The 134,350-nt window shown below is 36.4% G+C and overlaps 4 protein-coding genes, 1 long non-coding RNA gene and 1 pseudogene across 15 annotated transcripts; 4 read left to right on the plus strand and 2 right to left on the minus strand.

Moving 5' to 3' along the window:
- Positions 1-9,616: 9,616 nt before the first annotated feature.
- On the plus strand, positions 9,617-45,351 carry RSPH4A (radial spoke head component 4A). Of its 4 annotated transcripts, none has more exons than XM_086707659.1 (7): positions 9,617-10,464; positions 13,684-13,918; positions 18,832-19,572; positions 20,943-21,093; positions 21,954-22,071; positions 24,204-24,455; positions 42,964-45,351. In XM_086707659.1, the coding sequence occupies exons 1-6, from the start codon at positions 9,788-9,790 to the stop codon at positions 24,442-24,444; spliced, it is 2,163 nt and encodes a 720-aa protein (XP_086563785.1). In that variant the 5' UTR covers positions 9,617-9,787; the 3' UTR covers positions 24,445-24,455; positions 42,964-45,351. The 4 variants fall into 4 exon arrangements, with proteins under 4 accessions (XP_086563785.1, XP_086563784.1, XP_086563786.1 ...); XM_086707658.1 differs by lacking the exon at positions 42,964-45,351 and adding an exon at positions 24,677-25,206; XM_086707660.1 differs by lacking the exon at positions 42,964-45,351 and adding an exon at positions 24,677-25,206 and having other exon boundaries at positions 18,940-19,572.
- On the minus strand, positions 27,137-53,617 carry ZUP1 (zinc finger containing ubiquitin peptidase 1). 5 transcript variants are annotated; one of them, XM_025925234.2, is made up of 11 exons: positions 53,348-53,617; positions 51,230-51,805; positions 46,033-46,110; positions 42,707-42,817; positions 40,975-41,096; positions 38,862-39,030; positions 36,926-37,114; positions 36,121-36,286; positions 32,116-32,267; positions 30,829-31,049; positions 27,137-27,380 (listed from the first exon to the last, which is right to left on the minus strand). In XM_025925234.2, exons 2-11 carry the CDS (start codon positions 51,789-51,791, stop codon positions 27,333-27,335), a joined length of 1,818 nt encoding a protein of 605 aa, XP_025781019.1. In that variant the 5' UTR covers positions 51,792-51,805; positions 53,348-53,617; the 3' UTR covers positions 27,137-27,332. The 5 variants fall into 5 exon arrangements, with proteins under 5 accessions (XP_025781019.1, XP_025781020.1, XP_086563787.1 ...); XM_025925235.2 differs by lacking the exon at positions 46,033-46,110; XM_086707661.1 differs by lacking the exon at positions 30,829-31,049.
- Positions 43,092-45,351, plus strand: LOC112862163 (eukaryotic peptide chain release factor subunit 1 pseudogene; annotated as a pseudogene).
- Positions 53,618-56,170: 2,553 nt separating the features above from the next.
- Positions 56,171-100,132, plus strand: KPNA5 (karyopherin subunit alpha 5). 3 transcript variants are annotated; one of them, XM_025925590.2, is made up of 14 exons: positions 56,171-56,397; positions 62,314-62,447; positions 63,867-63,968; positions 64,088-64,187; positions 65,695-65,789; positions 66,762-66,893; positions 69,293-69,381; positions 79,175-79,274; positions 85,172-85,335; positions 87,634-87,712; positions 89,319-89,444; positions 90,284-90,411; positions 93,398-93,576; positions 96,678-100,132. In XM_025925590.2, the coding sequence occupies exons 1-14, from the start codon at positions 56,394-56,396 to the stop codon at positions 96,863-96,865; spliced, it is 1,620 nt and encodes a 539-aa protein (XP_025781375.1). In that variant the 5' UTR covers positions 56,171-56,393; the 3' UTR covers positions 96,866-100,132. The 3 variants fall into 3 exon arrangements, with proteins under 3 accessions (XP_025781375.1, XP_086563791.1, XP_086563790.1); XM_086707665.1 differs by lacking the exon at positions 56,171-56,397 and adding an exon at positions 56,428-56,994; XM_086707664.1 differs by lacking the exon at positions 56,171-56,397 and adding an exon at positions 57,021-57,102.
- Positions 100,133-105,049: 4,917 nt separating this feature from the next.
- LOC147581173 (uncharacterized) lies at positions 105,050-112,731 on the plus strand. Its single transcript, XR_015251498.1, has 3 exons — positions 105,050-105,671; positions 106,229-106,361; positions 111,166-112,731. It is a non-coding gene; the product is annotated as an uncharacterized LOC147581173 (long non-coding RNA).
- A 2,993-nt stretch (positions 112,732-115,724) lies between these two features.
- On the minus strand, positions 115,725-122,926 carry FAM162B (family with sequence similarity 162 member B). 2 transcript variants are annotated; one of them, XM_086707666.1, is made up of 4 exons: positions 122,608-122,926; positions 122,330-122,438; positions 118,858-118,966; positions 115,725-115,892 (listed from the first exon to the last, which is right to left on the minus strand). In XM_086707666.1, the coding sequence occupies exons 1-4, from the start codon at positions 122,771-122,773 to the stop codon at positions 115,794-115,796; spliced, it is 483 nt and encodes a 160-aa protein (XP_086563792.1). In that variant the 5' UTR covers positions 122,774-122,926; the 3' UTR covers positions 115,725-115,793. The 2 variants fall into 2 exon arrangements, with proteins under 2 accessions (XP_086563792.1, XP_025781913.1); XM_025926128.2 differs by having other exon boundaries at positions 122,330-122,441; positions 122,608-122,908.
- Positions 122,927-134,350: the final 11,424 nt, after the last annotated feature.

Raw genomic sequence — 134,350 nt, forward strand, 5'->3', positions numbered from 1 at the left:
CCACTATGTTGGTGTGGGGGCAGAATATGGTGTTACTCCAATCTCTTATCCTTGGGCTGGGAATCTTGCAGCCCTCACAGAATAGCAAGGGCATTCAGCTCACCCTGGGCCACACTCTTCTGTGTTATTTCTTTGATGCAGTTGGGATTCAAAACCCAAAGTCTGTGCATGGCACAGATCCCCTCCTTTCCTCCAGAGTAGACCCTCTCCACCCTGCTGATGAAAGGTCTTTAGCTGTCACCTACAAGATCTTTTGCCCTTGGGTAGGCAATAAACCCTTTTCCAAAAGTACTCCAGGAAGGGTACTATTCTCTCCCAGTGTACCCCAGAGATCACAACACCACACTATGCACTCCAGGATCAGCTCACTTCTCTCCAGGAGCATGCGCCATAGCTCAAACCTAAGAGTTTGAGCTCCGAAACCTGGTTGCAAAAAAGAACTTCTGATGCACCCAGCCCCCCACCCCGGTCCATGGTCCAGAGAGGTTTTCCTCCTGTGCTAACTCAATGCTGCAGTATCTCGATACCTCTTTCTCTCCCTTTTGTCTCTCCAGGGAAAGAATTCCATCCCCTCCATAGTGCCGCCATTTTTCTCTCCCCCAATTCACATCCACGCACCTCACTCTTTCCAAGCTGTCTTCCTCCAACTGTGGAGATCCTTCTGCCACTCTGCAGATCGATTTCATGGGTGTTCCAAGTGACCTAACCATGGGCAATAAAATCTATAAAGACTGTGGAACCTGTGGGTAGAGTATATTCTGCTTCTACAAAAAAATGTCCCCTCATTACCACACTGTTGCCATCCTGATGTCCTTCTAACATGGCAGCAACAGTCTGCTCCTGAATCACAGAAATTAAGATGAGTAAACAATGGTTATAAATTAAATGAATAGAACTATGAGAAACCCAAGATGACCACTTGGTCTTTCCTAACTCTCTGGCAAATCCCACTTTTGGTTTTTGCATTCCTTTAGTGACCTTGGTGCATTTGAAAAAAATAGTTTGGTCCTCAGAGGCCTCAGACCTCTCTCTGGACTTTTTAAACATCTGCAGCTGGACTTCATTCAACTATCACTTACTGTGGGTTATCAAAATGTATTTCCTGGGGTGAACTTTCACAACATCCAAGTACCCACTTCACTGGGCAAACTATATAAGCCTCAATGAAAACCTTACAAATTTCTTAAAATTATCACTGTCAATCATCAGGCAAGGTCAACAAAACTAATGAAAAAATTATACTCAAGCAGAACAAGTACAGATTACATAGGGCCGATGTAATTAATGAACCGATGAATATGGATTATACTTTTCATAACTTGTTGTCTAAAGTGTTACTGGCTTTTAACCTTCTGTTTTTCCAGATTTAGGAAAATTTCTTCTCTTTAAAAAGTTTTTTTCAATGCTTATTTATTTTTGAAGGAGAGAAAGACAGAGTGTGAGTGGGGGGAAGGGCAGAGAGAGAGAGGGAGACACAGAATCAGAAGCAGGCCCTAGGCTCTGAGCTGTCAGCACAGAGCCCAACGTGGGGCTCGAACTCACGAGCTGTGAGATAATGACCTGAGCTGAAGTCAGATGCTTAACTGACTGAGCCTCCCAAGCGCCCCAGGAAAATCTCTTCTCTTAAGCTGCCAACAATTTGGTAAGATACACCTTTGTAAACAAAGATGAAACATTTATCTTTTTCTCCCTACCTAATCCCTCCAAAATTTAAACAATATTGTTAGTTATTTACATATATTCACTGAGAAATTGTTCCCCTTATCACAAGACACAATTAAAAAACAAATGCCTATCTTGCCAAGGCTTTGACTAAAATGTCATCTTTGAGAGATAGGTACATAGAATCAGGTGTCACCATACAGGTTTAAAGAACTGCTTCCAAAAATTGGCCTAATACCTTGCTTACAAAGCTCCAACAAAGCAATCTTTTAAAAAGTTTACATACCCAGTCACTATTCTTCCTGCTTTTATAAAAATAACCAGGCCAAGCTTAAACAAATTAGGCTTGTCATGATCGTTGATTTAAAAAAATGGGAGTTGGGGCGCCTGGGTGGCTCAGTCATTTGAGCATCCGACTTCGGCTCAGGTCATGATCTCACGGTCCGTGAGTTCGAGCCCCTCGTTGGGCTCTGTGCTGACAGCTCAGAGCCTGGCGCCTGCTTCAGATTCTGTGTGTGTCTCTCTCTCTCTGACCCTCCCCCGTTCATGCTCTGTCTCTCCCTGTCTCAAAAATAAACAAACATTAAAAAAAATAATAAAAATAATAAAAACTGGGAGTAATTGTAGAGAGAAAAGTTACATTTGTACCTTTGTCTACCTTAGATTCTAGTCCTATTAATTGTCTTTGAGATTTGGTTATACACCAAAGCTGGACTGGACTGGATCCTAAATTTGTGTAGTTTCTTCAAACATCTGGCTATGACTCTCCAAACTAGCATTTCCAATTTTCTCCCACCCTTGTAATTTGGAATCAATAAGAATAATAACTGCTCTTGAATCTCCTTGGAAGAGACTATATCAGGGCATCCTCACTGTCCAGATGGCAGTGACTTCGGGGACTCAAGCCTTAGATAGACACCTCACAGCTAAAGAAGGCTCCACATGGCGTCTAGCTCTATACAAATGCTGGAGACCTCTGAATCAAATTGACGAAGAAAACAAAGATGACAGCTAATGTGGACAGCTGACTCAAGATTCCATACCAGGCCCGCATACTCATAAACATTATTTTGATTCTGCTCTTAATCTATTTCACATTAGACCTCCTTTACAATGCTGGCAAATCCCTTCGCTTTTGATAACTCAACATTTCTGACATGGCCAGATTACCGACATTTTCAGAACACTGCTACTCTGTATCTCCTTTCTTAAGTTAATTTCCCTCCTAAACCATGTCTACCCTATTGTTGGAACTACAGTGTATAATGACTCCATAATTTCTGCTTCTCCCGGGTCTATTTTTACTGTGCTTGGCAAAAACACTACCAGGAACACACTGGTTAAGTCCCTATTGAAGTAAAGGTTGTTGTGCAATTGGATTATTGGTTACACCTATTTCATCTGCGTAATCAATCAGAAACTTAGCACTGGGCACCCCTTTAAGTTTACTTCACTGACTAACGTGTATACCGGCTGCACACATAGTCAAGGGTGTTCAACTACGGGTAGTGCCAACTCCAGCAAAGCTGCTAGGTTTGTAGGATTGCTTTTCCTTGGGTGGATGTTACCATGAATGAATGCCTGATCTCTCTAAAATCCTGAGATATTGCTAAAATGTTTTGCTAATGCAATAGCCGCCCAAGAAAACTCTTTGGACTCCCTTGCACAAGTTGTGTTAATTAATGGAATTGTTCTTGGTTACCTCCTAGCTGAACAAAGTGAGGTTTGTTCTGTGATAAACACCTGTGGCTGTCCTTAAGTAAACACCTCTGATGAAGCAGAAACCCCTTGCTTTTACCCGACAGGCACGAAAACTATTTGGATTTCTAGTTGAATCTGTGACCCCTAATTGCAATTCTGGAATCTCAAATAAACTCTCATTTGAGTCTCATTGTGACTTTTTGTTTTCAGGTTGACATTCCTGTGAAGACCATGCTTTCCTTATTTCTCTTTCAAGTGGTGGCTATTTTTTCTCTCATAAGTGGGGGTTTATCCTTCTTCCTTCTTATTGCTGCTTTCAGATTATTATCCCACCTTCCTCCATAAAAATACCCAGCTTGGTCATGGATATTCTTATCATCTACCCATATCACTCATTATACATCTTTAGTATAGTCATCTACCAACTCCTGGGTCAGTTCCCTCATTCTTTGAAGATTTTGATTCTTTGATCGCTGAAGGATATCGTAGGCATACTCTCCCCTATTACTTCCACTAATTACAACTAAAAACTGAATAAAATACATAAAGCAGGGTCACCTGGTGGTTCGGTTGGTTGAGTGTCTGACACTTGATTTCACCTTGGGTCATGATCCCAGCGTCATGGGATCGAACCCCACGTCGAGTTCCACGTCAGGCTCTGCACTGAGTGTGGAGCCTGCTTGAGATGCTCCCTCTCCCTCTTTCTCTCCGCCCTTCCCCCCCCCCCCCACCCTGGTGTGCTCCATCTCTCTCTGAAAAAAGGTGTTTGTTTTTTTTTTTTTAACGTATAAAGCAACTATTAGAAGATTCTGAAGCGGGGGTGGGGGTGGGGGGGTGGAACAGACTAGCCAGAGATCGCAGGACTCAGGGGATGACCCAGTGGTGATTTCTTTGTTGTTTTTGCTTTTTTCCTCTCACGTGTATCCATGCCTGGGTGCTAAACCAGCCCACACCTAGAAATTCCAATGGGCATACTTTTAAAAGACCCGAGAAAGGTCTGTTCTTCCTAGACTCGGAATAGAGAGACCCCACGGAACAGAATCTTTCTGCCTCTACTCACTCTATCCTAGGCAAACACAAAGGAAGAAGCCCCACAGTCTCCTCCACACCTGTACTGCACAGTGGGTGGTTTGCTGCTGTTGACAGTCCTCCCCTGCATGAACAGGAGCAGAGATGATCCCCCCTCCCTCTCCCCTCCCCACTGGGCACTGCATTTGCATCCCTCAGCAGACAAGGAAGAGACACTTCTGAAAGTGATAAAAGCAGTGTAAAAAGTGAAGTTGAATCTCTCATTCATTGTTGGTAGGAATGTAAAATGCTGGTTTTTCTGAAAAACAATTTGGAAGTTTCTTATAAAGCTAAATACACACTTATCATATGACTCTGAAATTCTACTCCTACTATTTGCCCTACAGAAAGGAAAACTTTTATTTGCATAAAGCCTGTACGTGAATATTCATAGCAACTTTATATGCTATAGTTGGATGAATATTCCACTAATATTCCACTTTATATGCTATAGTTGGATTAATATTCCACTAATTTTTGGAACTGTTTTCTATTTAGCCTTTGTTTCTTCTTTTTGCCTTCCCCTCTTTTTTCTGCCTTCTCCTATTTTACATGACTCTATTTTTTTTCTTTTTTTAGCACAACGATGATACTTAAAATATTTTTAGTAGGTGCCTTAGAGACTGCAATAAACATTTACAACTATTTAAATCCGCTTTCAAATAGCGCTATACCACTTCACAGGTAGGTCAGGTATTTTAAAAGATTATTCCCAGGTTCTCTCATCGCTGATTGCATTACTGTCATTCATTTTACTTAAGCATAAGCTATATTCATCCAACACATTATTATATTCTTATTTTGATCAAACTGTTAGGTTAGATAAGTTAAAAGAAATAAAATGAAATGTTTTCTTTTACCTTCATTTATTCCTTGTCTAACACTTTTCCTTTCCTTGTGTAGATTTGACTTTCTGCTCTAGATCATTTCCCCGATCTCTGAGGAACTTCTTTTAACATGTCTTATCTACTGGCTGCAAATCTTCATCTCAGAAAGCCTTATCTCCTTCACCTGTGAAAGATAATTTCATTGGACACAGAATTCTAGATGAGTGCATTTCTTTTCTTTCAACACTTGCATATTTCACTCTACTCTCTTCTTGCCTTAATGGTTTCTCTTGTTTTCTGAGATTTATTTATTTATTTATTTGAGAGAGAGAGAGAGAGAACATGAGCAGGGGAGGTGCAGAGAGAGGGGGACAGATCCACAATGAGCTCTGTGATGCAGGCAGAGGACCTGATGCGGGGCTCAAACTCATGAACCCTGAGATAATGACCTGAGTTGAAGTCAGCCACTTAACCGACTGAGCCACCCAGGCACCCCTTGCTTAAATAGTTTCTAAAGAGAAGTCTGATGTAATTTTTATCCTTGTTTCTGTAGAACAGGTAAAGTGTTTTTTTCCCCCTGGCTTCTTTCAAGATTTTCTCTTTGTCTTGTTTTCTGAAGTTTGAATATTATATGCCTAGGTACAGATTTTTCAGTATTTATCCTGCATGTTTCCTTAGTGTCCTGGATCTGTGGTTTGGTGTCTGTTAGTAATTTTGGAAAATTCTCAGCCATTATTACTACGAATATTGTTTCTGTTTCTTTCTTTCTTCTTTCTTTCTTTCTTTCTTTCTTTCTTTCTTTCTTTCTTGCCTTCTGCTATTTCTGTTAAGTGTATTTTACACCTATTGTAATATTCTCACAGGTCTTGGTTATTCTGTTCTTATTTTAATTCTTTTTCCATTTTGCTTTTCAGTTTGAAAATTTCTATTAACATATCTTTAGACTCACTGATTCTTTTCTCAGCCATGCCCATTAAGCGGATGAGCCCATCAGGTATATTTTTCATTTCTTTTACACTGATTTTGATTTCCAGCATTTTCTTTTGATTTTTAGAGTTTCCATTTCTCTGCTTAGAGTATCCATCTGTTCTCCCACATTATCCACGTTTTCCTTTAAAGCCTTTGTTTATTTTATTTTATTTTATTTTATTTTATTTTATTTTATTTTATTTTATTTTATTTTAAAGTAGCCTTCACACCCAGGTCAGAGCCCAATGCAGGGCTCGACTTATGACCCTGAGATCAAGACCCTGGGCTGAGATCCAAGAGTCGGATGCTTAACCAACTAAGCCACCCACGTGACCCTATCATAATTATTTTATTTTTTTATTTTTATTGACTAAGTTTATTTATTTATTTTGAGAAAGAGAGAGAGAGAGAGAGTCCCAAGCAGACTTTGTACTATCAGCAAGGAGCCCAACGTGGGGCTCAAACTCGGGGAGTGTGAGATTTTGACCTGAGCTGAAATCTGGCACCTAGCCTACGGAGCCACCCAGGTGCCCCTATCATAGTTATTTTAAGTTCAGGTCTGATAATTCCAAAATCTCTGCTATATCTGAACCCGGTTCTGATGCTAGTTTTGTCTCTTGAGACTATGTTTATTGTCTTTTAGCATGTATTGTAATTTTTTTTGTGAAAAGCTGGAATGTTGTATTAGGTAAAAGGAACTGAGATAGACCTTTAGTGTGAGGTGCTGTATTTATGTGGCTAAGAGTTAGGCTGTACTCACTGTTTGCTGCAGCTGTGGTTTCAGAAGATAAAATCTCCTCTAATGTCCCCGTTTTTGTGTCCCTGTTTTGTCTCTGTTGTCTTTGGGTTTCTCCAGAGAGTCCTTATTAAATGGGTCTCAGGTTTGCAGTTCTTCCAGTGCAAGCTCCTATTATTACACAGAAGCCCTGTTAACAGGGTGGTGAGATGCAGGGAGAGAGGGGAAGAGAAAGGGGAAGCATTCCAAGATCCTATAATCAGGTCTCAGCCTTTTGTAAATCTGTGTCTCTGGGTTGTGAGTTTCACAAATGTTTCTCAGCTTCCTTCCCCCTGTCCAACCTCAGGGGATATAAGAGGGCTAGAGGGGGCTAGATTTGGGTATCTCCCCTCAGGTCAGCTAGGCTTTAGTAAAAACCCCAAACAAATCCTAGTAAAAATTAGTTTACCTTGGGGCGCCTGGGTGGCGCAGTCGGTTAAGCCTCCGACTTCAGCCAGGTCACGATCTCGCGGTCCGTGAGTTCGAGCCCTGCGTCAGGCTCTGGCTGATGGCTCAGAGCCTGGAGCCTGTTTCCGATTCTGTGTCTCCCTCTCTCTCTGCCCCTCCCCCGTTCATGCTCTGTCTCTCTCTGTCCCAAAGAAAATAAATAAACGTTGAAAAAAAAAATTAAAATTAGTTTCCCTTGAGGGCAGTTCTTGTTAAGGAGAACAGGGAGCTCTGGGCATTTTTCAGAATGGTTACTTTCCTTTGTCTCCCTGCCAAAAGCAAGAGGGCTTTTTCTCTGGTCTTTACAGAACCCAGGGAAACCTCTGGAGGGAAAACTCAACAGCAGTTCATTACAAGGGCAAGTTGTATCAATGCTAAGAATGAAAAGTACAGGGTACTATGATAGTACATAATAAGGGAAACTGAGAAAGTCTGTGGGAGCAAGGAAGGTTTTCCTAAGGAAAATAACTTTTCCTAAGGGAAAACTTTTTTGGCAAAAGAAATAGCATGTGCAATTGCTCAGAGTTAAAAAGGAATATGGAATATTTAAGTGAATGAAGGAAAAATCAGGGTGTCTAGGTTGCCGACAGAGTGGGGAGAGTGGCTCCAGATGAAACTGGAAAGGTAAGGAGGCCAAGAATTTGATAGTGATTCTAAGAACAATGAGAAGCAACTTTAGGATTACTGGAGTCAAAGACTGGCAATGAAGCAGGAAAAATAATGGACATTTTCTGAAGGTTGTTCCTTTCAGTTGCTCTTTTCCCCTAATTTATCACTTTAGTTTTTCTTTCACTTTGAGTCTATGCCAAGGGTTCTAATCTAGGGAGTTAGACTTCAAGGAGTCCCTGAACCAGCAGAGATTATATGCAACATTTTGTGTGCACAGACACGTGTATTTTGTGAAGGGTACAGGTTCACAGTTTTATTGAAGAATTCTGCAATTCTCCCACCAAAATTGAGAGTAAGCGATATTATGTTCTTCCATGAAGTTAAAATTAATGACCAACATCTTGCCAAATGGAAGTTGTATCAATGTAAAGTGTCAAAACCAAGTATTAGTTCATTTAAAAAGAGAGGGATACAGGACAAATAAACGTTAAAGACTAATTAATATACAGTTTAGGGGCGTCTGGGTGGGTCAGTCGGTTAAGTGTCTGACTTCGGCTCAGGTCACCATCTCATGGTTCACGGGTTTGAGCCCTGCGACAGGCTCTGTGCTGACAGCTCTGAGCCTGGAGCCTGCTTTGGATTCTGTGTCTCCCTCTCTCTCTCTCTCTCTCTGCCCCTCCCCTGCTTGCTCACTCTCTCTCAAAAATAAGCATTTAAAATATTTTTTAAATATATATATATACACTTTATAGTCAAGGCCAGATATTGTCCCATCCTTTATACTTTCTTCAAGTTGGCAGTAATATAAATTAATAGTACTAGTCATGACCTTAAATATTGCAAAATTATGAATTCATACTTACATTATCAAAAAAGGATTAATTATGCCAATATAGTCTTAGGGTTAATTTGAATTTCAATTATTAGAGAACAAGTAACCCATGAACTGTATTATTTATATAGGATAACCTTCTGCGTTGCCTTCACCTTCAAGGTGATATTCTCTCTACTCATCTGCCACACTCCATAAGAGGGGGAAGAGCAAAAACCTGGACTTCCTTGTTTATCCTCCAGTCTCCTGAGTTTGGTTGGCGCAGATGAGACACATTTGCCTTCTAAGCGCGAATCTTGAACTCTCCTAGTCCACCCATCTCATTCATACCTGCACCTCAGGATTCCCAAGGTCTGTCTGTGCCTGGGTCTGGGTCTCTCTGCCAAACACACACACACACACACACACACACACACACACACACGCACGCGCGCGCATTCTGTAAATGCATTCTTTCTCCAGGAATGCACGACTCCCCCCTTTCCGAGCAACATTCAGATCCTGAAAGTTCTCCAGCGCTGGATCAGGACTCGAGGCTCCTCCTTCTTTGCTCCTGCTGCGCCAGACCGTTTCTCAGGTTTCCAACCAAGACTGGTCAACTGCAGGTCGGATTGGCTGCGGTAGGAAGAGGAGCAGATGCTCCACCAAATCACAAATCTAGGATTTTAATTTTACTTGGTCTCCTCCCTAGAATCCTGGCAACTGGTGTGCATTGTTTCTCTTAGAGGAGAAACCTTTCCTTGCCTGGGTTGCTAAGGAGATGGGACGCTGTAACTTGCTGAGCAGTTGGGACCCTGAAATCCTTTAACTGACCTCAGCAAAGTGACTGCCCTGCATTGCCTCTTTCCATATCTGCACTCCTCCTTCATCCAGAATTTTTTTTTCTTGACTCTTTCCATGGAAGACTCGACGTCCCCGAAGCGAGAAAAAGCAAACCAAGATCCGAGGGAAGCAGGGCAGCCATGGGAAGAAGTAACAGCAGCTTCTTCCCAAGGTCTTGAGTCTGGGTTATCTGAGCCCTTGGAATTGGAGCAGGGGCTGGAAACTGGACCCCAACCCAGAAGCCCTCCTCAGAGCCCACAGTCCAGAGCCAGCATCCCTCTGGATGACCTCACAGGACCAGGTGCATCATATCCACCTTCCCCTCCACAGGAGGCCTCTTACACTCCTTCTCCCCCGGCTCTGGCCAGACAGGACCTTGCAGTGCCATGGCAGTCAGACAAAACCACTAGTGTGAATCCCGAAGCTGGGACACCTCACTTCCACCATTTGGAACAATCGTCTGATAAAGGAGAATCGACTGCTTCTCACACATTCCAATCAGAGGGAAGCACCTTCCGACAGTCTCAGCAAACCAAACATCACCTGTATGGACCAGAGGATGTGAACTATAACAACTCTAAACAAAAAGAGCTGAGATTTAACATCTTTCAGGACGAAGACTCAAACAGTAACTATGATCTGGATTACGCTGAACCTGGGGTCTCTGAACTGGCCCCCAGCATGCTTGAGATCACCATTCAGAGTGCTAAGGCTTACTTACAGAAGACTAGTAGCAAGTCTGGCTTAAATTTGTAAGTCCTAAAGGGTTAAAGGGGGGTGTGCGTGTGTGTGTGTGTGTGTGTGTGTGTGGATTTGGCAAAGAAAAGGGGGTGTGAGTATCTGTGTATGAGACTTTGTTTCTGTGGGTGAATGGAAATGTATTTGAAAAGTTTGCATTGGTAGGAGAGAGTTGGTGGCTTAATAACTCTTTGCATCACAGGACTCAAAATAGGTCTTTGGTGGCAATTCTTTTCATTTCTTTACAAACCCTTGGCACACAGAAATAAAACCTAGGAGTTATGGAATCTTGGGTTTACAGAGATGATGAAGATAGTGAAGTCCAAGAATCTCTCCAAGATGTTTATAAAAAGTAATTGTCTACCAGTGATAGGGAGTGCATGGCTCTACTCTGAGCATCATGGTAGTTGTATGGCTTGGTTTTGAGTTCTCCTGCAGGCCGGCGGGGCCGGGGGGGGGGGAGGGGGGGGCAGAGGCAGGGCGGGGGATCACCAATTATCTCACTTATCTCAGAACTGTCTTGATTTGAGCACTGAATATTCTGTATACCGAGAAAACCCTCAGTCCTGGATAAACTAGAAGAATCGATCACAATAATTTTAAGTCTGAAGAATTCTTTATTTAATGTGAGAAATCTTGCCCCAAACCTGAGATTGACACTTTAAAATATTTCTTCTAAAGTACAGTTTTTAAACTATAATTTACTAAGCTTCAAGGATGTGATTTATCCTTAGTGGTTATTCTACTTGAATTTCTCATTTGAACTTATTGTCATAATTGTCTGGGTTAAATAACAAGCATAAATTTACAAACTTTGTTAAAATTCCAGAAAAAATCATACATACTTGAGAGTTAGTTAACTAAAATTTAAAACTGAACACAAACATAAAAATGGAAAATTTTCCTTTATGGAATTATTTTATAACCGATATTAATTAAATATCAAATTTTATTTCATTTCCAAATGCTAAGTCTCTAAGGTAATATCTTCTATAATATTCACTATTGTCTTCTAAGTACTTTAGAGCCTGCAGTTAAAAACCATTTGGTAAAAATGACTTTAACTCTATCTCTTATATGCAATTCTTATTTGACAGCCATGAAAAATATTGTTTTTGTTGCAATTGAAACAGTCTTTTACTAAAATACAAGATCTGACATTGGTTTTGCTCTGTTGAATAAAATTAGCGTACAAAAAAGAATTGCTTCCTCCTTTTCTGCCATTCTATTAAAACAAATTATTAAACCTCCCAAATTGAAAAAGCTATAACTATGAATTAAAATCCACATTTTATAATTTGACACAAAGGCATTTTCAGATGTGGACCTCTTAAAAAATCAATGCAATATCTTGCCTGAAGAACTATAAATAAAGCACAAGCAGACATTATATTAAAGCCTGAAAAATAAAATAAAATTTGGACTTAGAGTCCTCAATTCAATGGCATATATGGTCCCTACTGGAGCAAATCAAGAACTCCAGTTACAACCCAGCTGCCTAGTAAGCAATAATATTTTTATCCTGACTCATTCTCCAGGAGTTTCAATACTGAACAAATATTAAGGAAGCATGATGAAGTTTTAAACAAACTCCATTTCTGTTCACCTACAAGAATAGCAATATTTTGGGAAAGAAGGATTTATTCTTCACATGTATTTTTAAATGGCCCTTCACATTGGTTGCCCACATAATCTGCATATTTTTTCTTCGATATTCCTGAGACCCATTAGATAAATAAAGATATAAAGAAAAAATGAAAAATAATAGCTACGGGCAACTAGTAGAAAGTGGGCAGTTATTGAGTATCTATTTTGTTTCACTCTAATAAGGGAGAGGATGCATTAAAACAACAACATCAAAAACTTAGTTTTGGCCACTTAAAAACCTAATGCAGTTGCTGAGTGGGAAATATATCATCTACACAATTGCATAGCAGTGGATCGGTGATCTCAGAGAAGCCCATTGAATGGTTTTCAGGAATGACTAGAGTGATAAGTCCTCAAGGACAAAATATGTTTTAAATGATTTCTTGAGAGAAATTATATATATGGCACATAGCAAGCAAAAGCTCTCAGGTTAGGACTTAACAACTATGTGAAACTGATTTTGAGTAGATTTACCTCACTGGGGCAGACATTCTAATTGAGCTAATTATTAGAAATGAAATTGGCGAGATGTAATCCTTATCTGCCAGAGGAGAAATTCAGGCAAGTTTGCAAATTAGACAAAAGAATTTCTATCTAACTGAAGAGTACTTTGACAGACATTTTTTGCTCTTAAATAGTAAATTCACAAAGAAAATTTGGTATTTGAAAAAACACACCTGAGCAGTATAAAATGTAATGAATTAACCACTTTTAGGCAGTTTCACTAATTCAGTTATGAAATAAGTACCTAGGACGGTGTTGTTGTTGTTGTTGTTTTTAAATGTTTGTTTATTTATGAGAGAGAGAAACAGAGTGCAAGCTGGAGAGAGGCAGAAAGAGAGGGAGACACAGAATCTGAAGCAGGCTTCAGGCTCTGATCTGTCAGCCCAGAACCCGACGTGGGGCTCGAACTCACCAACCGTGAGAGCATGACCTGAGCCAAAGTTGGATTAACCGACAGAGCCACCCAGGTGCCCCCTTAGGGCTGTGTTTTTAATAGAATAGGACAAAAGTGTTAGAGTACATCACATTTTAATAAAGATGAATAATATTTGATGACATTTTTCAATTGTGTGTGGGGAAGGGTTGCAATATGTAATGTATTTCTTATAGGTCTAAAAACCACTGAAGTAGATAATTGGTCCAGGAAATGGAAAGGAAGAGAACATATTTAAGAGTCAACAGGATTTAGAAATCAAATTGGATTTGATGAGTGTAGGGGAAAGGGGATGAAAAAGAAGTTAAGGGAAAAAAATGTAAAATAAGGTTAATCTCTTAAATATATAACTAAGAGATTTCAAATCAAATAAAATGTGAAAATGTATCTGATGCAAAATATGTACCTTGCCATAATATGTGTTTTAATAAGTTAAATATTGATATCACATCGGAGGCATTTCTTAAGCAAAATTCTAGCATAGGTTCTTTCTGGCAGTGGTGAAATTAACGGTGTTTATCCATTTACGATATCTGAAGGCTTTGAGTTCTTGAAGTTTCCTAGAAACCAACTAACTGAATCTGCATGTGATGCTTCTTCAAAGGCTTTTTGACAAGGATATTATCTGGAATTTTCTGTTTTCGGGTAGGTATGATCATCTTTCTGATATGCTTGCCAAGGTCTTAGATGAGCGTCCGGAAAATGCTGTGGATATCATTGAAAGTATCAGCCAAGATGTGAAGATGAGACATTTTAGGAAAAAATTAGATACACTCCAAAATGAGAATGAGATGCTTCCAACATATGAGATAGCAGAGAAGCAAAGGGCTCTTTTTCTCCAGGGAAATTTGGAAGGAGCTGACCAAGAACTAGAAGATGAAATAGTAAGTCACTGCTGTAAATTTGAATAGCTCAGTCTTAGAGTTTTATTTCAGATGAGTGGGTGTGGGTTTAAATTCATATCAACTGTCTTTTATAGTTTCCTATATAGTATGTGTAACCTCATTTCACACCATACATTTCCCTGTTACACTTTCTGATTTTTTTACATTGTGTTTCACAGGGTTAGTTGTTTGTTATATGTTTGTGGGGTTGAGCTCCTTGATGTCAGAGAAAATGATCTCTTCATCTTTTATATCCTCCAAAGTACCTGGGACAGATCTGGGTCTATAGCTGTTTCTTATTAATTTATTAAATGAATTAATTAATGTCAGATAGTTTAAAATTGGACTTTAAAACAAGTTGCATATTTTCCCCTTTAATTTACTAGAATAATTAGAAGTACCTCTAATGTCATTTGCATTCTCTTCCAAGGCAACTTCCTCATATTATGTCTTGATATTATGCATGTTACATCAATGAGGCATGATACGAGGGGAGAGGGATAAGATAGTTATTTTAATCTCTATAGACAAAGCGTTGAAAATATTTACAGAGAAAGCTGGTGACAGAGATAAAAAATTATCATTAGAGAATAAAATTAGTTGTACTACAGAAATTTTAGCTCCAAATATTTTTAAATAGTATCAAGCATGCTGTTTCCTGTATGTCCATATGCTTGTCATTTATACTACTGAGTAATTTACACTATACATCTACTGAGCTTCCATGTTTTGTTAACCACTAGACTACTTAAATCTGCCTATATACTTGCAAATTTGATGTTTGGTGTAAGATAGTTTCAGAAAAGGATGGAAAGTTCAGTCAGGAAAAAGATAGGAGGGAGGGATCTAGACAGTAGGTACACCATCTAGGGCTCTGCAACCTTTGTGTGGGGATCCAACCTGACACAGTGGGATACAGGGTACTCAGAAGGAACAGGTGATAGGTGCCAAGGAGTTGACATCGGCTGCACCTTTTCTGAAAATATCTTACGCCAAACATGGGGTTAAATAGCCACATACAGTGATGATAAGTCTGGGGGCAATCAGCATGTAGGGATTAAGCAGATAGGTAGACACTGTTATGGAGGAGCTTATCAAAGAGAAGTCAGACTCCACTATTAGAATGGGGCATTGGGTCATCTATAGGCACAGTATTACAAAGTAGGGGTCTGCATCCTAAAACTAGGGAAACTAGGGGTGAGAACACAAACAAGGTGTTTTGGTCCTGGAACTTGAGCTCTTTAAGCAGATTTCATAAATTCTTCCTAAGGAAGAGTAGGATTGGTTTTAGGGCCAGGAATAGCTGAGCCATGAGATGAAGATTAAAAGTTCTATCTCAAAGAGTAGAAAGATGCAGGAATAGAAAGACACATAGATCTTGGAAGCACTGAAATGTGAGCTTTGTGACCAACTCATTAACTCATTAAGTTGGAATGCCAACTTAATGTTTAGAGTGTTCGTGCTTCTATTACTGTCTTTGACCACATCAGAATTCCTGTTCCTAGTTTTAGCATTCATTTATTCATTTACCCATTAATTCACAAAATTGTGACTACCTACTGCATGCCAGGTACACGTGAAAAAGATACACACATGAAATGATATGCACAGAAATGTATTTATTTTTTTTTAATTTTTTTAACGTTTATTTATTTTTGAGACAGAGAGAGACAGAGCATGAACAGGGGAGGGGCAGAGAGAGAGGGAGACACAGAATCTGAAACAGGCTCCAGGCTCTGAGCTGTCCAGAGTCCGATGCGGGGCTCGACCTCACGGACCGCGAGATCATGACCTGAGCCGAAGTCAGACGCTTAACTGACCGAGCCACCCAGGCGCCCCTGCACAGAAATGTATTTAAATGTTTATTTTTGAGAGGGAAAACACAAGCAGGGGAGGGGGCAGACAGAGAGAGGGAGGGAGGCACAGAATCTCAAGCAGGTTCCAGGCTCTGAGCTGTCAGCATAGGGTCCGATGCAGGGCTCCAGTTCACAAACCATGAGATCATAACCTGAGCCGAAGTCGGATGCCCAACCAACTGAGCCACCCAGGCAACCCATATACACAGAACTTCCTGACTTTAAGTTGCTCACGTCTACTGAAACAAGCAAAAAGGACTGTAAAGGTATTTAATTAGTGCAATAGAGATAGCCTCATATGGTAGGGCAAACAGAAGATTTCATCTGATTTAGGATCCTAGCTCAATTACTTACTTGCTGTGTGACTATGAGTAAATGATTAAACCTTTACAAACCTCAGGAGTAATCAGATGGCAACAACTCAAGGGGAGAGTACTATTTATGAAGGGTTTGGCACAGACTGGGAGCTCAATGGATAGCAGCAATTGTTATTATGTTGTTTTGACAATCTATGAAACAGAGTGGAATGACTAACTCCACTACTGGGAATTGTCCTGGAGGTGGTATTTCATTTGGGTCATGAAGGAGAAGTAGAAGTTCATGAGATAAAGACTGTAAGGAATAAATTCTGAGCAAAAAGAACAACAGAAAGTCAGGAAACATTATTTAATATTTGGGAAAGTGAAGCATGAGGGAACAATGAAAACCAATCAAACAAGATGCATAAAGCCAGACTGCTCTTGTGCATTGTGCATTAATAAGAAAGTTTTTTCTTCTCCACAATGGGAAGTCAGTAGAAGCTTTTACTAGAAAATAGCATAGCCTGTCTTGTGGTTTAGACAGGTAACCCTGGTGATAATGTGGAGGAGAATAGAAGGAGAAAGATTAGAACAGGGCATTCAGAGCCTTCTGTGACAGGACAAGTAGTCAGGATGGAGACTCTTATGGTAGAAATAAACTAAAGAGGAGGTAAGAATGCCAACAGCTTTTTAGGTGGTGGAATCAATATGACTGTAACTAATTAAGTACAAAAGAAGAAACAAGGATAATGGAATTTTCTAATTTGGGAAACTGAGTGAATGGTGATGTTATTGGCAAAGATAGGACATATACAAAAAAAGAGAAGATTTTGAGAGATACATGACTTCAATCTTAATCTGAGGTATATGTAGACTATTCAACTGAAATTTCTAGAAACTGGCTAGAAACATGGGTGTAGAACATGGGAGAAAAGTCAGAGTAAGAAAGTTGAATTTTAAACAACCCACATAACACTTGAAGTAATGTGGGAGGAATATGCCAATCACAAAGTACTGAACGATGGCTGAAATTTTGAAAACAGCAATATTTAGGACCCAAATAAGGAAAAGGAACCAATTAGAGACTAAGAATAAATAGTTACAGAAAGCACAGTAGGATCATGAGTGAGAGCCAGTGTAAAAACAGTATGGAGATTCCTCAAAAAATTAAAAATAGAAATACCATATGATCCAATAAGTCCACTACTGAGTACTTACCAAAGGAAAGCAAAAATACTAATTCAAAAAGCTATATGCACCCCTATGTTTATTGCAGCACTATTTACAGTAGCCAAGGTATGGAAGCAACCTAAATGTCCACTGAAAGACAAATGGATAAGGACACTGGAATATCACACAGCCATAAAAAATAATGAGACTGTCCCACTTATGACAGCATGGATGGACCTAGAGGTATTACACCAAGTGAAATAAGTCAGAATGAGAAATACAAATACCATATGATTTCACTCATATGTGGAATCTAAAAAAAAACCAACAGATTTATAAACAAACAAAAAGTAGAATCAGTCCTATAAATGCAGAGAACAAATTGATGGTTTCCAGAGGGAAGTGGGGGGTGGGGCATAGGCAAAATGGGTAAAGGGGAGAGGGAGATACAGGCTTCCAGTTATGGAATGAATAAGTCACAGAAATAAAAGGCACAGTATAAGGCATATATATCATCAATGATACTGTAATAGTGATGTATAGTGATGGATGGTACTACACCTGTAGTGAGCATAGCATAATGTAGAAACTTGTCTAATCACTTTGTGTCTATGTGGAACTAATGTACCATTGTGTGTCAACTACACTCAAATTAAAAAAAAAGAAAAACAAGTGAGGGGTGCAGTAGATGTCAAACATGAAAGAGATGAGGATTGAAAAAAGCCTTCATGCTTATTTTGACATCAAAATTACAGTAGAAGTAAGAACGGATCATTTGTAAGAATAGCAAAGTGCTCTCAATTTCTCCATCTTCAAGGTCTAAAATTTGTCTAAAATTTGCAAGTGATCCCTCTCTTAGTTACGGTTATTTTCTACTTTCTCACAGATGTTTTCTTACAGTCTACTTGAGACTTTGCTTTTTCATGTCTCTGTATTTCTTTTATGAAAATGTTTTTTAAATTTTCTTCCTTATGTTAAATCCGAAAGTACTTATTGTAAGCAGGGGAAAACATCTGACTCAATTATGTTTTCAAAGGAAGTCATGTCTGAGCCCTTATTTTATTATATTTTCCTTTTATTTATCTTGTATATTACCCTATATAGAGGGCTATATTGATTTTTATTTACCCTATAGATTACCATATGTATATAATAAATATTTATTATTTATAAAAATATGGCAACATATACAAACATATATAAACATTTTTTCCAAATATATATAGGAGGTAGACTATACTTTATTATTTCAGGATTGTAAAGAGCCCACTTAAATATTTTTTATAAAAAGAGGATGTTGAATTTTTATTATTCATAGTAGCTTAAATTACCTTTACTTAAGATACACACAGATAACAAGGCAACTGTTATATTGACAAGTATAAGACACAATAGAAGTCACATTTATAAGTAATAAGGGGAAAATTGACATACAGGAATTATCAGAGTTTGATCTAAATGTTGCAAGAAATGTCAAAGACATGGTGGCCAGAGAAAGTAAAGCTAACACCAAGATCTTTAAAAAGGAAACAGGAAGCAAGCAGTTCTCTTATAGATAAAACATTAACCACAGCATTTGTATCCCCAGGCAGAAAACGCTCTCCCAAATGTAATGGAGTCAGCTTTTTATTTTGAACAAGCTGGAGTTGGTTTGGGCACAGATGAGACTTATCGCATATTTCTTGCCCTCAAGCAGCTTACTGACACCCACCCCATCCAAAGATGTCGTTTCTGGGGCAAGATCTTGGGTCTGGAAATGAATTATATTGTAGCTGAAGTAGAATTCCGTGAGGGAGAGGATGAAGAGGATGTGGAAGAGGAAGATGTAACCGAAGAGAGGGACGATGCAGATAGCGAAGCTGATGAAGACGACGAAGACCAATTACCAAGGACCTTTTACAAGACCCCACAGGCTATACCAAAAGAAGAAAACAGGACGGGTGCCAACAAATATGTGTATTTTGTTTGCAACGAACCAGGAAGACCATGGGTGAAGTTACCCTCGGTTACGCCTGCACAAATTGTTACTGCAAGAAAAATAAAGAAATTTTTCACTGGGCGTTTAGATGCTCCCATCATAAGCTACCCACCTTTCCCGGGAAATGAGAGCAATTACTTACGAGCACAAATTGCCAGAATTTCAGCAGGGACCCACGTCAGTCCTCTGGGATTCTATCAGTTTGGTGAAGAGGAAGGAGAGGAGGAGGAAGAGGTAGAAGGCAGACGAGACAGCTTTGAAGAAAATCCTGATTTTGAAGGCATCCAAGTGATCGATCTCGTGGAATCCCTATCCAATTGGGTTCATCACGTGCAACACATTCTGTCCCAGGTAAGGGTTTTCCAATTCTCAATCTATCAGCCAATCGGCAAATATTTGTTAAATTCCCTCTACAGTGTACAAATGTATACAAAACAAAGTTCTTCAGACCCTAGACAAAGAAACCTTTGAAAAACCAAATGAAGACACAGGGTACTACATAATTGCCAAGTAGTATAGACCTGGGATCTTCAAACAAATTTTTATTTCCAAACAGAAATAAAGTGAGTATTTCTATGAGAATTTGACAAGTTATGTAAGGATTTCGATTTATGTATGTTGTGAAATTATGTGCTTTTAAAAAAATTTTTCTTAACGTTTTATTTATTTTTGAGAGAGACAGAGACAGAGTGCGAACGGGGGAGAGGCAGAGAGAGAGAGGGAGACACAGAATCGGAAGCAGGCTCCAGGCTCCAAGCTGTCAGCACAGAGCCTGATGCGGGGCTCGAACTCAGGAACCGTGAGATCATGACCTGAGCCAAAGTCGGATCCTTAACCGATGGAGCCACCCAGGCGCCCCATGAAATTATGTTTTATATGTTAAACATAGATAGGTACTTTAGTTTTGGGAACAGTTGTTTTATTCTATTTCTCTAATACATGGAGCTTTTATACCAAGAAAAATAATATATTATAACAAAAATGAAAACAAGCAGTGCTATATAGCACCTCTTCTGCCAGGTGCTCTTAACAGCACTTTCTGTATATTATCTCATGTAATCCTCCCAACTGTATAAAAGACATATTATCCTTATTTCACAGATGGGGAAATTGAGACAGAGAGTTTAGAAAATGTGACAAAGAGAATATAGCCAATAAGCAACAGGGTCAGATGTGAATGGGCAGAATGGATCCAGAGTCCATCCTCTTAATCACTGTGCTGTGCTGCCTCATCTGCAGGAAGAAAATCCTTACACTTTGATCTACGTAAGAGGTACTCTAATATGTCTATGGATAAGAGTTAACGAAATGAAAAATAGCCCCAAGCTTCCTTACCTGACTTTATTATCACATTTAAAAATTTGTTATTACTACTACTAATCGTACCTTACCACTTTCATATAAACTATTTATGAAAAATTAGTAAAGTGCATTATTTTTTTCACAAGGGTTTGGCTAATTTTAAAATATATGTTACATGTTCTGTAACTTTAAGAAGTTGGCAAATTTCTGAAATAAATTGTACAATTTTTTTTTTTTTTTTGCTAGACATAAACGATCAGAAACCTAGCACTTGGCATGTATGTTGAATGAATAAACGATTGACTGGTTAAATTCCCACACAGTAGGACATCTTGCAGATAATTGCTTCAATCCAAATAAATATTCCAATATTTCAAGATCCTCATGAGATTACTAAATCTTGCGATACTCATTCCCAGGGCCGCTGTAATTGGTTTAACCCCATACAAAAAAGTGAGGAGGAAGAAGAAGAGGAAGATGAAGAAAAAGAAGAAGAGAAAGGAGAAGAGCCTGACTATACAGAACAGGAAGTGGGGCCACCTCTTTTGACACCAATCTCTGAAGATTTAGGTAATTTTACACAGATTACATAATATACCGTGTATATTATATATACTATGTAGATTATATATATATGCATATATGATATAGTATGTGTAGCATCCATATATATACTAGGTACTATAGTACATTTTTATATATGTATATATTACATACTATGTATATTATATGACAAATGGGAGTTGATAACCTATAAAAAGTGGATAATAACCAAAATTTCCTCCTCTTTCCCCTTCATGTGTTTTGGGATAATGGGGAATAGAGAATATAGCTGGCCTCACCGCCAACTTTCTTGGACAGAGGGTGGAGGAGTGATGCAGGGAGGAAACATAAATTGGCTGCAGATCTTACTGGAAATGCTGACAGTTATCTTGCGTATCATTCTTGTCTTGCATTTTGCAGACCATAAAATATAGCCATAAACACATGACATAGTTACAGTAAAGTATCATATGAGGTACTGTGGCTTTTTAAAATCTACTACTATCTTCATATTCTTGTTTCTTCCTATTCGGTTCTGGGGCATTTTTGCTTGTAATCCTTGTTCTCTTCCATAATAAGAAAATTTTAATCTTTTATTTGGTCATTAAATAATATTCTCTCCACCTCATAGGCCTCCTCTCCCTTAGTAAAACTTTTCCCTGTTGCACAGATGGACACACACACGCGCACATACATGCATATAAATAATCAAATTTGTTGTTCCACAACATTCGTAAAATATCCTTCTGATTTTATGTTAAGCTGCTGATGTTTAATTTTTATGTCAAGTATGTGTGTTTTAAGATTTACAAAAAGAGCTTCTCTGTTACACAGTAGATCCTTGTCTATTTAAGAGTTAAGCTTTTGAATTTCTCTTTGGTTTACAGAAATCCAGAATATACCACCTTGGACAACACGGCTATCCTCAAATCTCATTCCTCAATATGCTGTTGCAGTCCTTAGATCCAACCTTTGGCCTGGGGCATATGCCTTTTCCAATGGCAAGTAAGTATCTGACGAATTACAAAGCCATTATTGTGATTATTTAAGTGCTAAAAATTGTAACTTATCACTGGAATGTTATGTTCCAGGTTTTTTTTCTTTCTTTCTTTTCTTTTCTTTTCTTTTCTTTTCTTTTCTTTTCTTTTCTTTTCCTTTTTTTTTCTTTTCTTTTCTTTCTTTCTTTCTTTCTTTCTTTCTTTCTTTCTTTCTTTCTTTCTTTCTTTCTTTCTTTCTTTCTTTCTTCCCTCCCTTACCTGCTTCTCCAGGTGAAGTACCAACCTGGGCTCAGGAGTTAGAGCAACCCCAGAGTAAGAGACAAGGCTGCCCTGAGTGGTTGTTCAGGGCAGTCATTCGCAATAACCAGGGGAGAGACCCAAGGCCAGGATGGGAGGGGGAAAGGGCATGGGGCAGTCCACCCAGAGTAGGGAGTAGGGAGAAGTGATACCCAGGAAGGTCCAGGCCATGAGCTAGATGTCATGTTCAGCACTTGCACCTACATCTTCCCCATGCGTTCTTATCACAACTGAGAAGAGAGGTCCGCATTTCACAGATTAGGAAACTGGGCTGGGATAAAGAGAGAACAAAAGGCTGGAGGCAGATGATGAAGTCCCCAGACTCCACAGTGGGTAAAATGTCGCTGTCCAGGATGAGCTTCCTCCTGTTGCCAAGATAACCATTTCCAGGGAGCCTACACCACTGCAGTCTGGTAAGCTATTTTCTCACCGGAGCTATTTTCTCACTGGTGTTCGTTTCTGGAGCTGTCTGGTGCCAGGAATGCTTGGTAAGGAGGAAGCGGGTTACTATGGCTTTAATTCATCTTGGCATGTCAAGTGTGTGTGCCATAAGATTTATTCAGATAACATCTGTATTACACAGTGAAGCATCAAATTTAGAACATTAGAGTAACTCAGACTTCTGTCCTTTTAATTAACCAATTAGTGGAACTAAAATATGGCTTTTATTCTATGATTAATAGACATACTCGTTTTCTGAGATTAATGGAGGTAATTCTATGCGGTGTTTAAATTAATCTCAACAGTTTTTGTTGGACATCTTGAATAAAAAATAATTTAAAATATGTATTATTTAAACTATCACCTTCAAGAGAATCAGGATCAAAGAGGATACTCAATGTCCTTTTATTCCTCACCCAGAACATACACTTCCATTTGTCTTATGCTTCCATTTCTCACCTAAGAGCCCTCTGTCAGAAGCTCAGCTAAGCTGGAGAGACAGCTGAGCTGTCACATGTCAGAGATGCCATTAGAGCAACAAGTCCAAAATGAAAGAGTTAAGCTTGTGAACATTTACTGTGATAAGCAAGAGAAAACTCTGACTGTCCCTGTCCCATTTTCCCTTGTGGAATGGCACACTGATGGAAGATCAGTGGATCAGTGTATGTATGGGGGTCATCTCACTGAGGAGTCCCCAGATACCAGGCTTCTGCAGTTTTTATGGCCTTGAAGGCCCAGGAAGCTGGTAGAGGGTGGAGGGAAGGGCTAGAAGTGAAGAAGTACTCAATACTGAGTCTGGGTGGGGAGAAGTGTCCTTGAGGTATATCTCCTTCCCTAACCCCATAAGGAGGCCGTGGCAGAAGCACCTGAAGACCTCTGCTTAAGGCTTCAGATAAGACCTAGAATGAAGGCACCTGTGCTAGGAACTCAACCATGCAAAGAGCACGGCAGGCCAGATGGCCCAGAGTCCTTGACCACAGCTTCCCTTAGAGACATCGATGCGCTGGCTGGGCATCAAGTCTGGTGTGGGAATGGCAGTCTTCCCCTGTGAGGCCTGTTGGGCAAAACTTGTAATTGCATATGGTTGGGCCTGAAAAATCACACACAGGTTTATAACCAATCACAAGAATCCTCTGCCATACCAGCAACGTACTAGTTGTGGTCTAGGTGTAAAGTACAATGGGTTTGGTGGCCTCTTAATCCGCTTAGGCAGTTTGGATCATAGTCATTTCCTGTGGGAGGAGAATCATTGAGGGGTATTTCATCTCTAGCACTTAAAGTGTATTGTTTTAAAATTATGGGATTATGACCCTCTAAGGGTGATCGACTTTTAGAGAAGGAGCGATTTTCTTGCCGAAAAATTATATAACAATCACCTACTTTCTTTTTTAAACTTTATAGAAAGTTTGAAAATTTCTACATAGGCTGGGGTCACAAATATAGTCTAGACAACTATACACCCCCAGCTCTACCACCAGTGTATCAAGAATACCCCAGTGGAGCAGAAATTACAGAAATGGATGATCCTACTGTGGAAGAAGAGCAGGCTTTCAGAGCTGCACAAGAAGCAGCTGTTCTTTCAGCTGAGGAAAATGAAGAAACGGAGGAAGACGAAGAGGAGGATGATTATGACCAAGAATAAAATTAGCCCAGGTTTGTGTAAGACTGATCCACATATACCTTATGGGGAACCGATTTTATTTTATTTTATTTTATTTTATTTTATTTTATTTTATTTTATTTTATTTTATTTTATTTTATATTTTATTTATTTTATTTTATATTTTATTTTATATTTTATTTATTTATTTTATTTTAATTTACTTTTATTTATTTAATTTTATTTATTAATGTAATTTATTTATTTATTTTAGAGAGAGAGCGAGCACAGAGAGGGGCAGAGAGAGACAATCTTAAGCAGGTTCCACACTCAGCACAGAGTGCAGGGCTCAATCCCACAACCCTGGGATTATGACCTGAGCCGAAATCAAGAGTCAGACTTTCAACCCATCCAGGTGCCCCGGAACCTGTTTTACATACATAACTGTAGCATATAATTACATAAATATTGGCAACTATTATGGTGCAAAATGTCATTCCTTGAAAATGTCAAGTTTGGAATTTCATACGTGCAGCTATTAATATGTACTTGTAGAAGGAAGCTCAATGGATTTTTCAGAGGCTAGATGACATGTTCTTACATCACTGTTCTGATGACTACGGCTAATAGAAGCATGTGTATTCTTTAAAAAAAAAAAAAAAAAAGTTTTAATTTCTAATATGGCAAACCTGGGAAGATGTAATCCACAATATCTTCTTGGTGGTCTTTAATTTATTTTGTGTCAATGGGAACTGTGACCAAAAATATTGATAATCACTGAATTAAAGCATGTACTTTTAACCAGTCTGATACTATATGCAAATATTGCATATGTATGTATGTGTGTGGGGGGGTTGGTTTTGTTTTGCTGGGGACAGGATTTATAATTCTATCACCTGCCCAAAGACTGGGAACGCTCAAAATGTTAATACTTTTTGTTACTTCTTTAAAAAATGCTCTCAGTCTGACTCCTTTATCCTAAAAAAAATTGGTTTTATATGATCTGCACAGAGATGGCTAGCTGGGATATCCAAAGACTTAAGATTACTGTTTTTGTAGCACTGCATCTCTAAAACTAGTTATTATTTCCATTCCTAAAAATGTATTTTTAAGTCCTCTTTGTGCTGGACACTCTGAGATTACTTTTAAAAACTAGACATTGCCCCTGAAATCTTAGAGCTTCCATTCATCAAGGAAGGAAGTATAAAAAGAGAAATAGAAAATTAGAATAGGTTGCAACTTAGCAGCTACTGTGCAATAAATATCACAGGATACCACAGAACAGTGCTTCTTAAATCCTGTGACGTACCAATTTAAAAATTAAAATTCGATTCCAATGTCATTATTTTGGAAAATAAAATATCACAATTCTAATTTCTATAATTATCTTGTCAGAGTGCCAGTTCACAAAACACTGATCTATGCTTAAAAAAAAAAAAAAAAAAAAAACACTGCTATCAAACATTTACAGGGTGCATTTAACCTGGATTTCAGCCATGAAGAAAGCACTCCCAAGAGGTGGACAACTAAGGGGAGAAGGGTCGTAGGTAGCATAAGCTATTTTTTTGGCAAAGGACTCTAGGCTGGAAGGAGTGGAACTCTGAGAGTGGTGAGAGACGAGTCTGGAGGTAAGCAGGGTCCAGATTGTTGGAATCCAGGAGCAATGAAGAGGACTCAGGTAGGAAGTGATAAAATCGCATCTATACTTTAGAACATTTGGCTTATATGTGGAAGACTAATACAGAATCAAGACTGGGAGACTAGTTAGGGGGTTATCACATTATCTAGATAAGAGGAAATGGTGGCATGAAACAGGATAAAGTAGAAGCCTGGTTACCAGTCTGAAGGACAGAATATTAGAACGGATGATTTCCAGAATTTTCCAATTGGCAATATTATTCATTCTTAGGAACGCAGCTTTTACTATTTGATGGAGTAGATGATATTTATAAAACTTCAAGTATGTTCTTTTTATTCATGGTGTTGCCTTTGGTTGTTGTTGTATAATATCCATTTTCTTATCTACCGTCCCATGGCATAGTCTCCTGCCAATCAGATGTGCCCTCTCTAGAATCTGAATTTTGTACAGAGACATTCTACCTTGGCTCCTAGACGGATTATTCTGCTGTAAATCTAGCCTCTAGAACTGCCTTTGTTCCAGCACAGTGTCTTAGTTACCTGTGTCTTCTCTGAGCTCTTGACAATCTTTCAGTGAATTCCCTTCTGCTCAAATTGGCTCTAGTAGGATGCCTGCTTGCAACCTTACTTGATACATCCAACATGAATCTGAAAGTTTCTTTCCTACAGGACACATTAAACACGAAATTCCAATTCACAGTTGTATGGGTAAGGTATAAACATTTAACAAAAGCAAATCCCTCTGTTAAATATTAAGGTTATTTCTAAGTAATGAGCGGGGAATTTCATTATATATGTTTTACAAGAGAAGAGAGCAGAATGCTATAATGGAAAGAGCTTCAGCTTGGAAATGAGAAAGCCTGGGTTCACACCCTGGATTACAATCATTTTCTTGGGCAAATTACTAACCTTACAGACATTCAGCTTCCTCACAGGACTAATGGAATTTGTCTCACAGAACTATTTTGAAGATTAAACTAATTAATACATGGAACATACTAAGAATACCTAACACCACTAAGGACCTAATAAATATTACATATGACTATCATACAAAACCAGTTTCTAAAATACGGATAAGAGAGGAAACACAGAATTCATAATGCAAATGAAATAGTTTATTGAAATAATTACTGAACAATGAGGTACTCAAGGTATGATTTAGACATTTTATAAATTAAATTACAAGTTGAGTATTTAGAGAATTCAGACTCATAAGTTGTATTAGGGAGTTTAGTATCTCGATTTGGAAAATAAAGTAAAATTCCATAGTCACTGACATGCTTAATTCTTCAAGGAATCTTCTCAGCTGTAAAGACTTGAGATGCTTGTCTCCTGGCCTTGAAAAGGAATTTTAAAAAACTGTTAATTTTAAGCAAGAAGTCCATTATTTAGAATACATATTATTTATCGAACATAAAAAATAAAATCTGGAAATTTTTTCAAGATAATGAAAATTCCTTAAGAAAACTTACAACTTCAAACTTAGGTGATTAGGGATAAACATTTTTAAAGCCAGGCAAAAAAAGAAATTAAACAAAAATACCAGATGAAGACAAAACAGAAAGTAAAAAGAAAATGTCACTATTTTAAGGAATAAGGAGTCAAAAGTAAAAATGCAGGGCCCCTGGGTGGCTCAGTCGGTTAAATGTTCAACTTCAGCTCAGGTCATGATCTCATGGTCTGTGAGTTTGAGCCCCGTGTTGGGCTCTGTGCTGACAGCTCAGAGCCTGGAGCCTGCTTCAGATTCTGTGCCTCCCTCTCTCTGCCCCTCCCCGACTCACATTCTGCCTCTCTCTCTTTCTCTCTCTCTCAAATGCTGGCTCACAGAAAGAGACATGTATAAACAGATAAAGAAATTATCTCTAAACGTGTTCTATCTTCAGAACTTGAGTTACATCAAGGCTAATTTACCAAGCTAATTTAAAACAAAGTTAAATCTAGAGTGCAAGGATTACACAATGGAAAACAAAGAATGCAGTGATGTAATTTAACCACAATGTATCAAAATATGAAAAGAATTGAGGAACGTGGCTATTAAATAGATTTGTATGCATTACTGAACTGAAATGCATTAGAAGTTATTTTCTAACATAAATGCTTTCACCTAAACAAGTACTTGATCATCTACAACAGTTTGGAATTATTACTCAAAATATGGTAGGAATGTATTAAGGTAATTATAAGACAGCTGCCAGGATAAAACAAATTTTTGTGAAACTTGATTCCTCTCCTTGAGTAAGAGCTGCATGATTATTACAATATTGTAATTAATTAAACTCCAAATATGAAGAACAAAACATAAAATTCAGTTACAAACATCTACATTTTGGAATATTTTAAAATACTAAATTTGTTCTGAAATTCCTACAATTAAAATCATAGTTCTCACTTAGGGAAAAGATGTTTTAAAATGAGCTATAAAAAAACAAAAACAAACACGAAATAAAAGTAAAGTCATTAATGTGCCCTTATTTAAAGGTGCAGGTTTCTACCTGGTGATATCCAGATCAATCAGTATATCAGTATTTTCTGTCTTCCTAGAGTGTATAAAAGCACTGTTAAAAATGACAGAATAACTAACTGTAAGACACAGTGATTTAAAAAAAAAAAAGGAAGAAACAAAAACATAGGCTTGAAAGCAACATGCAAAAACGTTTATTGATTTTTTTTTTTCAAAAATAGTATCCTGTTTTCAACAATGAAAGTGAATTGTTCACGCATAAGCTTAATTAGCAAACATGAAAATGATAAGACTTTGTATTCTCACAGAAGAAGCAATATAGGGCAGGACTCTGGATGTAAATGGACTGAATCGGAATCCTGCCTCCTGTCACTTAGCAGCTGCCTGACTTTAGAAGTATAACAACTTTTCTGAGCATAAACATCCTCATTTGTAAAATGGAAATAATAGTGCCTACTCTATAGAGCAGTCATACAGCTATTAGTTAATATATGTGTAAAGTGCTTATGATGGTGCCCAGCATAAAATAAGCATTATAAAGTGTTGCTTTTATTAAAATTACAATTATATCATATTATCATTTCTTCTCTATCTGGCACTATTGCACATAGTCAGCCAAGTTCTAATTCTTTCGGTTAAAGACACAGCTACTCTCCATGACTCACACACAAAAAAAAAGGAATAGAGGAGCAGTAGCAAATGTACATTTTTAGTATTCTAATATTACTACTGTCTCAGTTTTCAAAACAAGAAAGTTAACAGCTAACTAAAGTGTTCAGCCAGGCTCCGTGATAATATTTAACATGAAACCTATGCTTTCAAAAAAGTTATCTGTGTATTGATTATCAAGCATTTTTGTATTTTATAATGCTTAAAATTAAGCAAAATAAACTCTTAACTATAGAGAACAAACAGATGGTTACCAGAGGGGAAGTGGGTGGGATACATGATGGGGATTAAGAGTACACTCATCTTGATGGGCACTGAATAATGTATAGAATTGTTTTATCACTATATTGTACACCTGAAACTAATATAACACTGTATGTTTACTGGAATTAAGACAAACCCAGTATGTTTACTGGATTTAAGAAGTCATAAATAAATAAATAAATAAATAAATAAATAAATAAATAAATAAAATTTGTTAATCTCTAACTTTATGCAGCCAAATTTATGACAGGGTGAAAAAAATGAATGCAATTTTGGCATTTAAGTCACTACAAAGAAACCTTTAAGATATCATAATTAAATGGAAGAACCTCTTAAAACAATCTTAGCCTTTATATCCCAAGTGGTGAGCCTGAAAAGATTGCTCTAGTTCTCTCATTTCAAGCAATTTCAGTCCTTCCTCCCATAATCCTGTTACTCTTCATAAATGCTCTTCTCTAGTCATCTCTTATCTCCTCAGAGGGAAACAAATCTATGTGGAGTACTCTAATAGGAACATTTTTTTTTTCTTTTAAGATTCTGGGAACTGTGCATTTTCTAGACTTGATATGCCACAACATAGCTTCAGTTTATACCAAGTGGGGGAGGGTTTTCAATCTCTAGAAATTCTTCTATAATGTACCAGTCAACACTTAACTTGTAAGGGATAAAGAGGCAACTGTACTGAAGTTGAATTCTAGAACTGTGTATTATCCAGTAAGTCCAAGTGCATAAAACAGAGCCTTAAGAATCACAAGAATCACATTTAATGAACAATAATTATATTAAGACCAATATACATTAGGTCTTCTTGGAATAAGTTAGGTTTCCTTAGACCATATATGTTGCCACTTTCATTACTAGTCTGACATTAACAATTACATATTATACAGTTAAATATTTTTATGAAGCTCTGAGTAAAGTATTGGAAAGTCATTAGGTAGGGCGCCTGGGTGGCTCAGTTGGTTAAGCATCTGACTTCGGCTCAGGTCATGATCTCACAGTTCGTGAGTTTGAGTCCCACATCAGGTGAGCACAAGCCCTGCTCTGGGTGAGGCCCATTTCTCTCTCTCCCTCTCTGCCCCTCGTAGGATTCTCTCTGTCTCTCTATCTCTGTCTCTCTTTCTCTCTGTCCCTTGCTCACTTGTGCCCTCTCCCTCTCAAAAAAAAAAAAAAAAAAAAAAAGCAAAAAAAAGGAAAAAAAGTCATCAGGTAGCATTTGAAATTTAAAGATGCCCACTCCAGAAATTAAATGATACAAAACCAATATATCTTTGCCAACTTAGTAATGCAGAATGAGATACAAAGGGATAGCACTGATTTTAACTAAAAAATTTAAACTCCTGAAAGTTCAACTTGTTAAGCATCACATAATCAAATATTGAGATACTTACAACTTTCTCCTCTGAAGAAAGAACACCCTCTACTGCCACTATCTGGTATTGCTTGTGTTTTAAATTTCCTACAAATTTCCGAAGTTGCTTGAGATTGCTAGCCTCCATGTCTTGCTTTAATAGTTTCTGCATTTCTCGAGAAGGACATCCAGGATCAAATATTAGTAAACATAATGTTCGGTTTTTTCTCTCTTCAATTCCAACAACTGTTCGACTATGACCTATCAAAAAATAAAGTAACAGCTATATATATGTGTGTGTGTGTGTGTCATAACTATTTCTATATGTATAGACATAAGTTACTACATACACACACTATATTATATACTCTCTGTATGTAGTGTGTGCACACGTGTGTTTTGAATATAAATACTGCCAGTCCCTCTGACTGTAGGTATTTGAGCTCTCTCACTCTGAAGACACAATAGTTTTAGTTCTATTTCCTAACCTTCAGTTTTGTCTTGTTCAACTTTTGTTTTCTAAAGGCTTCATTACAAAAAATTCTGTCTACTGTGCCATATATTTTAGTTTTTCTTTCCTAATCCCTTGATCCTTCTTATTCAAATGATCTCAGATGAAAGCATTTGAAAACTACCTACCATGGAACAAAACGTCTCATGATTCCAAAAGGTCAACAAAAATAAATTTATATACTAGAATTTCAATGGAGAGGGTTTGATCTTTACAGCTTATATTCCTAAATGGTGAAGTCCTCAACATTTACTTCTCCTATTCCTATTGATTCAAATCACCCATTCAACAAAATTTACCAACTATCCATGTGCTAGGCACTATTCCAGGAAGTTAGCTTTACAGAAGCAAACAGAACATTCCTGCCTTTGTGGAGTTTATATCCTAAAATGAGGAAATATCCTATAAACAAGTTAAATAAGTAAGCATATATTGTGTTAGATACAAAAAAATAAAGCAGGGAAGAAACACAAAAAATACTAATGGTGAGGGTTTGAGAAAACAAGATAGAATTTTAAATACAAGGTGATCAGGGAAGGACTCACTGAAGCGACAGAGGTGAAGACCTGAAAGAAGTAAGGGATAAATAAGAAAGGAAGAGTGAAACAGGTGGCCCAGAATATGCCAGGGATAGCACCCTTCGTTACCCAGAAAGGTACTGTAATGATAATGTGGTTCTGAAAATCAGACTAAGGTCACAATACTCTCCCCCTCCCCATTATCATAATCTTAACCTGTCCTAAAGCAAAAGCCAATTAGTTGTCCTATAAAGGTATTATCTTATAAGTTACACTTACTATCTAGTGTTATACCAACCTTGATGCTGAAGATAGATAGGTGGCTTAGATGTACACACTACTTTTGGACTCCCTTCTCTCTCTGAAGAATAATAGTTCAATATCCATTCAAATAAACGAGGATGTGTACCCAAAGGGCCAGTTGACTTATGAAAATCAACAATGTGGCACCTATAAAAAATTGACAAAATGGATTATTTGGAGAATATTTTTTATTTTTTATTATTATTTTTTCCAATATATGAAGTTTATTGTCAAATTGGTTTCCATACAACACCCAGTGCTCATCCCAAAAGGTGCCCTCCTCAATACCCATCACCCACCCTCCCCTCCCCCCCTCCTCCCATCAACCCTCAGTTTGTTCTCAGTTTTTAAGAGTCTCTTATGCTTTGGCTCTCTTCCACTCTAACCTCTTTTTTTTTTTTTTTTTTCTTTCCCCTCCCCCATGGGTTTCTGTTAAGTTTCTCAGGATCCACATAAGAGTGAAACCATATGGTATCTGTCTTTCTCTGTATGGCTTATTTCACTTAGCATAACACTGGAGAATATTTTTTAAAACATTTTCATCAATGGAGTTATCAAATACAAAAAAAAGTTTGAATTTAGAACTAATTTGATCTCATCAGTATTTTCCTAAGAAGAAAATGAATATAAATTTTATTGTCATTTTATAAATAATTATTTAAATAACTTCATAATAAGGTTGATGACTGATCTAAAAGTTACAAACCTTTTCTGACATAGAAATCTCCATGAATAGTAAATAAGGACCATATTTGGTTTTTAAAAGTCCTCTTCATATAACCTGAGACACAACTTTCATTCTAAAGTCTCTAAACCTGATGATCAATTAGAAGCTGACTTCTAATTTTAATTCTGCAATAGCCATTTACATGTGTCAAAAAGACCCTGAACATTTTTCCTGTTGGCTCTCACAAATTCCAATAATAGACAAGAAAATAATACCTGGAAAGATCTCAGAAAAACCCTGCATGTGCTCCCATCTGTACACCCACCCATCCCCTATTTGGCACTAGACCACAGTGGTATCCCTTCCACAAGAGAAAGTCAACCTTGAGTAAACAAAATTATTTTAACTAGAAGCACTGTTGACATTTCTCATCAATTATTTTCAAAAGGTCAGGTATAACCAAAAGCAATTACAAGCTTTACTGTCATTTTAAAGTATAGCACGGATACCCTGTCCTTGTCTTTCCTAACAATAAAATCTCCAAATACACCAAAACTATAATGGTTGCTATCTTTAGCCTTAGCAAGTTTTGTGTTGGTAACTTTCAACTGATTACTACTGAGTTTCAAATGCTGAAATGAATTTCTGGATAAACTGTTAAAAAGTAGGTACAGGGTTTTTGGGTTAGAAAATTGACATGTTTAGATTTAGAATTTGAATAGTGCCCTATAGAATATAATTCATAAACAGGAAAAGGAAGACATTTAAACAAGTAGTAAACAAATGCAGAGAAGGGCATCGAAAAGGCTTTACTCAAAGATTAAACTATTTCAGTCACCCCGAAAAAAGCTGGATATATCAGGTATTTTAGACAGAAATTTTCCTTTCCTTAAACCTGATTTAAAACTCAGTACATGACATATACATAACCTGAAAGTGTGAAAAGACTGGCAAGAAGAAAAAAAGAAAAATAAATAAATTTAGAGGGCATTAAAATCGTCCTTTTGATTTAAAAAATTCAAGAAAGTCATTATACGAAGTTTTCCTCCTTAAAAGTTAAGAAATATTTTTTACTGCTGAATCTAATCAATTAATATGATAGAAATGATGTAAAGCAAACATAAAGGGAAACACAGAGCCATGAAGCTTAATGGCAAACATTCCATTAAAGATGATCACAAGCATCTATCTCTGTTCCCTCTTGAAAGCCCAACAATATAATACTGAAAGAGTAAATGATCCAAACACCCAAAGACAAAGAAAATGGAGACAGACAAAACTGCCCTGCATTTTTGGAAAATGAAAAGGAGAAAACATAAAAGTGAATGCAAAGAAATAGACAACTGTCTTAAAATTCCAGAGAGGCTAGAAGCTTAGAGGCACTAAGTATTAGAAAGAGTAGTAATACAGCTATAAATGTGAAATGAATTGAAAGTTTGCATAAAGAAGGCAAAGCTCTCCTTAAACACCCCCTCCATCAATGCAGGAGCTCAAGGCAGAAGAGTGAGAACTCTTCTCTGAATGGCCTCTGAGAAAACATCTCTTCCTATATTGAAATTTGAGAGTTCCCCAAACAAACAGCAAGCTTCGACCTAATAGTCTGCTCATCTGCTAGCTCCATGCAATCTTACGGGACCTTTTTAGTGCCTCATTCCTCACCCTAGGAATGGACAACTAAGGATTTATAAAAGTTAGAAGAAAGCCCTCAAAATGCAAAAGACTAAAATAGACATGAAAACAAATTAACACAGAAGAAAGTACAAAATGCAAGGAATAGAAAGAAACAAAATGTTGGAAAAAAATTTTTGCAACATAAAAGACTATGATGCTATGAAATTACCCTTAAAATTAAAAAACATGATTGCTAAGATACAAATTTGAATAAAATAGTTGGGAGATAAAGTTGAGTAAATCTAGATAGTAAAACAAAAACAAAGATGAAAAATGAAACTTAACCAATAAACTTAATATCGAGGTTCACTGGCCAACTAACAAAGTTCTAGAAAGAAGAATAAAAAAAATGGAGAGATCATAATTATCAAACAACAGTTAACCTCTGAGCTCTTAGTAGATGCCAGTCACAGTTCTAAGGACTTTATGACCTCATTTAATATTACTACAACTCTATGAGGCAGTTATTTTTACATGTTTTTTTTCAATGGTGGCACAAGACTACAGACAAACTAAGTCATACAGCTAATAAGCAGGAAAACTAGAATCAATTGTAGGCAGTCAGACTCCAAAGTCCGAGCTCTAAACCACTACACTGAGATCTTACAACTCATAATTCCAGATTCAGAAGGAAAAACAAATGCCCAGTACAAGGAATTGAAGCCTCACATGAAATTATGTGAAATTTCATAACAGCAGGGCTAAGAGATGATGCAAAAAAACTTTCAGAGAAAATAAGCAGGTTACACATAAAAGGAATGAAAATCAGATGACATCTTACCTTCTCAATAGTAATACTGACTGCTAGAAGTCACCAGGGTAAAAACTTAATTTGATCTGAAAATGACTTTGAATTTAGAAGACTATAGCCACCCAAATTATCATTTAAGTAATTAGGACTAGGCATCTTTCCTTAAGAACCTAATGAAAGATGTGTTTAAGCAGAAGAGTAATCCAAAAAAGATAAAGACATGGAATCCAGAAAAAAATCCAGACTCCACTTCAAGAAAACAATGAAGAAATGCTAGATGATTATAGCTTTCAAGGGGATCTAGGAAGCAAATAATCCAGACTAGAGCAAAGACAATAGAGGACTTCAAGGAGGAGGTGTTCAGGAATAGGAAAGCCTCAGATTACGTTAAGTGGAGTGTTTAGAAAAGCTTGAGACCATGATGCAGTCAATAGTAAAAGAGGAAAGAAAAGTCAATCCTTAATTCAAGTAAATTTTTTAAAAGCTTTTCAGGAAAGGAAATAAAGTCAGCAATGAATAATATTAATACAGTCATGATGTAAACTCTGACTTTAACTTAATAAAAAAGTGAAATTCAACTAAATTACAAGGATTGAGGGTGAACATAGGTAGGACAGGTAGGTCAGGGAAATGCAGCAGACATCTAAAACTGATAAACCAAAAAAAGAAAAAAAAAGGCCCTGAACGCATATTATTTAGAAACAATGGGAGTAACAGCTGCCTCTGAGAAACCGGACTTGAGAACAGAGAGGAACATGAGATAGGGACTGAACTGTTGGTTTTCAGTGTAAGTGTTTCAGTGCCACTTAAATTTTATTTTTTAGCGGTCTCTCTGATAAACGAAAAAAACAACAACAAAGGAAACTTCCCAGAGATGGCAATAACCTTAACTTGGACTTTTAGGTACATACTTTACCCTTAGGGAGGTCAGAAGTGTATACACTTCACATGCTCCGATCCAGGCCTTTGTTCCCTGTAACCTGTTATTAAGTTGAGAGGCACCCTGAGGATCAAAACCTTCCTTCCATGCATCTTCAATCATAGACTGGATTTTTGGAATGCAAGGAATTGACATACCTAAAATTATACAAGCAAACATGTTACATGACAGTTACTGAAGTACTGAATCATACCATTTAGCTGTATGCCATATACTCCACAGGACCTACAACACACTTTTTAAAGACCATCATTCTTGACATTTTTATTACAACATTTTCTCTTTCTCCAACATGAATTCAGGCTTTTAATGTAAATATCCACTAAAATGCTTCCTCATTAAAGCTATGAATGTGAATACTATTTATTAACTCATTCCATATTGTATGTATAGTTGATCCTTGAACAATGCAGGGGCTGGGGCACTGACCCCCTGCACAGTCAAAAATCCGCATGAAAGTTTTTGCTGGTCAAAAACTTCACTACGAATAACTTATTGCTGACTGGAAGCCTTATGAAGAAACATAAACCTAACAGTCAATTAACACATATTTTATATGTTATACATATTATATACAGTATTCTTACAATAAAGTAAACTAGAGAAAAGAAAATCGTAAGAAAAAAAAAGAAAAGCATAAGGAAAATACATTTACAATACTGCACTGTAAACAATTCTGTGTAAGTGCACCTATGCAGTTCAAACTCGTGTTTTTCAAGGGTCAACTGTATGTTATCGTATCAGCTGACAGGTTCAGAGTCTTGTATTTCACATACCTTTCAAGCAATCATCATAAGCATCATTTCGCAGTAATGATGAAAGTAACATTTGGAAATTTCTGTAACCACAACCCCAACCTTTGTCACCAAAAGATGAATGAAAGTGATCCACCTCTGTAGAAAGCCACACACGCCTCACCTCTGTGGCAGCATTCTGATAGTATCTATAAAGTGCTTCAATAATTCCTAAAATAGAAAAGAGATTTAGAAGATTTAGAAGCGTAAGCTAACATTTTCTATGGCTGTCTCATATATTTCTAGTTATCAGTCTCTCCCTCAGGGGTCCCTTCTAAATCCTGTCAATTCCATTTTATGTTTTACTGTTACAACCTTAGTTCATGTCTTTCTTATTACTATGATACAAGTTTCCTAACACTAGCACACTACCAATTACATTGAATTGAAATTGTTCGCACCTTTCATTTCTGCACCTACCAGGCCGAGCACATAAAAGTGTACTATTGAGGGGCGCCTGGGTGGCTCAGTCGGTTAAGCGGCCGACTTCGGCTCAGGTCACGATCTCACACTCCGTGAGTTCGAGCCCCGCGTCGGGCTCTGTGCTGACAGCTCAGAGCCTGGAGCCTGTTTCAGATTCTGTGTCTCCCTCTCTCTGACCCTCCCCCATTCATGCTCTGTCTCTCTCTGTCTCAAAAATAAATAAACGTTAAAAAAAAAATAAAAAAAAAAATAAAAAAAAGTGTACTATTGAATGAATGATATTATTATCTATTATTATACATACTGCTAGACATTACTCTCTCTGAAGCTCAGTCCTAATCAATTTGCTCCCAATTTAAAAACTTCAATAACTTGCTATTATCTATAGAATGGTTATAATCCATGGTATATGAAGCCCCACAGCAAGCTATCTTCTGACTTACCTTTTTTCAAACCATTCTTCTTGACATAATTTTGGCTGTGGCCTAACCGAACACATTAAACGTTTTGCCCATGGAATTTCCATTCAATTATAATATCTGATAAGCACTTTTTATATACCTAGCACTATGCTAAGTGCTAAAATTACAAAAGATATATATAATAATGTTCTTTGAAATCTCGTGGACTCAGACTGTTATAGTAAGTGCTACAATATGGATAAACAAGATGTTAGGACAGGGTATATCAGACACTGTCCCTTCCCTCCATGCAATCCTGTAATACCAAAATACCCTACAGGGTATTTTGAAACCCTACAGACACTCCAAAGATCAAATGCTCATGTCTTTATAGACCCCTTTCCTGATTCCAAAACCCAAACACAAAGGTCCTCTTTCTCTGAACCCTCACCACATTTATTTGCTGTGCCTCCTACGCATTAGGTATATTCTGTCACGGCAGAACACTACAGTTTTTTGTGTATACTGTATTTACTCTACAGATTCTGTGAAGTTTATGGGCAGGAAGGTCTTAATTGGGTAGCTGATACTTTCTCCTACAGTATGTGGCACGAAAAAGGCAATCACTGGATTCTTTTCATTTGAATTGAGGGTATCCTATGGGAAAATGGGTTTTGTCCTTAACAAGATGAGAGTCAATAAATCAAAACTATTAAATGAATCAAGTGTTGTAGTTGTGCCTAGCATACGAAAAATAGAAATATATGTAAACCATTTCCAAGGAACTTTAAAAGATAAGACTTAGAATCAAGAAAAAGAACAATTAAAATGCTATATAATTGATCATTAAACGTTACAGCATGGAATGGATACTTATATTGATAAGGAGATATTTTTAAGTGATTAATTCATCATAAAAATGGAAGTACAGAAATTTTAAAAATGGTTTATTTTAAAATAATTATTTGAACAGTCTCACCTAAAAGTAGATAAACTATGGCTTACAAAAATTAAGCAAAATTCAAATAATTCTTATTATTACTTCGTTGACATATGAAATATTAAAATAATGGTTTGGATGTTGAAGAACTCACCAGAAGTTTTTGTTTTTCCATCATCAATACCAATAGCTAGTGATTCCATCATATCAGCTTTTCTTCTATGAAATTCAGATGGATGCATTCTTCCCCTATTGACTTCTATCTCCATATTACGTAGTTGCTGTTGTTTGTATCCTCCAGAATTATCTAAACCATATTGTCTCTATCAAACATAAAAATGAATCACTTAATTTTTATGCCTCTTTACCTCAGTGAGGATGGAAACGTACTACAATTTTATTTGGAAATGCATTTTGAAACATTCTGGTTTATAGACTTTTATACAAATCAACTTAAAGATTTTTATTAAAGATAAATACACACACACACACACACACACACACACACACACACACACACACATCCCTGAGTTAATGACAGCCTTTCTCCACCATAGCGAGAGATTTGCTTTCCTTGTAGTAGGGAAAGTAGTGAATCCTGTCTTCCTACTAAACATACTGAAAAAGGCAGATGAGTTCTGAACATAGCACTGATTTATTGAAGAAAATTTGTCAGTATTTGTTATTTGATTCTGAGGCTAGTTTATGAAGGCTTACTTAATCCATACTTCATTCAGGCAATAATTCTACATAGTAAATTAATTGGTTTTTTTTTTTTGCATACTGGATAGAGAATCTCAAATGTATAACACAGCCTCTATGGAAAAAGTTTTGAAATCTAAACAACTTGCAAAGTTACATAACAAACTCCCTTAAATACTGGAAACCTTGTGTATTGATAATGTTGAAAATTATGTAAGGTAAAAAAAACCTTAGGAAACGCCAACTTATTTTCCTCCTCTGAATCCTAGTGGGAAAATGTTTTGCAAATAAATGAATCACCAAGGAGAAAAATAGCCTAAATCAGATATTCCAAAGCGAGAATTGCACAGTCCTACGTGAGGTATCTGAGAAGACAAACTCAGAAGTCAAGTAAATCTGAGAAAATTATGATTATGTACAATGCACATTAGAATATTAAAGGTTCTGAGAAATCTTGAAGTATACAAACCTGCTTATCTGAATACTTTCAAACCTATTCAATCATAAATCCTTTTTATTTATACATAATCCTATCAGCACATGGAAAAAGAACATTTAGAAACTCTGAGCATTATTAGCACAGATAACACCATAGTCCACAGCAATTAGGATTGAAAAAAGTAGAAACATCTATTAAAAATGTAAACGCATTCAGGGCACCTGGCTGGCTCAGCAGAGCATAAAACTCTTGATCTCAGGTTGAGTTCAAGCCCCGCTCTGAGCATGAAGACTACTTAAAAATAAATAAATAAATAAAAAACACATATAAATATATATACAGCTGCTGCCAGTTTAGTTCAGCAGATACCACCATCGACCTAAGATAAAGCCTCAAATATCATCAAAAACGCATTTTCCATTAAAAATTGCTCTTTTTGAGTGCCTGAATTGCAATCGTTAAGAGTAACACTCAGATGGGAGAGTAAATTGATTAGCATTGAGCTTCAGAAAGAGTAATGTTTAAGAATCTGTACAAACAGTTAAATTCTGAGTCTCAGTTCCCTAATTTGCCCTATCAATTTACATGAGTTTGAATCCAGGCTTTAACCATTTAATACAGCCTCAACCTGAAAAGTTAAGCTATGTAAGCACTCTTTGTCTCCATTTCTTCATCTGTCACTTATGGAGTTGTAAAGATTTTGAGATACTATATATGAAGTGCTTATCTCAATACATGACCAGAGTAAGTACTTAACAAATGGTGGCTGTTATGAATTATAAAATGTATATGTAAAAAAAAAAAAATACTTTGGGGGGCGCCTGGGTGGCTTAGTCAGTTAAGCATCCGACTCTTGATTTCAGCTCAGGTCATGATCTCACTCTTTGTGGGATCAAGCCCCGTGTCTAGCTCTGTGCTGCCAGTGCAAAGCCTACTTGGGATTCTCTCTCCCCTTCTCTCTGCCCCTCCCCTGCTTGTGCTCTCTTGCTCTCTCAAAATAAATAAATATTTACAAAAAATATTTTGTATATCAACACGGACAAAAATAATAGGCTGCAGTCTTGACAGACTGTTTGAAAAGAACTCCACCAAAGCAAAATATTACATTGTTATTTAATCTTTGTACCTGCAGCTTCTGAAATTCTCCCATTTCTTGTTGTGATTCTTCAGATCTCCTTTTTCTGTCTTCTTCTTGTTGAAGCTGATGAGCCAATTCTAGATCTCTAGAACACTGGACTCTATCTATGCCTATTAGATATTTTTAATGTTTAGAATAAAATAACTTCTGAATATAAATCTTACTTATTGTATGTTAATTCATATTTTTAAATGGGAGTACATGCTATTATTTTGATATTTATTCATGATTGTGATGTCATGGAAACACTATTTCTGGCAGAACGTGAACAGCTTCCATAAGTGTAGAACCTCCATTTAAATCCTTACTATTCACTGAGTAGTTAGGCTGTGACAAGCATTTTTCATTAATTACCTCATTTGATCCTCATAACAAACTTAGGAAGTTAGGTATTCTCTACTAAGGAAACCAGAACTTGGAGATATTAAGTAATACTCTTCATTGGTGTTCTTTACTAACACAAATAAGGCAGGTTGGCATTTAAAATAAACTGAGGGGAGAAAGGGAAATAATAAAGAGCATAAAAATATGTTTGCAAAGTGCCGCTTAATTATAGTCTGATCTCAAACAAATAGTACAACTTTGTAACATTTTGCCCTGTTTCCTCTCTAGCCAATATCCCACAGATCCATTAGTCAGTAGCTTCTGGCCAGCATCTTGTTTCCCTGACCTCCAATTTGATAGTTTAATATGTATTTGAATATTCTTTCTTTCCTTCCAAATCTCTCAGCCTCTATCACATCTTCCTATTTAGTTATTTGGTCCCCACTTTCACTGCTAGAGATAAGCAGTTTCCAGCTGATTTTTAGAGTATTTTGATGCTATCTACAGTGATTCACTCAGGCCATACTTTTCATTATCCACTATAGGCTTACAGAATAATTTATGTACCCGTACAAAGTCTATCATAAACAAAATAAGAATTAGTGGACATTCAGCTTCAGAGAGTTATTTTCCCACTGTAGTTAGGAGAGAACTACCAGAATGGGAGGACTGTCCCATCTTTGTTCCAATAATTTTCATTTGGGGATTAGGCTGAGTGAGCAAGGAAATGTTGTCCATGAAACTCACTGACTGGTATTAGGAACAATAATAATGGACACTAAAGACCCCTGAATTAACAGGAGATAACAATGTAACTTAAGAAACTAAAACCCAATAGAATACAATTGGTTGTTCTTAGGGTCTTATTTCAGTGGAACTCTGAAACTCATATAGAATCTTTCCACTTGTAATGTACCACAATGATTACTTAATCAATGCCACTATTTAAAAAGATAGGAGGCAGAGAAAAAATTGTAGTCACTAACAAAACTAATAAGCTATAATATAAGAAACTAGGCAAATTGGAAATGAACCTGAAAAACATTTAAGTTATATAGTTCATATATACTTTTTAAATTTTATGTGCCATTTGACAGCTTCCTAGTTCATTAAGCCTTTCATGAAGCCTCAACTTCATCAAACAGATTTTTTAAATTATGCCATATATCACTGTTTTCTCAATATTGGTGTTCTGGGGCAAAACTCTGGGGTACACACCACGAGTTTAGTTGTTGGTTACAACAATTCATCCCATACAACTTTTCTGTGAAACAACTTCTAAAAAGTTGAAGCTACATTACTTTTTTTTCTCTATATCACTACTCCAAAAATTAGATGTATCGTAGGAAGTAGAAATTAAACCATGAGATTCTTATTTTGAAATATATCAACATACCTTGTCCAAAGCTGCTTTCTTCCAAATGTAAGTCAACATGTTCCTGGAGAATATGGTAATTTGTACAGATGAGCCCACACATAGGACAGTCATACAGTGGTTGATCATGGTCTGTTTTAGAGATATAGTTCAGTTGGTTTTATTTTTAAAACTTTTAGATTTTTCACCCTAAGTCAAAGAATGTCCACTGCCCACTAACCTTATTAAATAAATCAAAGATCTCTGTAGTTGGATTGAAAGCTATTTTCTACTTCTAGGGTCAAAATGGAAGACTGAACAAAAGCACAAATCTCTCTTACCACGATTACAATAAAAGAAAAAGTTAATAACAAACATTCAGGTCTATAGTCAAAGCAAGAAAAGAAAAGTATAAAGGAAAATCAAAATGGTAAGTAGGGGCCATTTTAGGAACTAAATTCTCAGTACCCTCCCCCCAAACTAAGTGGTGAGATGTGAAATTAAGCATAGAGCATTCAGCATAAAGCTTGGAATTGGGATCATAGCCTGTTTGGGAGCAGAAGATCAAAGAGCTGCATTTATCAAGCAGTACTGCAAGCAGAGAGGTGCAGCTTGCCCAGGACAGAGGCAGTACCTCCCCAAGGCCAAGACCTTATGTCAGTCATGAAAGAGGAACCCATAGTGAAAGGACTGAGCTAAGCAACCATGCATGTAAGGCCTGGTCTGGAAGTGGAATAATAGTATTTAGAAAGTAGCTGAGACTGCTATGAAGCTGTTTATTTTCACAAAGTAGATGTGACTCGTCTCATTTTAGCTGGATCAGCTGACTTTAAAACTGAACTAAGTCAATCTGATATGTCTGGTCAGAGGCTGCAATCAAAAGATTTAAAATTAGTTGATATACCCCATGGTGGTGAAAATGAAAAACAAGCTATTGAGTTATCTACTGATGTTCTTTCCAATGAAATTCATTCGAAAAGAGAAATTAATTCAATACTTAGGTGAAATCAGCCAAGAACAGACAAGTACTGTTTTGGAGCCGAAGATACATTAAAGGTTTTAGAAGTGGGAGCTGTAAAGATTGTAACAGTTTATGAAAATCTGGATATAATGAGAAATATTCCTTATTGTCAAGGCACAGAAGAGGAGAAAATTCTCTAACTGCAGAATAAGATGATAAATCTCATTTCACTGACAGGACAGGTATATGAGCTGATTAAGAACATGTCCCTGCTGGAATGGTTTGCTCACAACTATAAAAAATTTGGAGCTACACTGGAAATTGTGATAAGAAAGATCCCAGTCTGTGAACGGATTTGGTGGAATTGGGAGAATCTTGCAATACTGAGCTGAGTTCCACAGAACACAAAGGAGGACACGATGAATTTTTTTACCATGATAACTAATAGGTAGTTGACATGAGTCCCACAAAATGTGTCTCACCCTGCAGTATCCAACCCAAGCATACCCCTGCTGGAATCCAAGCAGATCCCTGCCTTAAAATTGGACCATTTTCAGAACTTAATCCAGGAGCATCAGATACTGAAAAGAAAACCAAAACAAACCCAGATCCAACCCTACACTTGGTTTTGCCATGGTGCCAACATTGCAACCTACAACTAAGTTCCTAAATGCTACTTTGGACTAATTTAGAAAGAAACCCAGTTTTTACTTTACTTGATGATGAATTGGTTGCTCTTGAATTTTCTGGGGAAAAAATTTTTTTAACCTTCATACACATAAGCAAACATGATTTAAGTGCTATAAATCTTCAAAAGTTAATAGAAGTGACATGAAAAAAAAGAAAGAAATGCTAAAGATCAAACACTTGGGCTCATTAGTAGGCTGAATACGGCTGAGGAAAGAATCTCTGTGTGTGAGGATATGACAAGAGATACTTCCCAAAATGAAATGAGAAACATAAAATTTCCCAAAACGTAAAGAGAAAAAGATAAAAAAAAAAAACCCTAAAAAACAAAAAAACCCCTCAATATCCCGCATATCCAAAAACTGTGGGAGAACTGCAAAAGGTGTAACATACACAAAATAGGAACACCAGGAGAGAAAGAAAGGAACAAAAGTATTATTTAAAGCAATGATGACTGAGAACATCCCCAAATTAATGTCAGACATCAAACTATAGATCTTGGAAGCTCAAAAAACACCAAGCATAGTAAATGCCAAAACAACTACATCTAGGCATATCATATTCAAACTTCAGAAAGTCAAAGATAAAAAGTCTCGGAAGAAGCCAGAGAAAAAAAAACACCCTACTTATAGAGAAACAAATATGAAAATTACATATGACTTCTCAGAAGGCATTCAACTAATAAAAGACAGGAGTGAAATATTTAAATTTTCCAGAAAAAAAAAAAAAAAACTCTACCAACCTAAAATTCTATATCCTTCAAAATAGTCTGTCAAAAGTGAAGGAAAAAAAAGAATTTCTCAGACAAATAAAAATTGAGAGAAATTATTGCCAGTAGACCTGCCTTGCAAAAAATGTTAAAAGAACTTCTTCAGAGAGAAGGAAAATGATATTAGTCAGAAACATGGATCTCCATAAAGGAAGAGCATCAGAAAAGACATAGGTGAAGGTATAATAAAAACTTTGATTTTTCTCATTAATTGATGTAAGATGTAAGACTTAAGTTTATTCAAAATAAAAATAGCAACAATGCATTCAATTATTTGTGTGTGTGTATATATATATATATATATGTATGTATACATATGTGTACTTACATTTATGTGAAATAAATGACAATGATGACACAAAGGACAAGGGAAGGAATTAGGAATATTTTATTAATATAAGGTCCTTGTACTCATACAGTGATACAGTGTTACTTAAAATTAGACTTAGATTAGTTCTTAATAAAACTGCAAACTCTAGGCCAAGCACTAAAAAAAGTAAAAACAAGGATAACTGATATGCTAAGAAACGAGAGCATTAATTGAGCAAGTGACATCTCTTGCCTGTTACCAGGAGTAGAAGTCCAAACACTGCATCTTGAGACCAAAATCACCAAGGAAAACATGCAGTCAAGCACTGGAGAGAACATTTAACTCATAGTAAACATAGAGAAACACACAGAGAAGAGAAAGAATAAGATCACCTTCAGTATTAGACATTAGTCTGCAATGGCCCATGGGTCTCTTCCAGCAGCCATCACAGGGCGGCTGGTCTCTACACACTGCTCTTATGTCACAGAATGAAGGACAGAGGACAGATCTAGTAGAACGAAGGAGACAGGATAGATCTAGCAGATGCCATACGACACACATGCTTAAGCAAAACAAAGGAGTATACTTGTTGCCTGAAACAGGGAAAGATATTTCCAAACACAGGCTGTGAGGACTCTTACCTCTTGATAAGGAAGTATTCTGGGCCCAAGGTTCATTCTTATGTGGCCAAGTAGGGGTAGAAAGACTGCATGCATGAACTGTCTTTCCCAACAGAGATAAAATGAAATCATATGAAATGCTCAATTAAACCACAAAAGACAGAAAAAGAGTAGAAAACAAAAGAAGCAAAGAACAAGGGCAAAAATAGAATACAGTAAAAAATATGGTAGATATATTAGTTCCACTGTAGGAATAGTAACTTTAAACATCACTGGTCTAAACATACCCATCAAAAGACAGACTGTCAGGGTGGAATAAAGTACAAAATCTACCTGTATTTTGCCTATACGAAATTCACTTTAAATATAAATACACTTACAGATTAAAAGTGAAAGAAAGGAGAAAGATGCAGCATGCTAACACTAATCAAAAACAAATGCAAACAAAGTACCAGGAGTAGCTCTATTGATTTCAGAGAGGGCAGATTTCAGAACAAGGAATATTATCCAGGATAAGGGGGGGTACTACATAATGACAGAGGGTTCAATACTCCAAGCAGACATAATAATCCTTAATGTGTATGTGCCTAACAACAGAGTGTCAAAATACATGAGGCAAGGGGCACCTAGGTGTCTCAGGTGGTTAAGCGTCAGACTTCAGCTCAGGCCATGATCTCATGGTTTGTGAGTTCAAGCCCTGCATCGGGCTCTGTGCTGACAGCTCAGACCTGGGGCCTGCGTTGGATTCTGTGTCTCCTTCTCTCTCTGCCCCTCCTCCACTGGCACTCCGTCTCTCTTTCTCTCTCAAAGATAAACATTAAAAAAACTACATGGGGCAAAAATTAACAGAACTGCAAGAAGAAACAGATGGATTCGCTATTATACAGTTAGAAAAATTTTAACACTCCTCTTTTAGAAGTAGACAAATCCAGCGGGAGGAAATAAGTAAGGATATACAGTAATTGAACTCAACTGTACCATCAAGCAACTGGATATAATCGACACCTCTACACAAGTCCATCCAACAACAGCAGAATATACTTTCTGCTCAAGCTTGTATAAAACATTCACTAAGAAGGTGCCTGGGTGGCTCAGTCAGTTGGGCATCCAACTTCAGCTCAGGTCATGATCTCACAGTCTGTGAGTTTGAGCCCCGCGTCAGGCTCTGTGCTGACTGCTCAGAGCCTGGAGCCTGCTTCAGATTCTGTGTCTCCCTCTCTCTCTGTCCCTCCCCTGCTCATGCTCTGTCTCTCTCTGTCTCAAAAATAAATAAAAACATTAAAAAAAATTTTTTTTAATAAATAAAACATTCACTAAGACCACATTCTAGGCCACATAACATAATCTAGGCCATTACATCTTAAGAAATTTAAAGAATTAAAATGATACAATATCTTCTCTCAGACTAAAATGGAAATAAACAAAAAGTAACTAACAGAAAGAGCTGAAAAATCCCCAAATACTTGGAAATTAAACACACACCTAAATAATGTATCAAAGAAATCCCAAGGGAAATTTTAAAATTTTGAACTAAATGAAATTTAAAGGGTGCATGGGTGGCTCAGTTGGTTAAGTGTCCAACTTCAGCTCAGATCATGATTTCACGGTTTGTGGGTTCAAGCCCCACACTGGGCTCTGCTGACCGTGCAAAGCCTGCTTGGGATTCTCTCTCTCCCTGTCTCTCTGCCCCTCCCCACTTGTTCGTTTTCTCTCTCTCTCTCTCTCTCTCCCTCCCTCCCTCTCTCAAAGTAAATAAATAAACCTAAAAAAAAGTAGCCTTTAAAAAAAAATAAATGAAAGTGAAAGTACAACTTAAAATGTGTGCAATGCAGCAAAAGCAATGCGTAGAAGGAAACTTAGAACAATGAACACATGTATCAGAAAAGAAGATAAAGCATCTAAGTTTCCACCTCAGAAAACTATAAAAGAACAAATCAAACCCAAGATAAGCAGAAGAAATAATGAAGAAAAAAAATTAGAGCAGAAATCAATGAAAGAGAAAACAGAAAATCAACAGAGAAAACCAATGAAACCAAAAGGCCTCTAGTCAAGCTAAGAAAAAAGAGAACACAAATTGTTAACCCTGAAATAAAAAGGGGGCATCACTACATGTCCCATGTACATTTAAAAGAGAATAAAGTTATAATATGAACTATGACATAAATTTGTAAACTAGATGAAACGGACCAAGACACAATCAGGCAAATTAAAAAAAAAAAAAAGAAACACTTAGGTAAAAACCTAATGAAATACACAGGGTATACATGAGAAAAAATACAAAATTCTGATGAAAGAAATCAAAGAACAACTAAGGTGAGAGATATTTCTTCTTCAAAATAGGAAGACTCAATATTGCCATAATGTCTATTTTTCCCAACTTGATCTATAGATTCTATGCAATTCCAATAAAAATCCCAGCAAGTTATTTTATGGATATCAAAAAACTGATTCTAAAATGTATATGAAGAGGCAAAAGATTCAGAATAACCAATACAAACAATATTGAAAAAGAACAAAGTCAAAGGGCTGGCACTACCTGACTTTAAGACTTACTATAAAGTTATAATATCAAGATACTGTGGTACTGAAAAAAGAACAAATAGATCAATGGAACAGAGCAGAGAGCCCGGAAATAGACTAATAGCCCAGTCAACTAATCTTTAACAAAGAAGCAAAGGCAAAACTATGGAGCAAAGAAAATCTTTTCAGCAAATGGTGCTGCAACATGAGGACATCAAAATGCAAAGAAAATGAATCTAAAGTCACACCTTACATCCTTTGAAAAAATTAACTTGAAAATGGATCATAGACCTAAACATAAAATGCAAAACCATGACATCCCTAGAAGATAACAGGAGAAAACTTAAATGACTTAGGGTATGGCAATAACAACACCAAAGGCAAAATCAAGGTATAACATAATTGATAAGGTAGACTTCATTAAAAAAAAATTTCTACTCTGCAAAAAACAATGTCAAAGAGGATAGGAAGTGAAGCCACAGAATGGGAGAAAATATTTGCAAAAGATACATGTAATAAAGATCTGTTATCCAAAATATACAAAGAACTCTTAAAAATCAGCAATAAGAAAACAAAATACAAGATTAAAATGTGGGCCAAAGACCTTCACAGATACTTCACCAAAGAAGATATACAGATGGTAATTAAGCATTTGAAAAGATACCCATGTTATATCAATGAGCAGCACTTAAAATTAAATTGAGATACCACAACACAAATATCAGAATGGCCACAATCTGGAATACTGACAATACCAAATGCTGATGAGGATTTGGAGCAACAGGAACTCTCATTCACAGCTGGTGGCAATGCAAAATGGTGTTGCCACTCTTTAAGAGTTTGGCAGTTTCTTGTTAAAATTAAACACACTATAATTATACAATCTAGTAATCACATTCCTTAGTATTTACCCAAAGGAATTGAAAATTTCTGTCCATACAAAAACCTGCACCGGGATGTTTATAGCAGCTTTATTTCTGACTGCCAAAACTTGGAAACAACCAAGATGTTCCTTGGTAGGTGAATGGATAAATATACTCTGGTACATGCAGACAATGCAATATTATTCATCCCTTAAAAAAAAAAAAAAAAAAAAGCTGTCAAGCCATGAAAAGATGTAGAGAAAACCGAAATGCACATTACTAAGTAAAAGAAACCAACCTAAAAAAGCTATATACTGTATGATTCCAATGACATTCTGAAAAAGGCAAAAATACGGAGATACTAAAAAGATCAGTGATTGCCAGGAGTAGGTTGGGAGTAGGGGAGGAATGAGTAGGTGAAGCACAGAAGATTTTTAGGGAAGTGAAACTACTCTGCATGATAACTAAAATGGTATTTGTTATTACACATTTGTCAAAACTTGTAGAATATATAACACCAAGAGTGAATTATATAGACCTTCCATTAAAGTCTGGAATGGAAACTGTCGACTTAATGGACACTGTCGACTTTGGGTGATAATGATGGGTCATTGTAAGTTCACTGATTATAACACATGTATCACCTGATACAGATATTGATAGTGAAACAGGATGTAAGTATACGGGGACAGTGAGTATATGGGCATTCTCTCTACTTTCTACCTAATTTTGTTGTGAACCTGAAATGGTTTTAAAAAATAACACTTATTAATTGAAAAAAAATTAATCTAAATACTCTCCTTACTCCTTTTAAAATATTAACTCAAATGAAACACAGACTTGAGTATAAAATTCAAAACTATAAAACTTCTAAAAGATAGGAAAGGTGACTTTAGGTTTGGTGATGAGTTTTTAGAAACAACATCCAAAGCACAATCCATGAAAGAAGAAATCAAGGAAGTTGCACTTCATTAAAAGTGAAAATTTCTGCTCTGGGAAAGACATTGTTAAGAGAATGAGAAGATAAATTCCAGGCTGGGAAAAAATACCTGTGAAACACATATCTAATCAAGCACTTGTATCCAAAATAAATTATTCTTAAAACTCAACAGTAAGGAAAAAAGAGAGGATTCTCAATGTACTGTATGCATCAGCAACAGAGCCTCCAAATACATGAAATAAAGCCTGATAGAGCTGAAAGAAAAAATAGACAACTACACAATTATAATTGTGAACCACAACAGCCCACTTTCAAAAACTAGTAGAACTACTAGATAGGAAATCAGCGAGGATATGGAAGATCTGAATACAAACAAAATGATCTAAGTGACAAATTTAGAACATTCAACCCAACAAAAGCAGAATATACTTTTCTTTCCCAAGTGTCCATGGAACATGTACCAAGATAGATCATATACAGTATCTTGGGAGATAAAAGAAGCTTCAACACATTTAAAAGAGCTAAAATCACAGAGTGCATTCTCTGATCTAAAAGAGTCAAACTCAGAACCACAGGAAATCAGAGCCCAAGCCAGTTCAGATGCCACTGAGCTAGAAGTAAGTAAAAGAATGCCCCTTGGAAAATGACTGAGTGTATTTCTCCTCAGAAAGGTTTTAAAACTACTCTCAATTTGGTTGAAACACTTATTATCTGAATCAAAATTCTTTTCCATAATTGTATTTTTTATATTGCAATAATAGCAAATGAATAATACTATAAATATAAACTGAATTTCAAAACACATTGGCAATTATTTGATTTACAAGCCAACTTTTAGGATACCACATATTAAACCAGGACTACTGTTACTTATTACATAATATTAACATCTTACCTTCTGATGGAGTGTCTAAAAGATTAGCATGTTTTGTTTTCACATGATTTTCCATATCTTGACTACAATCTTCTATTCTTCCACAGAAGGGACATTCTGGAGGACTATACATTGTTTTATAAATTGATCCTTTTATTTTGGACAGGTCACACTCTTTTTCCTTACTTTTGAGGAACTTTCTAGCTTCAGTTAAGTTCTCTGAATAAAAGGCTTTCTGTTTTAAAGTACCATCATTAGGCAGGCTTTGAGCCGAAATTTTTGGATGATTAGATGCACAAGCTGAATGGACACTAGAATTAACTTCCATCCTACATTGTAAAGTGTTGTCCTTCCTGTTATCTGAAGTTCTATACTGTATTGTATTGATCCTTGCAAAGCTTCCTTCGAGTTCATTCTGCTCAAAATGAGCAGTTTCAATATGAAAACACATTTCATCATAATTCATGCCTGACAACTTGCAAAATGGACATATAACTTCATTTTCCATGTGAACAATTAGAAGGTGAGCCTTCATGTCTGGTTCTGAGGTTACTGTTTCACCACAAATATCACAAGAAAGCATAGTACATCAGGGAGCTAGAAAAAAAATGTAATACTATGTTAAGTTTGAAAATAAGACTGAAGAAAAAGAAATGCACTTTATAAAATGATTTGGAACACATTTTTAACAAGTATTTACTTAAAACTGGATTGTTTAGATGAAGATATCTTCAATGAACTTAATTGTTCCTCAAATATACAAACTTATTTACAAATCTGAACCAAAATTTCACTACTATATTTCAAGTTTATGGTTTCAATAAAACAAAGGCAGTAATAATTCAAATTAAAATACATAATATTTAAAGTATTTAATAATTTTTTTAACATTTATTTATTATTGAGAGACAGAGAGACACAGAGCGTGAGTAGGGGAGGGGCAGAGAGAGGGGGAGACACAGAATCCGAAGCAGGCTCCAGGTTCTGAGCTGTCAGCACAGAGCCTGATGTGGGGCTCGAACTCACAAACCGTGAGATCATGACCTGAGCCAAAGTCATACACTTAACCGACTGAGCCACCCAGGCACCCCAATATTTAAAGTATTTCAAAAAACATGTCTGGTCTGAGATAAAGGAAAAAAAAATGTTTATAAAATTGTCCAAGTAAGATAACTCGGTTAAGGGAAAACTAAAAACAAAAAACAAAAAACCTTATCAACTGAAGTATCTAAATACAGAAACTTAAAGTTGTTAACAATGGGGAGGGTAAATAAACACATCTTAACTCAGTAGTTAACAGTTAAAAAGCTTTAGGTACATCAAAGTAATTTAAGTACATTATCATCATTCTATCTGGAGGAAACCCTGGCTCAGATAGGTCACCACAGCCAGAAAATGGTTAGGCAAACCTTTTGAGAGGCTGTCCTCTCAACTCAAAGTTGACCATGGTAGAAAAGAGCACCAATTCCAGAGCCAAGAGACCTGGGTTACAATTTCAGGTTTCAAAATTTTAGGTAAAACATCTCATCTCTTTGAGGCTCAATCTATAAAATGAACTGTACTAAACTGGCAGTCTTTTTAAGGTTTTATGGACTAATAAAATACCGGATGCCGACAAAATGTGATTTTGTTAGGATTTTTAAAAAGCCATCACTGCCACAACCTTTGTCTAGCTAAGGATTATTTAAAAACAAGCAGGAAAAGAAAAATAAGGAAATTCCCATCATTTAAATAAATTTAGTTTCATAAGAACTCCCTACATGGTCCTTAATTTTCTTATTCCCCTTAAGACAAGTGAAAATAGTCTTCGATTTTAGAACGAAATTCTCCCAAACCACCAGCTGAACCAACGTCATGCCTAGACTTTCTTCTTTTCCCGGGGCTGGGGCACGGCTAGACTCAGAGGGATACGCCTGAACTCCCAAACAGTGTGATCAGAACAAGTGGGTGAGAGATGTAAGGAGGCTGGTGACAGATGCCAGGGTAGGTAGGTGGTAAGAGAAGCCGTAAAGGCCGAATGCCGCAAGGCCAAGTGTGCCCAAAAGTCGGCGCCAACGTCCAGGAACCAAAACCAGCGCAGGCACTGAGTGGGTTAAAGTTTAGGCTGGGGGAATAAGGGTTGGGACCGTTAGTTCCTACCGGCCCGAAGATCCGGCCGCGGCCACACAGTCCTATGCTTGGCTTCCTCTTCGGGTCCGCAGCTGACTCCTTCTGGCTCTCGGGCAGAAAAGGGCACGCGCACCGTCGATTACCTTTACAGCCTGAAAGACTGAGGCAGGTTCTCCCTATATCCAGAAGTTCACAGTTAACCAAGAAAAAAAAAAAAAAAACTGACGACTCCAAAATACTTTCGCTTCCACACATTCAAAAAAGCTCTTCCTCTGTCCCCGGGAAGGAAAAGGCTCCCAGCATGCACCGCTCCATGCCAGTCTGGGTTGTAGTGTTTTCTGGGAGTTGTAGTCTTTTTGCATCCTCTTTCCCGGGTTCGGACTCTTAATTTACTAAGAGGCACGCGAGGCTCTGAGAATTTTCAGAATGAATTCGTACGACGGATCCTAGGACATTACACGAATCCATAATAACCTAGGGCCTGACTACCGATGTGTATCGATAAAGGGCTTATAATCCTACTACGTTCCAAAATCCAAACTATGCTCCACAGATGGAGGATAACTAAGATGAGTTCGTGCCTCAAGGTTACAAGATCACACACACCTTATTTTTAGGGTTCAGTTTTCATTTCATTCAATAAATATATAGCGAGTGTCTATTCGAAAGGCATTTTGCTTGGAACTGGGGCTGCAGAAGTCTTCAAAATATACAAAATGAACACCCTTTGAAGCTTACATGCTAGTGAGGCAGAAAATAAACAAGGAAACGAACTGATCATGATAGGTGCTATGAAGAAATAAAACTGAGTTATTTATAGAGAGGACTAATGTAGTTAGAAAAGGTCTCTCTGAGAAGGTGAGTGTTGTGATAAACTTTGCACCAACAGGAGGAAGAGCATTCCAGGCAAAGAAAATAATTAGAGCAAAGGCTCTAAGATTGGAGCAAAAAGAACATTTTGTGACTTGAGCAGAATGTTCTCGAAGGAAGAGTGGTTACTATATAAGGTCAGAGTTGTAGACAGGGGCCAAATCATGTAGGCTCTTGGAGAAAACTATTTTAATATTTACATAGGAGAGTGGCAAAACCTGATGATGTACAGTATATTTAGGGTTTTGTAGTTAAATATGGCAGATTGGACATGTACATTTATATTCCCTGCCTCTCGAAATCTACTAAAATGACAGAAGACTAAAAACAAAAAAAAAAAATGCTGATGAGATTTTAACAAAATTTGAAAGCTACGAAAGGATAGATGAGTAGAAACTAACTTGGATAAGAAGAGAAGTCAACAAAAACAAGTCACTTCATACACCAGAACTCAGGAAATGTTCAGAAATTAAAGACCTGACACATCTGAAAACCATATTAAAACTGGCCTGGAAAGAGGAACATTTTGCTGAAAAGTCTGAATAAAGAGCAGTTAGAACCATCTCCAGATTTCCTCCAACACTAGGTTGCCAATTGACTGATCTTTCCGTCCAAGACAGAAGGCTACAGGTTTGGTTTTATGAAGAAAATGAACCAGCAAGGTTATAATGTCAGAAATGCACAGCTAAGTGGAGGGGGGTGGGGAGGAGTCAATGTGTTGGACTGTAAGTGGGGAAGAGTGAAAGCTAAATACTGAATTACGAGGCTCCTAGCCATTTCCCCCAACACATTCTGATGTCTGATATGTGTCTTCCAGTCAGGAGATTAAAAAATTCTTCTCCAGGGAAGATCATTGGTCCAAAAGATAAGACCTACAGATAAGGAAAGTCCTTCAATGAAACAGCCAATATCCCAGGTTATTACTCTGTAGGGAGGACAATTGGCAAGCAGACAATGGGCTGTTATACAAATTTACAATAGTTTTCTTTAGTGTCTCATTCTTAAATATGAATGGATACTCAAGGATCACTAGGCATTAGAGTACAGCCTGTAGTAGTAAAGTTGAAAACCAAATGATGAAAAAGGAAAAAACAAAACTCTGAAGAAACAGAGACAACAAATGAAGGAGGAAAAAAATACTTAAAGGAAACTACAATTAATATCTTAAGAGAGACAAAAAAAAAAGATATTTAATCCCTGAATCAAAAAGGAAATAGCTCTTGGGATTAAAAACACAATAGCAGAATCTATGTATGTATGTATCTATCATCTATCTATCTATCTATCTATCTATCTATCTATCTATCTATCTCAATAGAGAGCCAAAAGGTAACCACGAAATTCTCAGAAAAGAAAACAAAAAGAACAAGAGATAGAAAACAGGATCTTCTTCAGGGCAGCTATCATGTGTTATCTACTATACTCTGTGTCCAGCATCACTTCTGGAAACAGATCTTTTCAATACTGTTTGTTGAACTCCAGAGTGGATTACAAAGCTTATGTGTGTTATAGTAATTTAGAGTTCTTTATTTGGAATTATTCATGTATCAATGACTATTTTTTGGTCAAAAATCCACAGATATTATAGAATCCAAATTCTAAATAAATGGCAAATTGAAAAGCTTGAAACAAACCAGCAGGACATAGGAAGAGGTTTAATGAAGCTTAAGGAGAGCCTCAGTAAAGCTCCACGAGGTTGGAATTTTTCCAGAGTGCACACTATTTCAGCTCCAATATCTAAAACAGTGCCTAGCACAGATTAGGCTCTCCATCAATACGATCTTGTAGGATGAGTGACTGAACAAACAAACCAAAAGAACGAATGAGTGAATGAATGAGAGCTCCCATAGAAGACTTAGGGCAGTAGAACTCATTGCTGCCACAGCTACCGCGCCCGATTGAAATCCCGGAGTCAGCGCAGGTACCGGCTCCTCCTTCGGTGGGTGGAGCTCTGCGCTCGCTTCTCTCCGCCCCTCTGCCGGTCGGTGCAGCCGCCGCCACCACCGCCGCTGCGGTCGCCGCTTGCAAGGGCTTCTGGGAGCTGAGTCTCGGGGTCTCGGGGAAGGGGCGCAGGTAGCCGCCATTTTGAGTTGCGAACCTTGTCGCTACGCTCGACGCTAGGGGCGGAGTGGCGACCCCACTGCTACCTGCAGCGGACGCCGCAACCGGGGACTGGGAAGTTAGGGCAGCGGATCGTGCCACATTAATGGGTAAGTGGGAGTGATACAGGCCAGTTTGGGTGAAGCTTGGGTTTGGTCCCTTTGGGGGTTTCTGGTTCCAGGGGTCACTGTATTTAGCCCTTTCCTTGCGAAGGCTTGAGGACCAGGCCATTCTGCCAGGGTTTTTTGCAGGGTTCCCTAAGGGACACATTGGTGGCGGGGGCGTGGCAGCCGGACCTTTTCCTTGCTGACGCGACGGTGCGGGGGATTACATATCCTCGCAGCCAGCCGGGCTGGCCCTCGGAAGGAGCCTTAAACGGCCGAGCTCATCCTGCCCGGTGCCGCTTCACCGTGCCTTGGTAGCTCCGTTCTCGGAGGTACACGGTCTGGTCAAATGTTGCCATTCAGTCCTGGGACTTAGCGTCTGTGTGGGTCCGGCAGCTTATTAGAAGTTCCACAGTGTCCAGAATACCGCACGGGTGGCCCCGGGGGCCTACTTGTCGCACGCTCGCGGTCCACCAGCTTCCCTCCTCCACCTGGATGTCGACGCGGGACTGGGTGGGATAGATGCTTCTAATAGCTCCGTTCCAAGATGAAAATTTAACAAGTGTTTCCTCGGTAATGCGTGAGAGGCGAAGGATTCGAAAGGTGTGCAACGAGATAGTGATACTTCAAAAGAATATGACATCGGCATTTACTCTTAGGCTTTTAAAAGCATTTTACGTCTGACTTGATGTCTCTTAATTACAGCACTCAGTAAGCGATTTTCTTTTTTGGTAAACAAGAAACAGCCTTATCCTTTAGCTCTTTAAGTACTGCTTGTTTGGTTATAGGGGCTGTAGTCAGAACACTTACCCCTTTGTACCAGCCTTATATTTTTACTAATACGCATCCAGACCCGTAGAAATGGAGGCTTTAGGGGCACAAGAAATTCCGTTAATATATATTAGAAGAAGTTCAAAATGCAATTACTTGCCCAACCTCAAAACAGTTTTTCAGAAAGCTGAGTGAAAAATAAGCTTATAACTGGGAGAAGAGAGAGAGAGAGAGAAAGAATCTCTGTTCTGCAGTCTCAAAGTATCTGAATGGCATTTCTTATATTTAAAGTAACTTGTATGAGATGGTAACCTTTGAAGTAGTCTTTAGAGTTATTTTACATAAAAGGGAACAATCCTCTCTGGTGAGGTACCTTTATAGATTGTTCTTGGACTATATGTCTCCTTTAAAGCAATTGCAGTGAGGATGCAGGTGTTAAATAGTACCAGAAAAAGGAACAAATGATACATGAGTTGTTGGGGGTAGATTTTATTTGGTTAACATTTATATTAAAGATTTTAATGTGGGCACCTAGATTAATGATTAATTAGAAGTAGTGTCCAGTGTGTAGGCTGGAGAGGCACAAGGTAACTGAAGTAGATGTGGGGAGAAAATACTAGAACTTGTTTCTTTACCTTTTAAAACTATTCTATAAAAATTTTTTCTATTTGTGAATTTTGTAATGGGAGAGATTATTAGGCTAGTAATACTTGTATATAAATAAACAAACATTGAGGATGAATACACAAATTTATTTATTTATTTATTTAGAAGAGCACAAGTGGGAAAGGGGCAGAGGGAGAGGGAGAGAGAATCCCAAGCACGCTCTGCACTCTTAGCCTGATGTGTTGTGGGGCTTGATCTCATGAAGTGTGAGATCATGACCTGAGCCCAAATCAAGAGTTTGATGTGTAACTGACTGAGGCACTCATGCGCCCCTGCACAAACATATTTTGCATGCATAAAGATATGTGATCAAAAAAAGATTAGAGGCCGATGGCCTCGAAAAGCCTAATGTGTAGGTGATAAACATTAAGAGGCTTATTACTATGAACATTTCATTTTGCTAAAATATTTTATATTTATTGAGCATAAGTCAACAACTAATGTTGAAGTCCAGTTTGTTCTGTAGTGAACTCATCTTTTTCTCATCTCAGAGCCAATCCTGTTATTAATGAGCCAGAATGTTTATATATGAAATACTTAGGGAATACTGCTGCACACTGTTTTTATTAATTAAGTTAGATTGAGCTGTTTCTAATGATAAGTATTTGTAGGTCCACACAGTATTATTGAAATCAATTCATTAATTATTTTAAAGAAGGATTTTGGTCGAGTATAAATATACCTTAATTGCTATGATGTACATGTGTTAAGTTCAGAGGCACAAAGTATCTTTCAAATCATTCTGAAGTGCTCAGCCTATTCCATTCTACTTTTAGCTCCACCACTAATGAAATTTCTCTGTCTTTACCAGTGACCTAATTATCAAATCTGATGCCTTGTGTGGCACCTGGCTTATTGTAGGCACTTAGATTTGCTGGATGAATCAAAGAATGAATAAATCAAGTGGTCTGTTTTCAGTGCTACTATAAATTAAATACAACCTTGTCTTTTGAATTCTCTTCTCTTTCCTCTTTCTTCTGGTTCTCTTATTTCTCTGACCTATTTCTTTTTGGTCCTTTGTTCCTTTTCCCACTAAGAGATAAACATCCTCAAGATTTCAATCCTTGGCCACCTTTCTTTTATAGCTCTGCATGATCTTGGATTATCAATTAGGATTCTTCCTGAGGTTTGACCCATATTTTTAACCATCTATAGGTCTAAATCTCCTGTATGTGTCCTAAGTATTATAAATTGAACACATTTAAAATGTAAGTTGCTATACGTGTATTAGAATGGCTACAATTAACAACAACAAAATTCTGGCAGTACCACCTGTAGCAGAACAAAGAGCAACAGGAACTCTTACACATTGCTGATGGGAGTACAAAATGGTACAATACTTTGCTGTTTGGCAGTTTCTTATAAAATGGGAGGCATAAACTTACCATGTTATCCATCAGTCCTACTTCTAAATATTTACCCGAGAGAAATGAAAACATATTTACACAAAAACCTGTACATGAATATTTATGACATTTATTCATAATTGTACTAAATTAGAAACAACCTAAATGTCCTTCAACTAATGAATCGAGCAACTGTGATATAAGCATGGAATTGAATACTACTCAACAATAAGGAATGAATTATTGATATATGCCAACAATATGGATCTCATAGCTACACTATGCTAAATGAAAGAAGCCAATTCAAGACTATACACTGTTTTTATTCCACTTACTGTGAAATTCAGGAAAAGTCAGAACTGTGGAGATAGAGAACAAGTCAGTGATTGCCAGGTATTAAGGGTGGAAGAGGGGCTAATTGGAGCAGCATGAGGAAGTTTTTTATTTTTTATTAAAAAAAAATGTTTTTTTAATGTCTATTTACTTCTGGGGCGGGGGGGAGGGGCAGAGAGAGAAGGAGACACAGAATCTGAAGCAGGCTCCAGGCTCTGAGCTGTCAGCACAGAGCCTGACCTGGGGCTCAAACCCACGAACCGAACTGTGAGATCATGACCAGAGCCAAAGTCGGATGCTCAACTGACTGAGCCACCCAGACACCTCAGCATGACAAAGTTTTTTAGGGGTCATGGAGCTGTTTGTATCTTGATTGTGATGGTTTTATGCTGTGCATTTGTCAAATTCATAGAACTTTATACCAAAGGAGTGCTTGTTTTACTGTATGTAACTTTAAAAAGAAAACAGTTCATTGTTTTCATCTCAAAAACAAGCTAGCAATCAACGTTTTATTTATTTTTGGGACAGAGAGAGACAGAGCATGAACGGGGGAGGGGCAGAGAGAGAGGGAGACACAGAAGAGGAAACAGGCTCCAGGCTCCGAGCCATCAGCCCAGAGCCTGACGCGGGGCTTGAACTCACCGACCGCGAGATCGTGACCTGGCTGAAGTCGGACGCCTAACCGACTGCGCCACCCAGGCGCCCCAACAAGCTAGCAATCAAACAAAACCATCCCTCTGATACACCATCTGTATTCCCTGTCTTGGCTTATTTTGTCATTGTACTGAAATAGCTCAAGCTAAAAACCATGGGGTTTCCTAAACTCCTTTTTCTTATTCACCTCATATTTCTTATATTTATTTGGTCTCTTATTCTTTTTGAATCAATTTCTGCAATGTTTCTGGAATCAACAGTCTTCTACATTTCCAGTGTAACTATTAATTTAGTTCTGGTCTTCATCATCAAAGTTCAAAACAATCTTCTCTTTAATTTCTTTAATTCTGTTCCTTAGGATCAAATCCAAATTTCTCAACCTCATTGCAGGAACCGTAGGTGTTCTTAGTTACATTTCTAGCTTTATCTCCTGCCTTTTCTCCCATGAATCTTGTTTAGGCACACTTAATTTCTTACTGTTTTGTGATTATGCCAGTTTTCTGCAAGAACTGTGCCTTTGCATGTATTCCCTCTGCTTGAAATGCTTGTTCCTTCCCTTTCTCTTTTCATCCTCTTTCCTGGCAAATTCTTGCTCTTCCTTTAAGATAACTGTGAAGATTTTCAGAGCTCCCTGAGGCACAGTTAGCTGCTTGGTCTTCTGGGCTTTCACGGGATTCAATGCATATGTTTCAGCTACTCTACTAATTACAGTATAATTTGCTACTTCATTAGTCTGCCTTTGACATCAGAGATAGCAGATAAATGCCAACCTTCTTTTTCTTCTGTTTACTTCATAGTGTTAATTGATCACAATATTCTCTTTGGTTTCTGAAAGTAAAATTATTATATTATTTTAAAGGTAACATGTTACATAAAATACTGTAAGTGCATTTGTAAGAAAATGTTTATATAAAAGTTAATGTTTTTAAATACATTTATAATAAAACTACTTAAAAATATATAAGTATTTCAGCATTTAAAAAGAACTAATTATACCATAGTACTGCAAACTAGTATTGTAGTCGTGACTGAAGTCATGACCCATGCAGCCTTAGTTTGTTTTTTTTTAATTTTTTTTAACATTTTATTTTATTTTCGGGGGGAGACAGAGCATGAACAGGGGAGAGGCAGAGCCACCGACTGAGCCACCAGGCACCCCCAGTCTTAGCTCTGAAGGCAGCACTTTAAGTAAATAAAAGAAGCCAGACCCCCAAAAATATTTGACCTGTGCTTACTGAAGCCTAATACCATGTTCCCTTGAAAATAAGGTATTTCATTCTGGCCATTTCTTGATCTTGTTGGGAGCATAACTTAGGAGGTTTTTTTTTTCAATTCTCTTTTTTTTTTTTAAATGTCGTTGGAGCCGCCTGGGTGGTTCAGTTGGTTAAGGATCCAACTGTGGCTCAAGTTACAATCTTACGGTTCATGGGTTCGAGCCCCACGTCTAGCTCTCCGCTGACAGCTGAGAGCCTGGAACCTGCTTTGGATTCTGTGTTTCCCTCTCTCTCTGCTCCTCCCCTGCTTGTGCATGCACACACTCTCACTCTCAAAATAAATAAACATTAAAAAATAAAAAGTTTTTTTAAAAAAATTATTATTATTTACTTATTTTGAGAGAGAGAGAGGGAAAGAGAGAAAGAGAGAGAGAATTCCAACCAGGCTTTGCCCTTCAGCGCAGAGCCTGATGTGGGGCTCCATCTCACAAACCATGACATCATGAGCTGAGCCAAAATCAAGAGTCAACTGCTTAACCGACTGAGCCACTCAGGCACCCCTAGAAGTTTTTTACCCAACTATTTCATGATTGATAATTTCCTGGCTGACAGTGAATATAAGACGTTTCCTACTTCAGAAAGGTTAAAACAGCAGGCTTTGTGGAGTGCGTCTTAAAACCAGTGAAGTTAGGGTAATGACTTTATCTGTGTTTAGACCAAAATCTATTATTTGTTTGATAGTTTAGTCCTTAAAATATTTGGTCCTTTTGCTCCAATTTTGTTATGGGAATGAGGGAATGTATTCTTTGTACATGATCTTTAGAATGGATTTTGTAATTCTATTTAAGCAGTAAGCATGAACTTAGTTTCCCTAGAGTAAACATTTCATGTTGTTTTGAGAGTTACAAGTATCTGTTTTCTTCTCTCCTAACCTTAAGATGCCATGGCTAGTCCAGGGAAAGATAACTATAGAATGAAAAGTTATAAGAACAAAGCCCTAAACCCCCAAGAGATGCGCAGACGAAGAGAAGAAGAAGGAATACAGCTTCGAAAACAAAAAAGGGAAGAACAGGTAGGTGTTTCAAAATATTTAATTCTGTTTATCACAAAACTGTATAGATTTTAGAAGTTGCGTTATTATTGCTTATTTTTAGATAATTTTAAATGAAAAAGTGTTTTAGGAAATTGAATATAAGCCTATCCTTTAATTTGTTAGACTCCAGGAATAATTCATGAATCAGAAACCTGTACTATTTTTAATCATTGAGAGGAACAGCTTTTCTGTTCTATTGATAAAACTTTTCTGTTAATTATATTTTATCCCAGTGCTAAGGATTTTTTACCCTTAAGCCTGTTTAGATCACTTCTGTTTGTCATTGTAAAATTCTTCCCCAAAAAATATTGTATTCATTTGCTGCTTTGTGGTTTTCACAGTTCTTGCTTTTAAGTTAATTGTAGTCATCTTCCTATGCTGATCATACTGTTCCTTCTGTAGTCTCATCAGCCAGCTAGATCTCTAAGACTTCTCTGTTCTGAACTTTGTATATGTGACATAAGGAATAGAAGCATCATTAGAAAGAGTGCCTCTCAATGCTTTTCATTCCAAGTTATACTTAAGTTTAGAAATATTTATAAGTAATTAAGAGGGTATAGTCTTCACATGCGTAAATTAAAACTAATGTGCAGAAAGGGCTAGCAATGAAGAAAGTAGAGAAAGACCCTGTTTTATAAATATGATTTGTCATCTCCCTATCTGTATTATCTAGCACAGTCCTAACTATATTATAGTAGGAACTCAAAAAAAAATTTAAAAAAATCTGTTGAGTGAATGATTAGAAAGAACTATACTGGCTGAAGAAGAGTGGTAATTATTTAGCTATCAAAAAGAATATGATACCAGAAATTTTCCTCTCTATTTTGATGTAGGAAATGTATCTATGCATCCTACTCGGTGACTTCTCTATGCTTTATTTCTCTTATCTTTTTTTCTTTATTTTTTTTTCACTTCTGAAATAATAAGGATAGGGCCATCTTTCCTGAGAGTTGTTCTCTATTCCTTATTAATCTGATATACTAAGTGTGTTAATATGCCACATTATTTTTCTCAGGTAACTAATTTGCTTTTTTATTAAGATTTCTTGGAAAAATTTTTGAAAAATTTTTAGACATCTCATACACTAGTGTGAGCATATGTGCTTTTACAAGTACTATAAAACATAAATGTGTACTGCACTGAAGGGACCCGCCATTGGTAAAAGATCTGAAATTAAGAATGACTTAGAGCAATCTGCAGGATAGAGGCTAACCTAGCTTGGAAAGTTTAACTTCTCAAAGATTATTAAGGTCTTCATGGCATAGTGATTGAGAAACACCTAAAATATTTGGAATTTTAAATGATAAGATTATTAGTTTGTTTTGTACACTTAAATGAAAAATATAATTCTATGGGAATTCAGTGTTTTATGTATAAAGTGTTTGTTCTTTATTACAGCTGTTCAAACGCAGAAATGTCTCTTTGCCCAGAAATGATGAATCTATGCTAGAAAGTCCAATCCAGGATCCAGATATCAGTTCCACTGTACCTATTCCAGAGGTAGATATTACAAAAATATATTTCAGATTATACTTCAATAATATTTTGGAGGTAGTGGATACAACAAATATTATTCATATAAAATATGTAAATGATAAATTATATTTTCTGTGTTTTAGGAAGAAGTTATCACCACAGATATGGTTCAGATGATTTTTTCTAATAACGCTGATCAACAGCTTACAGCAACACAGAAATTTAGAAAGCTGCTTTCTAAAGGCAAGAATTATTATTTTACGAATTGATTTTTAATAAGCAATTTAATTTAGTACATTTATCTTATAAAACCAGAAAATTTAATCATTTAATAAAAGAAGGCTATGGGTCATTACTTTTCCTAGATCAACATGATAAAATAAGCTTTAAAATTTGCTAATGCTAATGGATAATGAACTGAACTTGTAATGACACGATTTAAAATTGATGTCACTTTTTTTTTCCCTCCAAATTTTTATTTAAATTCTAGTTAGTTAACATATAGTGTATATTGGTTGCAGAAGTAGAATTTAGTAATTCATTGCTTACATATAACCTCCAGTGCTCATCATAACAAGTGCGCTCCTTAACTCATCACCCATTTCAGTATGCTTATTTGATATTACAAGATTCTGCACTAGAGTTTTATTTATTGGATTTTTTTTAAGGCACTCTTCTTTGTACATCTTAATTTTTCTTTAAAATGTACTTTTAAATAAGATATATTTTTGGAGGGGGTCCCTGGATGGCTCAGTCGAGTAAGCGTCCAACTCTTGATTTTGGCTCATGTCATGATCTCACAGTTAGTGAGTTTAAGCCCTATGTCAGGCTACACAGTGATAGCGCAGAGCCTGCTTGGGATTCTCTCTCTCTCCTTCTCTGTCTTCCCCTCCCCTGCTTGTGCACAAACACGCTCTCTCTTTCTCTCTCAAAATAAAAAACTTTTTAAAAAATATCTATTTTTTTTAATAAAGTTAATTAATTAATTTTTTTTTTTAAGTAGGCACCACACCCAGCATGGCGCTTGAACTCACTCAAAACCTGGAGCTCAAGAGTCTTATGCTATACTGACTGATAAATAAGGAACACTAACCGAGAAGTTGCTGGGGAACCATAAGAATATACTTTTTGTTGAAACCAAGGGAGAAGAAAGACTTTTTGGTACTTAGATTGCCAATCGCTAAAATATCTTGGTTTTATTTTTGCGTATCTTTGTTTGAAAATTTCCTAGAGATTTTGTGGTTCTCAAAAGTCCTCTGCATTTCATGAAAATTTATGAAGAATACTAATAGTTCAGTAGCATTTCTGTAAATAATGGATTATACTCTGACAAAATGGAATATAACTTGACTGGAAAGCATTAGACAATGGTTGACAGGGAAGGGGACATCCCTGGAAAGTGGAGTATGCTTATAAAGAATTAGAGGGAACATTATCTTTCAGTTGGTGTTTCGAATGTTAGACTGAAATACTCCATGTTGTGAAGGTGAGCCTTCAACTTACAAAATTAAATATTTGTATAGGAAATATTTTAGGATTTGTCTTACTGTGGTCAATGTAAAAGAATTTGCTTTGCAGTAAACATTGCAATTAGGAGAACATTTATTTACTTCAATTACATATACCTGAGGCTTTTAAACTTGGTCAGTGAAACCTAGGAAAGTTATTTTGTGCGTCCTGTTAATTGACACTGGGACCAGATTATTGTCTTTTTGTGTCATGTAATAACTTAATTCTTTTTAATTTTTAGAACCTAATCCACCAATTGATCAGGTTATACAGAAACCAGGAGTTGTACAGAGATTTGTGAAATTTCTTGAAAGAAATGAAAATTGTACTTTACAAGTGAGTTCTAAAGTTTTCTTTCTTAATTCTTTGCAGAAATAACATGTGATTAAAGTTTCTAGTGAAAGGAAGTTCTACAGTACTGAATATATTTAAGCATTCAGGAATAAAGGGAGAGGTGATGCCACCTGTCTGGCCCTGGTCATGTTTGCAATGCTGGTTTCTCCTAGGAACGTTTGTTCTGTTAAACAATTTTGGAAAAAGTATATAAAATCATTGTTAATTTAATAAAAATTTTGTAGCTGTCAACCTTTAATAAATTTTTTGTTTTAGAAAACCTCAAATTAAAATATTAATGGGTAAATTTTTTTGACCCTTAGCTAATTAGGGTTGTAACATTTTAGTATAAGCTCTTTTACCTCTTAAAATATTTTTATGTGATTAAGTTTTTTTTTTTGAAAAAAAAAAAAAAAACAACTAATCAATATAATTTACTAATTATAAAAAGTTAGGTTTGTCCAAAAGAGCATTGCTTCTGTTAGAATACCTGACTCTTTAATACTAAACATTAGTTTTGTGAATTATAATTTCAGATGTGTTCATTTATTGTTCATGATTTTATACATTTTCATTATATTTTTTTCAGTTTTTATTTTTCCAGATTGAGTCTTTTTTTTTTAATGTTTTTATTATTTAGTTTTGAGAGAGAGAGCAGGGGAGGGGCAGAAAGGATGACAGAGGATCTGAAATGGGCTCTGAGCTGTCAGCACAGAGCCTGCTGTGGGGCACAAACTCACAAACCTTGAGATCATGACCTGAGCCTAAGTTTGACGCTCAACCGACTGAGCTACCCAGGCGCCCCAGATTGAGTCCTTTTTTAAAATTAAGAATTTTTATTTATGAAATCTGATTAATTTTACTAGTTGTAAATCAGTCTTCCAGGTTGTTCAGCTAAGTCTTTACTCTCCCTCTTTCCTTTCTTTTTGACATTTCTTTGGTGCTCTCACTTACTCTACTTCTATTTTTCCTTAGTTTGAAGCTGCATGGGCATTAACTAATATAGCATCTGGAACTTTTCTGCATACCAAGGTAGTGATTGAAACTGGAGCTGTTCCAATTTTTATCAAACTTCTTAATTCAGAACATGAAGATGTGCAAGAACAGGTATATGTTTCTAATATGAATGGTTATGTTTACTAGATTTTCATGTTTTCTTGAGAGTTGCATGTGCATTTCATTTCTTAAAACACAGTAATTTCTATTTGGTGTCAAATTAGAATGAAAGTAGAATGCACTGTCTCAGGCATAATCCTGGGTTCTCTGTAAGTATGATCTCAACTATCAAAAATTACTATTCCCATGTATAACAGAGCATACTGAGACCCAGAAAGTTAGTAATTTACCCAAAGTCACAGTGAATGGCTGAACCAAGTTTTAAACCTGGCCTGGTCTGACTCCTCATTCTTTGCTTGTCCATAGGTTATTTTGTTGTTGTTGTTGTTGTTTTTTAAATATCACATTATTTTTAATAGAACTGTTTTAAAATAAACATAAATAAATTCTCATAGTTGTTGTAAGAGGGAAATTTTAATCACATATGATTTGTACCAACAAAAGAAAATAAAATGTGGTATTTTTGTTTTGAACTGTTTTTATGGCAAATTTATCTGTTGTCCATTCATCTGTTTAGTTTTATATATACAGTATATGGGGTTTTTCCCCCCACATAGCATTGATATTAGGAGCCTTTTCTAATGACATTAATTATTCTTCCAAGAAGATTTATTGATTACTCATTATCTAGTCAGATATATACCATAATTTGTTATCTATCCCTCAGTTATATTATACATCATGTTATTTCTAGCTTATTAATGTTATTGATATGTGAGGAACATTATATATCAATCTTTATCTGTCTCTTGATTATTTCATTAGGAAAAATGACTTAATTATGGTAAAAGAAAAAATTTTAAGTTCTTATTACATTTTTCAAAGTTGACCTCCAAAAAAGTTATATGTATTGATTTCCCCACCAATAGGATATCGATTCCACAGGGTGAAAAATATCATTAATTTAAAAGAGTTTTCTTAAGGTAGCTATATATGGCTTACTTGGTTAAAGCACCTATCTCATAAAAGATCTTTCTTTTTTTTTTTTTAAGTTTATTTTATTTATTTTCAGAGTGAGACAGATGGGGAGGGTTAGAGGGAGAGGGAGAGAGAGAGAATCCCAAGCAGGCTCTGCAATGCCAACACAGAGCCCCAACGCAGGGGTTGAACTCATGAGCCATGAGATCATGACCTGAGCCAAGATCAAGAGTTGGACACTTAACCGATTGAGCCACCCAGTGCCCCTTATAGAAGGTTTTTCTTAAAAAAATAGAAAATAGGGGCGCCCGGGTGGCTCAGTCGGTTAAGCATCCGACTTCGGCTCAGGTCATGATCTCGCGGTCCATGAGTTCGAGCCCCGCGTCGGGCTCTGTGCTGACCGCTCAGAGCCTGGAGCCTGTTTCAGATTCTGTGTCTCCCTCCCTCTCTGACCCTCCCCCGTTCATGCTGTCTCTGTCTCAAAAATAAATAAACGTTAAAAAAAAAAATTAAAAAAAAAATAGAAAATAAACTTAGGTCTAGAGTTGATGTTAAAAATATTAACTCATGTTTTAAATGTTAAAACTTTGTCAATTGAAAAACGTAACTTATGTCTACTTGTGTACTTATTTGAAAAATTTGAATAAGAATATAATGAAATGATGATTTGTATTTGTAGAATTTATCATTTAATTGAAGTTTAATAAGTGAATCTTTATTTCCAATTATTTAAAAAAATTATGATGAACCTGGACTAATTCTAAACTTATTTTCTTTTTTTAAAAAAATTTTTTTTTTCCAACGTTTATTTATTTTTGGGACAGAGAGAGACAGAGCATGAACGGGGGAGGGGCAGAGAGAGAGGGAGACACAGAATCGGAAACAGGCTCCAGGCTCCGAGCCATCAGCCCAGAGCCTGACGCGGGGCTCGAACTCACGGACTGCGAGATCGTGACCTGGCTGAAGTCGGACGCTTAACCGACTGCGCCACCCAGGCGCCCCTAAACTTATTTTCAAAGATCAATCCCAAGCCAATTCTTATATTAGCTTTACCTCACTTTTCTGTGTTTTGTGTCTCCTTCCCTTTTTTTACAAATCAGTCCCTTCCCAGTGAGTGGATTCCTTGGCATAAGAGCAAACCTCTAGTATAAGTAATTAAATAATTCACTAAATTAATATATCTTATCTGAACCCATGTAGATTTGGAGTAGACAGTCTCTTTGTTGAACAGAATAAACATTTCACTAGTATGTAATGAAAAAATTGTTTAATGCCCAATCCTTCAGTTTGACTAAAAATATTAGTAAATGGCACTTTTAAACTTTTCTTACTGTCCATCTAGAATGTTTTGTTTTTTTAAACATCTTGGAAGCTATTACTTTGTTCATTCTGTACTAAAATCTTATTTGTAAGAGAAAGCATCTTATTTAAGATATTGTTGTAACAGGGTATCTCTTTCTCATTTTTCTAAGGCTGTTTGGGCACTTGGCAATATTGCTGGTGACAATGCCGAATGCAGAGATTTTGTTTTGAATTGTGAAATACTTCCACCTCTTTTAGAGTAAGTACTTTATCACAAATGAATACTAGTTTTGGGAAAAAAATTATATTCTGCAGTATATTTCTGTATACACAATTACGTTCTTCAGTGATGCTTTTAAATTTGGCTTCTGTTTAGCTGTACCAAGAGTAATAGCTTGAAAGTAGATTAAAAATGTTTCTACTTTTATCGTATCCATCTTTATTTTTTCTTAAGCAATACTTAACAGTGTTCATTGTGTGCTTGATGCTTACTGTGCTGAAATAATTCTATAAAATGAGGATATAAGTAGTTGCACTACAATAAAAATTTAAGTTTTGCTAAAGCATGGAATCTTTAGTGCATGAACAGATGATGTATTTAGGATATCAGGTTTTTATATTTGATTTTGAAATGTTCAGAGAACAAAGATCATAAGAGATTTTTCTTTCAGAGTTAGAATTTTACTTAAACGATTTATCTAGCGGTTTCTTTTTCAAATACATTACACGTTTTTTTTAAAAAGCAATTATTCTAAATCCTTTACAGAAATTTCATAAAATTATTTGAAAGTTAAATTCCTTTATTCATCCTGGCTACCTATCACTAAAAAGATCTTTTTTTAGGCTAATTGCCACTGGCAAGTAGTGAAAAAGAAAAAAACTAGTTGAGATGGTTGAAAGGAAAAATTTTGTCATTTCTGTGCTATTAGTCATTCTCTCCAAGCTGAAAAATTGAATAGGAAGAATAAACTTTAGATACTAGTTTGCAAAAGATATTTTATTCTTTTAGAGAGAGTAACTTTCCATGAATAGAGTGATTTCTCAGCATTTCACTCAATAACATCGAATGTTTAGTATGTACAGGCCACTGAACCACTTGCTATGTCATTAACTTTGGGCTTGTTCAAAGTTAATGTTCCAAAGTGTTGGAGAATTTAGCTGAGCTATAAAATAAAATACTGATTTAGAGTTCAATATCAGAGTTATTTTGAATTTCATACTGTTAAAAGTATCTCTTAAATTTTCAATTTGAGATTTTTCTGGCCTGATCATAGGGTTTGTAGATTAATTGAGCACTTTGTTTCTTTTTACTTTTGCTGTCTCATTTTCTTATTTGTTAGTATTTCAAGTTGGTAATGGTTTATGAAATAATATGTAAGCATTTCTTAATTCTGATTCCTTTAAATGTTTAAGGAAATTTTAATCATGACCAAAGAAACAAAACAAAACAAAAAAATAAAGCTCTAAAGGAGAACAAAAGCACCCAGCTAAATAGTTATAAACATAATAAATTTCAGAAAAAGAATAGGCTTAAAAAGTAAGTTTCAGTTTCATTAGAAAATTGAGAAAGATAGTGAAAAAGAAATTATGTCAACTTAGCTACCCAGATGCATACACTTTAGTTGGGCCAAAGGATGAAAGTTATTAGCTTAAAAAAGATTATGGATTATCTGTTGTTCACATTGAAGTTCACATTTTAGTTGATAAGTAAATGTAAAACTTCTGTTAATGGTTTTATCAATTCTGTTTGAGTTTTAATTTGTTTTACTTTACTTCATTTGATATCAGTAAATATAACTTTTCAGTAAACATAAACCTCTCAGTAAATGTAAACTTCTTACTACTATAGACTTCATATACTGACACATTTGTTGTTTTAATTTAGTTCAACTTTAATTTATATAATAACCCCATTAATATAGTTAAAGAAGAGTAGTATACAACAGAGCTTGGACAACTGCAGTCCTCAGGCCAAATCTGGCCTGCTTCCTGTTTTGTAAATTAAATTTTATTCTAACATAGTCATTCCCATTTGCTTACTTAATATCTATGGTTGCTTTCATGCTACATCAGCACAGTTGAATAGTTACTACACAGAAAGGTGTGCAAAGCCTAAAATATTCATTTAAAAAGTTTCTCAATCCCTGATATAAAACGTCAATATAATTATTTTATTTCTAAATGTGTTACGGTTTTAGGAGGTTTCAAAGACTATAGGAAGACATGTAGAACAAATTTTGTTTTTATATATGATAAAAGATAATATAACAAAATTTACCATTTTGACTGTTTTAAAATATACAGCTCACTGGCATTAAGCAGTGTTTTGTACCTATCACAATTATTTAGTTCCAGAACTTTTAACACCCCAAGCAGAAACTGCATTACCCATTAAGCTGTCATATCCTATTTCCTCACAGCCTCAGCTCGGGGAAATCACTAATCCGCTGTTTCTGTGGATTTGGCTATTCTGGATATTTTATAAAAATGGAATCATACGTTGTGTGACCTTTTGTATCTGGCTTCTTTCACTTAGCATATTGTTTTCAAGGTTCATCCATATTATAGCATGTATCAGTACTTCATTATTTTTGTGGCTGAATAATATTCTATTGTATTTTGTTCCCTTATTCATCAGTTGATGGTCATTTGGGGTTTTTCCCCCCACCTTTTGATTATATAGTATTCCTATGAACATTCATTCTTTTTAGGTATATACCTATGAATAGAATTGCTGGGTTGTATGGTAATTCTATCTTTAACTGTTTAAGAATCACCAAACTGTTTTCCATAGCAGCAGTACCATTTTACATTCCCACCAGCAATGTATGAGAGTTTCAGGTTTTCCATATTCTCATCAGCACTTGTTATCTGTTATTCTGATTCTGATTTAAGGCTGTAAGGCGGTATCTCATTTTGCTTTGATTTGCATTGAACATCTTTTCATAGGTTTGTTGGCCATATGTATATTTTCTTTGGAGAATGTTTATTAAGTCTTTTGAATATTTTTTTAAATTTAGTTATTTGTCTCTTTGTTGTGTTACAAGAATTCTTCATAGGGGTGCCTGGGTGGTTCAGTCAGTTGTGTCCAACTTAGGCTCAGGCCATGATATCATGGTTCATGAGTTCGAGCCCCGCATCAGGCTCTGTGATGACAGCTCAGAGCCTGGAGCCTGCTTCGGATTCTGTGTCTCCCTCTCTCCCTGCCCCTCCCCTGCTCGCGCTCTGTCTCTCTCTCTCTCAAAAATGAATAAACATTAAAAAAAAAGATTTCTTCATATATTCTGAATAGATTCTTATCAGGTAAATGATTTACAGTTTGTTTTGTTTTGTTTTGTTTTGCATTTTCTGGGTTGTCTTTACTCTCTTGATAGTGTCCATTGATTCACAAAAGTTTTTTAAATTGATGAAATCCAATGTATCTGTTTTTTTCCTTTTGTTGCTTATGCATTTGGTGTTGTATGTAAGAAACCATTGCCAAATTTAAGGTTGTGAATATTTGCCATTATGTTCTCTTCTAAGAATCTTACAGTCTTAGTTCTTATATTTACATCTTTGATCCATTTTGAGTTATTTTTTTTTATATGATATGAGTTGCATTTGGGCATTCACTTATCCCAGCATGATTTGTTGAACAAAATATTCTTTCCCCATTGAACAGTCTTGACACCTTTGTTGTAAATGAGTTGACTATACATGTGTGGGTTCATTTCTAGATTAATTCTGTTCCATTGATATATACATCTGTCCTTTTGCCAGTACCATACTGTTTTGATTTCAGTACCTTTGTGGTAGACTTTGAAACAAGAACACGTGAGTCCTTCAGTTTTCTTTTTTTGGTTAAGGTTGTTTTAGCTATAGAGGGTCCCTTGCAATTGCATATGAATCTGTTTTCAGGGTACAGAACTGATTAAATTTATTCCTAAGTATTTTATTATTTTTTTGATGGTATTTAGGTGAAATTTGTTCCTGGATTTCTTTTTTGACTTGTTCATTGGTAGTCTTTGTGATCTAACATACAGTATATCCTGAGGAATGTTTAATGTGCACTTGAGAAGAATATATATTCTGCTGTTACTGAGTTGAATGTTGTATAGGTGTCTTTTATATTTAGTTGGTTTATAGTCTTGTTGAAGTTCTCTGTTTTTTTGCTGATCATCTATCTAGGTGTTCTATCCATTACTGAAAACAGTGTATTGAAGTTTCTAACTATGATTGTTCAACTGTGTATTTCTTCCTTCAGGTGTAACCATTTTTGCTTTGTATACTTTGCTGTGTTGTTAGGTTTTATAAGTTTTAAGTGTTATACCTTCATTATGGATTGATTTTTTTTTTATCAATATATAGTATTCGTGTTTGTCTCTTAAAATAACTTTTTTTAAAGTTTATTTATTTTAAGAGAGAGAGTGAGCAAGCAGGGGGGAGGGGCAGAGAGAAGGAGAGAATCCCAAGCAGGCCCCACATTGTCAGTGCAGAGCCAGACTTGGGGCTCGAACCCATGAACCATAGGATCATGATCTGAGCTGAAATCAAGAGTCAGTGGCTTAACCAACTGTGCCACCCAGGTACCCCACCTTAAAATAATTTTTAACTTGACGTCTGTTTATCTGATACTAGTATAATTAGTATTTATCTGATTCCATCCTTTCACTTTCAGCCTCTTTGTGCCTTTAAATCTAAAGTGAGTATCTTGTAAAGTTTATTATAGATGGCTTATAGATTGTTGCTTGTTTATTTTTGGGTTTTTTAAAAATGTATTCTGCCATACATAAAAATGTATTCTGTATAAAGCCTTCTAATGGAAGGCTTTAATCCATTTGTAATCAGCATAAATACTGACAAGGAAGGACTTCTGCCATTTTATTGTGTTCTGTATGTTTTATATCTTTTTTGCTTCTCAATTCCTTATTGCCTTCTTTTGTGTTTGATTTTTTGTGGTAAGATATGGTATTGATTCCTTTTTCATCTCCTTTTCTGTATATTTTCTAGTTATTTTCTTAATGATTAATCCAGGGAGTACAGTTAACATCTTAAACTTACAATAACCTTGTTTAAATTAATACCAATTTAATCCCAATCTTATGAAAAAACTTTGCTCCTGTATATTACTGTCCTACCTCCTTTAAGTTGCTATTGTCAAAAATAACATTGTACATTGTATGCCAGTTAACATCGACTTATAATTATTACTTTATTTATTTTTTAAATCCTATAGAAAAAAAAAGAAAAATTACAAATCAAAACTACTACCTTTTATGTTAACCTATATAGTTATTTTTAGCAGTGTTTTTTTTTCTTCTGGTTTTGATACTGTTTACTGTGCTTTCAGTTTTAGTTACTTTTGTAAAGCAAATCTACTAGTGACGAATTTTCTCAGCTTTTGTTGTACAGGGAATCTTTTACTCTTTGATTATTTTGAAGGATAGTTTTACATGATATAGAATTCTTGCAGGATATAGAATTCTTAGTTGACAGCTTTTTTTTTTTTTTTCAGCAGATTAAATATAAATCTCATTGCCTTCTGTCCTCCATGGATTTTGATGAGAATTTAGCTGCTGGTCTTAATGAGGAGTTCCTAGTTAGACAAAACAAAGTCAAGCCCCCTGCATCAGTCCTGCAGGCAGCACTCACACAGATCAAAACGGACAGACACAATTTCTCGGAAACATGTCTCTTTAGCTCTATTTTTAGAACCAGGAACTCACAGTGGGAGCTCTAGCTTTCTTCTTCAAGACTGTTGCCAGGGAGTGCCTGGCTGGCTCAGTTGGCTCAGCTGGCTCAGCTGAAACCTCTGACTTCAGCTCAGGTCATGATCTGTTGTTTTGTGGGTTTGAGCCCCACCTCAGGCTCTGTGCTGACAGCTTGCTCAGAGCCTGGAGGCTGCTCCGGATTCTGTCTCCCTTTCTCTCTGCCCCTCCCCTGCTCAACTCTGTCTCTGTCTCTCTCAAAAATAAATAAACATTTAAAAAAAATGTAAAAAAGACTGCTGCCAGAGTGGGGAGGGAGTTGGGCAAGGGTAAATTATGCTGTTTAAAGCCCACCACATTTTAGCCCTTTCCTATTTAAAAGTTTTCTTTGTAAACTTTTGACTGTTTTCAAGAGTTCTTTTTTTTTAAATATGAAATTTATTGTCAAATTGGTTTCCATACAACACCCAGTGCTCATCCCAACAGGTGCCCTCCTCAATGCCCATCACCCACTTTCCCCTCCCTCCCACCCCCCATCAACCCTCAGTTTATTCTCAGTTTTTAAGAGTCTCTTATGGTTTGCCTCCCTCCCTCTCTGACTTTTTTTTCCTCTTCCCCTCCCCCATGGTCTTCTGTTAAGTTTCTCAGGATCCATATAAGAGTGAAAACATACGGTATCTGTCTTTCTCTGTATGACTTATTTCACTTAGCGTAACACTCTCCAGTTGCATCCACATTGCTACAAAAGGCCAGATTTCATTCTTTCTCATTGCCAAGTAGTATTCCATTATATATGTAAACCATAATTTCTTTATCCATTCATCAGTTGATGGACATTTAGGCTCTTTCCATAATTTGGCTATTGTTGAGAGTGCTGCTATAAACATTGGGGTACAAGTGCCCCTATGCATCAGCACTCCTGTAAATTCCTAGCAGTCTTAAGATAGATCTATTTTTAATTTTTGAGGAACATCCACACTGTTTCCAGAGTGGCTGCACCAGTTTTCATTCCCACCAACAGTGCAAGAGGGTTCCTGTTTCTCCGCATCCTCTCTAGCATCTATAGTCTCCTGATTTGTTCATTTTAGCCACTCTGACTGGCGTGAGGTGATATCTGAGTGTGGTTTTGATTTGTATTTCCCTGATGAGGAGTGACGTTGAGCATCTTTTCATGTGCCTATTGGCCATCTGGATGTCTTCTTTAGAGAAGTGTCTATTCATGTCTTCTGCCCATTTCTTCACTGGATTATTTGTTTTTCAGGTATGGAGTTTGGTGAGCTCTTTATAGATTTTTGGATACTAGCCCTTTGTCTGATATGTCATTTGCAAATATCTTTTCCCATTCTGTCAGTTGCCTTTTAGTTTTGTTGATTGTTTCCTTTGCAGTGCAGAAGCTTTTTATCTTCACGAGGTCCCAATAGTTCATTTTTGCTTTTAATTCCCTTGCCTTTGGAGATGTGTCAAGTAAGAAATTGCTGCGGCTGAGGTCAAAGAGGTTTTTTCCTGCTTTCTTCTCTAGGGTTTTGATGGTTTCCTGTCTCACATTCAGGTCCTTCATCCATTTTGAGTTTATTTTTGTGAATGGTGTAAGAAAGTGGTCTAGTTTCATTCGTCTGCATGTTGCTGTCCAGTTCTCCCAGCACCATTTGTTAAAGAGACTGTCTTTTTTCCATTGGATACTCTTTCCTGCTTTGTTAAACATTAGTTTGCCATACATTTGTGGGTCCAATTCTGGAGCCTCTACTCTATTCAATTGGTCTATGTGTCTGTTTTTGTGCCAGTACCATGCTGTCTTGATGATTACAGCTTTGTAGTAGAGGCTAAAGTCTGGGATTGTGATGCTTCCTGCTTTGGTCTTCTTCAAAATTACTTTGGCTATTTGGGGCCTTTTGTGGTTCCATACAAATTTTAGGATTGCTTGTTCTAGCTTCGAGAAGAATGCTGGTGCAATTTTGATTGGGATTGCATTGAATGTGTAGATAGCTTTGGGTAGTATTGACATTTTGACAACATTTATTCTTCCAATCCATGAGCACGGAATGTTTTTCCCATGTCTTTATATCTTCTTTAATTTCCTTCATAAGCTTTCTATAGTTTTCAGCATACAAATCTTATACATCTTTGGTTAGGTTTATTCCTAGGTATTTAATGCTTCTTGGTGCAATTGTGAATGGGATCGGTTTCTTTATTTGTCTTTCTGTTGCTTCATTATTACTGTATAAGAATGCAACTGATTTCTGTACATTAATTTTGTATCCTGCGACTTTGCTGAATTCATGTATCTGTTCTAGCAGACTTTTGGTGGAATCTGTCGGGTTTTCCACATACAGTATCATGTCACCTGCAAAAAGTGAAAGCTTGACTTCATCTTTGCCAATTTTGATGCCTTTGATTTCCTTTTGTTGTCTGGTTGCTGATGCTATAATTTCCAACACTATGTTTAACAACAGCAGTGAGAGTGGGCATCCCTGTCGTGTTCCTGATCTCAGGAGGAAAGCTCTCAGTTTTTCCCCATTGAGGATGATAGTAGCTGTGGGCTTTTCATAAATGGCTTTTATGATGTTTAAGTGTGTTCCTTCTATCCTGACTTTCTCGAGGGTTTTTATTAAGAAAGGATGCTGAATTTTGTCAAAAGCTTTTCTGCCTCAATTGACAGGATCATATGGTTCTTATCTTATTAATGTGATGTATCACATTGATTGATTTATGAATGTTGAACCAGCCCTGCAGCCCAGGAATGAATCCCACTTGATCATGGTGAATAATTTTATGTGCTGTTGAATTCAATTTGCTAGTATCTTGTTGAGAATTTTTGCATCCATATTCATCAGGGTTATTGGCTTATAGTTCTTTTTTTTTCTGGGTCTCTGTCTGGTTTGGGAATCAAAGTAATGCTGGCTTCATAGAATGAGTCTGGAAGTTTTCCTTCCCTTTCTATTTTTTGGAACAGTTTGAGAAGGATAGGTGTTATCTCTGCTTTAAATGTCTGGTAGAATTCCCCAGGGAAGCCATCTGGTCCCGGACTCTTATTTGTTGGGAGATTTTTAATAACTGATTCAATTTCCTCACTGGTTATGGGTCTATTCAAATTTTCTATTTCTTCCCATTTGAGTTTTGGAAGTTTGTGGGTGCTTAGGAATTTGTCAGTTTCTTCCAGGTTGTCCAGTTTGTTGGCATATAATTTTTCATAGTATTCCCTGATAATTGCTTGTATTTCTGAGGGATTGGTTGTAATAATTCCATTTTCATTCATGATTTTATCTATTTGGGTCATCTCCCTTTTCTTTTTGAGAAGCCTGGCTAGAGGTTTGTCAATTTTGTTTATTTTTTCAAAAAACCAACTCTTGGTTTTGTTGATCTGCTCTACAGTTTTTTTAGATTCTATATTGTTTATTTCTGCTCTGATCTTTATTATTTCTCTTCTTGTGCTGGGTTTGGAGTGTCTTTGCTGTTTTGCTTCTATTTCCTTTAGGTGTGCTGTTAGATTTTGTATTTGGGATTTCTTTTTTTTTTTTTTTTAATGTTTATTTTGAGAGAGAGTGCTTGCAAATGGGGGAGGGGCAGAGAGGGAGACAGAATCCCAAGCAGGCTCAGCACTGCAATGCCCACTAGGGGTTAGGCTCCATCTCACTGATTGTGAGATCATGACCTGAGCGGAAACCCCAAGAGTTGGATGCTTAAGTGACTTAGCCACCCAGGTGCCCCTGTCTTCAAGAGTTCTGATAAAGTTGATTCTGACAAAGTTTGCAGATTTTTTGTTGTTGTTTATATATTTTTTTCTAGTGGGGGACAAGCTGCAAAAGTTACCTTCTCTACCATTTTTGCTCATGTCACTAGAGAATAGAGGTTTTTTTTTTTTTTTTTAAACCTAGTTTCTGAATAGCTGTGGCAGGTTGCAGATCAAATATACCGAGAGACAATCTATTCAGAACCAAACATCTCTTCTCAGTAGCTGATCTGCATTTGATTTGACCCTGTGTACATACCTTGCTTCCTAAAAGTATAATGTATTATTTTCATGGAAAAAAAAAAGTAATCTAATACTCTTTTTAAAGTATATAGAAATGAGTCAGTTTTCCATGACACCCTTTATTTTGACATGTTTTATGTCTTGTAAAAATCTGTTCAGATCATAGATTCCAATTTTTAAAAGTAAAGTGGTGATATATATTTTTATTTCTGGGGATATAATTATCTTTAAAATTCCCCTTTCCTAGTTTACCACTTGGGTTTGACTACCTTATGAAATATATTGTGAATTTTTATACTTTAGATACAAAATAGCTAAAGAGAAAAAATGAATGTAAAGTGACAATTTTCTTTTCTTTTCTTTTCTTTCTTTCTTTTTTTTTTTTTTTTTGGCAGGTTATTAACAAATTCAAACAGACTAACAACAACCAGAAATGCTGTATGGGCCCTCTCAAATTTATGTAGAGGGAAAAACCCTCCTCCAAACTTTAGTAAGGTATGAATAAAATATACAAATTAAGGAATCTATCTATATAAATGTTTAAATCTCCTTATAATAGATTTTTAGAGATTGAAGGAAACATTATGCCTTTTTTTGGTAATTATTTTCTTTATTGACCAGACAATATTGAGATATACAGTGGAAAAGAAGTTTCCCTTCTGCTCTTACTTTACCTCATGATTGCCCCTCAGCAACCATTGTCACTTTGTCACTTGATGTTTATGTACGTTAATGTTGACTTTAGAAATCCACTAGTCTAGTTCTTTTCATTTATAGGAAATTGAAGCCCCTAAAAAGGTAAAGGTAATTCATCCAGGTCTACTCTTAGTTGTAAAATCTGAAAAGTAATTAGTCCATGGTGGCTTCTGCTTTCCCAGGTACTTTTTATCTGTTTAGAATATCTTTTTCCCCATCTCCTCATATTCTGCTAAAAGAGTAGATTATTAATAAATTCCCAATCTAGTTCTATTGTCTTACCAATAAGATGCTGTTAAAAAAATAGAATGTAGATAAATTTCTGGGCTATCATTATACTTCTTCTGAATTCAGTATTAATTAAAGAGGAACAAGAGCTCAAAATCTGGTGTGGATTTAGTGATAACGTTTCTGGGGGCAAAAAATAATAAATTCCTTATTCAAAAATATGCATGAATTAGTGTGCCTTCTCATTTATGCTTTAACCATTCCAGTTTTAAAAATGGATGATTTGGCCACATTTCATGTGAACTGCCAACACGACTTTAAAATCTCATTGGTACCATGATTCTGTTGATCTTTCTCCACACCCCATAGCATGTTATGGGTTCAATCATAGTTCATAAAATTCTTATACTACCATCTATGCTTATTCTATTCCATGTTTGTTGACAAGTGCATAATATGACTAAAGAGCTAGTTTAAAGCATTGTAAAGTATGCTAAAAGGAGGAACAAAATTATTATTTTAATCAGAAATTTGGTTTAATAGATACATATATTAGAAAAGTTTTGCATAAGTTGTACCACAGCTCCTCGAGGAAGCATATAAAACATTATAAAACAATGTTGCAACAATGGCCTTATTCAGTATAAAAGCATTTTTTATAATTTTCACTTTAATAGTGAAAGAAGAAATGAGTATTTGGACTGTGTATAATACAAGGAAAAGAATATTATGTGGTACACAAGTACCCCTCAAACAGCCTTAAAAAAAAAACCTATATAAAAAAGGTGATTATTTGGCATGATCATTATAGAATTGGAAGGAAAGAAAATGTTCATATTTTATCTAAGGAGATGATAAGGATCCATTCAACTGATGGTGGTGAATCTTTCACCAGCTATTTATATGTTTAGACTTGCATGTAGAATTTGCTTGCTAATTATATTTATGGTTTTAGCAATCATAGTAATCTACTTTACCTCTTAAAAATGCTATTTTAATTGAGATTTTACTCCGTGAACTTTGGTTTATGCATTGCTTTTCATTTTAAATTTCTTTCTTTAAAATACATTACTTTTAAGCGTTTGGGGTTTTAATTTTTTTTTTTTTTTTCAACGTTTATTTATTTTTGGGACAGAGAGAGACAGAGCATGAACGGGGGAGGGGCAGAGAGAGAGGGAGACACAGAATCGGAAACAGGCTCCAGGCTCTGAGCCATCAGCCCAGAGCCCGACGCGGGGCTCGAACTCACGGACCGCGAGATCGTGACCTGGCTGAAGTCGGACGCTTAGCCGACTGCGCCACCCAGGCGCCCCCAGCGTTTGGGGTTTTGTTGCCTTCCTCTGCTTTTAAAATAGTGTGCATCTGTATGTGTATATTTTTAAATAATAATTATGAGATAGTTGTAAATATATAATTAGTTTAAAATGCCATGTTTGATTTTTCCTTTTTCCTTATTAGTAACAGTATTGGATTATTTTTTTAAATATATATTTATTTATTTTTGAGAGAGAGAAGGAAAGAGAGTGCACAAATGAGATAGGGGCAGAGAGGGAGAGACAGAATCCCAAGCAGCTCAAACTCATGAACCATGAGATCATGACCTGAGCTTAAATCAAGAGTCAGCTGCTTAACCTACTGAGCCATCCAGGTGCCCCTTAAAATATATTTTATATGTATATATATGTGTATGTGCATATTTCCCATTTCATCTTATAATGTATTCAAAAAAACATGTATTCAAGAGTTGAGATTTAATAAAATTAGTAATTTTTACTGTTTCTACAAGTTAATTCTTAAATGAAACTGGGTTTCTCTCCCCTTCTAAGTATGTGGAGGTAAAAAATTCAAAGATCAGTGGTACATTTTGGTACTACTGCCTGATTTGTACTGAAGTACTGATAGTTTTACCCACCATTGCTTTTGTAGCTTTAGTACAAATGTCAACAAAGTGAAAAAGACCCATTATGTGTTAGAATAATTATGAAAATGGTTTTGGCATTAAAGAGCCCCCTGAAAGTTTCAGGAATCCTCCAGGGGTCCATGGACCATACTTTGAGAACCATTGGCCTACAACTTAATGCTTAGTATCTGCTTAATATGTACCTAATTCCCTTTTCTTCCTTAAATGCTTGCTTATAAATCACCTTTTCCATGAGCTCTACTCTGATTACTGTATATAATAATGTAATCTGTCACTGCCTCCAGCCACTGACTTCCACATTTTAATCTAATTTTTTTGCTCAGCATCCTTTAACATAGTATGTGTTTTTTAAATTTTTTACATATATTAATTAAAAAAAATCTTCCATTAAAATATAAACTCCTTAGAGTTAGGAATCTTTGTCTCCTCTTGTTTACTTATATATCCCAAGCTTACAGTGTAATTCACGTTAAAAGGGCTTAAGACTTTTGTTGCGTACATTTTCTGTGATTTTTCTATGAGAGATTTTTCCTGTATCGTTGACTTTTTTTGAAATTTTTATTTTTACAATCATATTTTATATTTTCAAGATTTTTTTTGTTTTGTTTTCTGCTCATTTTTATATAGACTTCTTCTATAAGCTTCTTTTATGGACCTAGCAAATTATGCATCTGTGAGGATTTACAGTTTTTTTGAGCTTTTCTTTTTTCTGGTGTCTCTGTTTTTTTGTATGTTTTTGTTTTGTTTATGGTTTGTTTGTCTTAGTCTCATTTTTACTGGGGGATCTCCTCATTTAACTGGTGGTCTTGGGTACTCTGGACATACTTAGGAAGCAGGCAGTAAAAGCTAACTGGAAAATGGGTAGATAGGTGGGTGTTTAGACTCATCATTTCATGGACTTCATTACAGAGTAATTGGACAGCAAAACCATGTTTTCTCTGAGGAACTCCAAATTTCAGTATGCTTTCTGAGATCATACTGTCTCCAGAGACGATTTTCCAGTCTCCTGCTGGAAAGTAAATAGATTGGGTTGAGGTGTGGTGTATAGATAATACTACTGGAGATGTGAGAATTGGGTATTGGAAGAGGGCTAGAGGATTTCTTCAGTCAGTATGTAAACTTTTACTCTGGAATTTCTGATCCTGTGCTTTATTTCAACCTTGTCTATGCCTGATACCCCAAAGTTCAGTTTCTGTAGTTCACTTTTTGTTGTTCAGCTTCTCCTTAAAAGAAGCGTCTAGTCTTTGGTAGCATTGAGAATATTAGACACCTACCTATATGGTAGGGACCCAGAGTCTAACCTGTTTCCCATTTAGATTTTTAAGCTCTTTCTGTTTTAACACTGTTCCTCTTCTGTGTTTTCTGTGATACCTGGTACCTCTGATTCTTGAGATCTTTGGGATGATAGTTGGATGATAAATTAGCTTTCTTTTTCTTCTTTTTTTTTTCAAGCTTCCTTCTTATTGGTAGCTACCTCTCCAGGCATTGAGGTGCCACCTTTCCCTCCTCATTTATAATCGTGTCCCCAATATATTACGGGCAGGATTACAGATGTCCATTGCACTCCTCAGAGATAGAATTTGTATTTCTCTTTCTTCTTTTCCTTGTTCTGAGAAGGCAGTGAATCAGAAATATTTTATTTTGCTTCCTTTAAAAATACGTAGTACTTCACTGTTTTTTAAGTCAGTACAAAGATATGGATTAGCTATGCTGAATTTTTTAACTCAAAAATTTATATTTGCTTTAAAAATAATTTACACATTTCTCTGTTCAAGGAAGAGAAGGTGGTTGGCAAGGGTGAAGGCATGATTGTTCAGGAAAGATCCAGTTGTGCAGATTTGTTTTACTAACTTACAAACACATCTATTTTGTAAAGAAACTATTTCTTGTTCCGGGGCCCTAGGGTCATCCTTACAGGAGACGGCCCAGCAGAGAACATTGATAAGTATTTTTAGAAGGTTATAGTTTATGTCCTGGCAGTCTTTAAAATTGAGGTAAAGAGAAAATTCATCTAAAATACTAGAGCATGAGGGGCATCTGGGTGGCTCAGTTGGTTAAGCGTTTGACTTCGGCTTAGGTCATGATCTCACGGTCCATGAGTTCGAGCTCCGTGTCTCGGGCTCTGTGCTGACAACTGGAGCCTGGAGCCTGCTTCGGATTTTGTGTCTCCCTCTCTCTCTGTCTTTCCCCTGCTCTCTCTCTCTCTCTCTCTCAAAAAATAAGTAAACATTTAAAAAAAATTTTTTTAATAAAAATAAAATACTAAGCATGAAAAAGCTATCATTACTCTTTTTTTTGTAGCATATCTAAATTTAGCATACAGCCCTTTTCTGAGATAGAAGGGATACTTTAGGATGCTGATAAAAAAAAAAAAAAAACAACTTCAAGGACGCCTGGGTGGCTCAGTTGGTTAAGTGTCTGACTCTTGATTTCAGCTCGGGTCATGATCTCGCGGTTCATGAGTTTGAGCCCTGCGTCGGGGCTCCGCCGTGACAGCCTGGAGCCTGCTTAGGATTCTGTTTCCCTCTCTCTGCCCCGCCCCTGTGTGTGTGTTTATGTGTGTGTACATGCATGCTCTCTCTCTCTTTCTCCCTCAAAAATAAACAAACATTTAAAAAAAAAAACTTTAAGGAATATAGAATCAATACTGATCATGGCAATAAAAAGAGCCAACCAACATCTCAGTCTCAGTGCTTACTATATGCCAGCACTATTCTAAGATGCTATGTGCATTCTTATAATTTAACAGGACTGTGTTATTCCTATTTTATAAATGAAGAAAATGGGTTTCAGAGATGTTAGGTAATTTGCCCATGGTCACACAGCTAATGAATCTAGGTCTGTCTGACTTAAGAAAGGAAAGATCATAAATTTATCTAATTCAGCCTTTGTTTCACAGAATTGGAAACTGAGTTTCAGAGATGAAGTGATGTGCTCATTGCACAGCTAATTAGTTGGAATATTAATGCTAGAGGGCTTAAGTCTCTGGTGTGTGTGTGTGTGTGTGTGTGTGTGTGTGTGTGTGTGTGTTGAAGATTCAGGGTTTCATTACATTAAGAAGTAGAGTTTAGTAGTGACTTCCATTTAAAAACCTGTCAGATTTCTTTTTGTATTTTCTACACCTTTAATCCTCAACTGTTATTAGGTTTATTTCCAATAATGTATATATGATGAGTAGGCTGAGATTCATTTATGTTGTATCATATTCCATGATTATTATATTAGACACTTTTAACATTTTTACTTCCCTCTGTTTTGATATGCCTTTTTTGGGTGTGTATGTGTATGATTTAAACATAGAGCATCTCAAATATGTATTTCATTACCCTAAAAAGCTTTAAATTACCACATATCTTATTTAAGATTAATTGGAAATAATTATATCTTCATATATCTGATCATAATTTTAAAATAATAGAATGTGTTAATTTCGCTGGTACTTTTTTGTATTATTAAATTTTTGTTTTAAAATGAGTTTCTGCATTTGCCTAAGGAAACTTGGTCTTAGAGAAAATTGTTAAATATTGGCTCTTTTCTTTTCTTCCAGGTTTCACCTTGCTTAAATGTCTTGTCACGATTATTGTTTAGCAGTGACCCAGATGTATTAGCAGATGTGTGCTGGGCCCTTTCTTATCTCTCTGATGGACCCAATGATAAAATTCAAGCAGTCATTGATTCTGGAGTCTGTCGAAGATTGGTGGAACTTTTGATGTAACTATAATTTATGATAAATAATTGTATGATTATGTATTAAGTCTAGCAGTTAGAATAATGGCCTTGTAAATATCTCAAGAGTCACCATCTTCAGGAAGGATTAAAAAGCCATCAACCCCACTTTTCAGAACAGCTATAATGCTGAAAAGCTATAATGCTTAAATTTGCATCTCATATCCTCTAGTTGGAACTAATCATTTCATTAATATATTTCATTAATTTTAATCTCTTAATGAGTGGGAGGGATTTAATTCAGCAGGTATATATGGAATTCCTATTGCCTCTAGTGTTGTACAAGATATTGTTAATGAAGTATAGAACACAGTACTTGTTCTTACAGAACCTGTAATCTAGTTAATTGTTCATTACAATAGCTAACTTATGTAAAAGTCCATGTAATGAAAACATTTAGTATTTCACTTGTGTTAGTATTTCTCTTGCTGGGCTGTTATTGCTACCTTCTTTAAAAAGAATATATTTTCTATAAAAGAAATTAAAAACTTGTAAGACAACTTGTTTTAAAAAGATAGTTTCTTGGAGTGGCTGGGTGGCTCAGTTGGTTGAGCATCTGACTCTTGATTTCAGCTCTGATCATTATCCCAGGGTCGTGGGATCAAGCCCTTGTTGGGCACTGTGCTGAGTTTGGAGCCTGCTTAGGATTCTTTCTCTCTCTTCCTCTGCCCCTCCCCTTCTTCCTCTCTTGCTCTAAAAAAAAAAAAAATATATATATATATATATATATACATTATATATATTATATATATTATATTATTATATATATGTATATAATTTTCAAGATGGTTTCTGTATCCTTTTTTTAAAAAAAGATTTACTATATTCCTTCCTTTTGTCAAAAAAACAAACAAGGCAGACAGTACAAAGAAGAGAGGTCTGATAAGGGGTTGTGGCTCCAGTCTGAGGACAACATCTAATGGGGGTGTCAGGGCTCAAGCTTGAGGGTGGCACCCATTAGACCAGAAGAGCAGGCAGGCTGGAGCAAGGTTTGGAGCCAACAAATGATGGATAACAGCCTAGCCAGATCAGAAGATTGGTCATGTGTGGGGAGATTATGATAAAAGAAGCCAGTTTCTTATTCTAAGAGAATGGAAATACAAATATGGAAGGGAGGAAAGCCAGAATAATCTTGTGGTATTAGATTAGAACTGGAGATTTGAATGTGAACTCATGGCTTTTAACATAAAGAGATAGATGTAGAAATAAATGTGTGTGTGTGTGTGTGTGTGTGTGTGTATGTGTGTGTGTGTGTTTATCCTCTTAAAGAGCCTGAGAGTAGAGATACATCTATATTAAAAAGCTGAACACATGAAATCTTGGTTTTTACTACTCTTCATTAACAAGAACCAAACTAACGTATTGAATAAAATAGGAGTCCGTGAGTCCATACTAAAAGAAGTAGGTAGATCAATAGATAAGGTAGAAAAGACATACAGTTGAAATAATGGTATTAGAAAATCATCATTGGCAACAATATGATTAATAATTAAAACAATACACATCGGGGCGCCTGGGTGGCGCAGTCGGTTGAGCGTCCGACTTCAGCCAGGTCACGATCTCGCAGTCCGTGAGTTCGAGCCCCGCGTCGGGCTCTGGGCTGATGGCTCAGAGCCTGGAGCCTGTTTCGGATTCTGTGTCTCCCTCTCTCTCTGCCCCTCCCCCGTTCATGCTCTGTCTCTCTCTGTCCCAAAAATAAATAAACGTTGAAAACAATACACATCAAGAAATGGTGAAAGTAGTGGTAAAAGTGGGATAAGGAATGGGATTTTACATAGTATAAAAGTATATCCTCTCCAAAATATTAATTATAAAGGGAAAAACAGTAATGTTAAAGAGGAGAAATCTGACAAACATCATCCTAATTGACTGGAGTTCTGCACCACTATTGTAGAAAAAACAGGTGTCAGATGCTATACTATGTAATGAAAAGACTATAGCATTTGTGATGTCCCAGCTAAAAGTAGGTGATTTGTGTCTTAATCATGAGGATACATTGGAGGAAAAACAGATAACTGGCTTAGGATCATCAAAAATGTCAAGATCATAAAGAAAAAAATAGGAACTTTTTTGTATTGAAAGAGACTAGAGACATGACAGCTGGGTGTAATACATAATCCTGGATTAGATTCTTTATTACAAAGGTGTTACTGGGGTAACTAGTGAAACTTGAATGGGATTTCTGGCTAAAGAGTATACAAGTATTTTTGTACTATTTTTGCATTTTTTGGGTAAATTTTAACTCTCATATATCATGTAAGTTGGTATTTTTATTATTTTTAGGCACAATGATTATAAAGTTGTATCACCTGCATTAAGAGCAGTTGGTAATATTGTGACTGGTGATGATATTCAAACACAGGTGAGTTCAGACTTTAACATAAATTGTTAACATAATGGATTTTAAGAAATTTACCTAGTTTCATACTACTTGGTTACATATTAATCAAGACTTTAGCATTGCCACAACTATATAGACATCTACAATGTAATGGTAATAAGCATATTCTTGGTAATAAGTGATTAACCTCAAATACCTCTGTGTGAAAGCACTATCCTAGATATATATTGATGTAAAGAAGTATAAGACAGAAGGTAGGCTCTTGAGGGATTTATGATAAAATTGAGGGGAAAATACATATTAAAACAAAGTAAATTGCCCAAGTTTAGTATATGTTTGACGAGAGCTGATTGATCAGTAAAATGCGATAAAAATTTTAAGAAGAGATCACTGTGCTGAGAAATCTTTGTAGATTCCATAACGGAGTTGTAATTAAACTGTATTTTAAAGATGGAGAAGAATTTAAGTAAACCAGAAGAGATTTATATGACCATAGGTACAGAAGTAGATGTGTGAGTTGTGTTTAAGAGACAATAAGGTTGACTGGAAGAGGAACTATCAGGGAGAGAGTGATTGATTATAAACAGGTTAGAAGGGGATTGGTTAGAAATGGGAGGGCCTTTTTTAGTAGATTGAAGATCTAGATTATGAGAATGGAAGGAAACATTTCCTGGATTAGTAACTACATGTGTCTGTGTCTGTCTTTTGGAGAATGGTGACATACCAAAAAAAAAGGTGTGATGTCAAGATTACATCTGGGGCAGTCTTTTTTGAAGATAGGAACTTAAACTCTGTAACACATTCAGTTCTCCTTTGCCACCATTAAATAAATTTTATTCTAATTTACATATTGTCTTTCAGTTTTAATTTATTCAAGTCCTATTTAGGTACTTACACATTAGTTATTAAATAGGCAATGCTTAGTAATTGATAGTTTCTAATTTGAAATAGCTCTTTAAATGAGAATGCCCTTTTAAACATATACTCTTCAGCAGAATTTTCATATACTGCTTCATGCATTTTTCACCAAGTAAATTTAATGCAAATCATTGTGGGTATTTTGAAAATAGGAACACAATTATGCCATGGAATTAATGTAAAGAGACAAAGCAGAACATACTATTTTATAAAAGAGAAGTGGAATAAACATTTTAATGAAAAAAAATTACCTTATTGTATACATTGAGGTTTTTTACATTTATAGAATCAGTATATTAGTTTGATTTTTTTTTCCATCATTTCATTCAGTAAAACTAGGGGTCGGATACTGGCCAGTCACTAAATCTCTCTTCAAATTGTTGTATCAGTTGAACTCTTGAGTGTATTCCTAAACTTGAAGGGCACACCTCTGAATGTACTGCTAATTCGCATTTTGGTGGTTTGACAAGGGCACTTTCTGCACCTGCATTAGACCAGATTTGGCAAAGAGGGAGAGTAGAAGATAGCAAAAACCTAAGTTTTACTTTGAAAGGGATCCCTTTTTTCCCAATTTAGTTTTTCAGAGTGGTTTTTATATTTCTAAATTCAATCATTAGTATATTTTTGTGTGGATTTTTTTCATTTGTTTTGTTTTTTTGTTATTGTTTTTGTCATAAAACTTTGTTTCCATTTCTGATTTTTGTTTTAGGTAATTTTGAATTGCTCTGCATTACCGTGTCTCTTACACTTGTTGAGTAGCCCAAAGGAATCAATCAGAAAAGAAGCCTGCTGGACTGTTTCTAATATCACTGCTGGAAATAGAGCTCAGATTCAGGTAAATACCTTTCAGATCTAAGAAAACAGCAAGATTTCATAAGTCAGTGTGGACAAAAGTCAGCATTTTACCAGTGATTTTTTTTTTTAGTGAGTTACTTAAAAAGATCTTGAAAAGTATTTTAAAGAACATAGCCTTTTCTCCTCTAAAATAATAACATTAATTTGTAGGAGTCTAGTGAGGAATTGTGTGTGTGTGTGTGTGTGTGTGTGTGCGTGTGTGCGTGTATAAAATTGCCCACAGTGCTGGACACATATAGCTACTCTTTAAAAAGGATGGATTTTGGGGCGCCTGGGTGGCGCAGTCGGTTAAGCATCCGACTTCAGCCAGGTCACGATCTCGCGGTCCATGAGTTCGAGCCCCGCGTCAGGCTCTGGGCTGATGGCTCAGAGCCTGGAGCCTGTTTCTGATTCTGTGTCTCCCTCTCTCTCTGCCCCTCCCCCGTTCATGCTCTGTCTCTCTCTGTCCCAAAAATAAATAAACGTTCAAAAAAAAAGAAAATTAAAAAAAAAAAAAAAAAAAGGATGGATTTATATTAGTTTTAAATAGGTAGTGATCTTCCTTTCTAAGCTTTTAAGTAGTGATTTATTAGGATCTTACCAAGCTTCTTGAGTCAAAAATTATCCATTTTATAAATTATCCACCTTGTACTTCATCATATTTAAAATTAATATTCTGTTAATATATTCTCCAATCATGAAAGTTTGTTGAAAGATTAGAAAGATTATCAGAGGTATTTCCAAAAAGCCTGACATTTTAAAACCAATGAGTCTCTCCACTTACTAATATGTTTAAAACAGTATTTGCATTGATTATGCTGTATCATTTTTCCTCCTCAGGCTGTTATAGATGCAAATATTTTTCCTGTTTTGATTGAGATTCTTCAGAAAGCAGAGTTTCGCACCAGAAAAGAAGCAGCTTGGGCTATAACTAATGCAACATCAGGAGGCACTCCAGAACAAGTAAGGTATGATAAAAATTTTTTTGATATTTTTAAAAATGTCAATAGAACTAAATGAAGTACTAAATACATTTTATTTGTTGATGAAACTAAAACATTATTTCTAAATCAGTTAGTAAGCATTTTAATGTGAAATGAAAACATTTGTTATATTAGGTATATTCATTCACAGGTTTTTCTTTTTTCATTAAAGGATAATAACACCATTCTCTTTGACAGACTGTATTTAAAAAATCAGAGATTAAAAATCTGAAAAAGGACAGTCTATATTAATTTGCAAATTTTTTTAGACCATTGAAGTCACATACATGTAACTTTATTATATAGAAATGGCTAATGAATTTGAGCATCCCTTATCTAAAACACATTGAAATAGACATTTGTTTGTATAGTAATGTTCTCCTAACTGGTTATTAGCCTTATCTATGGATGGTATCTTTTATTTTTCATTACTAGTATTCTTTCTTTCTTTTTTATGATAACTTTTTGAATCTAAGCCTTTTATTGTTTATTTACTTGTTTATTTTACTAACAACATAAATAGGTACTGTGGGCTTTGAAGTCAGGATGCTTTCAAATCCTGTTCCCTCAGTAAAAGTTGCATGACCTTGACAAAGTCATTTTACCTGTTTAATCCACAGTTTCTTAATATTTTTTTAATTTAATTATTCATTTTGAGAGAGACAGCAAGCAGGGGACAGGCAGAGAGAGAGAGAGAGAGAGAGAGAGAGAGAGAGAGAGAGAGAGGATCCCAAGTAGGCTCTGCACTGTCAGCTTGGAGCCCAACATGGATGGGGCCGAATCCCACGAACTGTGAGATCATGACCTAAGCCAAAACCAAGAGTCAGACACTTAACTGACTGAGCCACCTAAGCACCCCAGTTTCTTCATTTTTTAAATGAATTTGATTAGCAGATAGTACTTATGGTAGTATCTTGATAATTAAATGTAATTCATACATTTAAATGCTTAACATGGTGCTTAAACATTAAGTTCTCTACTAAGATTAGCTGCTGTTATCATTATTATGTGTAATCATCACAGCTTTTACGATCAGAATTCTTGAGTTTCTTTTTGTCTTGTGCATTTCCCCCATAGTAAGGTTCTACTTTGCACTTGTCTAAAAGCCTAACTTTCTACAGAATCTTCTTGTTCTATGGATTTGTCTGGAAACTCAGGACTTTTTAGGTTTCTTGAAGTGCCTATTTAGGAAGTATTTTCTAATTAGTATTTGATTTATTTCTTAATTTATAAAAGAAGAAGTCAGTCTACTAGCTACTTTACAAATCACTGAGAAGGTTTTGTCTATTATTGCCTACACTTGTACTATATCTTGCTGTCTTAGATTTATATTTCTACATGTTGATAACATCTCTCCTTATTTTCCATTCTACTTGTTTCATTACATTTCCATTTCATTATGTTATGAATATAAGCAGTAATAAAACAAGATCTTTCCTTTGTTCTAGCTTGCATTTTTTATATACTAATATTATTTTTATGTGCTTTGGGTACCAAAGTTTCTTTGTTCACCTATAAATAGTTGTGTTTTTTCAGTTTATATTCATTATTATGTCGTCCATATGTAATTACTTAGATTTATTAGTGTGAATCAAGTGTCCAAACCAAGGTGATTATTTTTCTAACCATTTTCACCATTTCATTAATTCTACATATATGGGAAGAGATCTTAGATTAATTTCAGCATGCATACCACAATATTTATTGAATATCTGATATTGCCAGTTGTGCTACATCATTTCAGTTATTGAGTGTCAGGAGTATATCAGGTACTTTCATGTATTTTATGTCCTTTAACTTCATACCTCTATGAGATATTCATTCAACAAATATATTGATCAATTTTAGTATGGTATATGGCAAGTGAGTGCTCTAGTGAAGGTATATACTTTTTTTAAAAAAAGAGAGTGGGGGGGCGGTGCCTGGGTGGCTCACTCGGTTAAGCGGCCGACTTCGGCTTAGGTCATGATCTCGCGGTCCGTGAGTTCAAGCCCCGCGTTGGGCTGTGTACTGACAGCTCAGAGCCTGGAGCCTGTTTCAGATTCTGTGTCTCCCTCTCTCTCACCCTCCCCCATTCATGCTCTGTCTCTCTCTGTCTCAAAAATAAATAAAACGTTTAAAAAAAAAGAGTGGAAATGAACTTTATTGAATTCTTAACTGTATTTTTACAGCAACACTCTGAGCTTGGTACTGTTATTATCCCCATTTAAAGATGGGGAAACTGAGGCACAGAGCAGTCACTCAAAGTCACATAACTAATAAGGAGTGGATTTGGCCCTTGAAGTCATGCATTCTGGCTTCTGCACATGCTTTTTTCCTTTATGCTTAGTGGATGTTTTGCCAAGTGAATAAATCAGTTACTTTATTTTATAGAGAATGGAAAAGAGCTAATAAAAACTAGAAAAGGACAAAGTATTAAAAAATGAGTGGAATAACTTTTGTGAATATTATATGTTAAAATTATTCACAACAGAGCCTGTTTTGCTCCTAGAAGCCTTCTGTGCTTCTGAAACACAGGAGATACCTTAGAACATCAGCTACAATTGTTTTTGTGGGAAATTTGATTTAAATGTCCCTCTTTCCTCTCCATTTCTGCATACTCCCATGCGACCCTGATATGTGTACATAGGCTCACCTTTAAAAAAAGAAAAAAAAGCACCTTGAAGCCACTATTCTTAGTATTCATATTGCCATGCAAAAACAGACCCAAGTACCAACTTGCTTATGTGTATCTTTTTGTAATATTTGTAATATCATTTATGGCTAATTATGTTAAATGAGAATAGAGTAAAAAGAAGTGTCAGGTTCCTATGTAGATGAATATTTAAATGTTTTCATGTTTGAGTTTATATATGAGTACTTTTCTTAATTGTTTATGTAACATTTCACTAAAGAATATTTTCCTATCGTTGTAAATATTTAAGTCTTTTTAAATTTTTTTTCCTCTACTTTTTTTTTAATTACTCTGAAGGTATTTGGTAGCCTTAGGTTGCATTAAACCCCTTTGTGACCTATTGACTGTTATGGATTCTAAAATAGTCCAAGTGGCTTTAAATGGACTTGAAAATATTCTACGTCTTGGAGAACAAGAATCTAAGCAAAATGGAATAGGCATTAATCCATACTGTGCTCTCATTGAAGAAGCATATGGTAAGCAGTCAGTTCAAAATTTATCATTATAGTCAATTCTTTTTGTTTTTAATTGCTGTTTAACATTATGTTGGTTTTAGGTATACAAGATAATGATTCAATATTTGTATATGCTACAAAATGATTACCATAGTAAGTCTAGTTACCAACCATTATTGTACATAGGTATAAAGATTTTTTCTTGTGATGAGCACTTTTAAGATTTACTCTCTTAGCAACTTAATAAATATGTAATAAAATATTCTTAACTGTATAGTCCCCATACTGTACACTATATCCCCATGACTTATTTATAACTGGAAGTTTGTACCTTTTGACCTCCTTCATACCTATTTTGCCAACTTCTTCATGGGCAACCACCAGTTCTCTGCCTCTAGGAGCTTGGCATTTGTTTTTGTATTTTTGGATTTGACATATAAGTGAGATCACATGGTATTCGTCTTTCTTTGTGTGACTTATTTTATTTAGCATAATGCCCTTAAGGTCCATTTGTGTCGCACATGGCAAGATTTCATTCTTTTTATGGCTGAATAATATTTTATTATATACATGTATACCACAATTTTTTAATTCCTCTTCCATCAGTAAATACTTAAGTTGTTTATATATCTAGGCCACTGTAAATAGTGCTGCAGTGAACATGGGGGTGTGGGTGTCTTTTCTAGTTAGTGTTTTTGTTTTCTTTGGATAAATACCCAGAAAAGGAATTGCTAAATTATATGGTGGGTTTTTTTTTTTTTTTTTTTTTTTTTGAGTAGTTTAATTTTTTGAAAGCCCTCTACACGGTTTACCATAGTGGCTGCATCAGCTTACATTCCTACCAGCAGTGCACCAGGGTCCTGTTTTCTTCACATCAGTGCTTGTTATTTCTAGTCTTTGAGAACTGATTCTAACAGATGTGAGGTGATATTTCATTGCAGTTTTCATTTATGTTTCCTTGATGGTTAGTGAGGTTGAGCACCTTTTCAACCTGTTGGATATCTGTGTTCTTTGGAAAAATATCTATTCAGATCCTCTGCCTGTTTTTTAACCAGATGGTTTGTTTTTGGTGTTGAGTTTTATGAGTTATTTATATATTTTGGGTATTAACTCCTTAAAGTATATGATTTGCAAATATTTTCTCCTATTCTGTAGGTTGTCTTTTCATTTTGTTGATGGCTTCCTTTGCTGTACGCAAGGAAGAGTAACCTTGCGTTTTAGTTTGATGTAACCTCACATGTTTATTTTGACTTTTGTTGCCATTGCTTTTGGTGTTAAATCCAAAAATTGCCAAGACCGATATCAAAGAGTTTATCAGCTGTGTTTTCTTTTGGGAGTTTTAGAATTTCAGATCTACATTCAAGTAATCCATTCAGGGTTTGTTTTAGTGTGTGGTATAAGATAGTGGCCCAGTTTCATTCTTTTGTATGTAGCTGTCCAGTTTTCCCAGCACCATTTTATTTATGTTTATTTATTTTTGAGAGAGAGAGAGAGAGAGAGAGAGAGAGTACAGGGGAGGGCAGAGGAAGGAGACACAGAATCTGAAACAGGCTCCAAGCTGTCAGCACAAAGCCTGATACGGGGCTTGAACCCACAAACTGTGAGATCATGACCTAGCCGAAGTTGGTCACTTAACCCACTGAGCCACCCAGGCGACCCCCCAGCACCGTTTTTTTGAAGAGATTATTATTTCCCATTGTATGTTACATTCTTTGCTCCTTTGTTGTAATCTGATTGATGTTATATGTGGGTTTCTTACTGGGCTCTCTATTATGTTCCATTGATCTGTTTTTATGCAACTAAGTTTTGATTATTATAGCTTTGTCATATAGTTCGAAATCCAGGAGTATAATGCCTCCAGCTTTGTTGTTTTTAAGATTGCATCTGGCTATTTGGGGTTTTATGTGGTTCAGTACAAATTTTAGGATTGTTTGTTTTATTTCTGTGAAAAGTACCATTGGAATTTTGATATGGATGATATTGAATCTGTAGATTGCTTTGGATAGTGTGGACATTTTAACAGTACTAATTCTTCCAACCCATGAGCACAGAATATCTTTCCATTGATTTGTGTCGTCTTCGGTTTCTTTCATTATAGTTTTCAGTGCACAGGTCTTTTACCTCCTTGGTTAAATGTATTCCTAGGAATTTTATTCATTTTGATGCACTTGTAAATGGGATTATTTTTTAAATTTCACTTTCTAATGGTTTGTTATTAGTTTATAGACATGTAGTAGATTTTTGCACTGTTTTTGTATCCTCCTACTTTACTGAATTCATTGATTAGTTTTAACTATTTTTTTGGTGGAGTCTTTAGGATTTTCTGTTATAAAACCATGTCATCTGCAAATGATGATAGTTTTACTTCTTCCTTTTTGAATTAGATGCCTTTAATTTCTTTTCATTGCATAATTGCTCTGGCTAGTACTTCCAATACTATCCTGTAATAATACAATTGAAGAGGTTCATCTGTAATCAAATGAAAAGATTTTCAGTATCACTGAGACTTGTGTGTAGATTGTTTTTCTTGGAAGCAATGAAATGAAGTGCTATAGATTCTGCTTATCTTGTAAAAATAGACATTTTCAGTTTCACTTATAGGTTGTCCTTTTGGTAAATTATATAATAGATGCGCTGGATTTGCAAATAGTATTCATTCCATATTGGTGTCTTCTGGTTCATTCTCTGAGATAATGTGTGTGTGTTAGTTTGCTCACCTTTTGGTGTGTTTTTGTTTTGATGCTTTCCATTTTTGTGCCTTTTATTTAGCATAATTACTTTGGAAAGGACCTGTGGACTTACATAATCTAAAACTGTCATTTTAAAATTGAGACACTAAATTACAAAGGAACCAAACTATTTGGGCAAAATCACACAGCTAGCAGAGTGAAGACTGTGATGTTTTTACCCCCAGGCCTGTGCTGCTTCCTCATACCGCACTGCCTCATGCTCTCATTCTTAAAGTTTAAGGCATAAATGGTGTTAGCTATCAGTATATGCAAAAATTAGATAAAAATAACAGCCCATTGCTAGTGAACTGACAGATGCTGTGGATTCATTATTTCAGTTCAAATTTATGTTGAAACCTGTGTAACAATTTTCTATATATATGTATATAATAGGTCTGGATAAAATTGAATTTCTGCAAAGCCATGAAAATCAGGAAATTTACCAAAAGGCTTTTGATCTGATTGAACATTACTTTGGTGTAGAAGAAGATGATCCCAACATTGTACCTCAGGTGGATGAAAATGAACAACAGTTCGTGTTTCAGCAGCAGGAAGCACCAATGGAAGGGTTTCAACTTTAACTTGGTGGGGGAAAAATTAATGGCTAAAAAGGGTAGTTTCAGATATCTCTTCTTTGTTACAGTGTCAGTAGGAATGTTTGGTGTGTTTTTACTTAGAACAGAAAAGAAAAAGTTGATGCACTTTTAAAAAGCAAAACAAAAGCTTCCATTCGGATGCAATCTTTTGTTATAGTTTTGTTTTTATTTTGGTGTACCTGTATTTGTGTTTCTGTTGTTTTATCTATTTTTTGTATCTACTTGTGAACAATTAAATACATATAAAATTATTTAATAACTTAAGCTTGAAAAGGAGAACTTTGGTAAAGTATTACATAATGGTTCTGAATTTTTTCTAGCATCTTGGAAACTGCGCATTAGCAGTTTTGCGTTAGCAGAATTGCATTCTGGCAGTAAGTCTGACATGCCCAATCTATTAAATCTACCTCTATCTTGAAGCAAAAACAAAAAAGCTTCAGAAGCATGAAATAGTGTAAAAGCTAAATTAGAATGTGAAAATATCTGTTACCTTAAATTATAAATCACTGTGCTGTAGGTTATACTTTGCAAAAAAAAAAAAAAAGTTACAACAAAAAACCTGTAAAATTTGTTTATAAAACATAGAAGTATTGTACTGATAATCAATTAAAATGTGGCAATTGTGAAGAGAAAAGCTGTTCTTCATGTTGAACACATTAAAATGATTACACAACATTTAAATATTTGTTTTTAACATACAAATGCTATTAATATTATTATATTTTGTATTTTGACCAAATATGCTACCATTTTTGAAATAGTGTTTTATTATTTTTTCACTCTTCATTTTAAAAAGCATCATGATAGAGATGCCATCATGAATCTAAAGTAGTGCTGCATAGCAAAATAATACTGTAATTCTTTCTCTGATTTTTCAGAGCAGTAATTGAAAAGTTTCACTTTCTGTGTAATAATAAACTTGGGTACTTGAATGGCAAAATTATCCTGAAGAAATCACCTTGTTATGTGTTAAATTTTATTACATGCACTTAATGTTTGGACACTAAAGGATGACACTAGTGAAAATTGCTAAGGATTCTTTAATATAGTTGAAATCTGTATTAGAGATTTTTTTTTTCATAATACAGAGAGGGTCATACCGCTGCTTGTTGTAAATCAGTGTATTAGATTACATTTGTAGCAGATCGGTCAGTATAATGTATCTGTTTTACCTATTAACAGCAAAAACCTCTTCAAACTGTGAAGCTTTTAAAAAAAAGTTTCAATGGGAAAATTCTATTTATTTATAGATACATATGTATATGGTGTCTGTGTGTTGTTCTCACAGTGCTGTACTTGTTAGAGCTTTCTAAGCAGATATGGTACTGTTGAACTGCAGTCTTTTCATTTATGGTTATATGCAGGCCATTTACATTTCCAATTATATACCTAAAATACTTATTTAAAAATTAGTATACAACTGTCTTAAGATGGGAACTAAAGCATTTTTGATATGATCCATAGTCTATTCTGTAAAGAAAGATTTCATTTATGATAGCGTTTATAATGTTTCTGCTGGAAATCAGAGGCATGTTACAAGAAGAAAATGTATATAGGAGTACTTTTAAAACTTAGTATGACACTTTGTAAATTATGTATCATGAAACCGTGCTTTTGGCAAGACACTTAAAACCTACAGATATAAAATACAGGTTTAAATGGTGTCCATAATGCTGACTGTATCTGCCAAACCTCTTTTATATATTGTTAAGTAGAGGATTGTATCTGTGCCCTTTTTATTGTGGTGGAAGTTATAAAGTTGAGTAAAAAAAGGTTTTTGTTGTTGTTGTGTTATGTGTATTCAAAAGAACAGGGTAGTTATATCAAAGATTACCAAATTGATGGTGAATTTATGAGGTAAACTCTTTGTGGTACAGATGGTTCTAAGTATCAGGTGACAGGGTATTCCACTCTTTGTAATCAACCGAAGTTAATAATGCAGTATAATTCATAAACTAACCAGCTGTGCCTGCTTTTATTTTGAGGACCCTGTAGTCATATTAATGAATATCAGAGTCAAGTCTTTCAAACAAAGTAGTTCTTATGAAAGGAAACATAATATATGTGTGTGTACACACCCTCACACATAAGATGATTTTTGAGGGGGCAATTTTTAAATTTTGCCAGTGAAACCTTATATCTCTGAATACAGAATATGACCATATTATAAGCATCTAAATATAAAATTATATTTAGATCTGTTACTTGGATAATTAATTTGATTAGATTTGAATGCAAGGAGTAGTAGCTAATAGTTGGGACCAGCTATTGACATGGTGATGACTTTATTGAACCAAGACTAGCAAATACTTTGTTATTAGAATTTTTTAATATATGTCAACTCCTTTCAAATATAATTTTTAAAATGCTTCAAAATATATTTTCATTAGTATTCACTGATCTTTATGGAAAAAAAAATTGACTTTCTTTCCTAATAAGACTTCTTATATTTAAATCCAAGAGAAACTGTGCCAAAAAAAAAAAAAAAATTAAAACATGTTATAAAGGGGAATGCATACAACATTAATGCAAAAAAACAAGAAAATACTTGAAAGAGCCTTTTACATTGATTTAATTAAATTCATTGTTTCATTTTGTCTGAATTTGAATTTTTACTAGTTAATCTATGCAATTATGCTTACTTGTTTTATATTTGTAAGTATTTGACTCACTAGCCTGGTGTTTTTAAACAAGTTTTATTTTGAAAGGTGTTCCTAGAACTTAATTTTTAATGTCATTTTGTTCACTTACTGGTAGCACCAGAACAAAAAGCTGGAAAAACAAAAAAAAAATCTGCTGGCACAGAAATAATATCATTTGGTAACTGTAAAACTTACTTGCAAGATAAAGGTTGATTTGTTGAATAAAAGACTAAAAGAAACATTACCTTTGCCTTCATATTTTTTCTTAAGAAGGAGCATTATGGAAAAGGTAACTACTACAAAGTCTAGTGAGTTTTTGTTGCTGTTCTGAATTCGGCAATCTCCTGGCTGCTTGTGAAACTGAAATCAAAGTAATTGTTAACCTTTACTCTTTTAGTTCATAGCATTACTGTTTTATGAAATGTGACATATTAGGAGACAGTGTGCTAGGGCTCTAAAAGGATAATGTGTCTTTAAATTCTGACTGGGGTGTGGGATGAAGGGAGGATATTCTTGTCTAACTAAATAAACCAACATTTGAGCAGTATGCAATATTATGAAATGTTACAGCACTATATTAAAAATAATAAAATACTATTTTACAATTGCAGTTATATAAATGTGTCTATTTTATTTGTTCTTACTGATGCTATTGTATTCTTATTGGAGCAAAAACAGATGCCCTCATGATTATAATTCCATCTACTTTATAAAAACCATTAAGAATGTTGTTTGTAACCTATCTGATAAGGCAGTATGTTGCCTTTATTTTAGAACTTACATATTCTGCTATACATTAGATGTGTCTTTGTATTTCAAGCTTTGGTAGTTTCACGTGTTTTGAGATTATTTTTTTCCTTTTCTGTTATTTTAATGCAATACTGTGCATTTATTTAAGGGGAAGAGTTTTAAACCAGATAAATAGAAATTGGAGGGAATGTCCAGTTTAACTTTCTTAATGTACTCTGGGACACATGGTCCACACCGTAGCCAAGCCTAAGCCTCCCTAGTTTAGAGCTTTTGTTTGCTGCTGCTGCTTGTCTCTTTGCCTGGCTTCATTTCTTTCAGTATTTGAAACTATGTTAATCACAGAGTAGCGAAAGGAATTGGATCGGTTATATTTAGGGTACCTTACTTTCAGTAAGGCAGTCTGCAATTTTAGTGGCAAATGAATTTCTGAAAGTGCAATGTAGAGGTCAAACAATAGACTGTGCCATTCCCTTCCCAGAAATTCCTAAGTATATCCTTTAATGATGTGTTTGGTCAATTTAATGTACGTTCTTTGATTTTCTTTTCATTCATATTTGAAGAGTTGACTAAGTTCAGTGAGTACATGATTCCCTGCTTTTAGCACATCAAATAAATTTTATATTTCAGTAGTTTAAGTTTTAGGAGACCTTTACATCATATCGTTATTATTAGCACTTTAACATTCCAATTTTCCATTTTGTTATGAAATAAAACTTTGAAATAATCGTACTAGCTGGAAAGCACCACCAGAACTAAAATGTTGATTGGGGGCAACCCCACCAAATAAACAACTTGGAATGCTCAGTAGTTAATGCACAACCATTTTATTTATTTATTTTTTTTAATTTTTTTTTTCAACGTTTATTTTTGGGACAGAGAGAGACAGAGCATGAACGGGGGAGGGGCAGAGAGAGAGGGAGACACAGAATCGGAAACAGGCTCCAGGCTCTGAGCCATCAGCCCAGAGCCCGACGCGGGTCTCGAACTCACGGACCGCGAGATCGTGACCTGGCTGAAGTCGGACGCTCAACCGACTGCGCCACCCAGGCGCCCCAATGCACAACCATTTTAATTTGGAGACAGTAGGCAGTTTGATGTGTAATGCCCAAAAGTGCCTACTATTTAAACATTGAGTGTTTTACTACTGTTACTCAACACAGTGTTGGAAGTCCTAGCCTCAGCAATCAGAGAACAAAAAGAAAAGGCCTCCAAATGAGCAAGGCGGAAGTCAAACTCTTCACAGATGACATGATATGCTATGTGGAAAACCCAAAAGACTCCATCAAAAAACTGCTGGAACTGATAGATGAATTCAGCAACATTGCAGGATATAAAATCAATGTACAGAAATCAGTTGCATTTCTATACACTAATAATGGAGCAGCAGAAAGAGAAATCAAGGAATCAATGCCATTTACAATTGCACCAAAAAAACATAAAATACCTAAGAGGTGAAAACCCATTAAATACCAAAGAGGTGAAAAATCTATACACTGAAAACTGTAGAAAGCTTGTGAAAGAAATTGAAGACACACAAAAAGGAAAACATTCCATTCTAATGGATTGGAAGAACAAATATTGTTAAAATGTTGATACTACCCAAAGCAATCTACATATTCAATGCAATCCCTATCAAAATATCACCAACATTCTTCACAGAGCCAGAACAAACAATTCTAAAATTTGTATGGAACCAGAAAAGACCCGGAATAGCCAAAGTAATGTTGAAAACAAAAAACAAAAACAAAGCTAGAGACATGACAATTCCAGACTTCAAGCTGTATTACAAAGCTATAATCATGACAAGTATGGTACTGGCACAAGAACAGATACATAGATCAGTGGAACAGAATAGAGAGCCTAGAAATGGGTCCACAAACATATGGCCAACTAACGTTTGACAAAGCAGGAAAGAATAGTCAGTGGAAAAAAAGACAGTCTCTTCAGCAAATGGTGGTGAGAAAACTGGACAGCGACATGCGGAAGAATGAACCTGGACCACTTTCTTACACCATACACAAAAATAAACTCAAAACGGACGAAAGACCTAAACCTTAGGAAGCCATCAAAATCCCAGAGTTGAAAATAGGCAACAACCTCTTTGACCTCGACCACAGCAAATTCTTACTCAGCATGTCTCCGGAGGCAAGGGAAACAGAAACAAAAATGAACTTTTGGGGCCTCATCAAGATAAAAAGCTTCTGAACAGCAAAGGAAACAATCATAAAAACTAAAAGGCAACCAATGGAATGGGAGAAGGTATTTGCAAATGACATATCAGATAAAGGGGTAGTATCCAGAATCTATAAAGAACTTGTCAAACTCCACACCCAAAGACCAAATAATCCAGTGAAGAAATGGACAAAAGACATGAATAGACACTTTTCCAAAGAAGACATCTAGATGGCTAACAGGCGCATGATAAGATGCTCAACATCGCTCATCATCAGGGAAATACAAATCAAAACCACAATGAGATGCCACCTCACACCTGTCACAATGGCTAAAATTAACTCAGGTAACAACAGATATTGGTGAGGATGCGGAGAAAGAGGCACCCTTTTGCGCACTCCTGGTAAGAATGCAAACTGGTGCAGCCACTCTGGAAAACAGTATGGAGCTTCCTCAAAAAAATTAAAAATAGAACTGCCCTACGACCCAGCAATTGCACTATGAGGTATTTAACCAAAGAATACAAAAAGGCTTATTTGAAGGGGCACATGCACCCCAGTGTTTATAGAAGTGCTATCAACAATATCCAAATTATGGAAAGAGCCCAAATGTCCATTGACTGATGAATTGATAAAGAACACGAGGTATATGTATACAATGGAATATTACTCGACAATCAAAATGAATAAAATCTTACCATTTGCAACAGCATGGATGGACTAGAGTACGTTATGCTAAGCGAAATTAGCCAGATAAAGATAAATATCATATGATTTCACTAGTATGTGGAATTTGAGAAACAAAACAGACGAACATAGGGGAAGGGAAGCAAAAATAAGAAAAAAACAGGGAGACAACCCATAAATGTTCTCTTAAATATAGAGAACAAACTGAGGGCTGCTGGTGGAATATTGAGTGGGGGGATGATGGGCTAAATGGGTGATAGGCATTAAGGAGGACACTTGTTGGGATGAGCACTGGGTGTTATGTGTGCCTTCGTTTTTTTATGTCATGTTTATGTATACCTAAAATATATAGTTTCACTTCCCTGTTTTTGAAATGTATAAAATGGAATATTTTATATATTCTATGATTTTTTAGCTCAATGTTAACAATTTTTGAGATACATCCATATATACATATACCTATGGTTCTTTTTCTTTGCTGTATACTATTGCATTTTGTGACTACATCATGATTATCTGGTAAGGCAAGTCTTCTGTTTTTCAGGATTGTCATAGCTCTTTGCATTTCCACATAAAGAATTCACTTCTTAAATTCTGTGAAAAGCCCCATAGGGATTTTGGCTGAAATTGCATTTAATCTAGAGGACAATTTTGGAGGAGTTAACATCTTAATTATACTTTTACTACTCATTAGCAAGTTATAGCTTACCATTTACTTAGAGCTTCCTTGCTGTATTTCAAAAATCTTTTTTTCAGTTTTCTTCACAAAAATCATTCACATCTTTTAAGTTTACTCCTGGGTAGGACCCTCATGTTTTTCATTGTTGTAAAGCATTTCTTGTTAACTAAAAATTTCCAAATTGTTCCTGGGGTATAGAACTCCAATTGAATTTTGCATATTAATCATATCTAACAACCTTGCTAAATTAGTTCCAATTTGTAGATGATTTTCGGGTTTTGTAGATAATATTAACTGTAATGACATTCATTTCAAATCCTTGTTTCTGTTTCTTGTTGCATTAAGTTATGACCTCTAGTATGATATTGATTAGAAGTAATAGTAGCAGGCATTTTAAACTTGTTATTATTTTCTTAAATGCATTTAATGTTTCACCACTGATGATGTAGTAGGTGAAGTTTGTATTTGGAGATTCTGTGTTATCAAATTTGCCCACTCCTTAAAATCAATACCCCTGACATTTTCATGGTCATTTGTGGACATTGTGCATAGTGGTGAAAAAATCGAGTCACCCAGGACACATGTTCCCAGCTGAGGTTGAACAAAGCAATGCTCTGCTCTCTTATTTCAGCCTTCATACTACAAACAGCTATCCTTTCATGACCTATTTAGTGCCATGTGTCTTGTGTTTTTTTGTTGTTGTTGATTTTGCTGCTTAAAATGGCCTCCAAGTATATTGCTGAAGTGCTGTCTAGTGCTCCTAAGTGCAAGAAAACAGTGTGACTGCTTTTTATTTATTTATTTATTTATTTATTTATTTATTTATTTATGTGACTGATGTGTCTTTTTTTTTTTTTTTTTTGAGAGAGAGAGGGCACAAGTGAGGGAGGGGCAGAGAGAGGAAGAGAAAGAATCCCATGAGGGGCAGAGAGAGAGAGAGGAAGAGACAAAGAAGTGGGACTCACCCCAAAGCAGGGCTGGAGCTCACGAGCTCACCTGATGCAGGTCTCGAGCTCCCCCAAGTGGGACTCACAAACTGTGAGATCATGACCTGAGCAGAAGTCAGATGCTTAACCAACTGAGCCACCCAGTAGCCCCTTGTGAGTGATGTGTCTTAACAGAAAACACATTTGTTAGTTACACTTTGTTGAGGCATGAGTTACAATTCTGTAGGCTGTGAGTTCAATGTTAATGAATCATATATATATATAGTTTTTAAAGAGAAACACCTATAGAATAGGGTGTGTATTGTTTGGTTGACAAACATATTACCAGAGGTTCACAGGAACCTAACCCTGTATTTCCCCTAGGAGTAATGATTCAATACTTGCTAATTCAGTGTTTGCAGCAACTTTATACAACAACTACCATGAATAATGATAACTGACTGTATGTTTTTTGTAGATAACTTCCATCAGATCTAAAATGTACTCTTTTTTCCCTAATGTAAGGTTTTTATTTTATTCTGTTTTTAACCTGAATGGAGTTGAAATTCATCCAATTTTTCTCTGCATCGTGAATAAACCTATGGCTTTCCACTGTTAATATGTTGAAAAATAGACTTTCCAGTATTGAATCTATTTTAAGATGTACCCAATGTGTCAGTTATCATTTTATTGCTTTTAAGCTCCAAATGCACCCTTCCACAACCTACTTTTTGATATTGGTCCAGGACCTCGTAAACATTTCTCCTTTGTCGGTAGAAGGCCCTGGAGGGACACTGAAGGAGGAAAAAGTTTCATGACCTATTCCTAGTTTGCTTTTCCTAGCTTTTGTTCCTATGATGCTCAGCCACTGTGCAGAAGACTACAGCGGCTCACCTCCAGCCTAGTGTCAGTGCTACTTCTGCTGGCAGCTTCCTGGTGAGTTTCATTGGCACCTCTAGTCCGCTTCCCAACCAGTTCAGTGGCACTCTCACAGGCAGCCCACTGGAGACTTACCCCAGTGACCCACCTCGTTTTCTAGCAAGTTGCACAGGCTCCCAGTAGGGGGTGTCCCAGCTAGTTTCACTGGTGCCCCAGCAGGCTTGCAGGGAGCCTTGCAGGCATCCCAGTGGGCAACTTCTCAGTGAAATTAAATAGCCCTTGGAAGCAACTTTCTAGGGAGCTCCTCCAGCACCCCTTGAGAGCAACTTACTGGTTAGTTTTGTTGGCACCTCAGTGGACAGTTTTCTGCTTGCCAGCCTCAGCCTGAGACACCCAAAGAACTTTTCTGCCATCCAGTAATGCTACATACCAATGAGGTCCAAATCTTAGCCTTGCTGGAGGGAGACCTATTCCAAATTGATTACTTCCTTGGATACTGACTTTGCCTCAGACATAGTGGCTGTTCCCTACATATTCTTTTATCAGACTTCTCTTTACCAGGAGTAGCCAATCCCTCATTACTAATCTCTTTACATTAAATTGTCCCTGTTCAGTTTTAGGTGCTGACAGCACTCTGGCAACCATGTGAACATTCCTAAAACACACAAGTGACACAGTACAAGAAAGGCAAAGATTCTCTTTGTGCCCAGGGAAAGCAGCGTTATGACGGGAAGCAGAGTGGCTATGGTAGGTAGACTAAGCCAATTTTCCGGAAAAATTATGAAACTACAAAGAAGATTGTGCTGAGGCTTGAATGTGCTTAGCCCAACTGCAGATCTAAGAGAATGCTGGCTATTAAGAGATGCAAACATTTTGAACTGAGAGGAGATGAGAAGAGAAAGGACCGAGCGATCTAGTTCTAAGCTTCATATTTTGCTATATTATGAAGACAATAAAATCTTGATGTAATGTTCACCTCAAAAATTTTTCCTGTTCAGGTATCAAGGACATGCTATTTTCTTTTAAAAAAAAGTTTTATTTGAGATATTCACCTACATACCATACAATGTATCCACTTAGAGTATACAATTCAGTGGTTTCTATATTCATACAGATGTGTAACTATCACCATAATCAATTGTAGAACATTTTATTTTGTGACTCACTTCTTTCACTTAGCATAAATGTTTTCAGTGTTTAGTCCATGTTGTAGCATATATTGATATTTCATTCCTTTTTTATTACTGAATAATATTCCATTGTATGGATATAACACATTTTATTTATCCATTCATTGGTTGATGGACATTTGGGTTATTTCCACATTTTGGTTATCATGAATTGTCCCCTTTATCCAATAACCCTCTATGTTTGGTAATATTCTTCGCTCTGAAATCTACTTTGATATTAATATAGCCACTCTTACTTACTTTTGTTTTAGCATAGTATATCTTTTCCATCTTTTTACTTTTAATCAATTTCCTCCTTTATAAAGTGGGTTTCTTGTACTTATCTACTAATCCAAGATATGGATTTTGCTTTTTTATTCTGAGAATCTCTGCATTTTCATTGGAGTGTTTATAAATCATTAACAATTATCATGATTATTGATTTAATTTAGACCTAACTATTTGCTTTTTGTCCCTTTTTCTTTTCTGGTCTGCTTTTGCTTTTTCTACACAGTTTTGGATTAGCTAGGTATTTTTTAGTTTTCCATTTCATCTCCTTTGTTGACTTATTAGCTGTAACTCTTTAATATTTATTTTTCATTTTTTATTGGTTGCTTTATAAAGGATTTAAAATAGCCATTTTTCACTCTGGCTACTTTCAAGTAATACAGAAGCATATAACATATAACACTGTACTTTTGAGCACTTGAGATGTGGTAGTACCACTGAGAAATCGAATTTTTAATGTTATTTTATTTTAATAAAGTTAAAAATAAAAACTGATAACTTTACTTGGTTATTAGAAAACCTAAGTATATTTGGCACAACTTAGGTATGAGAATTTTTGTTTTGACTATACATTTTATGAAGTGTAAATATAGACTATTTACAATCAAAATTTAGTTTTTGAACTGAGATGTAAAATCCATGTTGGGTCTCAAAGATTTAAAAAGGAAAAAGTAATATAAAATATCTTATTAATTATTTTTATATTATGGTTACTTGCTAAAATACTATTTTGAACATACTGAGTTAAATTCCATTAAAATTCATTTTACTGATTATTTTTACTTTTTAACATGGCTATTAGAAAATTATAAATTTCCTATGTGGTGTTATTTTTCTGTTTGACAACACTGGTATAAGCAGCTTGAGTACAGTATACTTCCGTTGTCTCCTTCTCTGCCTTTGTCCTGTTGTCATACATTTTTCTTCTCTATATGTCATAAACTCCCTAATACATTTATTGTTTAGCCATAAATTTTTGCTTTAGTCAACTATTCTTAAATTTTTTTTAATGTTTATTTCTTTTTGAGAGAGACAGAGACAGAATGTGAGTGGGTTAGGGGCAGAGAGAGAGGGAGACACAGAATCCGAAGCAGGCTCCAGGCTCCGAGCCATCAGCACAGAGCCCGATGCGGGGCTCGAACTCACAGAGCTGTGAGATCATGATCTAGCCGAAGTCAGACGCTGAACTGACTGAGCCACCCAGGCACCCCTTTAGTCAACTATACTTAAAGGAGGTTTAAAAATGTATGAAGTTTTTTATATTTGCCTGCATAGTTACCATTCCTAGTGCTCTTCAATTCTTTGTGTAGATGTAGATTTCTATCTGGTATCATTTTCCTTCTACATGAAGGACTTTAACATTTTTGTATTATAAGTTTGCTAGTGGTGAATACATCAGCTTTTGTATGCCTGAGTAAGTCCTTACTTCATCTTCATTTTTGAAGATTTTTGTTGGATGTAGAATTTTAAAAACATTTTTTTCCCTTTAAGATGTTGCTCCAGTGTCTTCTGACTTGCCTTTACCTGATAAGAATTTTGCTGTCATTCTTATCTTTGTTCCTTTGTTAGTAATGTTAACTTTTTCTTTGACTGCTTTAACATTTTTTTCTTCATCACTGATCTTAAGCAATTTGATTATGATGTGTTTTTGTTTGCCTTTTTTCATGTTTCTTGTTCTTGCAGTTAGCTGAGCTTCTTGGGTTTTTGAGTTTATAGTTTTCATCAAGTTTGGAAACATTTCAACTCATTTCTTGCAATATTTTTTCAATTCCAATTCCATTTGTATTAGGCTGCTCAAAATAGTCATACCTCTAATACTGATGCTTTGTTCATGTCTCTCTCTCTCTGTGTGTTTCATTTTGGATAGTTTTCATTGCTTTGTCTTTTTTTTTTTTTTCCTCTGCCTTTTATTTATTTATTTATTTTTTTAACATTTTTATTTATTTTTGAGACAGAGAGAGACAGAGCATGAATGGGGGAGGGGCAGAGAGAGAAGGAGACACAGAATCGGAAGCAGGCTCCAGGCTCTGAGCCATCAGCCCAGAGCCCGACGCGAGACTCGAACTCACGGACCGTGAGATCGTGACCTGAGCCGAAGTCGGATGCTTAACCGACTGAGCCACCCAGGTGCCCCTTCATTGCTTTGTCTTTGAAGCCACTAATCTTGTCTTCTGTTGTATCTAATTTGCTCTTAATTCCATTAGTGTATTTTTCATGTCAGACTTTGTATATTTCCTCTTTAACAGTTCTACTTGGGTCTGTTTCATATCTCCCATATTTCTTCTTATGCTCAAGCTTTTCTGTACTGTGTTGAACACAGCAGGTATGATTATAGCTGAAACGTTGTACTTATCTGCTAATTCTAATGTGCTCTGTTTTTGTTTTTCTTCTTTTTCTTCATTATGGTTTATATTTTCCATTTGCATGCATTCTTTTCATGTCTGGTAATTTTGTGCTGGAAACCAGGCATTGTGAATTTTACTTTTTTGGCTATTAGATAAGGATTTCCTGCATATATTCTTAAGCTTTGTCATTGGACACAATGAAGTTACTTGAAGACACTTTGATCCTTTACAGTCTTGCTTTTAAACTTTGTAAGGCAAGCACAGAACAGCCTTTATTTTATTCCTGAGGCAATATCATTCTGAGTACTCTGCTAGTCTGCCAAATATGAGAGTTTTTAGTTGGGCCAGTGGAACTCAAACCATTCTTGGCCATGTGTAAGCTCCAAACAAAAAATTGTTTCTCCTTATTCTTTCAACTGGTTCTTTTCATGACCATGGGTAGTGGTCACTCAGCTCAGGTGTCTAGAGTTCTCTGCACAGCTTTATCATTTTGGTTCCCTACCCTGTGAAATCTAATTGTCTTATCTTCCCTGGCTTCCTGACCCTTCTCTTCAACTCTGAGAAAATTCTAGGCTCCACCTAGGTTTCCTGTCCACACCCTGCAGTCTTGAAACTCTCTAGGCAGTAAAGTGGAACAATTACAGAGCCCAACTAACTTATTTTCTCTTTTTCACGGATCACTGCCCTTCATTGCCTGATGTCCAATGTCTGGAAACTGTTGTTTCATGTTTTTGTGCAATTTTTCAGTTGTTTCAGGCAGGAGAGTATATCTTATTCCTGTTACTCCATTTTGGCCAGAGCACAAGATGGCATACCAATTCATAATGTTCTTTTTAAAATCCTGGCTTTAATCCCTGTTATCATTTCTAAACTGTTTTCTTGTACCTTTTATCTCTTATCTTGACGACTCTGCCAAATTCAGTTACATCAACCCTCTATATTCTATGTTTTAATTTACTTCATTAGTTTCTGCTGTTTTATAATTTCCAATCTTTTATTCCCTTTGGGTGTATTCTATATTTCTGTTTCTAATTTCTTAGGGATGTTTAACACATTTGTTATAAACCTTTCATTCCTAAGAAATGCATATTGAGGCTATTAATTTACTTTGAATTACCACTTCAGCTGCATTTCACAGTTTTGATACATAGCTTTTTCTTATCATTCAATTCTAAGCATTTTTAAACTTCTACTATGATTTATTCTTTGATCTGTGAATCATTTAGAAATGTTTTAAAATCCTCAAACTTTAAAAAAATTGTGACAATAAATGAACAAATAAGTAAACAAAAACATTATGCCATTAATTTCTAAGTTGGGATAGGATTACTCTTATAGTTTAACAGTTGATGAAATGTGCTTTATGTTTTAGTATATGCTGTTTTAGTGAATGTTTCATGCATGCTAGAAAAGAATGTATATTATTAATTGATTCACATTTTTAATATATTTACGAGTCAGTGAAATTTGTCAATTTCTAAGAAAGATATGTAAATTTCCCAAGATAATGGTGGGTTTGTCCACTTTTTCCTTGTAGTTCTGGCAATTTTTTATGTATTTAGATGCTGCATTACTTTGTGCATACAAATTTATAATTGGTATATTTTTCAAGTTCAAATGAGAATTGGTAAATTTATGTGCCAAAAGAACAGAATAGTTATTACAAAATGTTAGTTTCAGATTATGTGATAACTGAATTTGAATAAAACAAACTAGTTGAAACTTAGCTGAAAATATTTTATTTTTCAGCTGTTGTGGGAACAATGGACCTTACTGCTGAAGGCTGAAGATACAGAAGCCCCATTATGCCAAGATGAAAATGTGATCACAGTGAAGGTTCAATCACAGCTTTTCGTGGTGAAATCTACACCAGCGCACTAGAGAATGGCCACTATCCAAAAAGGCAGCCAGTAGATAGAATGAAAGAGTACAAAACCTTTGGTCTAGGATTTACTAATGTTAAAAAGAAAAATAGATGACAGTGAACAGGTTGGTTAATAAAATGATGTAACTAAAACCAAGCAGAAAACAACAGAAGAAACCCTGTTCTCAATCCCTGTTCTAGGTAACTTCACTGTAAACATCTTTGGTGAAAGCAGTTTCCCTTCAGACTTTTCACAGCACAACTAATGGGCTGTCAGCAATTTTGCCTTAAACGGTAGAATAACTGGTTGATAGTTTGGTTTCATTCTCTATTGACCAATCAACCACGTTTGGCAAAGTTAAAGTATTGAAGCTAGATGTCCATTTGTTTTCATTTCTCCATTGACAAAATCCCCATCTTTGTATTCTATATATCTTAGTCCTCATAATGGTCTATACGTATTCTGTTGTTTTAGTTGTGTACTTTGTATACAGTATATTACTGCTTTCAATACATTCTGCATATCTTTGTCTTCTCTTACCAGAGTTTCTTTTCTTTATTCTGACTACTGATATATCTGGATTCATTTTGACCATGTTATTTTGTTCTGTTTCCCCTTTTTTTTCTTTCCCTTTTTCTCTTTTCTCCCCCCTTTTTACCTTTTGATTAATTTCATTCATCTATTTTTTAAGAACCTACCTGTTTGAGAGTTCGTATTTTCCTGTTACCCTAGGAATCTTAACATATATATTTAACTTAACAAAAATCTAAATAGTTTTGCATTCCTGTCAATCAATGCAAGAACCCTACTCCTCTACAATTTATAAGGTAGTTTTTTTTTCTTTCTGAGCCAGAAGTTAGATATTTTTAGGATGTACCATCAATTTTTACTTTAAGTATTTTTACTTTTTTTTCTTTTTCATCCATTCCTTCTTGAAGCTTAGACCCTCCACTGGAGATTGCTTTCCACATTCTTGTCCTTCACACATAGCCTCTTAGCTCACTTATTCATTTTCTGATATGGCCAGATATCCCAGGATCATCTTATATATTTCCTGTACCACATCTGGGATCAGCCATTTCCCTAAGGAGGACTCGTTTCTGTTAGTATGAAATGATATTTGGAAATCAAGATCTGTGTGCTAGGAGCATACAACTACTTGGTTGCCCATTGCTAACTAGGCCTTTTCAATGTACAGACCTAGGAAAAAATGTATTTTTTAATTACTTATGCTTAATCAATGTATATGAAGTTTTATTACCAATATCAATATTATTGTTAATAATATGCTTACTGAAAACAGGGGTTTGGTTTTTGGGTGGAGGAGGAGACTTCTTTTTAAAGGTCAAATATATCCCACTAGAGATTTTTAAAAAACACTTGAAATATTTACTCTCCATGTGCCAACTTGATACACAAGTTTATTCATTTGATTTTACTTTTAAAAGTTGATTGCAGGGGCGCCTGGGTGGCGCAGTCGGTTAAGCGTCCGACTTCAGCCAGGTCACGATCTCGCGGTCCGTGAGTTCGAGCCCCGCGTCAGGCTCTGGGCTGATGGCTCAGAGCCTGGAGCCTGTTTCCGATTCTGTGTCTCCCTCTCTCTCTGCCCCTCCCCCGTTCATGCTCTGTCTCTCTCTGTCCCAAAAATAAATAAACGTTGAAAAAAAAAAATAAAATAAAAGTTGATTGCCTTTTTTAAAGAACATAATGTTTTTATCATTATGTGAGACATCCATACTGTCTAAAGTAAAATATATAAAACAAGATATATTCAGAAAAGTTTAGCTTCTATCACTGTCCTCTCCAACATATTTCCTTCCTTGTCCTATAGGTCACATTAAAAGTATTTTTTTCAGTTTACCTTTCCATTTTTTTAATGTTTATTTATTTTGAGAGAGAGAAAGGGAGAAAGTGCATGCAGTGGGAGAGGGGCAGAGAGAGAAGGAGAGAAAGACTCCCAAACAGGCTTCACGCTATCAGCACAGACCCTGACATGGGGCTTGATCCCACAACCATGAGATCATGACTTGAGCTGAAATCAAGAGTTGGATGCTTAACTGACTGAGCTACCCAAGCACCCCAATCCTTCCATTTTTTAATGTAAAAATACATTTACATATTTCCTCCCTTTATTAAACAATAGCATAGCACACATGCTTTTCTCTAATGCACTTTTTTCACTCAAGTATATTCTGTAGCTCATGACATAGCAGAATACAGAGCTCTTCATGCTTTACTGTACCAGCATAGTACTCCATTGTGTGGACATACCATTATTTGTTCAATTAACCCCTTAGACATTTAAATTGTTTTCAGTCTTTGCCACTGTAAAGAGTGTGGCAATGAATAACACTGTGAATTTCTAGCTCAATAAATATATATGCAATGTTGCTAGATATTGTCATATTTCCCTTGTGAGGACTTCCTTTCTCACTACCTTGGAAACATAGGATGTTGTTCAAGTCACTTTTCTTAAAAGCAGCTTTATTGTGGTATAATTTCTATACCATAAAATTCACCCATTTAAGTGTAAGGTTGCGTTTTCATAAATTTACACAGTTGTGCATTACTACAATCAGTTTTAGAACACTTTTATCACCTCAAAAGCTTCTGTTGTGTGCTATTTTAGCCAAATATTTGGTATGGGTTTATTGGTGGGTGGGCATAACACAGATGGCCTAAATTCTGACCCCAAATACATATGATAAACTTTTGGTTAGGGTTTTTTTTTTTTTTTAAGTTTTATTTATTTTGAGAGGGGCAAAGACAGCACATGTGGGGGAGGTGCAGAGAGAGAGACAGAGAGATTGAGAGACAGAGAGAGAGAGAGAGAGAGAGAGAGAGAGAGAGAGAGATTCCCAAGCAGGCTCCATGCTGCCAGCACAGAGCCCAATGCAGGGTCTGAACTCACGAAATGGAGAGATCATGACTTGAGCCAAAATCAAGAGTTGGACGCTTAACTGCCTGAGCCACCCAGGTGCCCCTTGGTCAGATATTCTTTAAGGACTTTTTTTCCTACTTTTCATTTAGATCTAAAGATAATACATAAGTTTCTCTCCTGTCTCTCATTTTCTCTTCTCCTCTCTTGGAGGCACTGTGATAGTTGATTTTATGTGTCAATTTGAGTAGGTTAAAGTATCTAATTATCTAATTAAACGCTCATCTAAATGTTGCCATGAAGGTATTCTGGAGAGGGGGTTAACATCTATAGCCAGTTGACTTTAAGTAAAGAAGATATCTTCAGTAGTCTGACTGGGCCTCATCCAATCAGTTGAAAGAACCGCAGAGCATACATAACTGAAGTCTCCCGAGGAAGAAAAAACTACTTTTGGACTGTAGCCTCAGTTCCTGCCAGAGAGCTCCCAGCCTGTTGGTCTGCTCTACAAATTTCTGATTTGCTAGTGCCACAAACCTGTAAACCAATCCTTTAAATAAATCTCTCTCTCTCCCTCTCTGTGTGTGTGTATGTGTGTATGTATGTACGTATACACACACACACACACACACACACACATAGACATAATATGCAGTAAATGAAATTATACTGTTTCAACTACCTAAGTTTATGACTAAAAATTATAGATTCCAAATGAAAATTATGTGAGGAGGAGATATATAATTTTAAAGTTGTTTTAGAGCTTACTCAAACAACTTTGAAGGCCATTGATTGACATGCAATTTTTCTTCTTTAATGTCTTTGTCTCTTTAAATTACTTACACAATTACTGTTTTGGTATTTTTGTCATTTTAGAATAGATTTTGAAATTAATAGTTCTTAGTTTATAAAACTTTTCAAACTTATTTTATCTAATTGCGGGGAATAATGTGAAAAGATTAACCAGAGGTATTATCCAATTACCAAATAGAGTGGAACTTTGGTTGAAAATTCGCTTAGATTTCCAAAGAACCCTTAGTGAGCAACATACACAGAGTGCTCAGTTTAGGCTTATCTGTGATGGCCAAAGACTGGACCAAATATCCAGATAAACTATGGCATATTCATACAATGGAAAACTATAACAAAATGAAAATGAATAAACTCATGGTATACAAAATTTTTGGATTGATCTCACAACATAATGTTGAATATCAGGATCCACCTTCACAAGTGCATATTGTGTAATTCTACTTATATAAAGTTCAAAACCAAGCAAAACTAATCTGTGGTGATAAAACTCACAACAATGGTTACCTTGGGAGGGTGATGACTCACAGGGGGGCAGAAAGGAGGTTTCTGGGGTACTACTTGTGTTCTGCATCCTGACCTGAGCAGTGATTATGCAGGTGTGTCCATTATGTAAATATATATCAGACTGTATACACTTTTGTGCACTTTTCTGAATATAGTTATACTTTAATACAAATTTTCCTAAAGAGTAAAAATAAAAAAGACTTTGTGCTTCTTTGCACCAAATAAAACCATGGCAATTATCTTCTTAAATATTCTGTTTTATCTATCTTTATTGTTTTTGATAATAGCAATGATATTCTGATTCTTTGTTACTTCGAGTTTCATTTAGCCTTAGCCTGTTCAGCCAATGCAGCTTCTTTACGCCACTTAGCTTTCTTTGCCAGATTCCAACTTGTTAAGGACTCGTGTCGTTCTGCAGCCTAAAAAATACACAACAAGAAAAATTAAATAAATAAGTAAATAAATAACAAAGCAATGTGACTCTCTGGAAAAATTTGTGTTTTAGATAGACATACACAGGAGATACTACTCTGTGAAAAGGAGAAGAGTGACTTAAAACGTCTGTCACAAATAGTATCCAAGAAAAATGATCCTCTGGTATAGAAAAAAAAATTATTTAAGTTGCTGGACTTCTACTCAACAGGACAGCTGATGTCAGAAATCTGCCCTGACCCTCTCTTGGCACACAAAGACATATTTTGGGGCAAAAAATAACAAAAATATTTTCAAATGCTTACACTCAAAAATCAATAAAGGTAAATCCTCAGGTACCAGGAATGGAAAAAACTAAAAAGGCATGAACTGGTGGGAAATAAGAAGGATTGAAGCAGGATGGGAAGGAATGGTTTCAGGAAGAGGACATTAGGGAAAAATATTGGTTTTAACAGCTGTGAGCTGGAAGTTTAATCTCTACACCAACAGGTGAGTCTAGAGTTTGGATCTGGAGTTGGAAGTATCAGGTACACCAATGAAGTGACTAAAATTCCTCTCACTAGCCCAAGGAACTAGCAAGGAAACTAAGCATTTATCTGGGGCAGCGGTGGAGGTGGGGGTGGAGGGGTGGGCGGGGATCACCTGTGAAAAGAAAAGCTGATCAGCATCATAATTAGGAGGCAAGAACTCTAGCTAGAAAATGGATCTGAGAAAATAATCTAAGTGCAGTACAGAGACACAGATAACAAAAAAGTAGAAAAGACGGTTAAGAGACTTGGAGAATAGAATTAGAAGTTCCAACACACATTCATGATAGGTAGAGAGAATAGACAGAATGGGTGAAGGGTCCGTATTTGAAGTTATGACAGCTTATACTTTTTCAGAATTGAGGCCAGCTATAGATCCTCAGCCTGAAGAGCACACGAAGTCCTTAGCAGAATAATTAAAAAAAATAATAGATATTGATGAATGCCTAATTTGCACCTCACATTTAATATATCCAAAGTACAGGACTTGGTGTATTTTGCCTCTTGTGCCTACCAGTTCTTTCCCCAGCCATCACCCATCTCCAGTGGCACCATCCACCTAGTTGCTCAAGTCAAAAACCCAGGCTTTTCTTTCTTCCCTTTTCTTGTCTTTTCCCATATCAAATTTACCACAAAGTTCTATCCTTCCTACTCCCACAAATATTATTTCAAATTGCTAACCTTTTCTTCACCTCCAACTATCACAATCTCATTTAAGATATATGCATTAGTTATTTAATCAGATCAGGGTGATATCAGGATAGATGGTGAGGAGTGGTCCAATGGCAGGTTTATTTTATTTTTAATTTTTTTAATGTTTATTTTTGAGAGAGAAAGAGACAGGGCATGAGCTGAAGAGGGGCAGAGAGATAGGGTGACACAGACTCCAAAGCAGGCTCCAGTCTCTGAACTATCAGCACAGAGCCCGATGCAGAGCTGGAACTCATGAACCATGAGATCATGACCTGAGCTGAAGTCGGACGCTTAACCAACTGAGCGCCCCCGGTAGCTATATTTTAAAGTGGGGTCAACAAGATTGCTGATGTATAATGGCTTATTCATGAACAGCTAGAAAGATGACAAAATAGTGAGCACCTGGGCAAGGCCATTTTGGAGGGGGTGGTCACAAAAGGTCTCTGATGAAAATGAGAATAAGCTAGCTATGGCAAGGCCAGGGGAAGGAAGGAAAGCCTAGTGAAGAGAAAGGGCTTGGTATATTAAAAAAATAGAAATGAACTACTGTAGATGGGGCATAACAAAGAGAAGACGTTATGAAACAAGGAGGGTCCAGACAGTATCAGCCTCCAGTCTGTCATTAAGGAGCTAGAGAATCATCAACTTGGTGGACAGTTATTTTATCTAGAGTAGGTTATAAAGAAGAGATGACCAAATTTCTTCATTTCCGTGTTTGAATACTTAAGAAATATTTAAGAAATTTGCCATTTGATGAGAATAATTTCAAAGCACAAGTTCTCTGCCAAGCTAATAGAAATGAAAGGATATGTATATAACATCAGTAAGCTAACAGTCCTCAGGCCCTATGTGAATTACTGGGCTCAGATACTCTCAAAAACCTGAAAAGTAATTATAGGCAGAATCACAGCAATAGGCACAATGGTAATTGGCTACACACTCCCAGAGAGTGAAGAAGTATAGATCCAAGCAAACTCTTCCGTGTGACGAAGTTGTCAAAATCTAGTTCCAACTCTGGCGGCACCATGGTTCATGATCAAAGAAGTTGCAGTCATGCTCTAGTGCATTCAGTTACAAATGCCCAGTGAAGAGCGACTCTGATAAACTGGAGTGTGTTCAGAGAGCTCAAAATAGAGAAATTAAGACTGGAGAAGAGAAGACTCATGGGGATGTGTTAGTTGTCTCCCAGTATTGGGGGGCTGCTCTTCATGGTAAAAAGTGCTCAGCAGATGGATTTGGGAAAGCAAGAAACAAAATTAGAGAGCAGTCAGCTCTTAATTTCTCTCTAGAAACCACACACAGAAGACGGCAAAGAGAGGGCTCACCTACAGGATACCGACAAGCCGGCCTTGAACACTTCCAACGTTTGCATTTCCATTTCAAGATTTTATTCGATAGCTATGATTGAGTTCATGACTTAAGGAATGATCTAGTCTGGATAACTTTCATGCAGCAAACTTCTTGTGCAGATTTTAACCAGGCTATTAACTGTGCTGTTTTTGTTTTTATCTTTTAATTGGAAATGAGCTTTTGTTCCTCCTACCCATGTATTTTGCATTTGTGGACTCAAAAATTTTGTTTCCTGTAGAATAGATATATATGGGCAGCTCAAGGTGTCTAAGATGCAATCGTGCTTACATTAAAAGCACAGCAATAATCCCCAAACTGAGAACAAAGCTCATAATATTGCTTAAAATTCACTAGTCCAGCTTTATTTTAAAGAGATACTCACCCTTTTGGCTGATGCTATCACTGCAAAACAGGCGATAATTGTGAGTCCAATCATTATGTAACAAGCTTTCACCCGAGCTTTGTTTCTTGCAGCATCTATCATTTCTGGCCTAAACCAAGATGTGCATTCTGTTAATCATATTGAAATAATATTATTTTCTGACTGACATGATAGACAATCATTTGTTACGTAAATGTTCCAAAGATGTCTCTGAATGCAAACTGCAGATGTGGAAGACATCCAAATGCTAGCCCATTATGTTACCAATTTCAAATTAACAGGTATATTTCCATCTTAATTAATGTTAGTCACCATGAAACCACAGTGTAGTATATTTAGTTTCTCTTCTTTTATAATGTTTTTTTAACGTTTATTTTTATTTATTTTGAGGGAAAGATAGAGAGTGAGCAGGGAAGGGCAGAGAGAGAGAGGGAGACAGAATCCCAAGTAGGCTCCACACTGTCAGTGCAGGGCCCGATGTAGGGCTCTAACCCATGAACCGTGAGATCATGACCTGAGCCAAAATCAAGAGTGAGATGCTGAACTGACTGATCCACCCAGTCTCCCCAGTGTATTTAGTTTCTAATTGCTCAAAATATAACTACTAGAGATTATGGCCTGACTCCCTATCTTTTTTTTTTTTTTTTTTTCCGCAGATCAGGGTAAAGGTAAGAATTTAACCTTATACATGTCTCGAATGACTTGTGTTCATTCGGCCCCTCTGTTATTAAGCGGGCTTCATTTTTAGTTTTAAACAGGTGTTTTTTAAAACTCATTTTCATCATTTTGCTTCCTCTCTAGCCTCCGGATCTCATCTTGCCCCCTCCCATCCTATCCTGATTAAAGAGACTATTACACATTTTGTGAAGATGATTATTAAAGGAAAGGTGTTTCCTTCGTGGCTTTTGCATGAAGTTTTCAAAAGAAGTGATCAAAATTACAAAGATTTGTTGAAGAAAAAGATAAACCATCTTCATTTTCTTATTATTATTCTGAAATTTTAAATACTTACTTGAATACTAGGTAGTCTTATTAATAAAGTTATAGGCAAGTTGTTTAAGATTTTAGCAGTGCTATTTAACAAAGCAGTGTTATGAAAGTAATCATGCCTGTGGGCTTTTTATACTGAAATAAATTTTAACATTTTGGAATAATATGAAGTGGAAGTTTACAGATATACATAATTAAAGAATGATTCTTGAGAATGTGTTCAGCAGTATTCTTTATTATCTAATGTCAAGTTTAAATAGAATGTAGCTGCACTGAAAACAAAATTTAGAAAGACAGGTTGCAATTTTGCTTACAAATGAAAAAATTTTTTTTAACTTTTCCACCATTTTAAAGAGCACAGAAAACCAATATCTAACTCTTTTCCTTACATTTTCGACAGATTAATGTACGTTTTAAGATGTTAGTTGTAAACAGGTGAACATATGAAAACATTATTAGATTATATTTGTTGCTGACTTTTGTTCCAGATGGAACCTAAAAGATATGATCTTTTTTACCCATCCATCTGGCTTTGATCTGCTATACCAAATTAGTTTAGCTCTGAAAAAAGAAGAAAAACACAGTTATTAAATATCATTAGGGTATGGTATGATGATTATAGTTCATTATTATTATATGCCCATTAATTAATTATATGCCCATTAAGAGCATGCACAGTGAAAGCTGTTTACATTGTAAGTGTAACAGTTTAGGAGGCACAGCCCTCCTAAAACAGCAGTGCCTTGAAATATATATATATATATATATATATATATATATATATATATATATAACAGCAAAATGAAAAATATTCAAGTACTTTCATGTTTCTGACCCAAAACTACAATTCCTTTCTTAGGCATCTTATTCAAAGTTAAATTCTCCTGTTTATAACAAGTCTTTTGACTATGATCCTGGGGCAATTAAATTATTTCTGTAAAATGGGTCTCTTCACACGTAGAGCTATACTAACGCAATACTGGGTCTACTGTGTTTTGACGAGCATTAGTTTGCACTACTGCAAGTTCTTTACATTTTTTTTCTTTTTCTAGTTACCAGTTTATTTGTTTCTATTTACTATCGAAGTATTGATTACTCTGTTGTAGCACTAAAACCCAAAATTCCAAAAAATCAAGCATGGTGTTTTAGCTTCTCTGAGGATAATTTCGGCTGTGGGCTAAGTCTGTAGTTTGGAGTCTATAGATTTCAAGGAAAACAATATTTTTTTATAATATTAAGAAATGTCTCTGTGGTTGAATAAATGCTAAATACAGTTTTCAAATTCTGCGTTATTTTCAAATTCCACGTCTATTCCTCATTGAATAATTTGATCCAAGAAAGGGACAAAAATGTTTGAGAATTCATTACTGACTGAACACTTCGCATCACATGGTTTTTTTTTTCCCATTTATTTGAGATGCTTTTGATAACTAGTAAATAAAAAGTAATAAAAGTGTAGACAAGTACAGCTGAAACTTACGTAACATGTGTTAACTATACTTCAGTTAACAAAATGTAAATTTAAATTTAAAAAAGTGTAGTCGATATGAGCAGAACAAGATATAGGCCCAGTTTCCCATTTTCCATTCTAATAGGCATTGCTACATTATGTAAATATAATATGCAGGACATCTGAAATCCTTATTTGATATTACAGTTCTAGTATCCCCATTAAAAAAAAAAAAGATCAGCTTAAAAGGTAAGAGATTGATTTTATCCTTCCTTCCTCCCCTTTTTTATCCGCTCCCTTGTGAAAACCCTGGAAAGTAACTTGGGCTTGCATGCACTGAAACTGTAGAAAGACGGTTTTTACAGGTTAACTTTACCCTTGGGGTGAAACTGTCAGCTTGAGTTTTATCATTTAAGCGAACCACTATCTTGGGTTTGGGATGGTGAAGAGGCCAGCGATGCTGGTGTCCCAGAGTCCTAGCCCGAGTAAACCCGGCGCTCCGTGGGCTGCAGAGCCCTGTATAGCAGGTGTCTCCCGCCCCAAGATAGGAGGTCCTATAGATGGGGCTTCCTCCCAGAGACTCTCCAGTCCTCCCGGGAGCCATGATCCTTTCTTGGGTGGAGCAGGGATCTGCTCCGCCGGCAGAATTCCTCTCCCTCTATGGGGACCCCTCAGGAACCCGGGGACGCACTGGCAGACCATGTCTTCCGTGGGGCCTAAGTGCTTCGCTGCCTTGCGACTAGGAGCTCGCTGGGAGCGGGTATCTGGGCGACGCTGCGAGTGCCCACTGAACTTCTGGGTTTTCACTCAACTTCAGCAATCTCCCTGTAAGCTTATGTGCCCACTGTCCAGTCGAGGAACTTGACATTAAACCTCACTACGGGGAGGCTGGGGAGGCACATTCCTTAAGGGGGTAGATGTTGTGGACCAGCGCGGCCTCCTCCGCTCGCAGGAGAGCCCAGGTCCGGAGGTGGATCCCCGCACCCCTTACAGGCGCAAGACACCAGGCGGCGCGGCACAGGCCACACTTACGGGATCCGAGGCGGGATGTCCTCCATCGTTTTGAAACGTCCGGTCCACAGCAGGATTTTCTTGTCGAATTGCGAAGGCTTGTACTCGGCGGGGACCCGGTGCACCTTCCCTGCTGCGAAAGCGACAGGGGTGGACGGAGGGACCGACAGACCGACGGCACAGTGGCTCAGTGCGCACCCACGCCTCCACCTCCCTCCCTCACCCCAGCCCCGGCTCCACGCCGGCCGCTCCGCACCCCCTCCCTCCCAGGTCGTTCCCAGTCAGGACTCTCCCCGGACCTTGGGGCCCAGAGCCGCTGGGGGCACGGCTGCTACAGTAGCGGGGTAGACCCCGAGGCCGCGGAGGCGCGAGGGCCCGCCACGCGGCTTCTCCGTGCGCTCCCGGGGCGCAACGGAAGATGCGCCCCAGACCGAGGCGCAGGGGGCCCCCGACAGCAGCGAGCATGCTGCGCCCCTTCCCGCGCTCCCAGCCGCCGGCGGAGGACTGCTCAGCTCCCCGGCCCGGCCCGGCCCGCTCCGCCCCGCCCCGCCCCGCGTCGCTCCCAGGGGAGACACCGGGGCGCAGCTGCAGCCTCTGGCACGCGCACACCCGCTCCCGGTCTCCGCCCCCCGGCCGGCGACCTCGAACCGGGGTGCCACGGCCCTGGGGGGACCGATTCCCTCCCGGGCGGGGCCCCGGGGGAGGCCTGCCTCTGCTGAGACTGCTGCCTGCAGCTCGTTTTAAAGGCATTTCTTCGTACCGAGTAGAAACGCGTTGCCATCAGGCTTTCACCCTTTGGTTCCATTGGTTGGCGCCAAGAGAATCAATCTAAACCCTCTCCTCCGGGAAGAACCAACAGTCCTTCAAGGGCAGGACACGCCAGATGGTTTCCAAGTAAGTGTGAGGACGTTCAACACACTTCTGAATTCCGTGAAGAGTGATTTTGAAGATGGCTCTTCACCCCACACTCCACTCCCAGACTTTTCCTCTTTTCTACGCGGAACAGCCTCAGTTGCTACAATTTATTTTTCTCTATCCATTTCTTCCTAAGACCACAGACTCTCCAAATGTTCTTCAAAACGAGCCTTTCTTCTACCCTCCACCATCTTCCCTCTGCAAAAAGGGGGGAGAATCTGCTGTTCTCTGGCATCTGACGGGAAACAGGGACTCAGAAAAAGGGCTTTTAGGAAAGCTGTCTACGCTGAAGGAACTTACTTATTCCGTTTACTCATCTTCCAGGGGCAACAGACCCCAGCCAGGGGAAAGTGATCTTCAGGACCCAGCACCAGGCCCAGCTCACCCTCATCCTGGTTCCACAGACAGACACTTTTAGTTGCATCTCCAGATCTTTCTTTTCTTCCTAACCAGACTGTCAGGCTCTTGAAGACAAGATCTCTGCAACTCCATGTGTCTTTCACTTAACAAACAATGTTTAACAAAAGATTCCTACCTCTGTACAGAAGTATGCATTTAAAGGGGTGGGCTTTGCCTTCATACAAAGGTTGAAACCCCTGCTTTAACACTAAAGAGTTGCACAATCATGAGCAAATCATTTATGTCATCAGTCTTGGTCTCCTTTGTAAAAGAATTCCTACTCCTCAAGTTCATTCATGCAATGACTAAAAAAAAACCTACCAAATCCCAGCTACTTCTCAGAGCTGGGGATAGAGCACTGAACAATGTCAAGTGAGGATTAGTAGATAAAGAAACACATAGCAGGGTGGGGGGGGGGGGGGGAAAGTAAGCAGGGGTGGAGTGAGAGCTATTTGGAAAGGGTGGCTAGGGGCGCCTGGGTGGCGCAGTCGGTTAAGCGTCCGACTTCAGCCAGGTCACGATCTCGCGGTCCGTGAGTTCGAGCCCCGCGTCAGGCTCTGGGCTGATGGCTCAGAGCCTGGAGCCTGTTTCCGATTCTGTGTCTCCCTCTCTCTCTGCCCCTCCCCCGTTCATGCTCTGTCTCTCTCTGTCCCAAAAATAAATAAAACGTTGAAAAAAAAATTAAAAAAAAAGAAAGTGTGGCTAGGGATGATACCCTTCTAATTGTACCTGGCATATAACAACATTTCAAAAGATGTTGTCATTTCTTCCCCATTCACAGCTCTTGTCTCACCAGTCCCACAACACAAGGACATTTTAATTTTTGAAATCTCATGTAGGGAATTGTAGGAGACTATGATGTTCCAAAAGGTAAGGATTTTATTTTATTCATCACTGTATCCCTAGGATGTAGCTGAAAAATTAACACTTAGTAGATGCTTAATAAATATTTGTTAAATGAATAAATGAATGCAAGTCTTCAATAATAAAATAGACTGGGCTAGTTAAGAAAAGACTAAAGCACTTGAGAATGTGCTACACAATGAACTGAATGAATTCCTGCTTGACAAAGTATGTTGTCATAGATAATATTTGATTGTTTCAGGAATATACTACTTGAAAATTCTCCCATTATTAAAATGTATTATTTTTCCTTTTAAGATTTTATTTTTGTGTTTCAGAGAAGAAATATCCATAGAGCTAGAGAAAAACATCTCTGGGAAACAACAGTTCATTAACAGTTCATTGAAGAGTATTAAACTAGCCAAGTAAGTTTATTTCCCTGGAAAGAACCAAATGTCAGGCATATACACATGATTTTCTATGTCAAGCTTCTCTAGAATTGCAGAGTGACAGAGCAAGAGAATAAGAGGTTCTTTCATGAGAAAAAGAACAATTTACATTCTATTCCCTATTCCTTATGGGATTAAAATATCACTATTTGGCAGTGGTCATAAAATATAGCTGCATGAGATGTTTTCTTTAGTTCTCGAGTTGGATCAAATTACAAAACAAAAACCAAAAAACAAAAAACAAAACCTCAAATCAACTTTTGGTAGAAGAAAAAGCTAATCATAGCTAACTATGTTCTATTCTTTTTTTCTTTTCTCTTCTTTTCTTTCTTTTTTTTTCAACCAGGACAGTTTACATTCAACAAATATTTACTGAGTGCCTCCTATGGGCTGGGCACTGTTCTAGGATCTGAGGTGGCAGCAGGTAAGCAAATAATAATCTTTGCCCCTTACAGAATTTACTATTAATCCATGGTGGTTTTGATTTACCCATTCTCTACTGTATTATTTTTCAATCTCATGATTCATCTGATTTGTATATACTATTTTTAGTTTTGTTCCTTCAAAACTGATTAGTTTTTTGATTTAGTATGGTTTTGATTTTTGATTAGTATGGTTTATGTTTCCATTTCTTACGGTTAGTTACCTCTTAGGATATACTGTTAAAACTAGGAATGCATTTTTTAAAATTCTTTTTTGAGAGAGACAGAGCCTGAGTGGGGGAGGGGCAGAGAGCGAGAAGGAAAGGAAGAATCCGAAACAGGCTTCAAGCTCCAAGCTGTCAGCACAGAACCCAATGCGGGGCTCAGACTCACAAACTGTGAGATGATGACCTGAGCTGAAGTTGGATGCTTAACCAAGTGAGCCACCCAGGCACCCTGAAAGGCATTTTAAATAAAGTTATTATATAGACTAAGTGGAAAGTGTGGGTAATTTTTTTTGTTTTGTTTTGTTTTAGAGAGAGTGCACTCAAGCAGGGGAGGGAATCAGGGAGAGGGAGAGAGAATCTTAAGCAGACTCCATACCCAGCATGTAGCCCAATGCGGGGCTTGATCTCATGACTGACTGTAGGATTATGACTGGAGCTTAAATCAAGAGTTGGACATTTAACCAGCTGAGCCACCCAGGTGTCCCAAGTGTGGGTAAATTTTAAATTATTTAATTATTATTATTTATTATTGCGGACTGTGTGTTCGCTATGGGGCTAAGGCACGAGATGTCACCATTGCTGCAGAGCTGTTCCTGAGATGCTCCCATTCTGGCTAGGGTGATAGTCCCTCATCAGTAAATGCCTTGCTCCCAAATGAAGGGTGGGATAGGACCTTAACTAATTTGTTTTCCAATCCCCTACTAATCTTTCTGTAGGGAAAGTTCTAAAGAAACAGTTTACCTGCAGACCCAACTCACATTAGTGCCCAGTGCTTCAGGCAACCTTATCTAAGTAGGGGGTCCAAGCGAGAGCCCAATGACCCAATAGGTAGTAAGCATAGGTTTAGTACACAAGCAGAAAGTCAAAATGAGATCTGAAAGCCAATAATGAGATGATCCAACATATGGATCTCCTTGTTGTTCCTTTTAATTCCCTTTTCCATTGCTGGAATTCAGTCTTTCATTCTCTCTCAACCATGCTGTCGGAACGACCTCCTAAGCATTTTCCCCACCTCTGGTCAGTTCTTTCTGTAATCTTTTCTCTGTCTAGTTTCCAGAGATAATTTTTCAAATCATGGGTGCAATGATGTAAAACTTTCATGGGACCAGTCTCGCCCCTATTCCCTCTCAGACCCAGCACTCCACATCCCTATCCACAGACTACAAAGAGGACCCTGAAAAAAATCATAACGAGGCAGGGAGGACTCTTTCAAAGTCTCCTGCTTTGATATTCTGCATGGTCTGACTTACATTCTCTGTCTTCTCATATCCCTAGACATTTAAAATGTCACTAATCACGGGTCGGTAGGACACATAGAATTATTGTGCTAATACTGATGCACAACAGCTATTGATTAACATTACAGTTTAGTTCTAGCTTGGAGAGCTGGGTCTGCACTGTGTGTGTAACCAGTGCTCATCAGGGCGTGGCTGGGTTCTGACTGGTTGAGTCACATGTTGTCCCACTGTCCTAAATATTACTCTGAGAAATACATTCAGAAGAAAGCAGGTTGGATTAACTGCTCCTGCACTGTTCAAAACTTTTTCTGTGTCCAATAATACATACCTTCTATTTGTTCTGGAAATAGCAGATCTGAAATGCATGCATACTTATTAAGTACTGTTTATGCAGACTGCCCCAGAATAGTCATTGAAGGGGCAGGTGCCATGGCCATGTCTCTCACATTCTTTGGCTTAAAGGTTATTTTTTTTAAATTTTTTTTAACGTTTATTTATTTTTGAGACAGAGAGAGACAGAGCATGAACAGGGGAGGGTCAGAGAGAGGGAGACACAGAATCTGAAACAGGCTCCAGGCTCTGAGCTGTCAGCACAGAGCCCGACGCGGGGCTCGAACCCACGAGCCGTGAGATCATGACCTGAGCTGAAGTCGGACGCTTAACCGACTGAGCCACCCAGGCGCCCCAGGTTATTTTTGTAGTCTACTTCAATGTCTCTTAAGACTGTTTCGTGTGTCAGAGTGTATGCAGTTGCCTAATCACTTTATAGTGGGGGCAGCCTCTGGTCCCCAGCGATCAATTTCAAACTCCAAAATTCCTGGTAACAATCTTGTGTGACGAAGTTAGCATTTTACAATCCCAAGAACTGAATCTGATATACAGTTTTCACACTTTAAGCACAATGATTGTGTGATTCAAATCTGCATGCTTTGGTAGAGTTTTGCGACGATTTACTTGTGCTTTTCCAGCTCCCTGTCCCACACCATCTTTCTCATAAACATATAGAAAGAAGTGGTCTTACAAAATGAATCAGACCCCTTATAAATGTGTACTATAATACCTTTCCTAGATAGTTACAATTAAAGAAGATTGTTCTTTCATAATGTGAATGATGCTGCCCCCAATTCCCTTAAGATAATTATCTCTTATCCTACATGCATTGTGCAGTTCTTCATCAGCTTCTCTCAGCTGCTGATTTCTCTCTTGACTTATACATTCATGTTATCTTGGAAATTGGGAACTGGTGGGCACCTGGATGGGTTCAGTTGGTTGAGCATCTGACTCTTGATTTTGGCTCAGGTCATGATCCCAGGGTCATGGAATTGAGCCCCAAATTGGGCTCCACACTCAGCATGGAACCTATTTAAGATTCTCTCTCTCTCTCTCTCTCTCTCTTTCTGTCTCCCCCTGCCCCTCTTCCCCACTTGTGTGTTCTCTTTCTGAAAAAAAGAAAGAAAGAAAGAAAGAAAGAAAGAAAGAAAGAAAGAAAGAAAGAAAGAAAGAAAGAAATTGGGAACCGGCCTGTTTGAATGTTTTGTCTTTTCAGGGATAAAAAAGTCAACATATCAAAAGAATTGTTTTTTCTCTTTCAAACCTTTTTACTTGGGGTACTTATACTGACTTCTGATTTCCAGTGTGAAGTATAATAATATCTAAGCATAGCTAATTAAAAGGGCAGTAACGAACTTCTGTTGTTACTCATACTTTTCATTACACCATTATCTACAAATGGAAACAATTATTATTTATGATCATGATAATGAAGATTCACGACAGAATTTGTTACAGATGATTAGCGCAAATGATTTAAATTATCAGAGCTCTCTAACAAGAGGTCTGGGTTGGGTTAAAGGACCAAACTCTAGGGAAGGTTTTTTATGGTTGAAACTGAATAACTAACAGAATGTTAAAGGTTAAAAACCAGCTATTTTATTTGTTCATTAATTTCTTCATTCTTTCTTTCAACCAGAAAGTATAGATTAAACATCTATTCTCCTGGTTTTGGAATTTTCATTATAACCTCTGCTGTAGTGAGGATTCTTGATGTATCTCCTTGGGGGTGTGTGTGCAATAGTTTGTCTTGGGGTGTTTACCTAGAAGCAAACTTCCTGAATCTAGGAATAGTCTCATTTTGGAAACTAAATGTCTAATTTAGTGTCATGATAAATATTCTGGGCTTTATTTAAAATGAAACTGGCCTCCCTGTCTGAGCTCAGGTCTGTTTCAAGCTGGAAGGCTGCCATGAGGATGGGTGTGTGTGTGTGTGTGTGTGTGTGTGTGTGTGTGATCAGCTTCTTATCTATCACCTCTCCGCTTTACGCTTCTCTTCAACCTCTGCTTGGCCCTACCTCTCATCTCCTTTACTAGGTCCCCCAGGGCTCCCTCAGGTCTGGAAAAGAGAAGGGGCAGGAGAAGAGGAGAGGGACAAGAAAGGTCTTACTTGACAGATTTGTGTGTGTGATCTGATGTAGGCACTCTCAGTCTCTGATGCTGTCAGCAGCTGACTCTTGCTCTTGGTCAGGGTGGTGGCACTTTTTATAGGTTCCTGAGAGATACTGTCCACAACCCTCCACCATACCAGTGGAGTTTGAGCTTGCTCATGGTGCACATACATCTCTTTTCTGCTGCCAGACAAACAGCTTCAGTCACAACCTTCTGCCTTTAAATTTCTTAGTCAAGGGTCAAACTGCAGACTATGTGTGTCAAGTTCTCCAAGAGGTTCTTCCCAAACTTCTCTCACTTGGTTTGAAGTGAGAGAAAAGAATTTTTCCTCCACCACCCTCCTACCAATCCTGGAGTGGGAATGAGGGAAATTCCAAAGCAAAATCTAGACTGGTGTTTGACTATCTGGGTATCCTGGACTTGCCAAGTTGACACATAAAATTAACTATCACGAATGTCTATTAGAACTCCAGTAGGAGGTGATATGAAATCTGATGTGAAATCGGCATATGAATATACAACTGTAGAGTTTAGGACATGAATGGAAGACCTTTCAGCATATGAATGGTATTAAAAATCAGGGGTTGATGGGATCACCAAGAGAGTGAGTATAGATAGCAAAGAGGACCAAGGACTGTGTCCTGGAACATTACAACATTAAGAGATCAAGGACTAGAGGAGGAACCAGCAAAGGAGAGTGAAACAAGCATCTACTTTGACTGGAAGAAGAAGGAAGAAAGAGTGCAATGGTTTCGAACCAAAGTAAAGAAACTATTAAGGAGGAAATGTGGTCAACCGTATCCAATACTACTGAAGGTCAGGTAAAATTGAGACTAAGAAATGGTGATGTTAGTATATAGCAACATGATACCTTACCAAGAGTGCTTTTGGTGCAATGGTGGGAGATAAAGCCTGACTGAAGTGGCTTTAAGAGAGCATGGGAATCCCTGAAAGTGTTGGGATGGCTGTTGTCCTGGCATAATTATTATTAGTGCTTTCTTTCATTCCCAGAATGTTCTTGTTTGCATGATAAAATAGATGTTTACCCCAGAGGAGAGAAATTGGAGACAGAGAATTTAAATATTCTCTTAAAAGGAAATTTGGAATACCAGTGACAGAGCAGAAAACTCCTCAGACATTAAATAAGCAATTGTTACTTGGTTTTAATATTAAATTTTAGCACATAATGATTAATAGATGCCCAATTTAGTAGTTTTCTCCTCATCTCCATTAGTCTGAAGTAAACACGAAGGCATATTTAGTAGCTCATGAAGAAGCCAGCTGCAAATCACTTGAGAATATATTCTGCAGACATGTTTGTTCTTCAATTTGGTTATTCCCTATGCTCCTGTCCAGCTCATCTTCTTATACTCCAGGAAGAGCAAAGTTTGCATCTGAGGAAGTGCAAATTCTCCTGTGGTCTCAGTATCATCAGCCCAGCGGTAATGGCTAAGGGTAGATACATCCCCAGTAACATATGCCATGGCACTTGTAGCATGTTTTTGGCCTGATGTTAAAGAAGCTTGTGTTTCTCACCAGGTCTTATTTGTTTCTGATGCCCCAGCTCCTCACATAATTCCTAGAAGGAAATCATAGCTATGATCAGAACTGGGCAACGGAGGCTTTGCACCAGGAAATCCAACTTACATGATGCAAAAAATTTCTAATAAAGATTGTTAAAATTTTTTCAGTTTTAAATTTTGTTTCATTTATATGTTGACAACATAAGCACTTCTATAGCATCAAAGAAATACTTGAATTTAGTACTGAGTGAGCACAGAGTTAAGCTAGGAATACCAGATGGTGTTTAATGCTTATTATAATAATCAGTGAGCCATGACATGAATTATGGAACATACTTGAAATGTCAAAATGATTTTTCCTGCATCAAGGGTGCATATTGTAAACATTGGAAAATCTTCAATGAATGAATAAATGGTGAAAAAGTTTCCAGTTTTTCAGTGAAGATTTTGTTCGTATGCATTATAATTAGAATATTTGGGGGGGGAAAGGCAATTTCTATAACCATGTTTCACCAAAGGAGAAAAATGTGTGAAAGTTGAAACTGAGGATTATTGCTCCACTAATATTAAAAATTGTATTTTTTCAAACAATCAATTTAAAAACAAAACAATCAATTTAAAAGTCTTTGCTAAGACTGTATCTTACCATTTATTTACTTGTTTATTTGTTTATTTATTTATTTATTGATGTTGGTAGACTAATAAGATATATAGTTTAATGCCTGTATTAGTCAGTATTGGGATAAATGGAAGCACCAGTATTAGTGTTTATCAGGAAGTCGTTCTAAAAGTGTTCTATGAGGATCTCAATTCCTGTTATTCTGTGGTCTATAAATAAAAAGTAAAAACATAATTGCCCACCAGGTGGCAGTAGTATGTCAAATTGTTCTACAAACGCACCAGCAGTGTAGGGGCACTTTACTAAATTCTTGGGATATGAAGGAATTGAGTTCTGTCCCTGCCTTCAACTAACTCAGTCTCTTCTGCAGCTGAAATATATGTGCTTTGTGTCTTTTTTTTTCTTTTTCTTTTGGTAGTAAAAATTGTAAGTATAGACTATTCTCTTGAGTTAGAAGAAAGTCAGGCTACCATAGTTATTTTGCCAGTGTGGAATCTGAGCTACCAAGTGGTTTTGTGATGTTCCTGGAATCAAATTATGAGCATAGTGTCATTCCCCCTCTGAGCCAAAAGTAAACCTAATAGACATTCTGTGATGGTATTTCTGCTAAAAAAATATGTGGTTTTAGGCATTGTGGTTTTTTCATATTTCTCAGCCTCCAGACAATTAAAACTGGTATTTATTGATTAGAAAGGAATTCTACTTTTAAGGTAACTAGTCACATCCTAACCAGTGTCAACAGTGTTGCACGTTGGTGGGAACAATCTTACTCTCATCATCTGTACATTTCAATATACTCCATTAGGGTATTTGAATATATTGTATATTGTTATAATCATATTAAAGGTAACGCAAAATTATCCCATTCCCATATCCTCAACACAAATATTTTCTATCTCTCCATGCTTCTTTAGAATCTTTATCTACATTTATACATAGTTCTAATTAAAGTACTCATAACATTTAAATTTTTTCACTTAGTTCATAAACCATATTTTATCTTTTAACTTCATCTTTACATTTATCTTTTTATGTGGCATCTTAATATTTAGTTACAAAGAAATGTTCTAATTTATTTTATTTTTGTGGTGGATACAGGTTGTATGTAATTTTATATGTTGTAGTTTATAGAATGTGTGATGTTCTGGGTGGCCTGAGTTCAGATATTTAATTCTGTCTGTAAATATTCTCATATTTGTCAAAACATGTTCTGAATTTGATTCCCAACACCTGTCACGAACCATGTAAATGTGTGTGTGTGCACGTGTGTGTGTGTGTGTGTGTGTGTGTGTGTGTGTGTGTGCTTGCCAAGAGTTTTATTCTGGGAAACTGACTTAAGGAAATAGTTCAAACAAACTAGAAAGTCTGAGTAATACAATGTTAAGATGTTTCTTCATTCTTTATTTAAATTCTAGGAATGTTAGCATAACTTTATTTTTTGTCACTAATGTTTTTCTTTTCTCTTTTTTCTTTCTGCATTTCTATAACCAAATAACTGCCATGAAGTTCACTTGGGTGTAAGGTTGAGATCTAAATCAGTTTTCTCGATATTTCACTACAATTATCTTTCTCTATTTATTAAGTAATGTTCACCTTCCTGGAATTATGTGATTCCTATTTCACTGAACATTTAAACACAATATATAAATTGGTTTATTTGAGTTTTAAAATTTTTATTTATGTTTGTTTTTGTTTCAGTATTGCATCATTTAATTATTGTTACTTTATCTGGAAGGGCTTATGATGCTTGGCCACTTCTCTCACCTTTATCATTATTCTTCTCTAGAATATTCTTTACCATTTATTTTTCTATTTTTATTACATAAAACATATTTTTATGATTTTCATTGGGATAACACCAAATCAACAAATGGACTGGTTAAGAAATTATTTTTATTAAATTTTTATTCTGAAACAAAACATGATCATTGTAATGAAAATTCAGACCATAGTAAAACATAGAAAGTGAAAGACTCAATCACACACTATTTAGGGAAAACTCACATTATGGGTTAGATACCTGTCTTTCCAATCTTTATATATATTATCTATGCAAAAACTACACTATTCTGAAACTGGTTTTCATTACTCACAATGGATGGCAGTCTTTTAATATCTGTTCATATAAACTTGTCTCACTTTTTCAAATGGCTGAACAGTCTTTTATTGAACAAATATATTATAATTTATTTAGCAACTTCTTTATGGACCTTTAATTTTTCAACTTTCTAAATTTTTTTTTTATTATTACAAGGATTGTTACAAGTAACATCCTCTAAATAAATACATCTCCCTGTAGTTGAGAATGTATTCCTGAGGTCTAAAATTGTAGCAGAAGGATTGCTAAGTCAGAGACTTCCTTTAATTGTGATAGATAATTCAGAAATTGGCCCCTAAAAAGTTGCTCTGAGGGGCGCCTGAGTGGCTCAGTCAGTTAAGCGTCTGACTTCTGCTCAGGTCATGATCTCCAGGCTCATGAGTTTGAGCCTTACATCCGGCTCTGTGCTAATAGCTTGAAGACTGGAACCTGCTTTGGATTCTGTGTCTCCCTCTCTATCTGCCCCTCCTCCACTCACACTGTCTCTCTCTCTCTCTTTCAAAAATAAATAAACATTTAAAAAATAAAAAATAAATAAAAAGTTGCTGTGAATTATCCTTCCATCTTCAACATCTAATATTTCCTATTTCCAAACCAAACATGTCAGTTTAACATATTTTGAAGGTCTGAGAATACCTGTCTTTTTATTTTGGGTAAACATTCTGTGGAACACCTCCTTTCCTCTTGTTCCATATGTGGTTTTGATTGATTCACTGGAGAAACGGGTTTTTATGATTTTAACCTGGTATTTTGACTTAGATAGGTCAAAGGCATGAAAATACTTATACAACTCTAGAAATCTTTTCCCTTCTTGATGTTTAGTGCACACAAATTTGTATGGTCAAGTAGCAAGTTACAGAGTGTGGA

This window comes from Puma concolor, chromosome B2, assembly GCF_028749965.1.
Source record: "Puma concolor isolate L17-30 chromosome B2, mPumCon1.1.hap2, whole genome shotgun sequence".
Classification (NCBI taxonomy): Eukaryota; Metazoa; Chordata; class Mammalia; order Carnivora; family Felidae; genus Puma; species Puma concolor.

What these genes read in the sequence shown, in the direction of transcription:
- RSPH4A (XM_086707659.1), top strand. Translation starts at nt 9,788, where the DNA reads ATGGAAGACTCGACGTCCCCGAAGCGAGAAAAAGCAAACCAAGATCCG. An exon ending in ACCAATCTCTGAAGATTTAG is followed by an intron (nt 21,094 to 21,953) that starts GTAATTTTACAC and finishes TTTGGTTTACAG; the next exon opens with AAATCCAGAATATACCACCT. An exon ending in TATGCCTTTTCCAATGGCAA is followed by an intron (nt 22,072 to 24,203) that starts GTAAGTATCTGA and finishes TAAACTTTATAG; the next exon opens with AAAGTTTGAAAATTTCTACA.
- ZUP1 (XM_025925234.2), bottom strand. Translation starts at nt 51,791, where the DNA reads ATGCTTTCTTGTGATATTTGTGGTGAAACAGTAACCTCAGAACCAGAC. An exon ending in TTATGATGATTGCTTGAAAG is followed by an intron (nt 36,287 to 36,925) that starts GTATGTGAAATA and finishes GTATAATTTTAG; the next exon opens with GTATGTCAATTCCTTGCATT. An exon ending in CTGACCTCCCTAAGGGTAAA is followed by an intron (nt 32,268 to 36,120) that starts GTATGTACCTAA and finishes AATTTTTTATAG; the next exon opens with GTGCCACATTGTTGATTTTC.
- KPNA5 (XM_025925590.2), top strand. An exon ending in TAGAAAGCTGCTTTCTAAAG is followed by an intron (nt 64,188 to 65,694) that starts GCAAGAATTATT and finishes TTTAATTTTTAG; the next exon opens with AACCTAATCCACCAATTGAT. An exon ending in ATACTTCCACCTCTTTTAGA is followed by an intron (nt 69,382 to 79,174) that starts GTAAGTACTTTA and finishes TTTTTTTGGCAG; the next exon opens with GTTATTAACAAATTCAAACA.
- FAM162B (XM_025926128.2), bottom strand. Translation starts at nt 122,773, where the DNA reads ATGCTCGCTGCTGTCGGGGGCCCCCTGCGCCTCGGTCTGGGGCGCATC. An exon ending in CAGCGGCTCTGGGCCCCAAG is followed by an intron (nt 122,442 to 122,607) that starts GTCCGGGGAGAG and finishes TCGCTTTCGCAG; the next exon opens with CAGGGAAGGTGCACCGGGTC. An exon ending in GACATCCCGCCTCGGATCCC is followed by an intron (nt 118,967 to 122,329) that starts GTAAGTGTGGCC and finishes ATCTTGGTTTAG; the next exon opens with GCCAGAAATGATAGATGCTG.